The following is a 144,179-nucleotide window of genomic DNA, read 5'->3' on the forward strand; positions in this document are numbered from 1 at the left end:
GGAGCCGGGCAAGGAGAGGGAAGAGAGACCGGGCTCCTTGGGGCTGGGAGAGCCCAAAGCCCACGAGGTGGCAGGAGAGCCCCGAGTCTGGAGGTGTGCCTGGTCAGGGGGCCATGAGGGGAGTGTTGGGGAGTGGCGGTGGCCCAGGGTGCGGAGGCTGTGGGGCATAGCTGAAGGCTGGGCAAGTGTGGCGGACAGCTCTGGGCCTGTGTGGGCATGCCCGCGCGGGCCCAGAGTGAGGCTGGTCAGGTGGGGCAAGTCAGTGCCCAGGTGCCCTGGGGAGATGGGACAGCCCCCGTGGGTGGGTGGGGAGCTGCTGGGGGAGGGAAGGATGAACATGTGGTAGATGATGGAGGGCTCTGAGGACTCGGAGCTGAGCCAGGAACATGACCGCTCAGGGGAGGGCGTGCCAGGAGGGGCACATGGACATGGGCGCCTGCAGGGCCCTGGTGGGGACCCCAAGGGGTGGCCTGAAGCCCTAGGGGAGACTGCCGCCCACATGGGACTCCCTGGAGGTGAAGGGCCCTCGGGGCAGGGCTGGCTGGCACAGCAGAGAGAGCCAGAGGGCGAGGCTGGGCTGAGGCCTGGGGAGGCAGGAGCCAGGGAACCCTCCCCAGCAGAGTCACACAGGACCCCAGGCTCCAGCAAGGCAGACATGATTGGAGGACCTCCAACTCTCTCTGCCTTGGTGGCCTGTCTTCTGACTCCAGAGGTGGAGGGCTGACAGGCGTGGGGGAGGGGAAGAGGGTGGGGTCGGAGAGAGAGAAAACGAATGTGTGTGTGTGTGTGTGTGTGTGTGTTAGAGAGAGAGAGAGCACTTATGTGCTGTGTGTGTGGTAATGCGTCCCGGCTGAGCTCCTCTCCCAAACACGAGAATATGCCGTCACACAGAAACAGGGAGTTACTCACCCAAGTGCTCTGTGGCTCTGGCTTCTTGTCACTGACTCTGAGTCGCGTGACGCTCTGGGCAGCAGAGGTGGCACAGGCACCTGCTCCTGCTCTCCTCCCAGAGGATCTGATCTGGGGCCCTGGAAGCGGCCTTAAGTAGCTGAGCTGGGCGCGCCTCCGCCAACCAGGCCTCTCCACTGGCCCCGACTCCCGCCCACCCCACACAGCCACTCTGCTCATTGGTTTCTCTCTCTCTTCCCATGGCTTCATTTCCTCTGCGCTCTCTGGCGCCCCCCTCCCCCAGGATGCAGCTGCACACTTCCTGCCACTCCCTGCTTCTCTTCCAGCCCTTTCAGCCCTCCCCCAATCTTAGCCTCACCTACCCCCTCCCCCAACAAGCCCTAGTCTCCACACTCAAGGTGGCAGTGGAGAAACACACCTTCTCCTCGCCATCATCTCACACGCTCCCACGCTGGCCACAGTGACTTGCTGGCGCTGGAGGCAGTCAAATGGAGCCGATTCGCATCATCACAGCAGCTGTGACCAGCCCGTCTCATTAACCCTTCAGGATCACCTGATTGAGACTGAGACGTGCAAGTGTTCTCTCTGCTCATTGCCACCACATGATCGTGAAAGAGATTCTAGTGCTGTCCAAAGCAATGCAGCAGCTCATTGAACACGTCTCACCAACAGAGATCAGTGGAAATTACATCCCATGGGCTCTTCTTTGAAGGTTTTCGTTCGCTTCATCTCTTCCTAACTCTTTCTCCTCCTTCCATTCTTCATGGACTCATAGAGCATACAGTAGCATTCCTTTCTTCCGGAAGGTCCTTGAGTTGCTCTGACATTCCTTCGGCGACACATTGGTCATTCTGTAGTATGTTCTTGAACCTGATGGTGTTGTGAACTTCTTTTTCTTCCTGTGGTTGATTTTGTTGTGTGGCTTTTCATCGTTTGCGTAATGGAGACGATCCTATCGAGAGGTGAGGATGCAGTGCAGTATGCATCTCTACTCCCAGATCAAAGATGGCCTCGCAACCAAACTGTTTACTAAATCTTGACCATAAGATGCTGCACTCTGCCAACGTCCATGCCCGCAATCATGGACATAGGACCGCATAGGAAGAACTCTGCTCTAGCAGTGATTTAGGGGAACTGAGCGAGGGGGGTGGAGGGAAGTGTGGGGGGAGGGAATCAGGGAAATGTCAGGGCCTATAGAAGTGTATCGTCAAATTATGAAAGTCAAAAGGAGCATCATCCAAATCAAAACCAACCACAGGTCACCTTCTGCTTTCACCGGTGGGATCCCATCACCCCCTGTACTCCAAGGCCCTCTAACCAAGAGGGTGCGCCCAGGGGTGGCGCGGGGGTCTTTGCCCAGCACCCAAGGTGATGAGTTTGAATCACAGATTTGTACAAAAGGAAGGTATGTGATTGTTTCCAAGGTTTTCAAAGGTCAGTGGATGGCAATCTTGGCATTGCTCTGGTGCCAGGAGAGGAAGCAGCGGTGTTTTCACGCCCTCTTGCAAGCCTTCCTGGCATCCTTGAGAGAAGGCCCAACGACAGCAGTGTCCAAACGTTTCTTGGCTCCCATGGCCTTTGTGCCGCCTCCGGAAAATGTGCGAGGATACAGTCCCCATGCCATCGCTGTGGCAGCTGATGAGGCGAGGCTGTCGGCAGTCTCTGCGAGGTCCTGCCCACATGCCAAGTGGTGCCCATTGGTAAGTTCGGAGACTCTCCCCCTTCCCTGAGGGAAAAGGTCTAGAGGCCTTGTTGTGAGGTGATCACCTGGTGGCATGCTGTCTGGATGAGAGAGGGCCAGAGGCCAAAGCACTACGTGTGGCTCTAAGAGCTTCCAGGTGTTTTCCCAACACCACGTGGCATCCGCACTCATCTCTTGGTGGCTGAATGAGTGTACGGTTTATGGACAGCAGTTGAACATGTTTGTCTGTCCCCTGACAGACCTCGATCCGGATGAGAAAGCCAAGAGCCATTGTGTGAATGGAAGCAACCCGATGACTGGGGGTGGGGGGTTGGGGAAGAGGATGACCTTGGTGGAGAAGAGAGTTGGCACTGTCAGCGACCACGCCATCCCAGTCCCTACCCCCAGCCCCTGTCAGCATCAGGCAAAGGGCGCAAGGCCAACCCTGTCCCTGGCAGGGTAGCTGGCAGGCAGGAGGGCAGCTGGGGGCCTGCCCGCTGCATGGGCTCAGTCTCGGGCTCGGGCTCGGGCAGCCACGCTGTTGGCAGGAGGGGAGGAGAGCCTGACAGGCCTAGGCCCCCGCCAGCCAGGGCGATGAAGAGGCCTGTGAGACACTCCTCTTCTGCCAGCCAGCCAGTGACAGCAGCAAGCAGAAGGGCTGGAGTGAGGGTGAGGACGCACGCCAAAAGGCCGCAGGGTGCAGGGTGCATCAGAGCTTGGCAGTGTTGTTTTTGCCGTAAGTAAGGATGCAGGCTCTTGGTGAAAGGCAGACCCTACAGGGCTCCTGAAAGTCAGCCATGGCTCTGCAGGGCACAGGCACAGGGCCATCATGAGGCCGTGTGGGAGGAATGAAAAGGTGTGTTGCTATTGAGGGCTGTCTCTGGCCAAAAGGCACGGGCGACAAGTCTCGGATACAATTGGGGCATGACTGTTAGGAAGAACTCTGCTATAGGAATGACTTATGGGAGCTGGTCGAGGGTGGAGGGAACTGGGAATGGGGAAATCAGATAAATGTCAGGGCCTGTGGATCTGCAAGGAATTGTGAGAATCATTCCACTTCTGGCTGTGGCCATGTTGTCTCCCTTGTCTAGCTCTGATCCTCCTCTTTAAGATAAAAACTTTATTATGCCTGGTAGCATTCCATGCCATCCTCTGCTTTCCCAGTTGCATCAGCAAAGAGCTGAGTTAAAACTTGAGCAGCTGGGAGCCAAACACATGTGCGTATGAGAAGGCAGCACCCACAACCCCTACCTAGCAATCTTCACCTGCTAAAAATCTCTTTCTGTTTTCTTCAAGCTAATATGCAAGGGCCTTTGCCATGTCCGAAAATGTGGTTAAGAGGGCAGGTTTGGGGCTGACACTCTGCAATCAATAAAGCCTCAAGGATAGACCCAGACAATTTGTCTCACCTGTGCCCTGAGCTAAATACCCCAGCGCTATGCGATGGTTTTGTGGAAGGTGCTGAGATCTCTCACAACAAGTGCATCCCTGCTGTTTCTATGACCCACAGTAATGATGATTGTTCACAGGCCCTTCTCTGGATTCTGCTCTCCTCTTCCCATCCACCCACGAGTACTTGGCAGCGTTCTCTCACCTCTTGCTCTGTGACATGCCACCCCCTGTCCGCTGGTTGCAGCACATGCTGACAAACATGATGCACCAGCAGTCTCTGCTAGGGCTTGGATGTTTGCACTCATGTGCGGTACATGTATCCACAAGTTCCCATTTGGGGATGATTTGACAGCCAACAGCCCTGCTTTTGGTCCAGCTTCCTACTAATGCACCATGGAGGACCCACAGAATGGGCCAAGTACTTGGGTCCCTGTTTCTGTATAGGAGTTCTGGATGGAGCGTCAGCTTTCTGAGCTGAGCCTGGCCCAGGCCCAGCTGCTGCAGGTTTAGGGAGTGAGCCAGTGGACAGAAGATCTCTTTCTGTCTTTTCCTCTTGCTCTGTGGCTTTGTCTCTCATATAAGTTATTATTTTTTCCTCTTCAATAAACCAAGCATAGTCTGTATGAGTCAGATTCCTGCAGCGGGAGTCACGAGGGGGCGCTGAGGCAGAATTGCCTAGAGACATGGGCCCGGGCTGGGTTTTTTAAGATGATGTAGGGGAACAGGATAGATAGTAATCAGAAGTGGGCACAAAATCCATTGGAGGGCTGTAACCATAGTCTTGTTTAGCCTGTCATGGTAAAACAAAAAGCATACCAGAATTGTAACATGGGTCATTTGCTTTTCTATTCTCATGATAAATCTAGAAACTCAGGGATGGAATCTGTGTTTTGTCTTGCTAAAGCAGCTTCTGTGGAGAAGTCAGCATTTTGTTCATTTTGTTGTTACAGAAAAGGCCTACAGAAAGAGAGAGAGGGAGAAAGATATCTTCCACCCTCTGGTTCACTCCCCAGTTGGCCACAAAGGCTAGGGCTGGGCTATGACAAAAGGCTGAGCTTCACCTATGTGTCCCACATGGGTGCAGAGGCTCAAGTATTTGGATTTCAAAGGCACATTAGCATGAGGCTGGATCAGGAGCACAGAGGCTCTAGCATCCCATATGGACACCAAATCATGTCCTGGTTACTCTATCTTTTATCCAGCTCTGTGCTTGTGATCTCAGAAAGCAGCAGAGGATGATATGAAGGATGATATGAAGCTTTGTGCCCCTGCACTCATGAAGGAGGCCAGGAAGAAGCTCCTGGCTTTGGATCACCTCAGTTTTAGCCATTGAAATCCATTTGGAGAGTGAGCTAGTGGATGGAACATCTATCTTTCCTTCTGTCAGATCTTGCTTGTGCCAGCAGTTGCTAGGGCCTTTACTGCATAGTGTACTCCCTCTCTCCTAGCCTATGTGTGAGTTGGTGGATGTTGTAACCCAGCCTGCACCATATCCTATTCTTGAATGTGCCCGTGGGTGCTACAGCCTGAACAAGGCTAGCCTGTACTCAACCCCAGGACCCATGATGTTGCAGGGTTCCATGGTCATGTCTAGCTCAGCATGCCACACCCCTAGCTCTTTAGCAAATCATCAGAAATTGAAGTTCTACAAGTGTGGGCCCACAGAATCTGCTCCCAGACCTGATTCTCTCATGTGGTGGTTAGTGTCATGCCCAGCCTAACATTACCTCTTCCTTGTTCTGACTCACTGGTGTGTACTGTGATGTAGCCCTGCCAGGTAGGGTTCCAGTTCTACATTTACTGTGTGTCAGTGAGTGATAATCAGTGGTGGATGGTGCTAACTATCCCAGTTCTGGTCCACCACATAAGCTGGTGCATCTGTCTGACCCTTAAAGGTCCTGCTGTTCTCCGTTCAAGCCGTTCAGTCTCAGCTTCCCTTGTTTATTTGCAAGTACAGTGGCCTTATCAATGGAAGTCCCTCAGTAGCTATCCCTTACCTGCAACATACTCCCTCAGCAGTCCTCTCTCCCACATATCCCTTCCATCCTCTGCAGGCCCCAATGGACTGCCATATCTACTATGTGCATGTGGGTATACCATTCACTGCTCTAAGCCACAGAGGGGCTCAGAGCTGCACGAGCTGTAGCCTTGTCAGTTCAAGTTCCTCAGAGCCTTCTTTTAGGCTGTAGCACTATCAGGCACATCCAAGAATTGAGTGCAGAGTAGACTAGCTGCAACATCCAACAGCACACAAAGACCAAGACTGGCTGGGGGTGGCACAATATACTGGTTAGGCCATGTCAGGCTGGGTTAGAGCAACCACTGCTATGAACAAGATCTGTAGCTGGCAACAGGCTTCGTTGGGAAGCTAAATGCTACCCTTGCTAGGCTGCAGTTACCAATGGTGAGTGTGAGAGCCAGAAATGGGGAAAGACTAGGCTGAACATGGCTGCAATATTTCTTGGCATGTGTGTGGATCTCGGAGTGTGTCAGATTGGGTTATGGCCAAAATCCTCATCTTGCATGCTTGGAATCCCATATTGGGGCTGGTTTATATCCTGACTGCTTCACTCTCCTTCCAGTTCCCTACTTGTGGCCTGGGAAAGCAGTAGAGGATGACCCAAAATCTTGGAGCCCTGTACCCATGTGTGGGAGACCTGGAAGAATCTCCTGGCTCCTGGCTTGCATCAGCTCAGCTCTGGCTGTTGCAGCCAGCTGTGAAGTGAACCAGTGGATGAAAGATCTTTCTCTCTGTCTCTTCTTCTCTCTGAAATTCTGACTTTCCAATAAAAAGATTAGTTTATTTACATATTTATTTATTTTATAAGTGTCTGAGAGGTCCTGTATATCAGTAGGTAAATTTGGTCTACATTGTGTCATAATGTTAAGAAATTTTATTGTAAGCAGATGTTTTAAATGTTCTTGGTATTCTTGACAGGTATTTAAAACTCAAGTTCCAAGTAATTTTCATTCTTATCAACTGGGGCTCGCTAGAGGTATTAAAAGACATATCTTTCATGTTGTAGAGACAATGTCTAATTTGGATATTTGGATTATGTTACACATACTTTCATTGTGCAAAGTGGCACTAAATTTTAAGCCATAATATAAAATAATGCTGAAACAAATTTTATGAAAGTCTAATAACCTTGTTGAATTATCATCTTAATTAAAAAGGCCCAGGGGGCCCAGCTTGGTGGCCTAAAGGCTAAAGTCCTCGTCTTGGACTCACTGAGATCCAATATAGGCACTGGATTTAATTCCAGAAGTCCCACTTCCAATCCAGCTCCCTGCTTGTGGTGTGGGAAAGCAGTTGAGGACGGCCAAAAGCTTTGGCACCCTGCGCCCATGTGGGAGACCTAGAGGAAGTTCCTGGTTCCTGGCTTCAGATGGGTGCAGCACTGACCATTGTGGTCACTTGGGGAATGAATCATCAGATGGAAGATCTTCCTCTCTGCCTCTCCTCCTCCCTGTACATCTTTCTTTCCAATAAAAATAAAATAAATCTTTAAAACAAGGGTCCAGGGACCTAAAAAGTACATACATTTATAACATTCTATAGGAGGTTTCTAAAATACTGTTAGGAGTAAATAGATTTCTTTTGTTGGTTAGTAAGTTTTATAATTCTAACTATGGAATCTATGCATAGTCCTTCTTTTGCTAAGCATGGGATTGTTTATGTCATAATTGCTACCTTTTCAATTTCCATTTCCACATCTGCCTCACTTGGGGAAACTGTATGATGTGCTCATGTGTTTTCAGCCTTTGCAGCCCAGAATCCCTTCTAAATATAAAAACTAATGATGGCTCTACTTATATTAGTTTTAAATTTCAATAAAATTTTCAACAATGACGTATTTCTCATATTATGCGTATTCTTTATCATCCTTAGGGACAAAGAACCGTAAAACAGACTCATCCCAACTTAAAATGTCAATTACTAAAATAAAAAATGGAAGAGTGCATGGGCATAAGTCACATCATATAAAATCATCACAAAACTCATTCATCTTAAGATTTTTAAGTGCAAATGATAAAGGCATGCCAACAGCTGCAAAGCACTGGCTGTCCACTGCCCCACAAGCTCCTCCTTCCCAGCCTGCCTGGTGGAATAATAACCTGGAGGAGAGGATCTGTACATGTTCCACAGTTACCAATCATGAGTGGCTACCAGCCAACAGCACCAAGCCTGGATATGAAAGAGAAGGAAACCTCTACAAGTTCTAACAAGGACGCTGAGCTTGAAAGTGAAAAGCTCAATGATTGAACCATCTGAAACTTGAGCAACAATTTCAACAAGATGGCCACAAGAACGAGTGAAAGACCTCAAAGGGCATTGAAGGTAAAGATGCCAACTTTGGGACTTTTGAAAAAAAGTGACACAAACCACATAAAGTTAGCTTAAACAACATAAGATGCCTTATAATGCTTGTGCTTTGCATTTAGCAGTGTTGACTGTTGAACTATCCACTTTTGCTTGCAATATCTTTTTGAGTGAAAGAAAGTGGGGAGTAATATTGAAAAAGATTCACCAGCAGGTGATAAGTTGTCTTCTTTTATTTTATTTTTATGGCTTCCTATAAAGCAAGTCTTTATAGCCTTGCAACTGGAGAAGAGAGGGGATCCTATGGGTGAGGATGAATGGAAATATTTTGACTCAAGAAATTCACATTTCTCATTTGCTAAGTTGTAAAATTTTTCTGTGATTCATTTAAGATTTCTCTGTTCTCTGTTCAATGTATGTCTTTAGAACAATTAATTTATTTATTTTGGGCCTAGCGCAGTAACCCACTGGTTAATTCCCCAAATGGCTGCAATGGCTGAAGATGAGCTGATCTGAAGCTGGGAGACAGGAGTTTCTTCTAGATCACCTCTGTGGGTGCAAGGTGCCAAGGCTTTGGGCCATCCTCTACTGCTCTCCTAGGCCACAAGCAAGGAGCTAGAAAAGAAGTGGAGTTCCCTCACACCCAGGGCTCCAGCCCCAGCCCCTCCTCCCTCACACCCAGGGGTCCAGCCCAGCCCCTCCTCCCCCAGACCTTGGGGTTTTAGGCACCAGCTTCCGGTGCACCCTCTCTGCACCCTGTGTGTGGACTGACCTGCATACAGCAGCCGCAGCCCCAGCTCCTTGACCAACTGGGCATCCCGAGGCGCCGTTTCCAGAACCGGGTCAATTAGGACTGCCTCTCGAGACTCTCTGTCCCCCAGCAGGTACGTGTAGGTGCAACTGTTGGGCTCAAACAGCTGGGATGGGCGGCGTGGGGGGCGCGGGACACAAGTGAGGGCGTGGAACCCGGCGCCCACACGCCCGGCGGCCAGGACCGCTCCTCCCTCCCAGCGGCCAAAGCGCAGCCACCATCTACCACCTCCAGAACCGGGAGGTGCCAACTTCCTCACACCCCAGACAGAGACCCTCAGCACCCGCGCTCGTTCGGCCCCCAGACCCTCGACCCCGGCCCGGGAGCCCCTCTCCCGCCGCCTGGAGCCCAGAAAGCCTGCTCTCTCCCCCCGTCTGGTCACCCCTCACCTGCCGCAGGAGCACGGGGGCTCCAGCCCCGCTGCGCTGGCTCAGCTGCCGCCTGGCGACCCTCAGCACGGCGCTAGCCATCTTGTCCACCGCTGGGTCCGGACCGGGAGGAAGCTCCGCGCGCCACTCGGGGCACAGCGCACCAACCCCAGGGCGGACCAGGGGCGGGCCGAGGGCGGGGCCGGACTTAAAGGGCCTCGGGCGCCTCGGGCGGAGCCCAGCAACAAGGACAGCCTGCCCGCTGGGGACACTCTGGAGACCCAGAGAAGCAGAGACAAGAGCAACGCCTAGAGAGCGAGGGAGGGGTGGTAGGAAGAGACTGGAAGAGGAACAGAAATCTGAGGTTCCCAGACGCACAGGCCTCCTGGGAAAAGCAGGCGGTAAGGGTGAGAAAAAATGCTAGGCAGGTGTTTGGCTGGAGGTTAAGACCCCTGCAGCTTGGCGTGCACGAAGCCCCTGTGTTCAGTCCCTGGCTCTGGCGCGGCATTCCAACCTCCTGCCAGTGCAGACCCTGGGACGCAGCTGATGATGGCTCAAACCCTCGGGTCTCAGTCACCCCCATGGGAGACCTGCCCTGAATTCTCCCAGTGCCCTCAGGGGGAAGGGTTGTTGTAACTCATTTTAAGGAGTGAAGCAGAGAACTGTGTGAAACAAAATTTACAAGAAATAAAAAGATGTTTGGGGCCAGTGTCTCGGGTAGACTAAGCCTCTGCCTACAGTGCTGGTACCCTCATAAAGGCACAGGTTTGAGTTCCAGCGGCTTCAGTTCCGATCCGGTTTCCTCTGTAACTGCATTTAAAATAAAAATAAACAAATGTCCAAGAAAAAAAAAAAAAAAAGAAAAGAAGTGGAGCAGCTGGGATGCAAACTAGTGCCCACATGAGATCCCGGCTCATGCAAGGTGAGGATTTTAGCTACTAGGCTACCATGCCTGGCCTATCCTGATTCAACTTGAGCATTGTAAGCATTTGGGTGGAATCAATGGCTGGAAGATCATTTTATTTCTACCTCTATCAGTCACCCTGCCTTTCAAATAAGCAAGTAAATCTTTAGAAAAAAGAAGAGGGCCTGGCAGCGTGGCCTAACGGCTAAAGTCCTCTCCTTGAATGCCCCGGGATCCCAAATGGGCGCCGGTTCTAATCCTGGCAGCTCCACTTCCCATCCAGCTCCCTGTTTGTGGCCTGGGAAAGCAGTCGAGGATGGCCCAAAGCCTTGGGACCCTGCACCCACGTGGGAGACCCGGAAGAGGTTCCTGGTTCCCGGCTTTGGATCGGCGCACACCGGCCGTTGCGGCTCACGTGGGGAGTGAATCATCGAACGGAAGATCTTCCTCTCTGTCTCTCTTCCTCTCTGTATATCCGCCTTTCCAATAGAAAAAAGTAAATAAATCTTTTAAAAGAAGAAAAAGAAAGAAAGAAGGAAAGAAAGAAAGAAAGAAAGAAAGAAAGAAAGAAAGAAAGAAAGAAAGAAAGAAAGGGTAAAAAAAATCTGATCTGATCTGATCGGTTAAGAAGGTTGAATAAACTCACAGTGGCAGTCCACTCAACTGAGAACTAAGCATTTGTTTGGCTTTTCAACTGATGATGGTCTTGGTGAGAGCATCTTGGTAACACAGGTCAGGGGCTCACAGTGGATGGCTGCATACTTTGTCAGAGTTGGCTGTGAGTTCAGCCTAAGTCACTGTCTTTCAGTAGGCTCCTGAAACTCCCATGCAAACACCGTTATTCCTGAGCAGTAAGGAACCCCAAGAGTGCAACCAAAATGTAAATGGGAATGGAAGATGGCTCCATGATGGCTAGAATGTTTTTAGTTTTCTCAATCTGAAGTAACAGATGGAAGACCTTTCCCCCTCTTCTAACTACCTTCAAATAAAATAAAACTTCAATAAATTAGTTGACTTTCCTTAAAAAAAGTGTGTTTGTTTATAATACACAGAACAGAATTGTGACCTGGCCTAGCCCTAGACATTATTTGGGGAATGAATAAATAGATGGAAATTTTTTCTCTGCATCTCCCTTTTTTGTAACTCTGTTATTCAAATAAAAATAAACTTCTTAAAAAGTGTCTGTTTGTAGGTAACTGCCTAGACTGCCTTTTACCTAAGCAAATGTGAACTAGTGGGAGAGAAGTAGCTGAAAACTGGTTGGCCAAGTTTGTGTTAGCTATACCACTAAGCCAGCACAGTTGCTGATACCTTTTTTTTTTTTTTTTAAGTTAAGCAGGGAAGGTAAGGAATTCAGGTGGGACACGCCACCCCAGCCACCAGCTGGTGGGGAGAGTGAAGCTCCTCTGGGGAATGGGTCTGGGGATATATTGGAGTGGGAGAACCTAAGGGCAAGCTTGAAAGGGAAGGAATGACTCTGGAATCTTCTACAAGCAGGCCAATGAACTCACAGGCAGGCAGAGGAGCTGAGATGGAGTAATTTGGAGGGGGTGTATAGGGTTGGTTTGTTCGGGTCAGGCCGTAACACCTGCCCACATGGGAGACCTGACCTTGGCTAAATAGCATCTACTAGTGCTCACAAAAGCTTGGGCTGGGATCATGCATGTCTGGACTAGGCCACAGCACCCAACCTAATCCTAACTGTGAGTGTCAGAACATGGGTTGGGCTACATCAGGCTGCACCAAAGCACCCACTAGAACCCAGGAGATCGGGTCTGGGGGGAGATTTTGTAGAAGACTTGTGAGCTTGCCTCTGTGGTTTGAATGGTGGGCTGGGGGTGGTGATGGGCTGAGCCAGGATTGACGACAGAATGCATCTGACAAAAACCCCCCTGACATTTGTGAGGGCTGTCACTGGGAGAAGGCTGGGTGTGGCGAGGCTGCAGCATCAACCAGCACATGCAAGAACCAGGGCTGAGAGCTGCTCAGGCTGGCATGCATGAGATCTGGGGCTAGAAGCAGGCCTGGTAGGGAAACTTGGGGAGCTCCCCTGCTAGTCCACAGCTCCCTCAGGGAGCACAGGAACCGGGAAAACTGGGGAAGAGCCAGGCAAGGCAAGTTTGCAGCATTTGTCACCATTTGTTGGACTGAGTTTAGGGACAGGCTGGGCTGGGCCAGGCCTTAGCACCCACTGGTAAGCATGAGAGCAGGACATGGTGCAGGACAGACCTGGCTGGGCTGGATTGCAACACCTACCAGTGGCATGAGAGCATGCCAGGCTGCGTCAAAGCACCTATCAGCACATGCAAGAGCTGGGGCTGGAAATGAGCCTGGTAGGGGGAGCTTGGACTCCCCTGCTACGCTGCAGCTCCACTAGAAAGTACAAGAGACAGAGTTGTGAGTGGACCATGCTGAGCAAGGCTGTGGCACCATAGGCATGCATGTGGGCTGTGCCTTAATGTGAGCCAAAGTAGGCTGGGTTCCAACACACGCTAGTGCTAGCAAGTGCCAGAATAGGTGTGGGATAGGACAGCCTAGTCCACAGTACCCACCAGTGTGTGCCAGGATTAAGGGCCAGCCAAATCAGTCTGTGCAGCATCACTCAATGATACACATGGGGCCCAGGGCTGAGAGCGAGTCTGGTAGGAGAACTTGGGTAACTACCTGTGAAGGCACAACTCCTGCTGGTGAGCATGTTAGACCAGGCTGGGCTGCAGCACCCATTGGCACATGTGTGAGCAAGTTTTAGACTTAGGCTGGACAGGATCAGACCATAGCACACAATGGCATGAGTTTGAGCCAGGACGGGATGTAGATCAGTCCAAGTTAGACTACAATACCAGCCAGTTCACATGAGTAGTGGTGAGTCATGGTATGCTGGGGTGCTGCACCCACTATCAAGAGCTGAGACTGCGGGGGGGGGGAGGGCCAGGCTAAGCCAGGCTGTAGCACCTGCTGGCAAATGTAACGGTTGGGGGCAAGTCAGCTCAGACTAGGTTACAGCATCTGATGACACATGCAAGATCTGGGTATGTGAGTGGGCCTAATAGGAGAATTTCAACTGGATTGCTACCTTCGCTGGTGAACATGAGAGCTGGGACTGGGTGTGAGCCAGTCTGGGGGCAGGCCAGGTTGGACAAGGCAGCTATACCATTGGCATGCACAAAAGCTAGAATAGGTGTGTGCCGGAGTCCAGCTCCAGCCAAGAGTTCGGAGCTCGGGAAGGGTGCGTGGCGTTGGCGATAAAGAAAGACACAGACACTGACACTTGGTGCTTTCTTGCTATATGCTATATTCTCCAAAAGAAGCTGTCCTTTTTATTTACTTAGACACATCATTAGCCTCTGCACAAATGTTTGATTTTTTATCTTTAACTTTAGAACTAAGACAGCATACACAGATGTTCAATTAATTTTTACTTCATGGTCAACCAGGTGCTCTTAAAGATAATTCTGTAAGTCACTATAATCAGTTTCTTTAAAGCAAACCACTATTCATTCTTCAGAAGTAGCCATTAGGTGACAGCCAGAACTCCAAGGCCGAGGCACAGATGGTTACCTACTAATCAGTAAAACATTCCTACCTACTACATTTTATTTTCACAACTTATCTATCACATAATGGGAAAGATACATCAAAAGAAAAAGAACATAAGGATCTAAGGCAAAAAGTTCCAAACGTTAAATCCCCCTACAACTGCAAACCCTACAACCCCATAAACAATTAAACAATAATCAAAAGTATATCTCTGTGATGTTAGTAGAATTGCTCTATATTTCCTCTAGTTAAAAAATTATAAAAACGGCTAAAACAGCTGCATTTTCTATGCTCTAAAAGTTGCAAGGACAGGCTAACCTTTAAGGTCACAGTAATTATATATTTTTTTTGCCATAGCAGTTTCCACTCATACTCCCATCAATTCTGTTAGTTTGTAAAATTCTTATTAAGCCATTTCCCAGAAGGCATGCTGTATGTCTGGGCCAGACTTCAGGACAATGGGTAGGCACACAACAAGGTGTCCAGAAATGGCATGGGTTTAATTGTACTCCTGTGCGCAGTCAAAGGCCCACTCATCAAGACATTATCAGTAACATTAACTCTCAAGCTCATATTACTTGCCAAGGCCATCTCACAGGGGCAAACAATGCCTCAATAGATTACAGGATTCTTAGTGGGGTGCTTGAGTGTCCATGCAAAAGGGTGGTGAGACTGCATCAAGGTGGTCAGAGAGAAATCCGCCTGGCCCTGCCAAACAGCTGGAAGCTCCCCCGGGCCCTGCCAAGCAGGGGAGCTGTTCTCTTCACACCTTCGTGCCATCTACATCTACTGCACGGTCCCCTGCAGGTGTGGCCACAGCACAAACTGGCAAGTGTTGGTTCACATGAGCTATGGGGCTGATGCAGAACTGACTGGGCAGCTGTATTCATTTGTGTGTTTGTTGGCTGGTACAGATGATGGACTGGACCTGACCCTACACTGGCTGGTACACATAAGAGTCAAATCTGAGGTCACCCCAGGTGATGTTTCTTGGAGGACTCCCTGAATGGACCCAGACTGAGACCCTGGCTACAGGGAGAATTACAGAATATATAGTCCAACCTTGGAATGAATGTATCAGGCCTGGGCCCTCTCTGTTGCTGAAGCCTGTGAAGTGGACAACATGTCCAGATGCACTCAGAAGACACAACAGCCAGCTGACCAGGCTCCTCAGTATCACACTAAACCCATATGGAACGTCACCTCTTGACTCCTTGGAGAATGGTGAAATTAACCAATAAGTGCCCAGCTCCTTGCTCTATACTTTGCAGCAAATATACTGCAATCCCTCCATGTCCGTGATGGGCATATTGTGTGTTTGACCAAAAAATCTGGATTTGGGGTTCTGTTACAGTTCTACCCCAGGCAAACTTCCCACAGTGCTTCAATCACTATGCAAATTCCAACACCTTAGTTCTTTTTTTTTTTAATTCTATTTTGATTTGAATGCCAGGGAGATGGAGACAGCAGAGATCCACCATCTTCTTTGTCACTGCTTTAAAAGGCCCACGTCTAGGACTGAGTTAGGTCAGAGCCAGGAGCCAAGAATTCATTCCAGGGTTCCTGTGTGGTTGGCACAGATCCAAGGGTGCACATTTGCAAGACATGGACTTAGGAGAAGAGCCAGGACTCCATCCTAGGCATTCACGCAGCGATCCCAAATGACAGCATAACAGCTGGGCCAGATTACTTTTGCTTTTCCTCATGAAACTTTTTCTAGCAGAGGCAAAACTGACTTTGACCAAAAAAAAAAAAAAAAAAAAAAAAAAAACATTGAAAAATCTCACAAATGAAAGGATGCACCCAACAGTAGCCTTAAATAGATTATTTAAAAGCATGCTTTGGGGAGTTGGAGCAGTGGTATAGCAAATTAGTTCTCCATCTGCAGCTCCAGGATCCTACTTAAGAACCAGTTTGAATCCTTGGCTGCTATACATCTGATCCAACTCCCTGCTTATCCTGGGACAGCAGGGGGGATGGCCAAAGTCCTTGTGCCCCTGCACCCACATAGGAGAAATGAAAGGGACACGGGGCTCCAGGTTAGCTCAGTTTGGGCCATTACAGTGACTTGGGGAGTCAATTAGTGGTTGAAGGATTTTCCTGTCTCCCCTTCTTTTTCTATAAAAATCTGCCTTTCACATAAAAATGAATCTTTTAACTGACAGTATTAGCTACCACTTTTTTTTTAAGTGTGCTTTTAACACAGGTAGGTAAGAATTTGGAAGATCATATTGTTCAAGTGTGAATAATATATCTAAGCTTGACATAATGTGGATTTTAGCACCTATGCTGTTGAAGACATCTATAACCACTCTGGAGCTTAGAGGGAAGTGCGTGTCACCAATCAAGGCATAAGCACAGAGAGCTGCTCACGCTCCAGTGCAGCACAGCCAGCAACCCCTGTGATGTTCTGGAATGTTGTGTATTGTCTCACATTGTTTTGGTCTGCCATTGTCTGGATGTGTGTTGGGATTTTTTCTTCCAAGCACTTCTGTGTCTTTAAAAGCATCACAGCCTATTGTAGCGCCACCCAATTAAACCACTGAATGCTAGATACTATTGTAATATGATTTTTACTTAAACATTATGTGGAAAAGTAAATAGATTGCTTGGGGCATTTCAGGAACTGAGAGCTTCTCCACTGTTACTGAAGAGCACTCTCCAGGGCACCCACATTTGGCAGAGTGGGTCACACACCCACATCCAGGGCACCCACATTTGGCAGAGTGGGTCACACACCCACATTCCGTATCAGTGCCTGAGTTCAAGTTTCAATTATGTTTCTGATCCAACAATCTGTTCATGCACAGACAAGGGAGGCTGCAAACTTGAGAGAGAGATCCAGAATAAATTTCTAATTTCCAATTTGACCCGGCGCAGCTTCCGCAGGCACAATCTCTTTCTCTCTTTGTGTGTTGTGTCTTTCTGTGTATCTCTCTCTTTCATTTTAAAATAAGTTTTGAAGAAGAGAAATGATCTGAAGAAGTAATAGAAATTCCCTTCCAAATCATCTGGGTCATGGTCAGGTGCCTTTTCCTCCATATGGAAGCAACCCAAAGTTATTCAGAGGCTGCAATGTTAAGCCCTTAGCTCAGCACTGAAAAAACGTATGTGTTTGCATTTACAGTAAGTTCAGCCCCTGATGCAGCAGGCATAGGGAGCCTCTGCAGTGGCTAGTGTTTAGGGTCCAAATGCAGGTTAGTGGTTTTAGGCTGCCCTCTGCTGGCCATCTAGTGGAATCAATATGCTTTTGGTGATACTGACAAACTAAACTTAGAATACCATGCTCAATTTTCCATTTTGGTATTGTAAAGCCACAGGGAAGAAATCTTTCTGACCTCTGTTTCAGATGCATTCGCCACTTTTTGTGTGTTGCAATTTCATTTTCAATCTTGTCATCATATTTTCTAATTTCCCGTGTGATTTTTGTCCCTATAGCTATCTATTTAGGAGTATGATACCATTTTCCACATATTTGTGACGTTCTGAAATGTTCCCCTACTCCTGAATACTGAGATTAAATTCGTTATCATCAGAGAACTTGCTTTGTTTTGTGCTTATCCTTTCAAATTTTTTTGCGCTCTTGTGTAACTTAGAGAAAGGTCTTCTGCAGAGAATGGTACATGTGCACACGACTAGAACACATATTCTCTTCAAGTGTTTAGTCAAGTTGTTTGATGATGCTACTCATGTCATCTGCAGCCCTTCCAATATTTTGCTAATCTGTCTGTCCAGTAATGAAGGTGACATACTTATGTCCTTAAACATGGTCATCATCAATCTACTTCTCCCTTTGATTTTATTTAATGTTGGCTGTGTAAGTGTGTGTGTTTATCTGTAGTTGAAAGGTTATTTTAATTGACTGACCCTAAAATGTCCCTATTTATCTGTAGCAACACTTTTTGTCCTAGAGTTTATTCTGTCCCTTATAGGAGTGGCCACACACTATATGCAGCTCTTTTGTAATGATTTCACATGGTATATCTATTTGTCAGCCTTAATTTTCAGTACTTCTTTATCTTTGGATGACTTCCTTGTGAAACACACCACATACACACACACACACACACACACACACACAAAACACATGCATATAGTTGGAACACCATACATATAGCTTGACATTGTTTTTAGTGAGTTAACCCAAGGGTCTCTACTCTCTTAAATGTTTGTGTTTCATTTGTAAATGGGATAATAATGTGATGTCTTAATAAATGTAGACCTTGTGGAATGATCAAATCGCCTTATATAATTATCAATTGCCTCATATAATTATTACTTCTTCATTGTAAGAACATTGGAAGCCAATGTTAGTGATGTTGTTATAATCTCCATGCTATAAATGCAGCACTAGGGCCCGGCGTAGCCTAGCAGCTGGGGTCCTAGCCTTGAACGCCCTGGGATCCCATGTGGCTGTCGGTTCTGGTCCCAGCAGCTCCACTTCCCATCCAGCTCCCTGCTTCTGGCCTATGAAGGTAGTTGAGGACGGCCCGATGCTTTGGGACCCTAAGCCCGTGTGGGAGACCTGGAGGAGATTCCTGGTCCCCGGCTTCGGATCGGCTCAGCACCGGCCGTGGCAGTCACTTGGGGAGTGGGTCGGCGGACGGAGGATCTTCCTCTCTGTCTCTCCTCCTCTCTGTATGTCTGACTTTGTAATGAAGTGAATAAATCTTTAAAAGAAAATGCAGCACTAGAATTTTTTTTTCACCTGAGACTCTGCTCATGACTGGGGTAGATATGCACTTCTACCCCCGCCTTCGTGTAGCCACTATTCTATTCTATACTTTAACCATTTTGAGTATTTTACAGTCAACAGATAGCTGAAATCTCAGATTACTTATTTTTCCCTATCACTTTTTTATTGTACTTTTGTTTATTATTATGATTTTATGATACACTTGCATAGGCCCTGGGATTTCCCTTATTCCCCCTCACTGAGTTCCCCTATATGATTACTATAGTAGAGTTCTTCATACACAGTCATATGTCCATTATTGCGGGCATGGACAATGGAAGAGAGCCCAGCATCCTCTTGTCAAGACATAGTAAACAGTTTCATTGGGAGTCCATCTTTCTCTGGAAGTAGAGATGGATACTGCATTGTATCCTCACATCTGGATATGATAGTCTCCATTACACAGTTACTGCACATCCTGTGACGGGCTGAGCTAGGCATGACCGTAACTAAAGCTGCAATTTTAACAGCTTCTATGGCCAGTATCCCGGCATTGGCCATAAGCACCCATAAAGAACTTAGTCCCCTGACATTTCTGTTACCCTAAGCTGCAACTATTTTTGCTATTGCTCTGCATTATTAATTATGAAGTGAGTCAAATTTGAGAAAGAGTGTTACAAAATATTAGGTGGTATAAATTACCATTTGTCATTATATTGGTCAAAGGCCATAATGGGTTCTGGAAACTTCCAGATTGTGTTGCTTTAATCTAACAGATAAATCTAATCAAGAAATTGATAAATCGTATAAAAAGATTAATAAGATACATACATTTTCAGAATTAAGGAATAATGAATCATCACATTTTTCTTGGCTCTTACCTTTTTGGGACCTGACATGATTGCAATTTTATGCTTGTTGTATCCCTTATTTTGCCCTATTAAAATCTTCCTGTTCTCGTTATAATAGTAGACATTAAAAACAAAAATCATGCTACTTACCAGAACAATCTTCAACTGTATTAACTTTCACAGCTAAAAGCCAATTTAGAGGTCCATAAAAATGTATAATAGGTACCAAATATACCTAATCAGACCCACATGGCTGTGCATCCCTCAACTGTGTGAACGTTTAAAATACCTGAAGTAGATACTGGGCCTTGGGAGTGATTACACCAGCATAATGTGGCTCTGGGAAACTATCTGAAAGTTGCCCAGAGAGCACTCTGAAGAAGTTGATGACATCACAGTGTAAAACTAAAATAAGATGGCTTCAGTTTCACAGCTAAAATACTGGCCTAACCTAGTATCTGAAAAGATATATATGCATGTTTACATATAAAATACACATGGCTTACATAATAAAGCACACATGCATATGTATGTAGATGTATGACAAGTTTAATGTGAAACACAAAAAAATTCAAAGGTAGTCTAGATATGATGAAGTAAAATACTTCACTACTGTGAGAAGAAATGAGTACACAATTAGAAATGATTCTAATATCTTGATTGAATTTGATCTGTAATACTGCATCAAGGTGGAGGAATCCACCGGGGGGAGGGGTGTGGGGAGGGGTGGGGGGATTCCCAGAGCTTATGAAACTGTCACATAATGCAAAATAATTAATAAAAAAGAAATGATTCTAATAGGACAGGAGATGAAAGGGAAGTTGCTAAAATTGGCCCATTAAAATTTATTGAAAATAGCATTTTCTGGAAATATACACTGAAGATGATACTATTTAATATAAAACATGACCATGTTAACTTTAAAATATTAGAGTTAACGGCTCAGCGTTGTAGTTCAATGACTAGATCCTTGCCTTGCATACGCCAGGATCTCATGTGGGCTCCAGTTCTCATCCTGGCTGCTCTATTTCCCATCCAGCTCCCTGCTTGTGGTCTACGAAAGCAGTAGAGGATGGCCCAAAACCTTGGGACCATCCAACCCTGTGGGAGACTCAGGGCAGGTTCCTGGCTCCGGGTTTCAAATTAGCTCACCTCTGGCTATTGCAGTCACTTGAGAAGTGAACCAGCAGATGGAAGATCTTCCTCTCTGTCTCTTCTTCATTCTGTGTATCTGCCTTTCCAAGAAAAATAAATACCTCTCTAAAAATATATTAGAGTGGGGCCCCAGCGGCAGCGTGGCCTAGCAGCTAAAGTTCTCGCCTTGAATGCCCCGGGATCCCAGATGGGCACCACTTCCCATCCCACACCACTTCCCACAGCTCCACTTCCCATCCAGCTCCCTGCTTGTGGCCTGGGAAAGCAGTCGAGGACGGCCCAAAGCTTTGGGACCCTGCACCCACGTGGGAGACCTGGAAGAGATTCCAGGTTCCTGGCTTTGGATCGGCGCAGCATCGGCCGTTGCGGCTCACTTGGGGAGTGAAACATCAGATGGAAGATCTTCCTCTCTGTCTCCTTCTCTCTGTATATCCAGCTTTCCAATAATAATAAATAAATCTTTAAAAAATATATATTAGAGTGAACTTGGGAGCCGGACTAATGTAGCTCCACCCTGCTGCCACAAGATGGCAGCAGGACAAATCAGGGTGGATTCCAATCTTAGAGCTGGGGCTGATCTGAACCACCCGCAGGGTGGCAGCTGCAGGGAGGCGACCCAGCCAAGTGGAATTCGGCTAGGGACTCAAGCCAAACCACCACCGCATGGCGGTGGCTGAGTTCCTGGTTTCTAGGGGCCAGTGATTTGTAATAGCTGCTTAGGGACACTCATGAATAAGGCCAGCTTTAGTATAGGTGAGACATGTATTCCTGGTGATTCACAGTGATAGGGACATGTAACTTTAGCATAAGAGTGGGACTGAAACATGAAGGTTTGAAGGGGAGTATCCATAAGAGGAGCAACGGCACCCGAGAGCGCATCCTGAATGGGGTGTGGGGTGGACCGGACTACAACCTTTACCAGCTCAGACAGGGCCAATGGGAGGGCCCGACTGTGCCAAGCACTGGCCTAAAGCCCAGTGGCATCTAGGAGAACTGGATCTGGGAGGGGATCAGGGCCAGAAACCTGGGAAGGTCCCCTGGCGGGTATAGTTCCCACTGATGAACAGGTGGTCCGGACCTAGGGGGCAGACAGGCTGGGCAAAGTCGCACCAACGGCTCGTCAGTGTATGAAACGGCAATGGAATGAGTGCACTGGGCAACACTGAGCAAACCTTAGCACACAAAAAAGATTGGAAATCAGGATGGACCACAGGACAAGCTCAGCAAGGTTTTTGCACCAACTGGTCTGCATGAGCCACAGTGTCTAGGACAGGGGTTGCGATAGGTGATGGGCTGTGCCAAGCTGAGTCAGAGCAACCACTGGCATGTGTGTGATCTATGGCTGGGAGCAGGCCCGGTTGGGGGGGCTAAGGGGACAGCCTAGCTGGGTGGAGGTTCCCACCAAGGGGCGCACGACCTGGAATGGGGCTGCATTCTGGTCAGGATACAGACATAGTCTCCCTTGGCACAAGTGTGGACCGGGACAAGATGCACCAGGCTGGGCCAGACTGCAACACCTTCTGGTGTTCTGGAGGACCAGGGTAGATGTGGGATGGACTAGGCTAGGTCTCAACCCCAACTGAGCCATATATGAACTATATGTGAGTATGGATGTGCCATGGCTGGGCTGAAACATCCAACAGCAAGAACCAGAATGGGTTGAAGGCCAGTTAGGAAAGGCCACTGTTTCTGCTAGGACAGGAGGTGACCTGAGTAGTGCTGGCTCATGGACCCACTGGTATGTGCAAAATCTGGCACTTGGACAGGTTCTGATGGAGGAACCTGGGCAACTCCTCTGGCAGGACACAGACTCTGCAGGTAAGAGCAAGAAGCATGGAAGGATACAGTCAAGAGGCCATGGAAAGTGTTCCACTGGCATGCAATTGGCACGGGTCAGGGGCAGACCAGGCTGAATCAGTTCACATCACCCTCTGGCAAATCTGAACACTGGAACAGAGTGTGAGTAGAGCCAGGTTTGGTCACAACAAAAGCAGGTCACAATATGGAATGCCAGGGTGAGGTTGCCTGTGCCAGATGTAACTACAGTACCGAACCAGCACATGTGAGAACCAGGAAGGGAGGCGCGGAGCAGGCAGGGGAATAAGGGGTGGTCACCTTGCTGGACGGCTACTCCCACTGGAGAGTGTAAGCTGGGATAGGGGTAGACCAGACCAAGCAGGGCTACGGCACCTGTGCGCCTCATGTGGACTAAATCAGGGAAAAACTAGGCTGGGCCGATGGTTCCTACTGATGTCATCTACAATTAGAGTGGGTGAGGGTTGTTGGGGCTTAGCCGCAGCATCTGCTGGCAGAAGCTGGCATGGGGGGCTAGTTCTGGCAAGTTAAACCCCAGAACCACCTGGAGAGTGCATAATCCGGCAGGGGGAGTAGTCTAGGAGAGAAAGAGTGGGCTCCTCTCTCTTAGGTTACCACACCCCATGGGAGGAGTGGCTAGACAAAGAGACACCCAACAACATCCGTGAAGGCTGGATAGATGCGCTGGTTAGAAGGGACTTGGTTCTCATACCCATTGATATGTATGAGAACAAAAGGGGATGTAGGACAGACTGGACACACATATTGGCAAACCAGGGCAGGGGGGCAGGTCTGGTGTGGTTATTATGGGTCGCTCCAACTGGACTGCAGCCCCCACTGGCTTAAGCAAGGGCCGAGTACATGCTAGGTAGAACCAGTTTGGATTGCAAATACCTATTGGTTCCAGTGGAAGGCAGGGCTGAAAACAGAACCAACCCAGCAAGTGCAACCGCCAGTTGATTGAGGTGATGGACTGTGCTGGGCCCGATTCTTGCCGGTACATACAGGAATCTGGTCTGGGAACACTTCGGAGAGTCTCTATGGGGATTCCCCCAGTCGAGCTTTCGGAATCAGAACGCTAACCATCAAATGACAGAGGACGGAGCAGGTCAATCAACCACCTCAGCTATGCGTTGGTAACAAACGTGCTGGGCAAATGGAGACTCTATGATGGATTATGTCAATCGGTGGATTCTGCAACGACCATATTGTGCTTGGAGTGCTAAGAGTGGCAGCAATTCAGATCTGTTGAAATATCAAAAACACTCTACCAGCTCTACCTTCAGACCAGAGATGGTCTTCCCAAGGAACTGATGAACTTATCTGGACAATAAGATGCTGGACTTTATGCCTGGTAGACGCTTCCAATGAAAGAATCTCAGCTGAATTTAAACTGTGGAAATGCCACAGGGTGGAGAAATCCACCGGGGGTGTGCTGGGGGGTTTGGGGGAGGAGTGGGGGGAATCCCACTGACTATAAAACTGTGTCACACAATGCAATGCAACCAATAAAACACATATATTTGAAAATATATATTAGAGTTAAAATTTTAGACCAGCAAAATTCGGAAATGCTAAACATGTTGTCTCAAAATTGCCAATGAACATACTGGCCTAAGATGGCTCTGCAAATCTATGTACATGAAGCTTTCTATGACAAATACCTCACAATGAACAAGTCAATCAGAAATGGCAAGTTTTCAGAGTGCCCAAATGGGTTTAGATTATATTTACAAATGCACAGATGGTAACTCTACATTCATAGATAGCAACAAAAAACACAGGCTGCAGATGTTCTGAAATAAAATGTGATTGCTACAAAAAGGAATAATTAATGATTTGAACAACAATACAGTGACTCAAAGGAGTTTTTCAATTTTGTTGCAAGTAATTAAATGTGAAAAAGTCCATTCTGAATAATCATTTTTATTTTATTTTACTCCTAATAATTATTTTATTTTTGCAAAATATCAACCCACAGCAGACTTGGGGAAAATGTGATCCTTTTTATAGAAATGGTTTGAAGGCACTCTACTAACAGCCTAGATAGCATCATCAGAAACCTTTTATATTGAGGCCGATGCCATGGCCCAAAGGGCTAATCCTCCACCTACAAGTGCCAGCACCATTTATGGGCACCAGTTTGTGTCCTGGGTGCCCCACTTTCAAATCAGCTTCCTGCTTGTGGCCTGGGAATGCAGCTGAGGATGGCCTAAGTCCTTGGGACCCTGCATTCACATGGAGAACCCACAGGAGGCAGTTTGGGGAGTGAAGCAGCAGATGAGAGATCTTTCTATTTCTCCTCTTAGAAACTCTGCCTTTCCGACAAAAACAAATGAATCTTGAATGAAAAAAATCTTGAGCCTGGCACAAGTGCTCAACTGGGCAGTCCATCCCCTTGCAATGTGAGCATCCTATATGGGTACCAGTTCAGTATGAATACTGAATCCATCATGTCATCTTAAATCAACTCTAAGCTCCAAAATCGGTCACAATCCTAGCTCTGTAAAATGATACACCTATTCATCTTGGAATCAAAGATGCACCAATTTTTCTCCTTGAAAAGAATGCACAGTTCTTGGTTACAATAGAACCAGATAGGGAAAGAATTTGATAGCAGCTCTGAGTTGTGGGATACAAGATCTATTGCTGGGCCTGTGTGATGGCTCAATTAGCTAATCATCCACCTGCAAACCCAAGCATCCCATATAGGCACCAGTTCATCTTCCAGCTGCTTCATTTTCCATCCAGCTCCCTGCTTGTAGCCAGGAAAAGCAGTGAATGATGGCCCAAAGCCTTGGACTTGGCACTCATGTGGGAGACTGGGAAGTTCCTGGTTTGAGATGGGTTCAGCTCTGACTGTTGTCACCATCTGGGGAGAGCATCCATCAGATGGATGATCTTTATGTCTTTCCTTTTCCCTACGGATCTGCTTTTCTAATACAAATAAATTATTAAGAAAAAAATCTCTTTGAGATTTCTTCCCTCAGGGTAAGAACACCATGAGGGTTCTCATGAACTGGGTTAGACACCAGGCTCCACCCTGCCTCCACCATCTTGTAGCAGTTAGAGTCTGGATAGTGTTTGACTGGGATGGTTCGGGTGAAAGGAACCCTTTTTGCAGTGTGACAGATATGGGTGGTGCCAGAGCTAAACCAGACCCCAATGTTTGGGCCTCAGGCCAATGTCACATGGTGACTGAATCCTAGGCTTTTGGCAGCCTCTGTGCCCGTTGGGTGCCATGCTCTGCCTGCTGGACACCCAGCAACAGGCTCTTGGGTTTGTGGGGTATTTAATTACTTCCTAGGGATCCATAGATAAGGCCAATGTGAGTGTAGGTGAGGGATGAACCCTGTGTGATTTCCAGCAGCAGGGTCACTGAACTTGCTGGTAAACATGGGGATGGAGACCTGGTGGTTTGGAGGGAAGAGGCCATAAGTGTTACGAACTACAGACTTAGACTTGTTGGCCTACCTGACAGCCTGCTGCATTGCAAAGCCTGCCTTGGGCAAACAGGACCACAGCAAGTAGGATATTATGGCTAGAACATCCCATGCAAAGCAAGCAGAACAGAACCTCCACCTTTGTTCCTGTTCAAATAATTAGTTCCTCCCCTGTTTCAATACAGATAACTAGTTTCTTCCCTATTTCAGTATAGATGATTAACTCCTCCCATTTCAATGGAGATAATTAGTTCCAGAAAACCCTCCCCTCCCCTTCTCCACCAAGAGAAGAAGGTATATATATGAGGAGTAAAATAAAGGGCATTGACACTCTTTTTTCACCAAGCATGTGTGTCCGTGTGTTTCTTGGGCCAGCAGCCCTGCAATCCCAGTTCACCCTCAGGATTTGAGCATCGTGTCCTGCAGGTCCAGACACATAAGATCTGTTTGGGCCAGACTGATTCACCAACCCACACAGGAATCCTGAGATGGGCTGTTAGCATAAAGCATCATTGACTGCCACAGGCCAGCCCACACAAAAGCTATGGTTGGAGGCCTGTCTGGCAGGGTTAGGTGCCAGTACCTGACTGACAGGGGATGGGTCACACTTGGCAGGGTCAAGACACTAACCAGCACATGAGAGAACCATATCCATAGGTAGATTCTGTGGGGGATCTGTGGACCCAACCTTGTGGAAATACAAGTCCTGCTGGTTAGTTTGCAGTTGGTGTGGCAATGGGCTGAGCTAGATGTGACCATGGCACCTGCCATCACTCATGGGTAAAGGAACTGACAACAGTCTGGGCAAGTCAAACCAACAGCATCCGAATGTGCATCCTAAATCAGGGTGTGGAGTGGGCTGGGCTGCAACTTGAAGGGGGCGGACTGGGCAGAGCTGAGCAAACCTTAGCTCACAAGGAAGGCAGTAATCAGGATGGAGCACAGGTCATGTCAAGCTAGGCTGTTACACTGACTGCTCTGCATGAGTAGGGATGCTAGGCAACAGCATTGAACAAAAAGGCTAAGACAAGTGAGGAGCTATACCAACTGGGTCACAGCAACCACTGGCATGCATGTAATCTATTGCTGGGAACAGGCCTGGTTGAGGAGCTCTGAGAACACACCCTTGCTTGGTTGGGGTTATCACTAAGGAGTGCGGGAGCCAGAGTGGGGACTGCATTCTGGTCTGGCTATGGCTGCAGTATCCCATGGCACAAGTGTGGACTGTGACTGGATGTACTGATCCGAGCTAGACACCAGCACCATTTGGTGCTCGTGAGAACTAGGGTAGATGTAGGATGGACTAGACTAGGTCTCTGCCTCTACTGGGCCATGTGTGAGCTGTGTCTGGGTATGGACGAGCCTTAGTTGGGCTGAAACATCCAACAGTAAGAGCCACAGTGGGTTGAAGACCAGTCAGGAAAGGTCACTGCTCCTGCTAGGATAGGAAGAGGACTAAGTGGGGCTGGACCAGGGACCCAACGGCATGCACAAGATCTGGCAATGGTAGAGGTTCTGATGGAGGAGCTTGGGAAACTTCTCTGTCAGCACATAGTTCTTGCAGGTGAGTGCAAGAACCACAATAGAGAACAGCCCAGACCAGGCCAGGGAAACGTACCCACTGGCATACATTTGACATAGGTCGGGACAGACCATGCTGAACCAGTTCACATGACCCACTGGCAAATCCAAGCACCAGAACAGTGTGGGTCGGGCCAGGTTTGGTTACAACACATACCAGTACACATTACAGCTGGCATTGGGAGCCTTCTGCGCTGGGCTAGGCTGCAACCCCCACCAGCATCGGCAGGAATTGAGGGTGGGCCGGACCTAGTCAGACTACAGCACCCACTGGCAAAAGTCGAGGCAAGGCAGGCCATGCCAGACTGGACCTCAGCACCCAACTAGCACAAATGAGAACCAGGGAAGGAGGGGGCAAATCCAGTAGGGGGAATGTGGAGGGCTCCCCAGCTAAACCGCCACTCCCACTGGAGAGTATGAATTGAGATGGGGGCAGACCAGACCAGGCAGAGCTACAACACCTGTGGGCCTCATGTGAGCTAGGTCAGGGAAAAACCAGGTTGGGTTGATTGTTCCTACTGGCGCAAGCAAAAATCAGAGAGGGTGAGGGTTGGTTGGGTTTTGCTGCAGCATCAGTTGGCAGATGCTGGCACTGGGGGCTAAATCTGTCAAGCTAAACTGCAGAACCACCTGGAGAGTACATAATCTGGGAGTGGGAGTGGCCTGGGAGGGAAATTATGGGCACCTCCCTCTTGGGTTACCACTCTCAATAGAGAGCATGAAAACTAGGACGGGGTGGGCATGGCTAGATAGAACAGCACCTGCCAGCATATGTGTGCTGGATAGTGGGGTTGGTTGGGTTGAACTAAGCTTCAATGCCCATTGACATGTACAAGAGCTAAATGGGATGTGGGACAGATTGAACAAGTCTGCGGTACATACTGGCATACATAGGAACCAGGATAGGGAGCAGGTCTGGTGGGGGTTTTGTGGAGTCACCCCAACTAGGCTGCAGCACCCATTAGTTTGTGTGAAGGCTGAATGTGAAGTGGACAGAATCAGGCTTGACTGCAACACCCACTGGTTCATGTGGAAGACAGGGCTGGAAACAGAACTGACTCAGCAATTGTAACCACCAGTATATGCATAACTGATTGGAGCAACGGACTGTGTCGGACGCTGTACCAGCATTCACACACAAGAATCAGGTCTGGAATCACCCCAAAGTTTCTTTAGGTATCCCTCCAACTGAACTGCTGATCTCAGAACCCCCACCCTGAAGAGACTATGTCAGCCAGTGGATTCTGAAGAGATTTCATCGTGCATGGAAAGGTGAGATTGGCAGCAATTCAGAACTGTTGAACTATCAAACTGTTTGAACAGGACCCTCAGAGCTTGCTTCACATTGGAATCCTGAGTTGGGTGAGGCTTCTTCCTTTGTCTCCCCTTTTACCACAGACATAGGAGAGAGAGAAAGAGAGAGAGAGAGAGAGAGAGAGAGAGAGAATGTGGAAACAATAGTCTTACCCATTTTCCTTAGCCCTTGACATTTCTGCCCTAATCAACTATGTAAAGATTACCAAAATAAAAAAATTTAAAACAAAATTTCTTTGGTCATTGAGTTGTCCACAAGACATTCTTTATTTCAAATGGTACAAGAGCTAAGGCTGCCTCTGTTCTTGGAGTTGATTTCTGCTGGCAAAACCACAAAACCCAATAATCTCACATTCATAGACTACAACCAGCAGAATCAGATCTTTCTGGACAGTCTCAGTTGATACAAATGTACTGTAGTATACCGATTTGGTAGATGTAAAAGCAAAACAATGGGTGCCACAAATATATTTGTTTCTCTAGCACCACTTCTAGGGTAAATTTTCACTCAGCCTTTTGAAAATTTTGCTTCATATGCAAGGAATCCAGAGCACATCCAGCTAAGCAGAAACCTCCCACTCACTTCCCTGACTAATAAGATTTCAATTAAAAAAAACCTGCTATTATTGACACTTTGGGTTTTCAGAGCAAAGATGGGAACAAAGCCTGGAAAATCTGCTGATTATCACTTGACAAACCACTTGAATTTTAACCCTGCTGCATCTGTCACTTCCCTAACCTTTGCTTGCTTGTTGACACAAAGAGCACATTTTGGATCTTGGAGGAAAGAAAGCATATAATCTATTGATAAATAAGAGCTTGACAAATTTTCAAGTCTCATGCGCACTTACCAGACATAAGGTAGCCCTAGCTTGTTGTCACTTAGTTCGCCAGGGGTGATTGTTGGCAGAAAGGTTTCAAGAAGGTGGCAGTCTTAGTAAAAATATTGATGCCTCAATACAGAAAATGGTTCTTTTCTAAACAAGCCAGCAAGCAGAAATAGTATATACAATCAGAAATGGGGTAGATTAGAGATAGAGCGAAGACTGTACAACTCATATTTACACAGACCTTCAGGCTTAGTTCTGATGATGACTCCTTCACACCACCACAGGATTGCAAGGCGCACCAGTCAGGAGGCAGGTCAAAGAACTCAGCATCAGGTTGTTGGGAGTCTTCAGAGTGAACTGGACCCAAAGTTGATCATTCTAAATGATCATTCTGTGTAAGCTTTAGAAATTCTTGTGAGCGTGTCCCAGCTGCTTCAATTCTGATTAAGATTGGGCAAGCAGCAGAGGATGGCCCCATATCTTTATCACCCTGTGAACATGAAGAAGAACCAAAAGAGGCTCCTAGATCCTGATATCAGATCTGTTCAGCTATGCGCCACAGCCTCCGCACCATGGGCCAACGCCACACTCCAACACTCCCCTCATGTCCCCCTGACAAGGCATAACTCCAGACCCAGGTCCTCTCCCCTGACTCAGCCATCCTCAGTGAGGGAATGCTCAGTCCCTTGGAGGTTTCCGGGTCCTCCTACTCTCTTGCCTGCATTTCCCCTACAGCCACCACCGAGACCTCTGTCGTGTCCCCCAGCCCCTCCCCGGGGCTCCCCACATTCCTGCAGCCCTGACCAATCATGTCTGCCTTGCTGGAGCCTGGGGACCTGTGTGACTCTGCTGGGGAGGGTTCCCTGGCTCCTGCCTCCCCAGGCCTCAGCCCAGCCTCGCCCTGTGCCAGCCAGCCCTGCCCCGAGGGACCTTCAACTCCAGGGCATCCCATGTGGGCGGCAGTCTCCCCTAGGGCTTCAGGCCACCACTTGGGGTCCCCACCAGGGCCCTGCAGGCCCACACGTCCATGTGCCCCTCCTGGCACGCCCTCCCCTGAGCGGTCATGTTCCTGGCTCAGCTCCGAGTCCTCAGCGGCCTCCACCACCTATCACATGTTCATCCTTCCCTCCCCCAGCAGCTCCCCGCCCACCCACGGGGACTGTCCCAGCTCCCCTGGGCACCTCGGCACTGACTTGCCCCACCTGACCAGCCTCACTCTGGGCCCGCATGGGCATGCCCACACAGGCCCAGAGCTGTCCGCCATACTTGCCCAGCCTTCAGCTATGCCCCACAGCCTCCGCACCCTGGGCCACCGCCACTCTCCAACACTCCCCTCATGGCCCCCTGACCAGGCACACCTCCAGACCCGGGGCTCTCCTGCCACCTCGAGGGCTTTGGGCTCTCCCAGCCCCAAGGAGCCCAGTCTCTCTTCCCTCTCCTTGCCCGGCTCCTTGCCCAGCAGGCCTGCAACTGAGGAGCAGCCAGCTGTCCTCCAAGAGGGCACACCTGGATTTTCAGGATCTGCACGATGCTCTTCTCCCCTGACCACTGCCCCGTCCTTGCCACCCTTGGCCCCGAGTCTCTCTCCCATCTCCTCGTGCTCCGGGCACACCCACACCCCACTGGCACCTGAGGCAGCCCTCCTGTCTCAGGGAACATCCCAAACATCTGCAAGTTCACCTTGTTCCTCTCCCCTGACCTCCATCCCATCCCTCCCCTCCCTCAGTTTCTCCTCCATCTCCCCCTGCCCCTCGCCCTCCTTCCCCAGCATTCTGGCAGACTCAGCCCTCCTCAGTGAGGGAATGCTCAGTCCCTTGGAGGTTTCCGGGTCCTCCTACCCTTTTGCCTGCATTTCCCCTCCAGCCACCGAGACCCCTGTCGTGTCCCCCAGCCCCTCCCCGGGCCTCCCCACATTCCTGCAGCCCTTACCCCAGCAGATGCTGCCAGCAGCTGCAGACTCGGGCCACGCCCTTCCACGTCCTGTCTCTGCCCCCACAGCCATCAGGGATGCTCCAGGGTCCCTCAGCTACCCTGTGGCCACCCCCACAGGGGCCGTGCCTTCTGCCCTGAGGCCACCGGCTGCTCCCTCCCTCCCAGGATGCCCAGCGCACATTGCCTACCTGCCAGACCAAGCCGCTGGGCCCCTGCACACCTCACCATGGACTTGCTTGCCCACGTCTGCCATCTCTTTCCCCGGACTCCAGGGAGACTGGGCCATGGCCATGCCCCACCTCTCCTCTGCGAGACTTGTCACCCATGCCTTTTGGCCAGAGACAGCCCCCCACAGCCTCGCAGCTTCTCAGTCCCCCCACACGCGGCCTCAGGATGGCCCTGTGCCTGTGCCCTGCAGAGCCATGGCTCTGCCACACGCTCCTGCCCCTGCGCTCAGGCCCTGCTCTTCTGCCTCTCCGGGAGCCCTGCAGGGTCTGCCCTTTCACTCTGTGCCCACTTCCTTTCTGGCTGCCCAGCACCCCTGCACCCTGCGGCCTCTTGGCATGCGTCCTCACCCTCACTCCTGCCCTTCTGCTTGCTACTGTCACTGGCTGGCTGGCAGAAGAGGAGTGTCTCACAGGCCTCTTCATCACCCTGGCTGGCGGGGCCCTAGGCCCACCAGGCTCCCCTCCCCGCCTGCCAACAGCGTGGCTGCCAGAGCCCGAGCCCAAGCCCAAGCCCATGCAGCGGGCAGGCCCCCAGCTGCCCTCGTGCCTGCCGGCTACCCTGCCAGGGACAGGGTTGGCCTTGCCCCCTTTGCTTGGTGCTGACAGGGGCTGGGGGTAGGGACTGGGGTGGCGTGGTCGCTGACAGTGCCAACTCTCTTCTCCACCAAGGTCATCCTCTTCTCCCCAGTCATCGTGTTGCTTCCATTCACACATTGGCTCTTGGCTTTCTCATCTGGATCGAGGTCTGTCAGGGGACAGACAAACATGTTCAACTGCTGTGCACAAACCGTACACTCGTTGAGCCACACCGAGACCTGAGTGCGGATGCCACGTGGTGTTGTGAAAGCACCTGGAGGCTCTTAGAGCCACACGTAGTGCTTTGGCCTCTGGCCCTCTCTCATCCAGACAGCATACCACCGGGTGATCACCACACAACAAGGCCTCTAGACCTTTTCCCTCAGGGAAGGGGGCGAGTCTCCAAACTTACCAATGGGCACCACTTGGCATGTGGGCAGGACCTCGCAGAGACTGCCGACAGCCTCGCCTCATCAGCTGCCACAGCGATGGCATGGGGACTGTATCCTCGCACATTTTCCGGAGGCGGCACAAAGGCCATGGGATCCAAGAAACGTTTGGACACTGCTGTCGTTGGGACCTCTCTCAAGGATGCCAGGAAGGCTTGCAAGAGGGCGTGGAAACACCGCTGCTTCCTCTCCTGGCACGAGAGCAATGCCAAGATTGCCATCCACTGACCTTTGAAAACCTTGGAAGCAATCACATACCTTCCTTTTGTACAAATCCGTGATTCAAACTCATCACCTTGGGTGCTGGGCAAAGACCCTCTCGCCACCCCTGGGCGCACCCTCTCGGTTAGAGGGCCTTGGAGTACAGGGGGTGATGGGATCCCACCGGTGAAAGCAGAAGGTGACCTGTGGTTGGTTTTGATTTGGATGATGCTCCTTTTGACTTTCATAATTTGACGATACACTTCTATAGGCCCTGACATTTCCCTGATTCCCTCCCCCCACACTTCCCTCCACCTCCCCCCCCTCGCCCAGTTCCCCTAAATCACTGCTAGAGCAGAGTTCTTCCTATGCGGTCCTATGTCCATGATTGCGGGCATGGACGATGGCGGAGTGCAGCATCTTATGGTCAGGATTTAGGAAGCAGTTTGTTTGCGAGGCCATCTTTGATCTGGGAGTAGAGATGCATACTGCACTGCATCCTCACCTCTCAATAGGATCGTCTCCACTACGCAAACAATGAAAAGCCACACAACAAAATCAACCACAGGAAGAAAAAAGAAATTCACAACACCATCAGGTTCAAGAACATACTACAGAATGACCAATGTGTCGCTGAAGGAATGTCAAAGCAACTCAAGGACCTTCCGGAAGAAAGGAATGCTACTGTATGCTCTATGAGTCCATGAAGAATGGAAGGAGGAGAAAGAGTTAGGAAGAGATGAAGCGAACGAAAAACTTCAAAGAAAAGCCCATGGGATGTAATTTCCACTGATCTCTGTTGGTGAGACGTGTTCAATGAGCTGCTGCACTGCTTTGGACAGCACTAGGATCTCTTCCATGATCACGTCGTGGCAATGAGCAGAGAGAACACTTGCACGTCTCAGTCTCAGTCAGGTGATCCTGAAGGGTTAATGAGGTGGGCTGGTCACAGCTGCTGTGATGATGAGAATCAGCTCCATTTGACCGCCTCCAGCGCCAGCAAGTCACTGTGGCCAGCGTGGGAGCGTGTGAGATGATGGCGAGGAGAAGGTGTGTTTCTCCACTGCCACCTTGAGTGTGGAGACTAGGGCTTGTTGGGGGAGGGGCTAGGTGAGACTAAGATTGGGGGAGGGCTGAAAGGGCTGGAAGAGAAGCAGGGAGTGGCAGGAAGTGTGCAGCTGCATCGTGGGGGAGGGGGGCGCCAGAGAGCGCAGAGGAAATGAAGCCATGGGAAGAGAGAGAGAAACCAATGAGCAGAGTGGCTGTGTGGGGTGGGCGGGAGTTGGGGGCCAGTGGAGAGGCCTAGTTGGTGGAGGCGGGCCCAGCTCAGCTCCTTAAGGCTGCTTCCAGGGCCCTGAGATGAGATCCTCTGGGAGGAGAGCAGGAGCAGGAGCAGGTGCCTGTGCCACCTCTGCTGCCCAGAGCGTCACGCGACTCAGAGTCAGTGACAAGAGGCCAGAGCCACAGAGCACTTGGGTGAGTGACTCCCTGTTTTCTGTGTGACGGCATATTCTCGTGTTTGGGAGAGGGGCTCAGCCGGGACGCATTACCACACACACAGCACATAAGTGCTCTCTCTCTCTCTAACTCACACACATACACACACACACACACACATTCATTTTCTCTCTCTCCGACCCCACCCTTTTCCCCTCCCCCACACCTGTCAGTCCTCCGCCTCTGGAGTCTGAAGACAGGCCACCAAGGCAGAGAGAGTTGGAGGTCCTCCAATCATGTCTGCCTTGCTGGAGCCTGGGTTCCTGAGTGACTCTGCTGGGGAGGGTTCCCTGGCTCCTGCCTCCCCAGGCCTCAGCCCAGCCTCGCCCTCTGGCTCTCTCTGCTGTGCCAGCCAGCCCTGCCCCGAGGGCCCTTCAACTCCAGGGCATCCCATGTGGGAGGCAATCTACCCTAGGGCTTCAGGCCACCACTTGGGGTCCCCACCAGGGCCCTGCAGGCCCACACGTCCATGTGCCCCTCCTGGCACGCCCTCCCCTGAGCGGTCATGTTCCTGTCTCAGCTCCGAGTCCTCAGCGGCCTCCACCACCTATCACATGTTCATCCTTCCCTCCCCCAGCAGCTCCCCGCCCACCCACGGGGACTGTCCCAGCTCCCCTGGGCATCTCGGCACTGACTTGCCCCACCTGACCAGCCTCACTCTGGGCCCGCACGGGCATGCCCACACAGGCCCAGAGCTGTCCGCCATACTTGCCCAGCCTTCAGCTATGCCCCACAGCCTCCGCACCCTGGGCCACCGCCACTCTCCAACACTCCCCTCATGGCCCCCTGACCAGGCACACCTCCAGACCCGGGGCTCTCCTGCCACCTCGAGGGCTTTGGGCTCTCCCAGCCCCAAGGAGCCCAGTCTCTCTTCCCTCTCCTTGTCTGGCTCCTTGCCCAGCAGGCCTGCAACTGAGGAGCAGCCAGCCGTCCTCCAAGAGGGCACACCTGGATTTTCAGGATCTGCACGATGCTCCTCTCCCCTGACCACTGCCCTGTCCTTGCCAACCTGTTCTCCGAGTCTCTCTCCCGTCTCCTCGTGCTCCGGGCACACCCACACCCCACTGGCACCTGAGGCAGCCCTCCTGTCTCAGGGAACATCCCAAACATCTGCAAGTTCACCTTGTTCCTCTCCCCTGACCTCCATCCCATCCCTCCCCTCCCTCAGTTTCTCCTCCATCTCCCCCTGCCCCTCGCCCTCCTTCCCCAGCATTCTGGCAGACTCAGCCCTCCTCAGTGAGGGAATGCTCAGTCCCTTGGAGGTTTCCGGGTCCTCCTACCCTTTTGCCTGCATTTCCCCTCCAGCCACCACCGAGACCCCTGTCGTGTCCCCCAGCCCCTCCCCGGGCCTCCCCACATTCCTGCAGCCCTTACCCCAGCAGATGCTGCCAGCAGCTGCAGACTCGGGCCACGCCCTTCCACGTCCTTTCTCTGCCCCCACAGCCGTCAGGGATGCTCCAGGGTCCCTTGGCTACCCTGTGGGCACCCCCACAGGGGCCGTGCCTTCTGCCTTGAGGCCACCGGCTGCTCCCTCCCTCCCAGGATGCCCAGCGCACATTGCCTACCTGCCAGACCAAGCCACTGGGCCCCTGCACACCTCACCATGGACTTGCTTGCCCACGTCTGCCATCTCTTTCCCCGGACTCCAGGGAGACTGGGCCATGGCTATGCCCCACCTCCCCTCTGCGAGACTTGTCACCCATGCCTTTTGGCCAGAGACAGCCCCCCACAGCCTCGCAGCTTCTCAGTCCCCCCACACGCGGCCTCAGGATGGCCCTGTGCCTGTGCCCTGCAGAGCCATGGCTCTGCCACACGCTCCTGCCCCTGCGCTCAGGTCCTGCTCTTCTGCCTCTCCGGGAGCCCTGCAGGGTCTGCCCTTTCACTCTGTGCCCACTTCCTTTCTGGCTGCCCAGCACCCCTGCACCCTGCGGCCTCTTGGCATGCGTCCTCACCCTCACTCCTGCCCTTCTGCTTGCTACTGTCACTGGCTGGCTGGCAGAAGAGGAGTGTCTCACAGGCCTCTTCATCGCCCTGGCTGGCGGGGCCCTAGGCCCACCAGGCTCCCCTCCCCTCCTGCCAACAGCGTGGCTGCCCGAGCCCGAGCCCGAGCCCGAGCCCAAGCCCAAGCCCATGCAGCGGGCAGGCCCCCAGCTGCCCTCGTGCCTGCCGGCTACCCTGCCAGGGACAGGGTTGGCCTTGCCCCCTTTGCTTGGTGCTGACAGGGGCTGGGGGTAGGGACTGGGGTGGCGTGGTCGCTGACAGTGCCAACTCTCTTCTCCACCAAGGTCATCCTCTTCTCCCCAGTCATCGTGTTGCTTCCATTCACACATTGGCTCTTGGCTTTCTCATCCGCATCGAGGTCTGTCAACTTGTTCAACTGCTGTGCACAAACCGTACACTCGTTGAGCCACACCGAGACCTGAGTGCGGATGCCACATGGTGTTGTGAAAGCACCTGGAGGCTCTTAGAGCCACACGTAGTGCTTTGGCCTCTGGCCCTCTCTCATCCAGACAGCATACCACCGGGTGATCACCGCACAACAAGGCCTCTAGACCTTTTCCCTCAGGGAAGGGGGAGAGTCTCCAAACTTACCAATGGGCACCACTTGGCATGTGGGCAGGACCTCGCAGAGACTGCCGACAGCCTCGCCTCATCAGCTGCCTCAGCGATGGCATGGGAACTGTATCCTTGCACATTGGCGGGAGGCGGCCCCAATGCAATGGGAGCCAAGAAACTTTTAAACACTGCTGTCGTTGGGACCTCTCTCAAGGATGCCAGGAAGGCTTGCAAGAGGGCGTGGAAACACCGCTGCTTCATCTCCTGGCACCAGAGCAATGCCAAGATTGCCATCCACTGACCTTTGAAAACCTTGGAAACAATCACATACCTTCCTTTTTTTTTTTTTTAATTATTTGTTATTTAACTTCAGTAATTACATTGTATTATTTGACACAGTTACATAGATACTTGGGTTCTCCCCACCCCTCCCCAAACCCTCCCACCATGGTGGATTCCTCCACCTTGTTGCATAACCACAGCTCAAGTTTAGTTGAGATTCCCCCATTGCAAGCATACACCAAACATAGAGTCCAGCATCTTATTGTCCCGTCAAGTTCAACGGCTTCTTAGGTATACCCTCTCTGGTCTGAAGACAGAGCCAGCAGAGTATCATCCCAGTCAATTGAAAGCTCCAACATACCATCAGCAAAAATTTACATCATTATGGAATTAATTGACATAGTAATGAGTAACCAATATGTTAAAAGTAAATGCGAGTTCCCAGCCACCTTCTGTGACCACCTCACCTATACTTCAATTTTAGTTTATACACAACATATAACATTCAAAACATAGCATGTTATACATAACATCATATCATCTTAAATTAAGGCAAACATGTGGTATTTAACCTTTTGGGATTGGCTCATTTCCCTTAGCATTATGGTTTCCAGTTTGGCCCATTTGGCCACAAAGAACTGCAAATCCGTGATTCAAATTCATCACCTTGGGTGCTGGGCAAAGACCCTCACGCCACCCCTGTGCGCACCCTCTTGGTTAGAGGGGCTTGGAGTACAGGGGGTGATAGGATCGCACCGGTGAAAGCAGAAGGTGACCTGTATATATTTAACATAGTAGATTGAACGTATTAAGTGAATTTTAAATACTAAACATATAAATATATATACATCTAAAAAATTCACCAGCTTCTAGCTCTTTTTTCCACCACTGAAAAATGGAGAGCAGAGTAGAGAAGACTAATTTTGCCTGTGGTGGGTCTAAAATCTATTTCTCTTTGTTTGGCCACCATGATGAAAACCAGAACCACCCAGAGAAGCATGTGTGTGAGGTAACATCCCATGCCTTGGACCCAATGAGGTTTCAGAAATCAAGTTGCTTGCTACCAATTCGAAAGTCTGACAGTTTCCAAGACGACGACAACAGTTGCCAAGAGATAATACTGTTTTGGGAGAGATTTCAGCAGGAGAGGTCATGAGTCATGCCCTAGAGTAGTCTGCTCTGAGCCTGAGTGGATCCGCTCTTCTGTCAGTGTATCTTGCATATTCATGTGACGTGCTGAGAACATGCTGTCAACAACATGTTCAGACAGTGGGATCACACATGCCTCTCCCCACTTGTCTCCTCTTTCAGCCTTTCCTCCTTCCAGTTGAAACTCATCTTTGCAAGGTCTCAGTGCCGACATGTTCTCAGCCACATGACCCATGGCAGTGAAACCCTAGTGATTTGGAAGGAATCGTCAATGATTTCTTTTCTCTCTGCCTACTAGATGGACAGATCTGCCTGCCAACCAGAGAGTGAAACCATGGGGCAGCAAGGTCTATTTTTTACATATTTTTTATATATATACATATATATATTATATATTATATATATATATATAATTAATATAGACATATACTTATATAGACTTTAAAAGATTACTTAAATCTCCAGTTAGTTCACAAGAAGTATTATGTGGACCATCCTAGCGCACAGTTCTGTACCTCAACCTAATTGCGGTGTCTGAATTCATTGTAGGTCATCTAGATTGTACCTTAGCACCCACTGGCTAATGCAAGAGCTTGGGATGATTGTAGGGGAGAGTGAAATTGAGAACTGTGTAGAGGGAACTTGAGTTCTGGGATTGAGCTTTGGTGCTGCACTCAGTCATGCAAAGATTAGCGAAATAGTTGCTGTGTGTGCCAGTTAGTTTAGGCCAGAACATCCACTTGTCAGCAAAGTGTCAGGACTGGGTGTAAATGGACTGCAGTTTCCCCAGAAAATCCCAAGATTTGGGCCTGAAACCCCACCAGCCTGCTAAGTGAGCTGCAGGCACTCCCCCTTTTTCTAGACTTCAGCTCCCTTCGGAGAATGCATTAAGGGCTGGACTAAAACAGCAAGTTACCCATAGATAATCAGGTTGTATGTGCCAAACATTCAAGGCCTGGGCCAGAGATGTCAACAGCATGCATCTCCCTGGTCCAGACAAAAAGACAAGAGGAAGACAAGAGTTGTTGTTTGGGCCAGGCTTGCAATTTCCTAGTGGCTGAAGTCTTTACCCTGTACATGCTAGGGTCCCCTATGAGTGCTGGTTCATTTTCTTGCTGCCCCATTCCCATCCAGCTCCCTGTCTGTGGCCTGGGAAAGCAGTTGAGGATGGCCTAAAGCCTTGGGACTCTGCACCTGCCTGCATGTGAGACCCAGAAGCTCCTGGCTCCTGGGTTTGGATCAGCTCAGTCCCTATCATTGTGGCTTCTTGGGGAGTGAACCAGTCAGCAGGCAGCAGATATTTCTCTCTATCTCTCCTCTCTATATCTGCCTTTCCAATAAAAAAAAAAAAAATACATGACTGTATCAAGGGATGGATGAATTAATAAATCCTAAACACATTGTTTTTCTGAACAGGCACCAAATTTGTGGTATAAGAGATTCAGTTTAAGCAACAGTAGCAGCTCAGCCTTTACAGGAGGTGCAATACTCTGTCCAAGGCACAAGACTGCTGTGTCCTGGTAGGTTGGTAGGTCAGTCTAACGCTGATCCAAATAGCTGTGCCTGGCATAGGGAACAAGCCTAGTATATTCCTGCAACCGCAATCAGCTTGAGCCCCTCACCCTACCCATCCCCCCATACACACATGCACACATACACAAGGACAATTACGAAGTTCACTTCAATGTTTGGAGTACTACGTTTGGGTAGATTGTTCTATTGAGAGGGAGGGATGCTTGATGTTGAGTGGTTCTGCTTGTCTAGGTGGCAGAAGTACACCCACAGGTTAATAACACATGTTCACATAGTTAAGGTGTTGGATGGAAGAGTGAATCAATACGTCAATGGAAAGGCCATATGAGAAGGGGCCCACTCCTGGAAACGACTCATGGTCTGCCCCATACAAGTCAGGAAGCAGTGGCCACATACCATTTTGTCCTCCTAGAGTTAAGGGGAGTGCCTGACTCTGGCTGACATCTGCCAGAGACAGAGAGGCAAATCCTTTCACTGACAAATGCCTGAGGGCAGGATGGCTCTAAGTGGAGTAAAGAGAAAGTGAAGCCTTTGACAGACAACAGGGCTATCCATCTGCATTTCAGTGAAGGCAATGAATGAGGCCTCTTGGAAGTGAGTGAGGGGTTGAGTCCCACATGCCAGTAGCTTTTAAAGAAAAGGCTGCTGCTTTTTTGGACGCACACACACAGACTCATTCTGACAGGAAGGGAGGGTTTGCCCTCCCCATACTTCTCTTTACAGGTCTCAGATCTGGCTGGGGATAGGAGATGGGGATGGGGGAGGTGACTAGCAAGATGTACAGAAGACCCACCACCCATCACTTAAACACAGCTTCCTTCCCTCCTTCCTGGGGCTGGGGGAGGAGTGGTAGTAAAACCTCTGCTTGTTGTGACAGAGAACATGCTATTGCTTAGAAGGCAAACAGGCAGGCAGGTACTTTTGTTTTGTTTTTGCTTTTCTCCTCTTGGTGTCATTGGTGCACCTCAGTGTATTCCATAACAAAACCACCTTCAGATGTGTCTCACTTCACTCACAGTGGCACATTAGCCAGGACACACTTACAGGAGTGGTCAGCTTTATACTGACAGCATCCTATTGCAGGGATCAAAGAGGCTGAGAAAGTAGAGTTGGGTTGTTCAGGATTCCTTAAAGAAGAAGAAACCACCATCTGAATGAATGTCGTGCCACCCACGTGGGAGAAGTTGTTGTCAGAGTCTTCCCCCATCACATTCCTCACCACTACTCTATCACTCAGCGTGTAAGAATCCAAATAAATCAAATACATGCTTTTAAGTTTTTGTTTTCTCTCACCTGGCTTGACACAATTGCACCCATCTTTACAATGTTGCAAACAACTGTTGCCACCTGGTGCCCAATTTCTGCACCCTAGGAATGTTAAATGGATCTCAACAGCTTGGTGTTGAAGGCCTTTTTCTGCTCCACTGAAGGCAGCAAAATAAGATCTACACCTCCCGCCCCCCCCCCCCAAACTGTCTGGAATATTTAAGTGGGCAGACAACTAGTTACATTTTCCTTCAATGTGAAAACCAGATCCGTTCTTGCATGAGTTTTTTTTATTTTAAGACTCATTTATTTATTCATTTGAAAGCCACTTATGGGAGAGAGATTTGTGAGTGAGTTTGTTTGGAACAGGGAAGGGAGAGGCATGTCTGTCAGAAGGAGATGGGAGGGAGGAAGGGAGAGGAGAGAGGAAGAGAGTGGCAAGGACGAGCAAAAGAGCGAGCTCTGTGGAGAGACTCTTCCACCCACAAGTTCCTTCCTGATGTGGCTAATGCAATTGGTTGGATTTCTCTTTCACTCACTCCCTTTTCTCTTTGTCACTGTGTCCTTCCAATAAGGAGACATAGATGAGAGAGGATGGAGAGAGCTAGAGAGCGAGAGAGCAAGTGAAAAATGTTGAAACCGCGGTACCACCAGCACATGATAACATTGTTGTTTTCCTTCCTTAAAAAAGAAAAAAAGCAGAATCTTTGACCCATCAGTTCACCAGTCAGTTCAGAAATTTTTCCCCCAAAAGCAGGCCTGCAGAATTCAGATTGTTGGTGAACAGAGCATTCCAGAATGTATGGAATCCTGATTCTCAGTGTCACACAACTCTGTTTAGGAATTAAACAGGTTTTTCAACAGCTTTTGCCTCAAACTGTGTGTGTGTGTGTGTGTGTGTGTGTGTGTGTGTGTGTGTGTGTGTGTGTGAAAACTAAGCATTTCCGACTCAACGTGGACAGAACCTCAACCACTAAACCAATGGACCCCAGAGTCCCATCTGAAGTTGTTTATGTTGCATTTCGACAGAATATAAAGCCAAAGCACAAAGAAAGAAGTGAGGAGGACCTACTGGAAAAAAAAAAAAGAGTGGTGGAAATCACAAATGTAAATGCAAATGATCTATATTCTGGGAGTGAGTGGAATTTACCAATACTGTCAAGCATCTTTGTGTCAGAACAGTGATGGGGGATATGGGTTGGGGAAGTGATGTCATTTCCAGTGTTCCATAATCTATGGGAAACCTGTGGGAAAAATAGCATGTTCCACACCACAGTCATGACAGCATTGTAGGCCCATGAAAAACACATCCTAAACACCACAGCCAAAGAGAAGTTTCAGAGCACACACTTGATTTCCATTACCTTCAATTCAAGTGTTCTTTCACAAAGTACTGTTGGATGAGTAGAGAATTCAGAACTTAGGTGAACAGAGCATTTCAGATGGTACAGAATCCTGGGTCTCAGCACCACACGACTGTGTTTTCTGAAGGGATTCTGGACAGAAGCAGGTTTTCAGTAGTTTTCACCTCCACCATGTATGTGTACACTTATATCACTGGCTTTCTCAGACATCGAGGTACTGTTTGCAGACTCTGGGGTTGGTTGACATGGTGGCATGATAGCAGCACTGGCACCAAAGGCTAGGCTGCTCCAGGTAGGTCTGATATGAAGTCTCCCCCCCTTCCAGCAGAAGCTGGCCTGGTGCTTGGGATCCCGCCCAAAGTACAAGCAGTCAGTGGTGGGTATCTATGTGTATGTGGTAGTCTCACCATGAGGTGGAGAAATCCCTGCCATGCCATACCTCCTCCCCCTCCCAGAAAGACTAAAGCAAGATCCCAAGGAACCAAGGAGAAGCAGGAGGGACTCTCTCCAAAGTTGGCCTGGGGTGAAGGTGAGTCATGTGGTGGTTGGGTGGGGGAAAGAAGAGGGGCAGGCATGGGCTGCTCTGTAGGACATTGTGACCGTAGAAGGTCAGTGAGCACAGGATTGCGGTTGGTTGGATATTTGGAGGAGAATAACCAAATGGCTACCTTTTGTATACCTTATTGGATATCATCTGCATATGTATATGAGAATACCTGGTGGAATATACAAGACAAAAGAGTTCCAAACAAAAGCATTGATGGTTTTGTTGATGAGCTCAATACTTCTTCCCTTATCCTGTATGGCCCTCAGCGTATAAAGTTTGATGCCACTAATAAACTACGGCTTTTGACCATCAGTCAGGGTCCACGTGTGTTATTATCGGCTCCGTGCGCCAAGTCTATCACTGCGGGACAGCGACAACTGGCGCCTGAACAGGGACTTAAAAGAAGAAGAGAAAGTGCAGCGGAGACCCCCACAGAAAGTGGTGAGTGGGACAATGGGCCAGAACCAATGTAAGGCACAGTCTTTTATCTCTCTTATGCAGAATTTTTCAGTGAAAAGTGGAGTGAAGGTAACTAGGCAGCAATTGCGTTCTTATTTAGAGCTTGTTAGTGAATATAATTCTTGGTCTCCAGATGAATGGACACTAGAAACTGGACTTAAGAATTTTACTCAGAAAAATGATGAAAAGGCCAGAAGGATAGAAGATATTCAAGTTAGTTTTTGGATTATATTGGCTTTAATTAGAGCTATTATTATAATTTTAGAAGGGGAATCTGCAAGAAACTCTTCTAAGGGGAGACACCCCCAGAATGTAGGTAAAAAAGAAGTGTTTCATAGTGCAGACAAGGAAGAAAGAGAAAGGGAATCCTTAAGAGGCCCACCTAACAGGAAAGGACGCTGTAATATGGCTAAAAAAGAAACGCCTCATAGTACAGATGAGGAGGATGGCAAAGAGGAGCCTGAGAGAGATTTCCCTAATGGGAGACGCCACCGTAATGTGGCTAGGAAAGAAATGGCTTCTACTACAGATGAAGATGAGAAAGAATGTGTGAGAGACCCTCCCACGAGGAGATGCCACTGTAATGCAGCTAAAAGAGAAAGGCCTTATACTTCAGATGTGAAAATTAGGAAAAGAAAACTTGGAAGATGTTACCATAATGTGACTGAAAATGAAATCAGAACTAAGAAAAAGAAAATTCTCATTGTTAAACCACAGGATTTCTCTAGTGAGGTAAATGAGGCTGGGATAAAGCAACAGTTAAATATCAGCCCATGCCGTCTTGCTCCTAAATCTGATCAAAGACATTTCCAAATGTCTGATGTTTTCTGGAGACCTCATGAATTCCGATTGCTTTTTCCAATCATTCTTAGTCAAGAAAATAATCAACCTGCCTATGAAAGCCTAGATGTTAATGTCACCATAGCTTTTAAAAAGGCTTTTGTGTCCTACGGACCTACTTCTTCTTATGTGTGGGAATATTTAAATGGTTGGAGCCAGGGAGCAAACTGGATTCCTTATGATTTTGAAGTAATAGCAAAAATAGGGTTTTCTCCTTCTCAATATTTACAATGGAAAATGTGGAGAAGCGATATGGCTAAAGAAAAACTGCTGTCCTTAGGAGCATCAGGTCGGCAACTCCCTGGTGGGGGACCATTGACTTATGATATGCTGGTTGGAGATGGACAATGGGCTACTACAGAGTAACAGATACAGCTACCTCAAGCTGCGCTCATGCATGTATGAGACGTAGCATTGTGGGCATGGGAGAAAACTGAAACTGGGTCTGAATTTGCAGGCAGTTATACAAAAGTCATTCAAGGAGCCAGAGAATCTTATGATGATTTTGTAAGACCTTTGACAGACTCCATTGAAGAACAAGTTAGGGGAGAAGGCACTAGGAAATTGTTGTTAAAGCAACTGGCCTTTGATAATGCGAATGAGGACTGCCAGGCTGTTATTGGTCCTATAAAAGAAAAAGAGGATCTTCTGGGTTACCTGAAAGCCTGTCGCACCATAGGGACATTTAAACATCATGCCTGCCTAGCAGCACTTGAAACTTTTGCTATTCAAAAACAAATGAAGGCTAAATGTTTTAATTGTGGCAAGCCAGGACACCTTAGAAAAGATTGCCGAATGCTTCCTTCAACTCAAAAATACCATGCGGATAATTTCTTTTTTTTTAAATTTATTTATTATTTTTAATTCATTAATTACATTGTATTATGTAACACAGTTTCATAGGTACTTGGATTCTCCCCACTCTTCCCCAAACCCTCCCACCATGGTGGATTCCTCTACCTTGTTACATAACCACAGTTCAAGTTCAGTTGAGGTTCCCGCATTGCAAGCATATACCAAACATAGAGTCCATCATCTTATTGTCCAGTCAAGTTCAATGGCTTCTTAGGTATACCCTCTCTGGTCTGAAGACAGAGCCAGCAGAGTATCATCCCGATCAATTAAAAGCTCCAACATACCCGGTGGCGTGGCCTAGTGGCTAAAGTCCTCACCTTGAACGCCCCGGGATCCCATATGGGCGCCGGTTCTAATCCCGGCAGCACCACTTCCCATCCAGCTCCCTGCAGTCGAGGATGGCCCAATGCATTGGGACCCTGCACCCATGTGGGAGACCTGGAGGAGGTTCCTGGTTCCCGGCTTCGGATCGACACACACCGGCCCGTTGCAGCTCACTTGGGGAGTGAAACATCGGATGGAAGATCTTCCTCTCTGTCTCTCCTCCTCTCTCTGTATATCTGACTGTGTAATAAAATAAATAAATCTTCAAAAAAAAAAGCTCCAACATACCATCAGCAAAAATTTACATCATTATGGAATTAATTGACATTGGAATGAGTAACCAATATGGTAAAAGTAAATGCGGGGGGCAACTGCCGCTCCTCACAGTGTGGCGGCTGTGGGGGGTGCCCCTGCCGGGTCGGACCCAATGCTGGGGGCTCACGCCAAAGACACTGCCGCAAGGCAGTGAACGAGTCCTCGGCCTCATCCAGGGTGGCCAGTGCACCATGTGGTGCCAGGCTTTGCCTGCTGGCCGCCCGGCCGGGAAGCTCTGGGGTAATGGGTGTCCGAATTGCTGCTTAGATAGCTCTAGGCTGACCCCACTGTTTCTGGGTTCTGAGTCAATCCTAAAGATTCCCAACGCCAGTGGCTCTTCTTTTGGAGAACTTCTAATCACTCAATAATGCTGAGCTTTGAACACCTATAATGCAGAAGATAACCCCCAGATTGTCTAGCAGGAAATTTTTTTGCCTGACATGATGTTGGTTCAGGAGACTGGTCACATTAGGCAGATCCATAATTTTAACTAGCACTCTAGAACCTTATCCTGGGGTGGACTCTGTGCAGGATGTGTGGGCCACACCCTGTAGAAAGTTTGGCCCCACTGGTAAACCTAAATTTTAGGTGGTTATGGACTAAGCTAGGTGTGACCAAGGAGCCTGCCATCAATCACAGGTAAAGGGATCCGCCATAGACTGGACTGGGCAAGGCAGCAGCACCCAAATGTGCATCCTGAATAGGTTCTGGGGTGGGCCGGGCTGCAGCATTCACCAGCTCATACAAGGCCAAATGGGAGGCCAGAGTACACCGGGTACTGGCCTAAAAACCAATGGCATGTATGTAAACTGGGTTTGGGAGTGGATCAAGTAGAGGTACTTGGGAAGCTCCCCTGGCGAGTCATAGCTCTCACTGGTGAACACGCCGTCCAGATCTGGGGGTCGGACAAGCAGGGCATACTAGCTCCAAAATGTGTAAATTGGTAATGGAACGTAATGTACTGGGCAGGACTGAGCAAACCTTTGTTTACAAGCAAAACTAGAAACCAGCATGGAACACAGGTCATACCGAGCTAGGCTCTTGCACCTACTGGTCCTCAGAGCAACCACGGGCAGGTGCATGATTCACAGCTAGGAACAAGCCCAATCGGGGAGGTAACAGGACACCCTAACTAGGTTGAGGTTCCCACCAAGGGGCGTATGTGCTAGAATTGGGGCTGCGTTCTATCTAGGAAACAGTTGCAGTCACCCGAGGCACTAGTGTGGGCTGGGATTGGATGCACCAGGCCAGTTCAGACCCCAACACCATCTGGTGTCATGGAGAACCAGGGGGTAGATGTGGGACTGACTAGGCTGGGTCTCAACCCCCTACTGAGCCATGCGTGAGCTGTATGTGGGTATGGACGAGCCATGGCCGGGCTGAAACATCCAACAACAAGAACCAGAATGGGGTGAAAGCCAGCCAGGAAAAGCCACTGTCCCTGCTAGGACAGGACGTGAACTGAGTTGGGTTGGCTCAAGGACCCCCTGGCATGCGCAAAACCTGCCGTTGGGAGGGGTTCTGATGGAGGAGCCTGGGCAACTCCTCTGGCAGGACACAGTCCCTGCAGGTAAGCGCAAGAAGCATGATAGGAAACAGTCCAGAATAGGCCATGGAAAGTTTCCCACTGGCACACATTCAGCATGGGTCAGGAGCAGACCAGGCTTAGTCAGTCCATATTACCCACTGGCAAATCCGATCACCAGATCAGAGTGTGGGATGAGCCGGGTTTGGTTGCGACAAAACCAGTACACATTATGGAATGCCAGGGCGTGGTTGCCTGTACTGGATATGAATGCAGCACCCAACCAGCACACGTGAGATCCAGGAAGGAAGGGAGGGGCAGAACTGGCGGGGGGATTAAGGGGCTGGTTCCCTCGCCAGACAGCTACTCCCACCGGAGAGCGTGGGCTGGGATAGAGACAAACTAGACTATGCAAGGCTACAACACCTGTGCGCTGCATGTGGAATAGATCAGGGAAAAGCCAGGCTGGGCTGATTATTCCTGCTGGTGCAAGCATAAATTAGAATGGGTGAAGGATGTTTGGGCATAGCCGCAGAAGCTGGCACTGGGGACTAATTCTGTCAAGTCAAATCACAGAACCACCTAAAGAGTGCATAAACCGGGACAAAGAGACCTGGGAGGGAAAAAGTGGGTTCCCCCTTCTTGGGTCACTAGTCCCGTGGGAGGGCATGAAAACTAGGACGGGGGCTGGGATGGCTAGATAGAGAGGCACTCAACAACACCCGTGAGGGCTGGATGGTTGAGTTGGTTAGATAGAACTAAGCTTTAATACCCATTGACAAGTGCCAGAGCCAAATGGGATGGGGGACAGATTGGTCTTCTGCTACACATACTGGCAAACCAGGGGCGGGCCGGGTGAGGGTTATCGTGGGTCGCCCCAACTAGGCTGCAGCTCCCACTGGTTAGTGTGAGGGCCGAGTATGTGCTGGGCAGAACCAGACTGGACTGCAACACCCATTGGTTCCAGTGCAACTCGGGACTGAAAACAGAACCAACCCAGCAATTGCAACCACCAGCTGATCGGGGTGATGGACTGTGCTGGGCCCTGTGCTTGCTAGAACATGCAAGAAACTAGTCTGGGAATACCTCAAAGTTTCTTTGGAGATCTCCCCAATCGAACTGCTGGACTCAGAACTCTAATCAAGAAAAGACAGAAGACAGAGCAGATCAATCATTCATCTCAGCTACATGTTAGCAGCGAAAATGGGGCAAACGGAGACTTTATGATGGACCATATCAATCAGTGGACGACCTCATCGAGCGAAACTGGCAGCGATTCATAACTGGAGAACTATTAACACCACTCGAGCACATATCTTAGAGCATGCCCCACATCCGGGACTCGGGGTGGGCGGGAAACCGGGTGGGGCTTCTCCCTCAATATCCTCCTTTACCTCAGATACAAGATGGAAACAATATGGACATAATAGTATTGCCCACTTCCCTATCCCCCTGAACCTTTTTTTTTTCTTTTTCTTTCTTTAACTGTAATTAACTATGAAAAGATTGTCAACAACAACACAATAAAATAGATTATAAAAAAAAAAGTAAATGCGAGTTCTTAACCACCTTCTGTGACCATCTCATTGACATTTCAATTTTAGTTTATACACAACATATAACAAACCAACATGCACTCCTATGTTCATAGCAGCACAATCAGTAATTGCAAAAACATGGAAGCAGCCAAAATGCCAATCAGCAGACGATTGGATAAGAAAGCTATGGTTCATCTACTCCATGGAATACTACTCAGCTATTAAAAAAACAAAATGCAGTTCTTTGTGGCCAAATGGGCCAAACTGGAAACCATAATGCTAAGGGAAATGAGCCAATCCCAAAAGGTTAAATACCACATGTTTGCCTTAATTCATGCGGATACTTTCAACAGTCACTCCCCTGGAATATGTCCTAAGTGCCAAAGAGGCTGACACTGGAAAAAAGAATGTAAATCCAAATTTGACCGTGATGGCAGATGCCTGTGGCCAGAAGACTCTGGGGGGGTTCAGCCCCAGGTCCCAAACATTCACAGGTTTACAAAACGGGAATCTGCAGAGAAGCTACAAACTTAAAACTACCACTATCTCATTGCCCCACCTGTGCTCCTCTCCCTGCAAGTATAAATCCTCGAGGCTGAAATTCCAATCAGTTGTGGTGTATGCATGTTATTCATATAGCACTTTTTCCTATACAGCATTGCTTAATTATGTATACTAATTTTTAAGTACAAGTCTTTATATTATGTTAATTTTTATGTTCACTGTCTCATTAGGTTCTCATTGTTTAAAATTAACAAAAGATGTTCTTGCTTTAAGGAGTGTTTGGGTGATGTCATTATATCATTTTAAAGTGAATGTTTGCTGTTTTGTTTGTTAATGTACCCAAGTTGTAACTGCATGTCTTTTGGAATATTTTATAATGCTGAGGAAGCTGGCCTTCAGTTTAATGGCTGGATTTCACAATAATCACCAATTTCAAAGTCTTTTGTTGTGGTAGATGTTTAGCAAACTGACTTCATCTGTATATCCATTGCAACTTTTGGGAGCTTGGAATTCAAAGAAGATACTAGGCTTTTGTAAATCTTGAGGGTTTTGGGGGGGGACATTTAATAAATATGTGAAATTTTATCATAAATGATTTGGTATAAAATTGAACTCGAACACTATTTGATTATTTCAAGGTATAAGTTAATGTGATATTCATTGTCTACAAAGTGTTTGCATGTATTAATTGCATGTATTAATGTAATTCTTGTGTTTTTGGCTGGTTATCAAATCTCTCACTGCCTTTAATGTGTCAAGGTTTTGCATTTGTTTTAAAGATATTTGAGTGATGATCTCGCATCAATAACCAATTGTAATCTATCATGTGTTATGCTAATGTCAACAACAAATCTTGTTTCAGATATTTTTAGCTATCCTTAAAAAAGCAGTTAAGAATTCAAAGGTTTCAAATCCTAGGGATTCCTTTGGTATTCTTCCAAGGCCTCAAGAATGCCAACGGATCTATCTCCCATTTTGTGGAGACAGTCGACCAGGCTATTGGATTATACTAAGATTATTGCCAAATAGCAAATGGAGTAAAATTTTATTGTGTCAAAATGATGTATGCATCCATGGAGTTGTAAAGGTTTAATTTTAGTTTGCGCGCTTAAATGATTCAGCTCTAAAAGTTGTATCTGGTTGCTAACTATGTACTCTTAGGATGGTGTATTACTGGGAAGACTGAAATTTGCATTTTTAGATGATGGAGGGATTTCATAGCGTGATCAATGTTTTTGTCTGAGTTTCTCGGTTCAAAACTATTGATTTAATGGTGTTTCACTTACTGGTTTCTGGTGAACACTACTACTACACTTGGTTGAGAATAATATTTTCCAGTCTCCAAAAGTGTGTGTGTGTGTGCGCGCACGCATGCATGTGTGTCTTAACATTTTGTCCTTTGTAAAAAGTTGTTTAAAATTGTTATCATATGTTGCTGTTTGTTTATCAAGAGCAGGTTGCCTTGGGGATGTGGCAACCTGCAGCCACGCCCAGAGCTTTCCGATAGGATTGCAAAAGCACAAGGATGTTAAAGTTATGCTTTGAAAGCAGAAGGAGGGGAATGTGCTACCCCGTAAATGCATTAATTTGGCCTTACTCACCTTAAATTTTCTTCAGATTTTGTCTCCTGGTAAGCACCAGCTCTGCGTTACTGGAGGCTGCTTGCAGGCTAAACCTGGATGCCTTTGGTTTGGTGGAGGGACGCAGCCACTCACAAGTGGAGAGGTCCTGACCCCTTGCTAACTGTGGAAAGAGGGTTTGTGTTTTCCCAGAAACTGAGCTGCAGACTGTGTGGGTGCCAGCTGGTAATGTAAAGCCCTGGACTCCATTCACTGGAGGAAGAGCCTGCAGTAAGACAACTTCGCGACTTCATCCTGAAAGATCCATCTCCATCAAGGAGACATTGGAGGAGGAGGAGGAGGCTAGACGCCTCCCAACACCGGGTGACGTGAGGGATCCTAAGAGATTGGTGCATCAAGTGCAACTGTCCTTGACATTATGATGCATTTGATAAACACTAATAATCCATGGGAAAGGTTATGCTCTTGTCCCTAGAATTTCTTGATGGATCCTCAAAACTATGGCTCATCTGACCTCGAAAGTGCTGCAACTCCCTTGAAGTCAACGCTGCCCCTGGAGGAGATGGAACCCCCAGTGAAGCTGCCTCTAAGAACTGAAAAGCTAAATTTGTTTAATATTCCTCTGGTTCCACTACAGGTCGGGAGTGCAGAGAAATTCTCCACCTTCTTTGAATGTTTGAGGAAGACTTTAAGTGCAACTTGTTATTTATAGATTTTAATGACCTTAGACATTAGAAAAGCCATAGAAATTTGTGGTGGTCTCCAAGGACGACTCTGACACCCTCTTAAAGGAGGTTGTGTGTATAGAGCAAGAGGGATCTCAGGGTGGAGCAGGAGGATAAGAGGAGCCCTCTATCCTAGTCCCGGAGACCCCTGGAGGCCTCCCATGTGCTTTCGCTGCAGGAGCAGTAGATACCTGCCTCATCAAGGACATCGAGAACCGTATCCCGACTGCCAAGGAGATCACAAGGAAGATGAGTGCCCTTGGAGGCCGAGAACTCTGAGGTCAGTCCTTTCCTATTGGATTTCTCACAAGGGATTGAAGCAGCCCAGTACCCTGCTCATAGGGTCTGGTGACCTGGGAACTTAAACCAGGAACCCCGGGAGGCACTCAGAGACAAAAGGATTGTAGGAGGAGCTTCCTCTAGTCCTTCACTAGTTCCAGCCTTGGCTCCCAGCCCTCTCTTACACCAACCATCAGGGTTGCTTGTGAGCTCCATGTAGAGTTAAATTCTTCCTCACTAACTAAGTTGTTGGGGATTTCCCTGCTCACCTGCCTAAGACTTTTCTATTCTTCAATTGTTAAATGCAAAGTTCTGTAAAAACAGTGCTTAATCACTATAAAGTGCAAAGTTTAAATTAGGTTAAGAATCTCTTTGAAAAGTTTTTATCAATTTAAAACTGTTAATGCTAAACAAGATGTAACTGTAACTGTAAAGAACTTTGATGTTATGTTTGAACTCAGCTGCTATGTATGTTAATGTTGGTCTTTACACTGTTCCTGTGCCACTCTGATTTCAGTTAAACATAAAAGCATCTTACCTCAGCAGAAATTATCTAATATATAATATTGCTTCTCCCCATTTTTTTGCTCTTCCAAGAGCATGTTCCCCCTACATACATCTTTCAGGCCTAATTTTACAAAACACAGAAGGGGGATTTGTAGGAGGACATTGTGACCATAGAAGGTCAGTGAGCACAGGATTACAGTTGCTTGGATAATATTTGGAGGAGAACAACCAAATGGCTACCTTTTGTATACCTGATGAGATACCATTTGTATAAGAACAGTTGAGTGGAATGTAAAATGCAAGAGAAAAGGACTTCCAAACAAAGGCATAGAAACAGTTGATGGTTTTGTTGATGAACTAAGTATCTCTACCCTAATCCTGTATGACCCTCAGTGTATAAAGTCTGATGCTACTAATAAACTACGGCTTTTGACCACCAGTCAGGGTCCATGTGTTATTATCGGCTCCGTGCACCAAGTCCATCGCTGTGGGACAGCGACACTCTGGGCAGGAATGGGGGCCAAGAAAGCTACATGATTTCCCATGAGGCCTATGGAGCAGATTCCCCCAAGGCTGCCAGATACAACCTGAGTCCACGCTGTGGTCACAGACAGTCCTGGCTGCTGGCTTCAGCATGCCAGTCTGTGTGCCGGGGCAGGGTCTGGGTGTTAGCCCAGATCCACAGCCCCAGATTCTCACATAGCCTCCCTCACCCTCGGTTTTTGTGAATATTCTGACATCCTTTGTCTCCATACACATTTTTAAAATGACTTATTTACCTTGATATGGCTGTGTGTGAACCTAGGAAACTGCAAGCTTGGCCTTAACAGTCTTCACTTATACTGCTTTTGTTGTTGTGATTTAATCCTTTCCTTTTTGTGAAAGGTGTAATTTGATATCTATTTCAGGAGGTATTAAAACAATGATAATCAATTGGTATTGTTTTGCTTTTAATATAAAATATAAACATATATGCCATGGGTACATCCAAGCACATGTAGGATTATCCACACATACAGTTTTTTTTTTATTTTATTTTAAATTCATTAATTACATTGTATTATGTGACACAGTTTCGTAGGTACTGGGATTCTCCCCACCCTTCCCCAAACCCTCCCACCATGGTGGATTCCTCCACCTTGTTGCATAACCACAGTTCAAGTTCAGTTGAGATTCCCCCATTGCAAGCATATACCAAGCATAGAGTCCAGCATCTTATTGTCCAGTCAAGTTCAACGGCTTCTTAGGTATACACTCTCTGGTCTGAAGACAGAGCCAGCAGACTATCATCCCGATCAATTAAAAGCTCCAACATACCATCAGCAAAAATTTACATCACCATGGAATTAATTGACATAGTAATGAGTAACCAATATGTTAAAAGTAAATGCGAGTTCCCAGCCACCTTCTGTGACCACCTCATTGACATTTCAATTTTAGTTTATACACAACCTATAACATTCAAAACATAACATGTTATACATAAGATCATATCATCTTAAATTAAGGCAAACATGTGGTATTTAACCTTTTGGGATTGGCTCATTTCCCTTAGCATTATGGTTTCCAGTTTGGCCCATTTGGCCACAAAGAACTGCATTTTGTTTTTTTTAATAGCTGAGTAGTATTCCATGGAGTAGATGAACCATAGCTTTCTTATCCAATCCTCTGTTGATGGGCATTTTGGCTGCTTCCATGTTTTTGCAATTACTGATTGTGCTGCTATGAACATAGGAGTGCATGTTGGTTTCTCATAAAACAAGTGTTCTGGATATATTCCTAGGGGTGCTATTGCCGGGTCATACGGTATGTTGTATTTGAGTTGTTTGAATGTTCTCCATACTGATTTCCATAGAGGCTGTACCAGCCTGCAGCCCCACCAGCAGTGGAGTAGGGTTCCCTTTACCCTGCAACCTCGCCAACAAGTGTTGTTGGTGCTTTTATTCATGTGGGCCAGTCTTACTGGCGTTAGGTGGTACCTCATTGATGTTTTAATTTGAATTTCCCTTATTGCCAGGGAACTTGAGCATGTTTTCATATGTTTATTTGCCATTTGGGTTTGTTCCTTTGTGAAGTGTTTGCCCATTTCCCATGCCCATTTCTTGAGTGGCTTGTTTGTTTTGACATTTTGGTTGTTTTGTAGCTCTTTGTATATTCTGGAGATCAGCCCTCTATCACCTAAGTCGTGTGCGAAGATCTTCTCCCATTCTGTGGGTTGCCTTTTTACTTTGTTGATTGTTTCTCTAGCTGTACAGAAGCTTCTTAGTTTGATGAGGTCCCAATTGTTTATTTTGGTCTTGATTTCTACTGCATTTGAAGTCTTTTTTAGGAAGTGAGGGCCTACCCCTAAGTGTTGCAGTGTGTTTCCAACATTTTCTTCCAAAAGTTTGAAGGTTTCTGGATGTAGGTTTAAATCTTTTATCCATTTGGATTTGATCTTAGTATATGGTGAAAGATGTGGGTCTATCTTTTTGTTTCTGCAGGCTATCAACCAGTTGTCCCAACAGCATTTATTGAACAGACCTTCCCATTTGCCTGGGTTGTCGTTTGTCTTTTTGTCAAAGATTATTTGGCTGTATTTCTGTGGGTTCCCATCTGGTGTTTCTATTCTGCTCCATTGATCTTCTTCTCTATTTTTTTGCCAGTACCAGGCTGTTTTGATAACCACTGCCCTATAGTATGTCCAGAGGTCCGGAACTGTGATTCCCCCTGCTAACTTCCTATTCTTCAGGATGGTTCTAGCTATCCGTGGTTTTTTGTGTTTCCAGATGAACCTTTGAATCATTGTTTCCAGATCTGTGAAGAATGTTTTGGGCAATTTGATTGGGATTGCGTTGAATGTATATATTGCTTTTGGCAGTATAGACATTTTAATGATATTGATTTTACCTATCCAGGAGCATGGGATGTTACTCCATCTTTCTAGATCTTGTTCAATTTCTTTTTTAAGTAGTTTGTAGTTTTCTTCAAATAGGTCTCCTACATTTTTGGTTAGGTTAATTCCCAGATACTTCATGCTTTCCTTTGTTACTTTGAATGGTATCTTGCTGGTTAGATCTTTTTCCAACTTGGGGCTGTTAGCATACACTATGGCTGTTGATTTTTGTTCATTAATTTTGTACCCTGCCACTCTACCAAACTCTCGTATAAGTTCTAGTAGTCTCTGTATTGAGCCTTTTGGCTCTTCCATATAAAGAATCATGTCATCTGCATATAGTGAAAGCTTGACTTCTTCATTTCCCATTTGGATTCCTTTGATTTCTTTTTCTTGTCTTATGGCCTCAGCGAGTACCTCTAGAACTATGTTGAATAGCAGCGGAGAAAGTGGACATCCCTGTCTTGTTCCAGATCTCAGTGGGAAGGGTTCCAGCTTTTCTCCATTCAGTATGATGCTGGCATTGGGTTTTTCATATATTGCTTTGATTATGTTGTGGATTTTTCCATCTATGCCTACCTTGGTTAGAGTCTTTAGCAGGAAGTTGTGCTGAATTTTGTCGAAAGCTTTTTCTGCATCTATTGATACTATCATGTGATTCTTGTTTTTCAGTTTTTGGATGTGGTGTATCACATTTATGGATTTGCGAATGTTGAACCATCCCTGCATTCCAGGGATGAATCCTACTTGATCTGGATGAATGATCTGTCTGATGTGTTTTTGAATTCTGTTGGCTAGGATTTTGTTGAGAATCTTAGCATCAATGTTCATCAAAGAGATAGGTCTGTAGTTTTCCTTCTCTGTTAGTTCTCTGTCCGGTTTTGGGATTAAGGTAATGTTGGCTTCATAGAATGAGTTCGGAAGGGTTGCCTCTTTTTCTATTGTTTTGAAGAGTTTGTAGAGGATTGGGGTTAGTTCTGTTCGGAATGTTTGGTGGAATTCTGGAGTGAAGCTGTCTGGGCCTGGGCTTTTCTTTGTTGGGAGGTCTTTAATCACTGATTCAATCTCTGCTTCAGTTATGGGTTTGTTCAGGTTGATTGTTGCCTCTGGGCTAAGTTTTGGCAGGTTGTGTGAGTCTAAGAACTTTTCCATTTCTTGGTGGTCTTCTGATTTGTTGGAGTACAGTGCTTTGTAGTAATTTCTGATTATGTTCTTAATGGTTGTAATGTCTGTTGTTATGTTGCCTTTTTCATCTTTGATGCTGTTAATTCTTGCTTTCTCTTGTTTTTTCTTTGTCAGACGGGCCAGCGGGGTGTCTATTTTGTTTATCTTTTCAAAAAGCAGCTTTTTGATTCGTTGATTTTGTGTATGGTTTTTTTTATTTCTATCTGGTTGATTTCCTCCCTTGTTTTGATGATTTCTTGTTTCCTGTTGTGTGTGGGGCTCATCTGCTGTTGCTTCTCCAATTCCTGGAGGTGTGTGGTTAGTTCCTGTATTTGGCGACTTTCTTGGGCCTTGACATGAGCTCCAATTGCGATGAGTTTACCCCGTAGCACTGCTTTGGCAGTGTCCCACAAGTTTTGGAATGTTGTGTCAGAGTTTTCATTGGTTTCCATAAATTTTTTGATCTCATCTTTAATTTCTTCCCTGACCCATTGTTCGTTTAATAGCATATTGTTCAACCTCCAAGAGTTTCTGTATTTCCTTGGGCATTTTGAATTGCTGATTTCCAGTTTCATTCCGTGGTGGTCTGAGAGGGTACATGGTATGATTCCTATCTTTTTGAAGTTATTTAGATTTGCTTTGTGTCCTATCATGTGGTCGATCCTGGAGAAGGTGCCATGCACTGCTGAAAAAAATGTATAATCTGTGGTCTTAGGATAAAAAATTCTATAAATGTCTATCAAGTCTAGTTGTTCTAATGTTTGTACGAGCTCTGTTGTTTCTTTGTTGAGTTTTTGTTTTGTTGATCTGTCTATAGTTGTTAGCGGGGTGTTAAGATCGCCCACTATTATTGTGTGTGTATCTATGTCTCCCCTTAAGTCTGTAAGTAGTTGCTTCACGAAGCTAGGCACATTGGAATTAGGTGCATATATGTTCACGATTGTAATTACTTCTTGATGGATCAGTCCCTTCACCAATATATAATGTCCTCTGTCCTTTTTGATGTCTGTCAGCTTGAAGTCTAGGTCATCTGAGATTAGAACAGCTACGCCGGCCTTTTTTTCTCGTCCATTGGCATGAAATGTCTTTTTCCATCCTTTCACTTTAAATTTCTTACAGGATTTTCTGGTTAGATGTGTCTCTTGTAGGCAACATATAGTTGGGTGCTGTTTGATGATCCATTCCGTTAATCTATGCCTTTTGATTGGTAAGTTTAAGCCATTTGTGTTTAGAGATAATATTGAGAGGAATTGGTTTTGGGCTGCCATGAGTGTAAGTGTGCAAGTGTGTATTTGCAACTATTAGAGTTTCTGATTGGTTGACTTTTCTTGTATGGATTTTAGTGGGGAGGTCTTCCCATTTGCCATCTTTGATTTTGGTTTGTATTTTTTCTTTCTGGGTTTAGCACCTTCCTGAGGAGATTTTCCAGAGCTGGTTTCGTGTTGATGTATTCTTCGAGTTTCTCTTTACTGTTGAAGTATTTGATTTCATTCTCAAATATAAATGAGAGCTTTGCTGGGTACATTATTCTTGGTTGGCAGTTGTTTTGTTTCAGGATTTGATAGGTTTTACCCCATTCTCTCCTTGCTTGGAGCGTTTCTTCTGATAGGTCGGCTGTGATCCTGATTTCCCTTCCCCTGAAAGTAATCTTATCCTTTTTTCTTACTTGTCTTAGAATGGTTTCCTTGTATCCACTTGAAGGTAGCTTGAGGACCACATGTCTGGGAGACAATTTGTTTGGGTCGTATCTACTGGGGGTTCTTTGTCCTTCCTGGATTTGTGCTGGATTTATATTTCCAGTATTCTGGAAGTTCTCCTGTATTATCTCATTGAGCACCCGTTGCAAGCCTGTCTCCTTTTCCACTCCTTCGGGAAGGCCTATTATTCTAATATTTGATTTTTTGAGGTTGTCTTTCATTTCCTGTATGGACCTATTGGCTTTCTCTAGATTTGTCTCCAACTGTTTGATGAGCTGCTGCCTTTCATTCTGATTGTCTTCCAATTCTGATATTCTGTCCTCTGCTGTGTTCATTCTGTTGGTTAGGCTTTCAATTTTGTGCTCTATATCGAGGATTCCCTTTTTGACTTGATTTATTTCTGCAGTGATATGGTTTTCGAATGCCTTAGACTCTTCCCAGCGCTTTTCACTCTCTCTGACGAATTTCATCATTAGCTTCTTAAAGTCCTTATTTAATAGTTCCTCTATGTCTTCATCTTGCATCTCAGATATTGAGATTAGTTTTTGGTTGTATTGGGAGGGAGTGCTTGATCTTTCCTCTGGGTCATTGCTTTTTCTGAAACTTCTCCTCATTGTGTTTTTGCTTCTTGTTGTTTTGAGATTTTAGGGGTGATTCAGCTGAGCCGGCTCTGGTTTGGGGTCTCCGGCTGAGCCCAGCAGGGCTTACTGCCTGAGTCACCAGCTGCTTTCAGGGTCTGTAGATCACAGCCCCGAGCTGGGTCAGGAGGCTTTGTGGGCCAGCCCCAGTGCCAGGCCCCTTCCCCTGTGGCTCCCTCTCAAAGGCAGTGCCCTACAGATTCACTCTGCTGAGCTGCGCCTGGGCTTTGGGTCACAAGGCTAATACAGCGGGGGTCTCTGCCTCAGTGCTGAGCCGAGACTCTCCTTCAGGGCTTGAGGTTAGCACAGCAAGGGCTCCTGCTGCTCGGAGTCTAAAATCCCCAACCCCGGCCTGTGCTGGGCTGGAGATCTCCACGGCCCCAGTGCCAAACTCGGAAGCGCTGCTCCGCTGAGGGCTGCAACACCGCAGGCAGGTCTTTCGGAGCGGGCTCCTGCTGGGAAAACCTGTCCGGCCAGTTCAGCTGAGCCTGCTCTGGTCTGGCCTCTCTAGCTGAGCCCAGCTGGGGACTCCGCCCTGAAGAAGCCACTTCCTCAGCTGCACTCTCTCAAGGGTGGAAGCGGATCTCTGAGAGGCACAGAGCCCTTGAGGTGAGACGTGCCCCCACTAGTCTGCTCCTCTGCCCAGGACGTGAGGCCCTGTCGAGCGTTGCCCAGCCTCTGGGGCTCCGGGCGAGTCCAGCAACAAGATCCACGGACTCTCCCATAGCCAGTCCACAGCTCGGAGCCGATACGGGGATCTCTGAGCCCCAGTCCCACAGCGCCGCTCCTGTTCCCTCTGCACTCTCCCACAGCCGCTGAGCAGCGGTAGGCAAGCCTCTGGGAAATCTCCCCTGCTTTTCCTCCACTTCTGCAGGGATAATGCACCCAATGATCAGTCCAGTAGCCTCCTCTGGGGGCTCCTGCCTTCCAGGGGACTGGTGCCCCTGTCGGTGTGGGCGCCTATCCTTCCAGCCGCCTCTGTTTTCCCTGGGGCGGTTGAGCCTCTGCCGCCTTCCCCCTGCCTGGGATCATGACTCACCAGGTTTCTCGCAGCGTGCTGTATTTTCTTTCCTACTTTTTGCGGCTGTTCCTTCACGCTGTGTAGATCTTCTTGCTTTAGTGAACTCCAGTGACCTTCTTGCTCTTCTCCCTACAGTTTCGCGCCTCCTGACCTGTTTCTCTGCTGGATCGGCTCCCCTCCTTCCCTACTCTACCCTACACCAGCTCTCTGCAGTCGGCCATCTTTTTCCCACACATACAGTTTTATATTCCATATTTTATTGTGACCCAAAGACCCTATAGATAGATGATTAGCTAAATGAACAAGTATGTATGTATCTTCACAGTGGAATATTCTCCAACAGTAAACAGGAAAAGAAGAGAATGAGGGGAAAAGGAGGAAGTGAAGAGGAGGAAAGAAAGAGAAAGAAGAAAATGAGGAAGAAAATGCAATGAGAACACTTTATGCATACTTCTTTGGAGATACTATCAGAGTTTGTGTGTGTATATGTGTGCGTGTTTAGCATGTATTGTGTTGCCAGGTTTTGTCTCAGTGTGTACAGCAGGAATTGTGGTGCCAGAGAGTGAGTGTGGCATTAGGGTGCCAGAGTGTGTGGGGAGGGGGTAGGTGTTGTGGTGCCAGGGTCCATGTGTATGTGTGTGTGTGTGACATTGTTGTACCAGGGTATACATATGTGTGTGTGAGTGGCATTGTGTTCCCATGATGTGTGTGGGGGGACAGGTATTGTGGTGCCAAGGTGTGTTTGTGTGTAGCAGACATTGTCATGCCAGTGTGTAACTGTGTGTCTGTGTGTGTGTGTGTGTTTCTGAATGTGTGTGTGCATGGCATTGTCAGGGTGTGTGGGTGGGGCATTCATTGTGGTGCCAGGTTTCTTTGTGTGTGTAGCAGGCATTGTGGTCCCAGGGTGTATGTGTGTTTGTGTGTGTTTGTGAGGTATTGTGATGCTTTGGAGTGTGAGTGCAAGGCATCTTTGGCCAGTGTGTGTGTGTATGTGGTGTGGGAGATTGGGGTGCCAGGGTGTGTGGGGGCATTCATTGTGGTGCTAGTGTGTGTGTTGAGGCATTATGGTGCTGGAGTGTGTGTGTGTGTGTGTGTGTGTGTGTAGCAGGCATTGTGGTGTTGGGTGTGTGCTTATGTATGCGTTTGTGAGGCATTTTGATGCCAGGGTGGGTGTGTGTGAGTCACCTTGGTGCCAGGGTGTGTGTTTGTGTGTGTGTCATTGGGGTGTCAATGTGTGTATGTATGTGTTACATTGTGGTGCCAGAGTGTGTGCATGGGACATTCATTGTGGTGCCAGGGTGTGTGTGTATGTATGTGGGGGGGGCATTATGGTGCCAGGGTGTGGGTTGTGTCTGTCTGTAGCAGTCATTGTGTTCCCAGGATGTATATGAGAGTAAGTTATTGTGTTGCCAGTGTGTGTATGTATGTGTGTGTGTGTTTAGCAGACTTTGTGTTGCCAGTGTGGTTTGTGTGTGTGAGGTTTTGTGATTCTAGGGCGGGTGTGTGTGTGAGGAATTTTGGTGCCAGGGTGTGTGTTTTTATGTGTGTCATTGGGATGACAGGGTGGGGGGCATACATTGTGGAGCCAGGTTGTGTGTGTAGCAGGCATTGTAGTACCAGGGTGTGTTTGTGCATTTAATTGTGGCATCACTTTGTGTGTGTGTGTCATTGTGATGCTATGGTGTGTGTTGACAGTGGCATTGTGGTTACATGGTGTGTGTTTGTGTGTGTATGTATGGCATGGTGCCAGGGTGTGTGCATGGGGCAGGAATTGTGGTACCAGGGTGTGTGTATGTGTAATTGTGGTGCCAGGGTGTGGGGTGTGTCTGTAGCAGTCATTGTGTTCCCAGGGTGTGTGTGAGTGTGCCAGGTAATATGGTGCCAGGGTGTGTGTGTTTGTGTGACATTACAGTGCCAGGGTGTGTGGGGAGGTTACAGGAATTGTGGTACCAGGGTGTGTGTGGATGGGACAGGTACCGTGGTGCCAGTGATGTGTGTGTCTGTGTGTGTGTGTGTGCATGTGCGTGTGTGATATTGTAGTCCTAGGGAGTGTGGAGGGGTCAGGCAATGTGGTGCCAAGCTGTGTTTGTGTGTATGTGACATTATGGTGCCAGGGTGTTTGGTTGGGACTTTCGTTGTGGTGCCAGGGAGTGTGTGAGTGTGTGTGAGTGTGTGAGTGTGTGTGTGTGTGTGTGTGTGTGTGATTGTAGTGCCAGGATGTGTGTTGTGTCTGTCTGTAGCATTCATTCCTAGGATATATGTGACATGAGGCCCTGGACCCTGGGAAGTTGGGAGGAGATGCTGGAACCTGGCCCATGTTGCCCTCAGGAGGCGGCGGGAGTGGCTGGGCCTGGGATCCCCAGGAGCAGGGAAGGAACCATGGGCGGTGCTGGTGGTCAAGTCCGCGGGGGTCTCGGGGGTCACAGGGATCTCTGGCTCTGTGTGTGGAGGGGGGGCACTCCTTTACATCCCGCATTTTCCTCGCAAGTAATTGCTTGTGATGCAAGGGGGGCTTGGGAGCACTCTAACTCAGACACCAACCTGTTTTTTACTTTTGATTTCCTATCCGAGGGAAAAAATGTTAGTGGCCACCCCCCACCCCCAAGCTCCTGGTTCCTCCTGTGTAAACGAGGCACAAGGAAGCCCACGCTGATACTGACAGTGACAGACTGTAATTAGCTCTCTCAGTTTTGGGATCAGGCTGTGAGCTGGGAGGGGGTCTTGTTGTCACACCCCCCCCCCCCCGGTTTCACAGATGAATACCCCATGCATGGTCCATGGGCCCAGGGACTGAGGGAATGGCCATCAGGACCCTGCTGTGAAGGTTTGAAAGCAGATGTTTATATCTGTGGGGTAGTTGGGTACATCGATTTCTCTGGACCTGCCTTGGGCAAAGCTTCCACATAGGTCCTTGGGTGGGCAGAATTCTGGTTGTCAGTTGCTTTATTGTTTGGGCAGTTTTCTTAGACTCTGCTGTGTGTGTGTGTGTTAGGCCACCTTTGGAGATGACTGAGGAAGGAGGTTACCTGTTCTACCTTTATAAGACTACAAATACAATGCTCATATTTTTAGATGATCTTGCTTCACTGATCAGTACTAAATGAATGCTTGGAGAGTGTAAGTGATGAACAGGAAACACATAAAACATTGATGTTTTGCTCTGGGCACTTGGGGTTGGGGGTAAAGTGATTTTGCTTGGCAGAAAACTGGGTATAAAGTGAAAAATGTTCATACAGCGCTGGTTTAAAACATAGGGAATGTGGTTAATGCCCTGCCATGTAAACAGAAGGCTAATGAACTCCCAACCGAACTTCATCTATGTCAATTGCATAGACCTGCAATTTTAAGTAGTCATGATGTTGATTTTTCTTTTAGGAATGTGAAATTCCATTTTAAGTTTTTTTTTTTTTTTTAATCTCCAAATTCTGTGCATGTGCAATCATTAGCTGGAGCAGTTTCAGCATTCAAACTGCTTCGCTCTGGTTTTATAAGGAGTGCGATTTAGATCACGGCTGTTGTCACTGAATGAAACTGTTAGTCCTACCTTGGTGTTGCTGAATCCACACTTGCAGGAGACGCAGTTGGTGCTCATGAAAATGAATCAGCTTGTTTACTGTTGTGGGAATTTTCATGAGAGTTCCTGCCATTTGTGATTTGCTTATTTGGCTTCTTGCTGAGTAAGTGGTGCCTTGCAGGAGGGAAGAGTGGTGAGGGATTCCAGAAAATGTCTCTCCATTCACCTCAGTTGACTGGTTTGCTCTGAGCTCATCAGTGCTGCAGCGACAGCTGTTGAGTTGGTTTAGATCTATGTTGAGCTGAGAGAATTTGAGTGCACCTTGGCTAAGCTCCTGGAGGGGCCTGTGTCCCGGCAGCAGTGTGTTCGGAGGGCTCTGTGCTTGAGAGGATATAGATATGGGATCCCAAGGCTCCTGAGTTGATATGTTGCTGTGGAATGCTACAAAATAACTAATGAACTAAATATATAAATTCAGAACCTTTGCCGGTTAAGAATGGTTTGGCAGATCAGTGGAAAAAAAGGTGCTTTTCTGGAAAAAGTTTGTGTGAAAAGAATCCAACAATGTTTTGTATTGAAAAATTGCTTTGGAAATGGCTATTTGTAAGACTTACACCAACTGAACTTTTATGTATAAAATAGCACCATGTGACTTTTTAGAGGTCAGCTTTAAACTTTATTTTTGGTTTGTAGATTTAGAAGGTAAGGTGGGGCCCAGCAGCGTGGCCTAGCGGCTAAAGTCCTCGCCTTGAAAGCCCCGGGATCCCATATGGCCGCCGGTTCTAATCCCGGCATCTCTGCTTCCCATCCAGCTCCCTGCTTGTGGCCTGGGAAAGCAGTCAATGACAGCCCAATGCTTTGGGACCCTGCACCCGTGTGGGAGACCTGGAAGAGGTTCGAGGTTCCCGGCTTCGGATAGGCGCAGCACCGGCCGTTGTGGCTCACTTGGGGAGTGGATCATCACACAGAAGATCTTCCTCTCTGTCTCTCCTCCTCTGTGTATATCTGGCTGTAATAAAATGAATAAATCTTTAAAAAAAAAGAAAGAAGGTAAGGTGAATTATACCAGAAGTAACTTCAGAGAGTGCACATGACCTCATCATGAGGTGTGTAAGTGTGAAAGAGAAGCTGCTTCAGACACACACAAGGTGTGCAAACACAAATTAGGAGAGTTGTAATTCTGCAGAGTCCCAAAGCACCCGTCAGATAAGGTATCAGATTATTCACTGGGGTGCATAAGACACATTTAGGCCTACTATTGCGAGTATCTTTGAATCTCATTACTTCAAGGCTTAGCATTTTATTATGATGAATAATATTGTAAACTATATTGGTATTGAAGCATATGTGTTTTCACTTGCAACTCTGCATATATTTTGAGTGCATAAATACCTTCCCAAATGTTTTGGGGGGCAAAAGTGTGGGAGCACAAAGCCTTGGAGAGCTCTTGTTGAATGTGGATGGTTTGATTGGGAGCACACGAGCTGTGTCTAAGGAGCGAGACTTGTGGTGTCTGAGGCCAGGGGAATAAATGGCCCAGACAGTCACCCAGATAAGCAGTGTGCTGGCAAAGGGAGCTGTCTGCCTGAAGGGAAGGGGGGATTCTCTTGCCGGTGGACATGTGTAAGAAAGTCTAGGATGTATTCAGGTGCACAGGTTGGGAGGTTCTGCCTTGGGAATTCTTAGGCTGTAAATGCTGACAGCCCCAGGAGGCAGAGGAAGGAAGGAGAGTGTGTGGAGAGCCGGCAGCCAGAGAATGCTAGCAATGCTTGGCCAAGGGTGGGTGGGAGAGGAGAAATATAGGAGAGGTTTTTCTTTGCTTCATTTCTTTTCTGGACTTTAGTTCATTTGGATGACATTTTACTGAGTGAGTGAGGCCCTTGTAGGGTTTTCCAGTGACAGTGTACTTGAAAAACAAAAGATGTGACATTCACGTCCCTCTACAGTGGCATTGTTGGTGTGTTATGAGAAAAGCACTTTGGGAGGAAGTAACCGGGTGTGTCAGCGCAGGCCCTGTTGCTGGGTTTCTCTGTGACTTTTGTCCAAGAGTGTGACCCCCCATGGCTTTACTGTGAGTGTGTTTGCACTTCACCATGGTCTCTTGATCTTCTTGGGTCTGCCATCCCAGGCCTTGGAGGACAGTGTAGGGTCCATTCTTCTCCTGCCAGCAGATCATTTTCCCCTGACAGACCCTCAAGAGGGCAGGAGTGTGCTGTGCTGCGTTACACTTTTTTTTTTTTTTTTTTTTTTTGTATTGCAAACTCAGATAACAGAGAGGAGGAGAGATAGACAGGAAGATCTTCTGTCCAATGATTCACTCCCCAAGTGACTGCAATGGCCAGTGCTGCACCGATCCGAAGTCAGGAGCCAGGAATTTTGCTCCAGGTCTCCCATGTGGGTGCAGGGTCACAAGGCTTTGGGCCATCCTCGACTGCTTTCCCAGGCCACAAGCAGGGAGCTGGATGGGATTAGAATTGGAATCCCTATGGGATCCAGGCACGTTCAAGGTGAAAACTTTAGCTGCTAGGCCACCATGATGGGCCCTGCTGTGTTACACCTAAGGAATGTATGCCAGAGCTGTCCAGCCCCTCTTGCATGGTAGGCCCTCTGCAGGACGCAGCTGCATTGCATGTTGCATGCTAGTCTATCAACGTGTGGCATTTGAGGCACCTGCAAGAACCTCTGCTGAGTGGGTGTACATCAGGAAGTTGGCCTGGTGCCTGATGTTGAGTATTGTCTGTCTACCTGGAACAGTTTGTGTCTACTTTAAAAACTGAACAACAACTGCTAGAGCATTAGTTGAAGGGCAGAGACAGAGAGAGTGTGAGTGAGCTTCCATCTGTTATTTCGTTCATAGAATCTCAAGAGCTGAGCAGGCCAAACCAAGGAGCTACAGTTTCCATCTGGGTCTCCTGTGTGGGTGACAAGGACCCAAGTACTTGAGCCGTCCCCTGCTGCCTCCTGAGGTGAGCAGTAGCAGGAATTCAATAAACCAGACTAGAACCTAGGCATTCTGACCAGGGATGAGAGTGTTCCTAAGTCGGTGGCTTAGCCAGCTCTGTCCCAATGGCATTGGCCTAAGGGAAGACTGCTGGAGATTGGATTTGAGCTTGGAACAGTGATGGGCAGACAGAAGGGGGCACCTGTCTGTGGGATGAATTTTTCTTTTAAGGGTTTATTTTATTTTTATTTGAAAGGCAGATTTAGAAAGAGAGTGGGAGAGACAGTTCCTCTATCTACTGGTTCTTTCTTCAAAGCACCACACTGGCCAGAGCTGGGGTGGTCTGAAGCCAGGGGCCTGGAGATTGTTCTGCTTTTCTCACATGGGTGCAGGGACCCAAGGACTTGGACCATCCTCCACAGCTTTCCCAGGCCTCTAGCATGCAGCTGAAAGGGAAGTGGTGCTGCCAGGGTGGGACTTGAACTGGTCTTCATGTGGGATCCTGGTAGCACTAGCCCCAATTGGAGATATATATATATATATATATATATATATATATATATATATATATATGAAATATATATATATATATGAAATATATATGAAAATATGAAATATATATATATATATATATCTTTGAAAGGCAGATTTGATGGAGAGAGATGGAGACAGAGAATGTCTTTGATCCACTGCTTTACTCCCCAGATGGGCACAATGGCTAGAGCTGAGCTGATGGAAGCTGAGAGCCAGGAACTTCCTCTGTGTCTCCACTGTGGGTACAGGGTCCCAAGGACTTGGGCCATTCTCTGCTGCCTTCCTATGCTGTGATCTGAGAACTAGATGAGAAGCGGAACAGCCGGGACATGAACTGGGGCCCACCTACAATGCTGGCACCACAGGGTGGAGAATAAGCTTGCTGCACTGCTGAGCTAATGGAGCCAGTTTAAATGTTCCATGTTTAGTTGATCACTCAGCTGCATGTCGCTGTGAAGTTGTATGTGTGTGCAGGTATATGCCATGAAGGTCCAAATTCCAGCGTTCAGCTCTGCTCTGTTTAGCCATGGACATGAATAGAATAACTTACAGCCAGTGCTTGATTAATACCTAGACAGTGGACCTGGCATGATAGCATAGAGGCTAAATCTTCACCTTACATTCACTGGAATCCTATATGGGCATCAGTTGTGTTCCAGCTGCTCCACTTCCCATCCAGCTTCATGCCTGTGGCCTGGGAGAGCAATTTAAGATTGCCCAAAGCCTTGGGACACTGCACACATGTAGGAGACCCAGAGGAGGCTCCTGTGTTTTTCCTTCAGGTTGGCTGAACTCCGGCCATTGTGGCCACTTGGGAAGTGAACCAGCTGATAGAAGATCTTTCTCTTTGTATCTCCTCCTCTCTGTATTTCTGCCTTACCAATAATAATAATTGTAATGATAATCTTTAAAAAAGCAAAACAAAACAAAACCCTACACTGTGTTACTGGGCATCATTGAATGTTTGTCACCCAGGGACTGTTAGAAATGTGCATTGGATTCAGAAAGAAGTAGTTTTTGTGGCTGTTTAATTAGAGACGACGAACCAGTAAGAGCTAAAAAAAAGAAAGGTATGAGAGAGATTATCTTTCTTTTTGTTGAGGATCAGGCATGTGCCATTTGACGCGTGGAAGTCCTTTTAGTGCATTTGCATTGATTCAATTTACTGAAAGCTTAGATTTTGTGAAATTGGGCAAAGCGATTTACTGTCATTCCCCCCTGAAACCAATATTCCAGTTCTTTTTTTGTGTCAAAATGTCAGTGCTTGTAAAAGAGGTAGTTGTTCAGTCCTATCTGACCGTTAGGGAAGAAGTTACAGTTTGAATGAACACATTTACACTTAGTATTATACTGTTATGCCCGGGTGCTTTAAGAAGTTTGTAGAAAGTGCATACTATATAAAAGCTGTACAAGGATTTAAAATTCTTATGCATCAGAATAAATTTAGCTTTTAATTCTATTTTCTCACAACCTTCTAAGTATCCTCATATTAGGCAAATATAATAAAATTACAATTTATAGAAAATAAAGTCGATGCTAATTAAAGAAGTATGAGTTAAAGACTGAGTAATATGTATCAAGTTTACTCGGGTTCTTATTGTAGAGGCTCTTGGCAAGTGAATGAGTTGATGAAGAAGATGGAGCAGGCTTGGCGGCGTGGCCTGGTGGCTAAGGTCCTTGCCTTGATCCCATATGGCTGCTGGTTCTGATCCCGACAGCTCCACTTCTTCTCTGTCTCTCCTCCTCTCAGTATGTCTGACTTTGTAATGAAAATAAAATAAATCTTTAAAAAAAAAAGAAGATGGAGCAAGCAAGTAGATTAGGAGCTGAAGATCGCTATAAAGATGTTTTTTGACCCAAAGCTTTCACAGTCATAATCCTGTGCTATTCTCCTGATGAGCAAAATGAAAACTTAAATGACATCTTCCTCCCTGTGCATCGTTCAGTTTTGCATGTGGAAGACACAGCCAGTGCTGTTTTTGTTCCTGATTGGATAAGACAGAAGATCTTGACCTGCATTAGTTTGGTCAAGATAGGGTGTTTGAATGGTCCTACCTGGACAGTGGGTGAGATGGTGCCGTTTGGGGACATGACTCACAATTCCTGACAAGTTCTATGGAATACAAGTGCCTATGGTTATCATTAATCAGGAAGTCCCTTCTGCCTGCATTCTCTAGCATCTTTGTAAGCTTGCTCCAGAGTAAGCTTTCTGAACTCAAAACTCAAACACTTGCTAACTTTGTTTCTTCTCTTGGGGAAAGGCCAACACTATTCTTAGAAAGTGTCCACAAGAGCAGCCTGGGTTTGGTTTAACACTCCTCGGCTTAGGTGCTCATCTTCCTGGAGCTGGAGGGACTCACTGGCTCAGCCCTGGGGGCTTGGATAGCTTTGTTTGGCCTGCTTGTTTTGCCTTTCCTTAGGCTAGCTATCCTCCTGCTGTTTTGAATGTATTTTGTATTCCCTTTCTTTGAATTTCATGCTTAATTTCCCCCCCCCTTGTACTTAAGGCTATGTTGGCAAGAGAGGGTGGTTAGGTGGTTGACCAGTTGTTCCTTTTTTTGGTTCACGTTGATTGGCTTGAATTTTGTACATTTTCCTTATCTGATCTTCCTTTTGTGCTGGTTGATGTTTGAGTTCTGTAGAGGATCCTGATGTACATTTCCTTCCTTACTTTTCCTCTTTTTTGTGGTCTTAATGTTTTGATCACTGGGGTACGATGTATTTGAAGTTTCCCAATTCCTTAAAGAACAAAATGAGTTCATGTAGATTTCCTTCTTCCCGAGAAGATCCCTCCCTCACTCTCACTTTTTTTGTCCTGGAAAAGCAGTACATGGTGTGTTGTCATCCTGTGTCCACCATGCCCCAGTGTTCCCAACCTCTGCCTCTGCTTACCTCTTGGGCCTCTTGGTCGCTGACCTGGCAGCATGTCCCACTGTGCTCCTCGTGCTTGTGGACTGGTTAGTGGTTAGTAGTGGCTGACATTGCCTGGTGTGCCATTTCCTGGAGAAGGTGGTTAGTGTAGTCACCAGGGAGGAAGGTGTTTGCAGTCTGTTGCTGTGTGACTTTTGAGTCTCTAGCCCTGTTACAAGCTGCTGTCAGATTTCAGACTTTGGCTGTTGGAGCTCATTAACTCAGGCCAGCAGTAACTCTGGGTGCAGAGGTGTTGGTACTCCTTAGAGAGTTTTTTCAACAGGGTGAGGATATTGAACTGTAGGAGGTTTCCAGTTCAGACTGCTGTTCGTGGAGTGGTGGGCGATGGGCTTCAAATGGTCGCTCACCTAGGCTTTTTGTCTTCTGTGTTACATAGCCTCTTGTCTTCCTCTTACTCATTCATTCACTCACTCATTCATTGCAGTGCCTTTTCTGTCCTTCCTGTTACATTTTGCTAATCATTAATCCTTTGATGTTATTTGGGCCATAAACATGTCTAGTCATCACCATACCTCCCCCTGCCAGACAGAAGGGAAATTTTACTTACTCTTCCTTTAAGGGGAAGGGTGCTCTTACCAAGGGTGATGTCATCCCCATGCCTCACCTTCAAACACTACAAAGCTCGGTGAGATGTCTTGGTTTCTCACTTCTGCTCCCATTTGGCTCTCTTTGTGGAATAAATGGGAACTACCATAGAGTGGTTCTAGACTCATCAAGTCTGTTCCAGAGTACACTGATTTTTATTTTTTTAAATTTTTAAAAAATTTTTATTATGTTTTGACAATCTTTACATAGTTAATTAGGGTAAAAAGTTCAAGGGCTATAGAAAAGTGGGTAAGACTATTATTTCCATATTTTTTCCTTCATGTATCTGAGGTAAAGGGGGATATTGAGGGAGAAGCCCCATCCAGTTTGCCACCAACCCCAGGTCTTAGATGTGGGGCATGCTCTGAGATTTACACTGATTTTTAAAACTCTCTTTTAAATGTTGTATTTTTGATTATACAGTACAAGAGGCCCAGGGTTTTCATCCCTTCTGCCCTCTGCATTCCACCCCCACCCCATTTTCTCTGCTGTTATTACAGGAGTGTAGTCCTTAAGCAACAGTCATAAGTCCATCATTCTGCTACTGAAGTATATCATGATATTTTTAAAAACAGTATTAACATAAAGAAGCAGGTCTAAGAAGATAACCGTACTTTCTTTCCTCTTTCATTCCCTTCCTCAATCTCCCCTTCCTTTTTTCCTTTAATTTTTATAAAGACATAGTTTCAGCTCACTGTATAATCACAGACTTAACTCACCAGTAACTATAATATTTAAGTAAAAAGTAAGACCATTATAATCACTGAAATATGTTAGTCTCAAAAAGATAAGCGTGATCTGTTTTCTTTGATATGTGGCAGTTAACATAGGATACCAAAGAAGTATAGGCATGAAATTGGTATCTTGTGATGTTTTTAGTTATTGCTTATTACTCCTATGGAACTAGGATCTTTCTACCTTCTACACTGATTTTTAAATATTAAAATCGATTATTGGCCTTTTTCTTTTTTTTCCTGCTTTAAAGTGTATTAGTCAGGCCCAGTGTATTGGCTCAGTGGTTAAAATACTCACCATATGGGCGCTGGTTCATATCCTGTTTTTCCTACTTCCCATCCAGCTCCCTGCTTGTGGCCTGGAAAAGCAGTGGAGGACGGCCCAAAGCCTTGGGACCCTGCACCCATATAGGAGACCTGGAAGAAGCTCCTGGTTCCTGGCTTCAGATCAACTCAGCTTTGACTGTTATGGCCACTTGGAAAGTAAAAACAGTGTGTGCAAGATCTTTCTCTGTAAATCAGACTTCCCAATAAAAATAAACAAATCTTTTTTTTTTTTTTTTTTTTTTTTTTTTTAGAAAAGGTTTCTGATTAGGTTCTCTAGAGGTAGAGAATTGGTAGGAAATCAAGTACGTGAAGGGGAATATACTAGGGGGTTAGCTCTTGTGAGTGTGGCAGCTGACAAGGTCCTGGCATGCTCACTCCACATCTAAGTCAGTCCAGGGCCTCAGGACCAAGGGTGCTGAAGATGTGTCCAAGAGGGCGGGAGGTTGGAATGTCAGCCATGGGGCTCCGGGTTTGGTCTTGGAGTCCAGGTACCTGTACCCACAGCTGACATGTGAGACAGGGGTCAGCTTGCCTCTGTGCTCACAGTCCAAATTGCAGTCCCATTCTTTTTCTTCAGATACCTGGCCATTGAGGATGCCCACCCATATGGAAGCCAGGTCTGCCCACCCAGCGCAGTCAGCTTGCATGCTAAGCTTACGTGGAAGCACCCTCACAGGCACAATAATGCTGCCCAGGTTTCAGAATATTCTTTACCTGGTCAGGTGGGCACCATAAAATTACCTACCCCAAAGAGCAAATACAGGAAGTAATAATAGTGGGGTGGATATTTGTGGCAGTTAAGATCTGGTTTGAGAAGCCTGCATCCCATATCTGAGTCTTTGAGTTCAGGTTTCAGCTCTGCTTCTGATTCCAGCTTCCTGCTAATGTGCACCCCGGGAGGCCGCAGATGACCAGCCAGATGCTTGGGCCCCTGCCACCCAGATGGGATACCTGGGTGGAATTCTTGCCGTTGACTTCAGCCTGGCTTAGCCCTGCCTCATGTGGGCATTTTGAGGAGTGAAATAGTTAGATGGAAGACGTGTTTTCACTCTGTCAGTTGGCTTGCTCACTCAGCTTTCAAATTAAAATAAAAATACATAATAAAAATGTAGGAACTAATAGTGATAGAACAGACTTGGGATACATCCAACTTTGCTGTATTTCAAAGTGTGAGCAAATAAAATAGAAATAAATATATTTTTTAAGCATAGGGGTTGTGTAGGAAGAAATCTTGTGGATTACTTCTTGTGTGGGTTAGTTTTTGGAGATCTTACCCTGAAACTTTGATGTAAATGTCACTTACCATGATTTTTAATAGTTAGACTTTTCTGTGAAGTGTAATTGCTTAATTTCTAGAACTACAGCATAAAATGGGCATTCTTAATCTGAAATTCCACACTACAAACCGTTGGGGGATCTGAAAGGTGAGCTGATTCCCTGAGTGGAAGATTGTGCACCTGACCTGGGGAAGGGTTCGCAAGCTGAAGGTACGCTAACAGTACTGCAGATCGTCTCCTCCGGCTGTATATGAAAGGTGTGGGTAATGAATTTTATGTTTAGACTTGGGTGCATCTCTAATATATCTTGCTGCACAAGCAGGAGTTTTAAAAAGTTAGTGGAAAAGTTGAATTATCATTTAATTCCATTTTTTTAAAGATTTATTCATTTTATTACAGCCAGATATAAACAGAGGAGGAGAGACAGAGAGGAAGATCTTCCGTCCGATGAGTCACTCCCCAGGTGAGACGCAATGGGCCGGTACACGCCGATCCGAAGCCGGGAACCTGGAACCTCTTCCGGGTCCTCCCACGCGGGTGCAGGGTCCCAATGCATTGGGCCGTCCTCAACTGCTTTCCCAGGCCACAAGCAGGGAGCTGGATGGGAAGTGGAGCTGCCGGGATTAGAACCGGCGGCCATATGGGATCCCGGGGCTTTCAAGGCGAGGACTTTAGCCGCTAGGCCACGCCAAGGGCCCATTTAATTCCATTTTCTACAAGCTTTTACCCCCTCCCCATACACACTTCACTTCAGAATCCCCAAACATCTGAAATCCAAACCTTTCTGGTCTCAGACATTTCAAATAAGGGATTTCAACCTGTACATGCAGTTTTAAAGTTGTCTGCAAGTGTGAAAAAATGCCAGGTGAGTTAACTGAGTGTGTATTTAAAAGCTTGAGCAGAATATAAAACCATCTTTAACCTTCATGAATAAAGATGCTTGTACTGTGAGGATTAAGACAATCGGGCATGATTTTCCTGACAGTGGCAGCATTGCACCCATTTGCTGCTATAAACCATTAAGATGAGATCAGTGTGTGGGAGGTGCCTAAGATTATTGTTCAGAAGGTGAATTATGACCCCGCAGATAAAATTGAACATGAGAGAAAATGACCTCAGAGTGAAATATTCTGGTGGGAATGGGACAGAAACCTTGTGTCTGTATTTGTGGAGTAACAAAGTTAAAATAGCTCTTGTTGGCCTCCAGTTGGCCTGAGAGGCCACAGGATCAACTCATCAAGCATGACAAGCTCTTTACATTTCTGCACCCTGAGTCAGTTCTAACATGATGTTGCTTCCTTTAAAATCATGATTATGCAAGCCTTCAAAAACTCAGAGCTAATGACGTTCGTATTCAGACCACATCTGGGCTCAGGTGGTCTGGTTTCAGTCCCACCCATGCTAGTTCCTTACCTTGTCTGTGGCTCGGTTTCCCAAATAATGACTCCTGAACCTCACTGGGTGACTGGAAGATATAGATGCTATTATTATTGTCATTGTTTCTGTTACTTGAAGATGTTTGAATAAAAGCCTAGTATTGAAAGTTTAAGTGAAGTAACTCATGCATTCAAGTACTTGAATCTCTAGAACACATCTCCTATGTTCCTGGGGAATGGCCTGTCTGGCCTTGTCATGGAACAGGTCTTTCCCACAATGTCCAATGTGGGCAGCAGGGGCCCTCCGTGAAATCCAGCTGTGGCTTTGAGTGATGTCACATGATCTCTACCAGGTGGCCAGGTGGGACTTTCTCAGGTGGACACTGCTTGGAAGTGTAGAGGAGCAAGTGCTCCTTGAGCAAGGCCACAGTTTCCCTGCAGGAGCCTGGAGTTGAAGAGGTGCTTTGCACTGATGCTCCTCTGAGGGCACATTATTGCTTTGGATGTCAAGGTTGAGCCTCCAGGTGCCCACTCTGAGATAAATACCCGTATGTTGGCTTTTTCCTCTTTCTATTGATTCACTCTGTTTAGTACCTCTCCTCCTGAGGTCAACTTCCAGATAAGACTGCTGTACCCTCATTGTTTTAAGAGGCAAGAGAGCCCTCAGGCTTTGGTTCACTAGTGTCTGCCATGGTGGGGCAGGGCTGGGCTGGGCTGGGCAAGCTAGGAGCCAGAAACTCTGGTTTGCTGTGTGGGTGGCAGGAATCCAACCACTTAAGCTTTCACTGCTGCCTCCCAGAGTGCATTAGCAGGAAGTTGAGTGGGGAGCCAGGGCCCACATACTCCAGTGTGGGTGTGGATGTCTTAATCACTAGGCCAGATGCCCATATCTCTTTTATTCTGTGTTGCTGTCATCTCTGTTACTTTCCTGCATCTCAATTGCCTGGAGTGAAAGCCTGACCTTTTCCAGATGTCATCAGCTAGTGAGCACACCTATTTCTGGCCTGGACCTCAGCATTCGCAGGAGAGAGGAGTTGAATGCTGGGACTGTAACAGCCCTCTCATGGGCTCATCTGCTCTCCTGTGCCCATGTTGGCCTCACCTGGTTCTGGATTGGGAGCTTAGCAGTGACAGGAGGGTTTCAGAAAGTGCATCTTTGGCTTGTCAAGGTTTATTGAAGGAAAAGGGCAGTGTTCCTTAAAGTGATGTTTTAGAACTGATAGTCTTAGAATAATATTAGGACATATTTTCTGTTGCCTGGTACCCTTATCCTAGTAGCAATTCTTGGAATTCTGTGGTCATTAAAGTAGCCTGGGTAGTATCCCAAAAGTGACTCCATTTGTGTAGTGGCTAGTCTCCATGCTCACTGTGTGTGGAAGCTACTCAGACATCTTCATCAGGCAGTGTGTGTCCGCATGGCTCCATGAACTCATGCTCTTGGAATTGTCAGCATTAGTTGAGTTGTACAGATTTCTAGTCTGTTCTGATGGACTGTACATTTCAGACAGGCCTTAGAAGGTGAACTGCTGTATGCTTTCCACTTGCTACCCTACCCTTCTGCTGTTTTCTTGGATGCAGTCACAGGTAATGTGTGAGCAAAACTAATCTCGAGACATGACAGAAGCAAGGCTTACATCATTGATGCCTGTGCAGGTTTTCCTTGTGTTTCCCTTGGAGGAGCCAGCCTGGAGCAGGGGTGGCACAGGTGTTGCTGCTGCGTATGGCACCGTGGCATGGGAATACACCCAGGAGGGAGAACATTGGGCTTGGAGTTCAGTTAGCTCTTTGTTACTGGCCAAAACTTACCAAGAAACAGGATTAATTGTTTTCATTAAAAAGCAATGTGACAAATGAACATGTGAGCATGCATGTGTTGTCTTCTACACACACACACACACACACACACACACACACACCCTGCTGTCTTCTGTGGTGTTGTATCTTCTCCAGGCGTCTTGCTTGGTGGTTCATATGTTGTCACTTCTGCTTTCCTCTTGTGTCTGTGTGTCCACTGTGTCCTGTGAAAGTGGTGGCATCCTGTCCTTTTTCCAGCTGAGTGTCCACTGCTCTAATGCACTTCCCTGTCTCCTCTTGTCAGTGTCCTGGATGGGAAGCAGGGCTGATGGGATTAGAACTAGCACCCATATTGGATCCTGGCCCCTGCAAAGTGAGGTCTTTAGCTGCTAGGCTATCTTGTGCTGGGCCCAGAGACTGTGGCTTTTTAAAAGAATTGTTTTGCCTAATTTTCAGACCTGCAAAATGTAGAGAATTAATATTTTAATTATTTTACCCACATCTAATTAAAAAAATTGATGGGAACTCAGATACAAAAATTTATTTGGGACCTTCTGCAGGTTTGTTGATTTTGACCTGCAAAGGGATGAAAACTCTAGAATAGTTGCAGAGGGGCCATCCGGATCACGATGTGTTTGCTCACACTGATGCTCAGCCTTGAGGGTGAGCAAGGTGACCATGCCTAGTGCTCTGACTAGGCCTTTGGGTCCTCCCCCTGGAGCTAGGAGAGCCTTGGAAATTATTGTGCTAGTGGGGGAGGGGCTGACAATGGCTATAAAGGTTTATAAAGTCAGGAGATGGACTGGAACAATTTGTACTAAATGCATTTTCATTTATTACTTTTTTTGGTATAATGATACACATTTTTAAAATTTCAGATGCATTTACAACTGATGTTCTGCATTGGACTGATCGGTTCAATTTACTGTGTGTTTGGCCAAACAGGTAAAAGAAAGTTTTCTCAACTTTTCATTCTGGTACTGGTGTTTTGTTTTGTTTTGTTTTGCTTTTAAATATTTATTTGAAAGCCACAGTGCGAAAAAGGGTGGGAGAGTGAATGTTCTTTGATCCACTGGTGTTCTTCAACTCCCCAAGTGGCTGCAGAGCCACGGCTGTGCCAGGCTGAATCCTGGAGCTTCATCCGGATTTCCTGTGAGGTCACAGAGGCTCAGGTACTTGGGCCATTCTCTGCTGCTTTCCCAGGTGCGTTAGCAAAGACTAGATCAGAAATGGAGCAGCGGGACTTATTTCTCACATGGAATGCCAGTGTGTGGCAGATGGTGGCCAACCTGCCGTTCCATGATAGCAGCCTCTTGTTTTCACTCTTGACCGGGGCTACTGGAGAAAACTCAAGTCCAATGTTGCCACTTCCCTGGAAGTCCCACAGTGACACCATGTCCTCAGACTGAAGGGCAAGGGGCCTCCGTGGCCAAGCTGCCCCCACTCCAGTCCTGTTGTCTTGCTAAAGGCTGAGCTTCAAGCATGGATTGGACAGGAATGGCTGAGTGTGCAGAGAAGTCCCGGCAGGTAACGTGTCTACAAGTAGATCATGATCTGTCTGTTCCTGTTTGGGGTCCAGCCCAGGAGCAGTGCCTTGCTACATGTAAAAGCAGTTGGAGGCTCCATCAGGGAAAACATGTTGGTCTACGTGGATTACACAGAATTACCAATGACAGCAAGAAAAACAGTATGTTTTGGAATGTGATAAATCATACTAGAAATTAAACAGGTTTATACCTTAAGTAATGTGAACAGAAATCAATAAAAACACTAAATGTGACAGTTGAAAAATTTACAAGCAAATACAGAACTGAAAAAATAAGTGACCAGTAAACATGAATAATTGAAGCCTTAAATAACTTGACAGTTTGATGCTCTCTTTATGCCTAGTAGTAAAATTATAATACATTTTTACATTGTATTTTGTTTGAGAGGCAGAGATAGAGTCAGACAGGCATAATTGAGCTCACATGTGCTGTTCTACCACCCAAACTCCCACAATAGCAGGAACTGGACTGTGGCTGATGCCCAGAGGACAATCCAGGTACTCAGTGTGGCTTCAACTCAAGTAGTTGAATCATCACCACTGTCTACCAGTATGGGACATGCGTGTTTTAACCACTAGACTCAATGTCCATCGAGGACTAACATTTGTGACATTACGTACTTGGTATTGGAGGTTTGGTGAAATGGTGTTAATACATGGCATGTGAGAATATTAATAGGTATATTACTTGAGTAGAAATTAGAATGTATTGAGAAGTGTGAAAACATTAATATAATGTTTAGCACATCCCCCTTTTGGAATGTCCAGTGTGTATATTAGATATAAGTGGTTGAAATGGGTGCTGTGGTACAGCAGGTTCAGCAGCTGTTTGAGAACCCATATCCCACGTTGGAGTGCCTATTTATTTCAGTCCCAGCTATTACACATCTGGTCCAGCTTCCTGCTAATACATCTTGGAGAGAGCCAGTGATGGCGCACATAATTGGGCCCCTGCTGGATTCCTTGCTTCTGACCTCAGGCCTGGCCTAGTCCTGGCTGCTGTTGGCCTTTGGGGAGTGAACCAGCAAATGAAACAGTTCTATTTTTTTCTCTCTCTCTAGGGCTTTCCTATAAATAAGTAAATCTTAAAAACAAAACAAAAACAGTTCCAGAGTGCATGCATAAATGTGCGTGTTCACAATATGTGTGTGTGTGTGCATGTGCAAACCACTGTGTATACGGATGAGTATGGTATGTGTGTAGATGAGTGTAGTGTGTTGTATATGTGTGCTGGACATATGTGTATATGTATAGTAATTGTGTGGCTGTGCATGGAGTCTGCACATGTGAACAAGCATGTGTATCGCACACATACATGGAATTGTCCCAACATTAAGTAGGATATATTCAAGTAATGAGATGCTGTATAATAGTTACAAGGTATGTTTTTGAAGAATTTTTAATCATACAACAAAATATTTAAAAAGTGGCATATTAAATGCTTTGCAAATTGTGTCATCAGCTTTATTTAAATGGTCTGTGTGCACTTGCTTACTGTTGTCTCTGCTCAAGACAACAGCCGGAATGAGGTAGGTGGCAGGGGTGAAGTGGTTATCTGGTAGTGGTGTAGATGACTTTTTTGTATTTATGGTTTTAGGAATTCTTCAAATTTCCTGTGAATGAGAACATGTGAAGTTAATAATCGGGAAAGAGATGACAGCCAGTCCTTCCTGTGTTTAGTGTATGAGAGGCATGCTGCTCCCTAGGCAAATTCAGAGACATTTAAGGACACACTGAACAGACCAGAGCTGCCCTGGGTTATGGATCGGATCAGTGAGCACCTCAGTGGCTTCATATCCCTAAAGGAAGGTCCCCAGGGGTCATTTTGGGTAAGTGTGAGCCCTTTACCTGATTGTAAGAAAGTGTAGGACATTTGTGACCATCCCAAATGACAAATTTTGAAATTTGTGCCTTTGAACACAAGGACGTAAATGTACAGAAGGCACTTGGCTTTCATATGGAAAACAAGGAAGACATCTGTCCTTTCATGGCTTGTAGTACCACTTCTGGGGTCAGTCAGTGCCTTCAGTTTGATAACTGTCATGCTCACACAGCATCACTTGTTTCAATGATTCTATTTCTCTCTGCAACTTCATGGAAAATGGTCTGTTCATTTTCTTGACAGATGAAAATAGATGTATAAAAGCCAACGCTAAGTCCTGTGGAGAATGCATACAGGCAGGCCCCAGTTGTGGGTGGTGCATGAATTAGGTAAGTAGATAGCCTCCTGTTTAAAATCTGCAGTCCTCAGGTTCCCGATGTGTATTATATAATACGTGATGGCCAAGAACTGTGCCATTCAGCATAGCAGCCCATGGGCCCTGAGACTGTGGGGCTCTTTTAAGGCTGCTCAAGTTAGCAAAGATTGTCTGCACCAAGGCTTACCTTTCAGTTCTGTTTCCACAAACTTCTTGCAATACCCTTGTTTGGGTGTTAGAAATTGAAAGTTACCATAAGTTTCAAATATGTATTGTACTTTATAACTTAGTATAAAAGAATCATTAATAATGTTGAAGTAATATAATTTTGAATATATGCATATATGCATGTTTTAACACATCGTTTTAGAGTTAATTTTCCTTTTTTTGTTGTGAATGCTGGATAGCTTTAGAACATGTGTGGTTCACCTTTAGGACATGTGTCATATTTGTATTGGGTAACTTTCCAAAGTAATTAAGCTGTTTGTTGTAACTTTTCTGGTGTGTGTGTGTGTGTGTGTGTGTGAATAAATCAAACTTCCCGGTGAAGTCTGAGTTAAGATAATATAGAATTGATTTGTGTCCTTAAGAACCTGCTGTGGTTGGAATTTGGATTCTACCCCTTCTGTCATTTTTAACCCTTTCCTTGCATAGGCGCTATTATCGGAACAGAAGGTAGAGAGGCCAGATCAGAAGTCAAGCAGTTTATTCACAGAATAAACAACTGATATCAGAAGATAAAAGCATAATTTTTTATCAGGCATTTGGACCCACATTTTAAGTACCTATTTGTTTTTGTTGCCATAGCTGCTCACATAATCAGATTTGTGGTTTGACCATGGAAGAGCATTGAGAAACTTTGTTTCTTTACAGAATTTTTCTGTTGACACTTGGTGTTCTCTTGAGAATGGTATCCAGGGTTGTATTGGGAATACACGGTGTGGGATTGAGTGGGTTGCATTGCAGGGACAGCGACTAGCCCCGGGTCTAACACAGAGCTTGCCTGACTAAGGAAGTGGAGGTGGTGACTGTTGTGCTACAGGATTCACTCAGGCATGGGATGTTCCCAAAAATTCAGCTTCAGAGTTTTGGGACATAATTTTTAAATGATTAAAAGCTCTTTCAGAATGTATTCTTAAAGTGTCTGAAGTGGCTGATATGTGGGAAAATATAATCCCCACTTAGATTTTGTGCTTTGGGTCAGGAGCTATTTCAGAGCTGAAGCTTTAGTCCCAGCTTTGAGCCAGTTGTATCTTGGTCGTCTCTTCCACCTGTTTCTCAAAAGTGACCTTAGTAGTGTTGTGTTTGACTTGAACATTTGTGAAGTCATTGTTCTTTTTGTTTGAAAGCCATAATTAGAAACAGAGTGAGATGTTGCATTCCATTGGCTGATTATACAAATGGCCACTGAAGTCAGGATCCCACAGCTTCTTCAGGTCTCCCATGTCAGTGCAGACACCCACGTACTTGGGCTATCTTCTGCTTGCTCAGATGTGTTAGCAGGTAGGCGGATCAGAAGTGGGCAGCTGAGTTTTGAACTGGTGCCCATATGGGATGCCTGCAGCATAGGCTTTACCTGCTGTGACACAGTGCTGGCCCCTATTTATTCTTTACATTTAAGTATCTTCACTTACACTTTATGTAAAAGTCATGAAATTGGTGTGTAAGAACAGATACGATTATCATGCCCTTACTTTTCCCTCCATCTTCATATTACTTAAATTGTTTCAGAGAGAGACAGAGAACTGTAATCTGCCAGCTCCTTCCCCAAATCCCTGTAATCATCAAAACTGGGCTACACTGGAGCTGGAAGCTGAGAACTTAATCTGGGTCTCCCATGGAAGGCTAAGGCCATCACCTGCTGCCTCCCCCAGAGTCTGCATTAACAGGAGACAGGCATTGGAAGCTAGAACCAGGCATGTCAGTGTGAGATGAGGGCATCTTATTCGATAGACAGAATGCCTGCCCCATAAAATACTTTGATTTAAATAATTTCTAAACACTTAAAATGATAGCCAATACTTAGAAACTTTTTCTGACTCTCAGGATTAATTAAATCAGTGTTAAATATCTTAGTCTCCTTTTTGAAGCACCCATCACTAACTGAGATGTGTTTATGCTGCTGTGCTTTTCCTTAACCTACAGTTAAAGTCCGAAAGTTGTGCTGAGGGAATTGCTGTGGGATTTTATAAAGACACTGCTAGGGGAAATTCTGGGAAACTGCCTGATACTTGGGTATGTAGGTTACCAGTTGCTGTCAACTGTATTCAACACATGGTTTCCCTGAGAAGTTTATTTTTTGAATTCACAAATGGAACAATTAAAACAAACACTTAGGTCAGTTCTTGAAAGAGGTGTTACTTTCTCTGGAATGATTTTGTTTTTAAATGAGCACTTTAATGATTTGAGTGAAAGGAGTGCTTTATTTACAAGCCAAGGGTGAGATACGTCATATGTCCCCCTTTTACTTATATTTTCATGTGTTATTTAGACCTTTCTACAAGAAGGAATGCCTACTTCTGCACGGTGTGATGGTTTAGAGGCCTTGATAAAGAAAGGCTGCCATCCAGATGACATAGAGAATCCCAGAGGTTCCACAGCCATCAAGAAAAATAAAAATGTCACCATCCACAGCAAAGGAACAGCAGAGAAGCTGCAGCCCAAAGACATCACTCAGATCCATCCACAGCAGCTGGCTCTGCAGTTGCAATCAGGTGAGACCCAGCCCTCTGCCTCCTGCTCTGCCTCAGTTTCCATGGAGGCTCTCAGGCTAGCCAGTCAGAATGGCTGAGAGTTTCAAAAGCACAATGCTTAAGATTTTCAAAAGGACAATGCTAAATTTTTGTCTAAGATCAGGTAAGTTCAGCAAGTATTAATTTGACTTCCCGTGTTTCACAAGTGTTTATTCTCTTTCTACTCGATAATATAAAAGCAACATTTTAATGTTTTCTTTCTGTTCTTTTTTTTTTTAATATTACTGGAGTTCTATTATCTGTGGCAGTGCTGGAACTCAAAGAAAACTTGTGTGCTGTCTCTGAAGCCGATGCCTTTGTGTGCAACCCTCCACCCCTTTCCCCACATCCACGCCCAGTCTGCTGCAGCACACCTGCTGCTCAGTCTGACACACCACAGCCCGTGGATCCTGTCAGGAATCTCTAGCCCCTGTGTACCCAGCAGAGCAGTGTGCTTCCTCCAGGACATGGCTCCTGACTGCTCTCATCTTCACCAACGCTTTCCAGGCTGCTTTTTGTGTCTTTCTATTCCTCCCACCCCCTTTGCAATCCACTTGACAGAGTGGTTTTCCTTGAGATTTAACAATATTTGCTTTCTTTTCTCCTATCTGCCTACCACGAGTTTCTTTTTCTTTTTTTTTTTTTTTGCAGATTACATAATTTTTATTGATTTTGAATACTTTCTGCCATTCAAATGAAATTTCATTCACTTAAATGAGCATGTGAACTTTCACATGTTTACAAGAGAGGGATAAAGAGAATACAGGGCTCTCTGATGTGAAGTTTCTTTTTTTTTTTTTTTTTTTTTTTTTTAGTATGTTCTTTTTTTTTTTTTTTTTTAATTATTTATTATTTAACTTCAGTAATTACATTGTATTATGTGACACAGTTACATAGATACTTGGGTTCTCCCCACCCCTCCCCAAACCCTCCCACCATGGTGGATTCCTCCACCTTATTGCATAACCACACAGAAAGAATTTAACAGTGGTACATCTAAACCTCTTATTCTCCTATTTCTGGAGGGAATGTGCCTGACATCTCTTTCTCTTCTTTTCCATCCTCATCATTTCAATTCATATCCTTGTCACCTCCCTCTTGAATGTTTCCTATTATTTGTTAACTAACTTTTCTATCTATAATACAATTTAAAGACTATCCCTAAGTTTTCTAAAGTAAAAATAATATTTGGTGACTGACATGCATGTGGTGGCTTCCTGGGACCAACTCCTGAGGTTTGCTAAAACTCCAATTTCTGTCCATCCTAAGTCAGTTAGGAAAGTTAATTTTTGAGACACAAGCTACCTAGTATGGGTTGGGCATGCTGTTTATTTCATCTTTGTACCTGCAAGGCCTCGTGTGTGAAGTATTTGTTGATTGAAATTGAGTGTAGACTCAGTGAATTGTTTCTAGAAATCCAATTTTTGTTGATTTTCAGTGTTTGCCAGGGTAGACAGATTTGCTTGGTTTTCTCTATTTGCTCTTTTTTTTAAGATTTATTTATTTTATTACAAAGTCAGATATACAAAGAGGAGGACAGACAGAGAGGAAGATCTTCCATCCAATGATTCACTCCCCAAGTGAGCTGCAATGGCTGGTGCTGCGCTGATCCGATGCCGGGAACCAGGAACCTCCTCCAGGTCTCCCACTCAGGTGCAGGGTCCCAAAGCCCTGGGCCATCCTTGACTACTTTCCCAGGCCACAGGCAGGGAGCTGGATGGGAAGTGGAGCTGCCGGGATTAGAACCGGTGCCCATATGAGATCCCAGGGCATTTAAGGCGAGGACTTTAGCCATTAGGCCACACTGCTGGGCCCCCATCTTAAGCAGGTATGTATAATTGGTGAACGCTACTGGGAAAGCCCAGGAGCCCGTTTCCTCAGCTTGACCTGGAAACACAAAGCTGGGAATCAATTGCTTGCTAAGATTATTGGTTCAGCTTTCATCAGGAAACAGCTGTAATTTGAAATGATTGGGTGGTGAGTAGACAGGGCAGTTTTCTTGAAGCTTTGAGAGAATTTGTAAACTGCGGCTGTTTTTCCACACTATATTTATTCTGAAATTGCCATATATATATATGTATATATAAAACAGGGAAGTTTTAAGGAAAAAAATAGCTAAAACAGCAGAGGATGCAGTGATGCAGATTATGAGTGAGGAAAAGAAGAGAGGGCCAAGAAGAGAACATAGGCTGTGTTCTGAAAACCATAAACCAGGGCCCACGCCATTGGTGTAGAGTGCCAAAAATAATCTTGCAATCACTTCCTGAAGAATCAAGATGGCAGAATAGGGTAAGGACATGTTTAAACAGATGGAGAAATATTAGCCAGAGTGAAGCATAGAAGGCACATTCCAAGAAACAGAAGAGGACAGAACAACAGCAGAGAGGTACCTGGAGACTGACAGACACAGAAAGGCAGTGGATACAATGGTGCAGTGTTGCAGTGACTGATACCCCAGCAGCATTCAGCTAATGGTGATCTGAACTCCACTGGCAGAGGTGAACACAGACAAAGAACAACCCATCCTGCTGGTCTGTTTGATTTGACCAGGAGCAGAGAGAGAGAGTGGCAGTCCAGATGGGTGGTGTGGGAACAGGGTAGATGTCATAGCCCAGTCCACCTCCTAAAGCCAAATTGGGCGCCATTTTGTTTATGGAGGCAAGGGCTATGCGGCAGGATTGCACATTCACTGAGCTGGGAGTGAACTCATTTCTGACTCAGTGAACTACAACGTGGCATCCTACAGGTTCCACTTAAGAGAGGTCTGGGTAGCCCTCAGACCTGACGGCAAACAGATCAATAACTCTAGCAATGGCACATCAGGTGCCATTTCTTACAATGGGCCAAAGAATTTAAGACTTCAGGGGACAACACTGAGCTGCAAATGCACTGAGTTCAGCGAGAACTCATTGGGCTCAGTGCATTGCACTGGTCACAAGGAAAATAATACCAACTATGACTACATATGGGTCAAAATAGGTCTGTGTGGCTCCCAGACATAATGGACAACAGGTTCCGGCAAGATCAGCACCAACAACAACAACCTAACTATAGAGGACTCCTAGTGTCTCCCTAAGCCTGGCACCTGCTCCAACCAGAAGTGGGAGAAAGGTTGTACAAACAATGGTAAAGCCTCAGCAGTGTCATAGGAGGTGGAGTGTGGTGAGCCAAGAGCTGGGGCTACAGAGACCATGGTGGAAATCTAATATAAGAACCCAGACCTGGAATTCCCTGGAGAGAGTGGCACAATTGGCTGCAAACAACGAGCCATGTAAGAACTGCAATAAGTAAAACCAAACTGTAGACCTGTGGGTGACACAGCTTAGAAACCTGCCCCAAGGAGAAGATTCTGCTAAACAGAAGTATAATGATCAAGAGCCAATGAAGGGACAAAGGCAAAATGAATATTACTGAAGACTCCCCTGCAAAGGAGCAAAACCCTATGCCAACCTGAGTTCACTGAGGAAGACATCGAGAAAATGGGGATACAGAGTTCAAAACAGTTGTTATAAAACTTCTTATCAACGAGAAGCATGTACAGCAGGCATTCAAGGAATTCAAGCAGTATGTCACACTGGAAATGAGTCAGATGAAATCTGATATATCAGAAATAAAGAATACAGTGGAGCAAATTGAAAGTACAGTGGAGAGTCTCCAAAAGAGAATGAAGAAGGTAGAAGAAAGCATCTCAGAATTAGAAGATATTTCCTGCCACCAAGGGGAAACAAACAGAAAGCTGGAAGCAGAGCTGGATCAGGCTTAAAAAAAAAGTATTCAAGAATTGAAAGACACTATTATGACACATAATATAAGAGTTAGGGGAGTCTCAGAATGTGCAGAAAGAAGCTGGGTTTAAAAATGTATTTAATGAAATAGTAAGGGGAAATTTTCCTAATCTACAGGAAGAATTGGGATACAACATCCAGGAGGCACACAGAACTCCTTACAAGGTTGACCAAAAGCAATCTTCATCATAACATGTAATAATCAAGTTCTCTTCAATCAAACATAAGGAAAAGATCCTTAAATGTACACATGAAGAAATCAATTAACATATAAAGGAATGCCAATTAAACTCACAGGAGACCTCTCACAGGAAACTCTACAGGCCAGAGGAGAATGGAGCCACACAGTCCAGATTCTAAAACCAAAAAATTGTCAGCCCAGGATAATGTACCTAGGAAAACTTTCCTTTGTCTTTGAAAATGAAATAAAATTCTTCCACATTAAAGAAAATTTAAAAGAATATACCTCTTCCAAACCTGCCCTACAAATGATACTTCAAGATGTTCTCTTGACAGACAAAATGAATAGCGCCCACCAAAATCAAACATAAATGCAAAGAACATCCCAGTAAAATAACAACATAGACTAAATCAATGAACAACCCACTGCTAAAATGACAGAACCAAATTACGACCTATTTGTATTAACCCCGAATGTAAATGGCTTAAACTCATCAGGCAAACATCATAGATTAGCAGACTGGATTAAAAAACAAAACCACTCTATTTGTTGCCTGCAGGAGGCATATCTCACCAACAAAGATCAGTGGAAACTATATCTCATGGATTTTGATATTTTTTGTTAGTTTCTTCTCTTTAAAATTCTTTCTTCTGATTAAATTCTTGAATGACTCATAGATCATACAGTAGGTTCAAGGAAGTTCTTGATTTTCTTTTTCATTTCTTCAGCGACACATTAGTCATTCAGTAGCATGTTATTTATCTCCATGGTCTTGCTAATTTCTCTTTCTTTCTTCCTGTTGTTTTATTTGTGGCCTTTCATTTAAGAGGATGTATAGTAACTGTGTAATGGAGACTATCAAATCTAGCAGCATGTCATTCAACTTCATGGCATTGTAAATTTCTATTTTTCTCCTGTTGTTGATTTTTACTGTGGCTTTTCATTTCAGGGGATATACAGTAACTGTGTAATGGGGACTATCATATCCAGATGTGGGGATACAACGCAGTATGCATCTCTACTTCCAGACAAAGATGGACTCCCAATGAAACTGTTTACTATATCGTGACAATAGGATGCTGGACTCTGCCATTGTCCATGCCTGCAGTGATGGACATATTACTGTGTATGAAGAACTATACTATAGTAACTATATAGTGATGGAGGAGAGAATTGGGGAGAGGATATGGGAAGTCCCAGGGCCTATGGAACTGTACCATGAAATGATAATAATAAAAAGAAGTAAAATAAAAAATAATAACCTTGCATGTTTTAGGGAATTTATCCTGATTCTGGAGTGTAATGTACACATTAATTTAAGCATCATAGGGATGTACTGAGTAATTGCCTTATTCTAGACATCAGGCTAGTTACTAAGGGTAAGATGCTGAGAAAGACAGGTGATGTTTCCTGCCTCACTTGATCTTACACTTGAGTTAGCAGTTGCAGAATATTATGAAAAGTGCTCTGTCGCTGTCCTGCAGTGATAGACTTGGTGCATAGAGTCGATAGTAACATGCATGGACTACTGACTGGTGGTCAACAGCTGAAGTTTATTAACAGCACCAGATTTTTAAAAGAAGGTTGTCATGTAGGCCCCCAGAGAGATGGAGCTTGAGCCATTTACATCTCAACAGCAAGGTACAGTTTCCAAAACGCAACTTGTTTATACCTAAACCTGTAAACCAGGTTTCCTGTTCATTCACCTTCATATCAATTGCTCCTGGCACCTTCAGGGCAGATGCAACTTGCTATGTCTCCCACAATAGCAAAGATTCTGAATGTCCTTCTACAGTGCTCCAGTAGGGGAAGTACAAATCATCATAGGGTTCAAGTGTTCATTTATGGAGCAATAGGGTTTGAGGGTTAGAAGCAGCTTTCAGGTTTAGTCATTTGCACCTGCAGATTGTATCTGTAATTTAGGCTTTAACCATTTGAAGAGCAGTGCTGATGTGTAGGTTTTTTTAAAAATTTATTTATTAATTACATTGTATTATGTGACACAGTTTTATAGGTACTGGGATTTTCCCCACCCCTCCCAAAACCCTCCCATCATGATGGATTCTCTCACCTTGCTGCATAACCACAGCTCAAGTTCAGTTGAGATTCCTTCATTGCAAGCAAATAGCAAACATAGAGTTCAGCATCTTATTGTCCAGTTAATTTCAACGGCTTCTTAGGGAGACCTTCTCTGGTCTGAAGGTAGAGCCAGCAGAGTATCATCCCAATCAATTAAAAGCTCCAACATGCCATCAGCAACAATTAATAATGTTATGCAATTAATTGACATAGTATTGAGTACCCAATATGTTAAAAATAAATGCGAGTTCTTAACCACATCCTGTGACTACTTCATTGACATTTCAATTTTAGTTTATATACAACGGGTTCTATACATCTTAAAACAGCTATAGATTATTGTTCAGCTGTCTTGTGTCTATTTTCATTATAATATTTAGCCTTTTATAGCATTGAATTCAATCACAAAAAGGACATAGTGTGAGGATCTGGTGGCTTTTAGTTCCTGGGTATTTGGGGCTGAAATCATTAGACTTGCATCTACACTTGGGGTTGGAATTTTTCTTCCAGTATAGCTTCCTGCCTCCTTAAAAAAGCAATCATTCATGTTATTATTTTTTGCTTCATTTCCATGGGCCTGCATCTGTTAATGTGACTCTATCTAGTGTCACCTCATGCAGCTTCTGGCTCAGGAGGTAATCACTATGATAATCTGTGTCCTCCACTGTGAATTGGCAGCTGACTCACTCTCTTTGACATAGCATAAAGGACCTCACCTAGGATTGAGCACAGGACTGGGAGAATCCTCTCACACTGACAAGCAGTAAGAGAAAATCGGTTCAGGGAGAGGCAGCAACACAGAAACATAGACTTTGGGCTCTCCCTCCTATAAACTCTGAGTAAATCAGATAGTGTTAGCATCAACTACCTCTATCTAAAAGGGGAGCTGGCAAACAATCTGTGTCATACCTTTTTCTCCCTTTGTGGGATCCATTCCTCCCACCATTTTCATTTCACTGTGGATGCTCATAAGTCCCCAGGCTGCTTGCAAACTAAAGAGCATCCCTGTGTTCTTCATAATGTCTAGATCTGGAACTTTTAGACTTTCTTTTATATTATTTCACTTCTATTTTTGTCCCACTCCCACCAAAAAGGAGCAATGAATGAAACTCACAACACATTGACTCAAAAAAAAAAAAAAAGAATTGTATCAAGTACATTGTGAGGAGTCAGACTGGGTATTAGGCAGTTAGGGTGTTCTGGGTCCGCGAATCAATTTTCTCAAATATAAAATTGTATTTTCTCCACTATGTCTAAATTCACTAGAGCACATTTCTTCCAAGAGACAAGTGCATAATGAACATATCAAGAACATGCTTCCTCCAAGAAATAAGAATGAAATTAACATATCAGTTCCCCATCTAAAGTGCCCACCCAATTCCATCTCTGTGTAGTGTCAGACTGGTCTGTTTATCATTAGAATGAGACCGAGGAAGTTAACTGGTAACACCTTTTTGGGTCTTTTGTCCCAAAGCCATGTATCATGGAAACCATGAATTTTCCTTTGTTTTTAGAGAAACTCCTTTGAAGCAAAATTTTAAACGATGCCAATAGCCCCTGTGCACAGGTCTCCTTTCTTGAAGCCCCTTCCAGTTCCAAGGATGGGAGCATATTTTCTCCTTTCTTCTAACAAATCTTGCTTGAAAACTAAACTGTCTTCAAGAAAATGATTTTTTCCTGGGAGACAAGAATTGAGGTTGCTGCTGTATTTTGTGTCAAAAAGTCCTACAATAGTATGAGATTTAGAAAAAAAGAAACTTCAAACAAAAGGCGATACAAAGCAAGGTGATTTTTCTTTATGGATACATCAATAGGAATTTATTTATTCTCACAATATGCCCAAGATTAAGTCTTTCCAGCTTTCCTGATCAGCTTTTTCTGTTGGTTCAGAAGTGTGGCAGGTTTAGAGGTTAAGAAAGAGTACCTGTTTTCTGTTCAGTTTGGAGAGCCTCAGGAAATTATAAGGGAAGTCCATGAGCATGTAAAAAGATTGTTGGGAGAATGAGGAATGTAGAGTGTTAGTGGGAAATGAGCACAGGACAGCCCTCACAGGGAAGCATGGTGAAACAAAAATCAAAAAGCAAACCAAGTGTGACCAGAGAGCTACAAAGAAGGAAAGAGAACCTGAAGGCGAAGATCAGAAGAAAGAGGAAAATTAGAACAGATAGAGACCACTAAGGAAAGCTTAGAACAGACAGGAAACAGTCAACTTGGACTCCCATATACCTTACTAGGAAGGACACAAAGATTAGTTGCTCCTCATTAAGGTACTAAAGATTTCTCTGCACACTCCTCCTAAAACTATTCTGCTTCTCAATTGTTAACATATGGTATGTTTGAGTTATAAGCTTGTTTGAACTAACCTAAAGTTCATGAAGTTCAGTAGGAATCACACTTGAATACTATAAGCTGCTAAATATAACAATGAAAATAGACACAAGACAGCTGAATGGTACCCTATAACTATTATAAGGCGTATAGCAGCCGGTTGTATGAAAACTACAATTGAAATGTCAGTGAAGTAGTCACAGGATGCGGTTAAGGACTTGCATTTTCTAACATTTTGGTCACTCAATACCATGTCAATTAACTTCATGATGTTGTAAATTGTTGTTGAAGTTGTGTAGTGCCTTTTCATTGGAGGGGATGATATTCTAGCAGCTCTACTTTCAGACCAGGGATGGTCTCCCAATGAAACTGTTAAATTTATCTGGACAATAAGATGCTGGACTCTCTACGTGGCCCATACCACAATGAAGGAATCATGACTGGATACAAACTGTACTACTGTAACAATATGGAGCAAATCAATTCGGGGGGAGGGCTTTTTGGAGGGGCTGGGAGAACCCCAGAGCCTATGAAACTATGTCATAAAACAAAATTAAATTTTTTTTAAAAAGAAAGAAAATGGAAAATTTGCAGTGCCTGAAGGAATTCTGAGTATGTCTGACAGTATACACTTGCTGACAAAGAGGTAAGAAACAGGCTATTGGACTCACATTGGTAAGACTGTAATACCATAAAGTTTCTTTGAAGGTTACTTTGTCACAACTCTCTAAAAACCTCTTTAAATGCAAATGTCCTTTGATGGGATTCAACTGTAGAAATCATCTTGCATATATTTGGTCCTATAGAAACACCAGGTTTTTATAATATTATTATGGGCATAAAACAGAAACAATCAATCTGTGTCAATAGGGGATTGTTAAAATACATGAAGACAAATTTATATAATACTATGTATGCAGTGATTGAAATACGTTCTAGTGGCAAAGTGGAAAATAAAAAATGTTGGACAAAGTAATAGAATTTTATATCGACTAAGATACTTCAGAAAGTTCCTAGAAAATTAAGTTTAAAATGAGTTTATTTGGGCCAATGCCATGGTACAGATTGTTTTTCCAGGCTCATAATTTAATGTACAAATTGAATTACCACAGTTGAGTTGAATTAGCTTCTCCAGGCATGAGGGCAGATGGGGAAACAATTTGTAATCGAGTTATGTTGCTTTCACAGCTGGAATTTTTAGACCTTAAGCTGAAGTACATAACCAGCAAAGCAATGCCTCCATATGCGGCTAGTACACAATTCATTCTGCCTGTGAGCATGTAAGAGTTGAAATACGTTTTGATTTCAGTGAACTGCAATTGGGCATCAGGTTCTGGACTTGACATGATATCAATCTTCTCAGAGCTACCAACTCCTCAACTGACATCCTTCAAGGCCCACCGACAGTGAACTGGCCCCAGCCGGAAGCAATGGTACAGATTGAGCTTTTATCTGTCACACTCCTGTCAAATGTGGGTACTGGTTCCAGTCCTAGCTTTTCCTCTGCCAATCCAGCTCTTTGTTTACGGACTAGAAAAGCAGCAGAGGATGGCCCAAATCCTTGGGTCCCTGCAAAAACATTGGAAACTTAGAAGAAGTTTCTGGCTGTAGATCTTTCCCTTTGTAGAATGCAGGCCCCGGTCTCCCAAGGATTAACTCCACAGCTTAGCTTGTTTCTCAGAGCATAACAGGATTGGCAATTTTGGCCTGATACATCTAGCCACTGGCTTAATCGCAAGTTCCTGCTTCCTATTTGTCAAGTTATCTGCCAGGGGATTGGATAAAACTCAAGGGATTTAGGGTGGCCACTAGAGGATTGGATAAACACTAGGAGGAACTGAAGGGATTTAGGGTTGCCACTACTGGGAGGAACTCGAAGGATTTAAGGTGGCCACTTGAGGACTGGATAAACACTGGGAGGAGCTAGGGAGAGTATAAAAGAAAGCCTGGAGTTGCAATAAAGGCAATCTATCATCGATCGGCATTTGGTGTACTGTGTGTTGCCTTGTGTTGGCTCTCTGCGTATTGTCTTTTGTGTAACCCTAGTCCCTCCGCTCGGCTCGGGGTACGTGGCGACGAGGGCGTTGCCAACATCTGGAGGTCTCACCGAGATTGAGAAAGAGAGGATACGAGGAAGGGTCGTCCCGGGAGGCTGGCCAGCTGATTCAGGTAAGTGGGACGTCTTGTAAGTCTCTCCTAAACTGGTAGGAGAGGGAGTTTCGTTTTGAAATATAGTCAGGTTTTAGTTTTATTTTGAAATACAGTTAGGCTTTAGACTTATTTTGAAATATAACTAGGTTTTAGATTTATTTTGTAAGTTTTTTATTTATTTTGAAGTATAGTTAGGTCTTGGTGTTTAATTTATCCGGTGAAAAGGACGATAAAATGGGTTCTGCCTTCTCCCAGGATAAATTGGCCACCGAGCTTGAAGAACTTCTACATCAACTGGGGATGCCAGTTAAATTTAAAATGATTAGAAATTTTGTTAAAGCCATTCAATCTAGCAGTCCTTGGTTTATTGTTTCAAGCAACTTGAATATTCCCGATTGGGAACAGGTTAAGGCCAATTTACAATCTTGTTTACAAAAAGACCCAGATAATTTCCCCATTGTTAACTTTTCTTTGTGGCGCTTAGTCCGTGATTCATTATTTACTGATAAAGTGAAAGTTGAGAGACAGTTAAGAGAAGTACAGACTACTTTTGAAGGAATTCAGAGGTGGGAAGTTCTACGGTCCTTGGAAGCCTGGAACGAGGCGGCCTCGAGTGAAACCACCCCGAGTGAGACCTCTTCTTTAGAGGTGAGTGAAGCCTCTTCTTCAGATGAGAACGAGGCCTCTTCCTCGGAAGAGAGTGAGGACAAACGAGATGAGGAGGTTTTCTTAGAGCGGAAAATTAAGGATAAAGAGAAGGTTTTTTTAAAGCGGGAAATTAGGGACATTAAAAGAAAGTTAAAGAAGGCAGGAACAGGTGCACGTTCCTCTGGCAAATTGTCCAGTTCAAGACCACCACCATATTCCCCTAATTTTGTGACCCCTACCGCTCCTCCTGAGGAGGAAGCCACGGGCCATTCACCCAATAATTACCCCACGCGGCCATGGAGTGATGGCCTCACTGATCAGCCGGTGGGTGGGGTTCGATGCTTCCCTGTAATAGAGGTCCCAGTTCGAGGAGGTCCCCCTCGCCGGGAGCATCAGCCCCTTCAATTTAAAGACCTCAAAAATGTAAAGCAGGCTGTTAAAGATTATGGTGCCCAGGCACCCTTTACTCTTGCACTCATAGAATCCTTTTTGAGTTTGAATCTTACTCCTAGTGATTGGATGCGATTGTGCCGCTCTGCTCTCGATGGTGGCGACTTTCTCCTACGGAGAGGGGACTTTCAAGATAGGTGCAGATTTTTTGCTGAGCAGAACGCGGCTGGGGGACATGTAGATCGAAGCCTTGAAATGCTTACTGGCACTGGACCTTTTGAGGGCATCCAACAACAGGTTAATTATGACCTAGGAGTTTATGCACAGATGGCAAATGCAGCCCTTGGAGCCTGGAAGGCCTTGCCTAATGCTAATACAGGAGACCAGCTTTCCAAGGTCCTGCAAGGCCCTACAGAACCTTTTCAAGAATTTGTGGACCGTATTATGCAGGTTGCTACTAAGATCTTTGGTAGCGTGGAACCGGCTATGCCAGTAATTAAGCATATAGCCTTTGAGAATGCTAATAAATATTGCCAGGATGCTCTCATGTCCCACAGAGAGAAGTCCCTGCATGATTATCTCAAAATTTACAGACATACTGACTCCACCCATGCCCTTGGGCAAGTGATAGCAGCCGCTGTTCAACACCCTCAGCCCCACCCTAGGGCGCCTCCCAAAACCTGTTTCAGATGTGGACAGCCTGGACATTTTAAAAAACAGTGTCCCAAAATTCCGCGACAAGGAAGATCACCCCCACAATCCTTGCAGGCCCCAGATCTTTGTCCAAGATGCCATAAAGGCTATCATTGGAGCAGTGATTGTAGGTCCAGATATGATGCCCAAGGCAATCCCCCATCAGGAAACGGGGTCAGGGGCCCGCTCCGGGCCCCCCAACCTCAGGTGTACGGAGCCCAGCAGACATCTGTAACCTCTGGAACAGCGCAGACTCCTTCCAGAGTCCCTCTCCCACGGCGAGGAACACCGACATTTCAACCCTCCTCAGAGCAACACCAGGTAGCTCAGGACTGGACCTCTGTGCCACCTCTGGAGAGGTATTGACTCCGCTCCTGGGGCCCCAACGGATAAAAACAGGAGTCGGGGCCCCTTACCTAAGAATACCTTGGGCCTGATCCTAGGAAGAAGTAGTGCCACTATGCATGGAATCAGGGTACTCCCAGGAGTGATAGATGAGGATACCCCTGCAGAAATAGAAGTCATGGCAGAATCAGCCAAAGGCACTATAATCATTCCACCAGGAGCTAGATTTGCCCAGCTGATCTTGATCCCCAAGGTTCCAACTGACAACCCTATTCTTAAGAGAGATAGACAAGGAGGATTTGGAGGTTCTGGCCCCTTGGCATGTTGGGTCTCCGACATGCAAACCCGACCCATCTTACAGTTAGAAATAGAAGGAAGAAAATTCACAGGTTTACTTGATACCGGGGCTGACAGTACAGTTATATCCCAGGCACAGTGGCCAAGTTCTTGGCCATTAGAGGCCACCCCAACCGTTCTCCCAGGGATAGGAACTTCTCAGCCACAGAAAAGCGCCAGGATGTTAAGGTGGAAGGGTCAAGAAGGGCATTCAGGAGTTTTCCAGCCGTATGTCTTACCACATATTCCTATCAATCTGTGGGGACGAGATTTGTTGAGTGCCATGAATGTTGTATTGACCTCTCAACCTGTGCCAAATATGCTTAATAGACAGGGATACTTTCCTGGAAAAGGGTTGGGCAGACATCTTCAAGGTGATCCCCAACCAGTCTGTGACTGGGTTAAAAATTAGAGGCTGCAATTGAATTGGTAAAGGAACAGCTTGAGAGAAATTAAAAGAAGCCCATTGTTTACAGGCCTTTGCCTATATTTTAATATAACTCACAAAATAGGCATCCCTTATAATCCTCAGGGTCAAGCCATTGTTGAACGTGCTAACCGCACCCTTAAAGTTTATCTAGAAAAAATAAAGAAGGGGGATGTGGCCGAGCATTGGAGCTCAACCCATTCCTTACTGGCATCTGCCATCTATGTGTTAAATTTTTCAACTGTCACTAATGATGTAGCTCCTGCAGAGCGCCATTGGCTTCGTCCTGCTAATGAGAATAAAGGCCAAGTAAAATGGAAAGATCTGGCCACAAATAAATGGCGAGGACCAGATCCAGTACTAACGTGGGGGCGAGGTTCCGTTTGGGTTTTTCCCCAGGGTGAAGAAACATCTAGATGGGTTCCTGAGAGACTTACACGACAAATCTCCTTGGCTCCAACTCAACATGATCCCACTCCTAATGATGTTCTTGCAGGATAGGAGACATTGACAGCAGTGGTGCAACTTCCTGGTATCCTGCCCATGGGAAACGCAGATCTCCAGCTGCTCCCAGATTTACCATCATATATGTGTTACCCCTGTGAAATGGCATTTAACTGGCAGCATGGATGCTTTAGGAACAAAGCGGAATCTTGGCCATGAGGCTGATGGTCGTAGCCATGATTGCAGTACTACTGTTCACTCTTCTTTGCCGCCTATGCAGGCAACAAGCCTGGGAGCAGGTCATTATTTGACAAACCATGATGGTTTTAGCTGTGGAAAACCCTAGAGCTCAAGTTTGGTTGAACATGGTGTGATGGGCAGCCAGAGACGGGTAAGATCAGGCAGCGCTGATGATCAACCTAAGACAGGGATTCCCCAGGTGGGGCTCCCCGTGACGGGTAAGGCGTCAACTGACTGTCCATTAAAAAAACAAAAAAAGGGGGACATGCAGGCCCCGGTCTCCCAAGGATTAACTCCACAGCTTAGCTTGTTTCTCAGAGCATAACAGGATTGGCAATTTTGGCCTGATACATCTAGCCACTGGCTTAACCGCAAGTTCCTGCTTCCTATTTGTCAAGTTATCTGCCAGGGGATTGGATAAAACTCAAGGGATTTAGGGTGGCCACTAGAGGATTAGATAAACACTAGGAGGAACTGAAGGGATTTAGGGTTGCCACTACTGGGAGGAACTCGAAGGATTTAAGGTGGCCACTTGAGGACTGGATAAACACTGGGAGGAGCTAGGGAGAGTATAAAAGAAAGCCTGGAGTTGCAATAAAGGCAATCTATCATCGATCGGCATTTGGTGTACTGTGTGTTGCCTTGTGTTGGTTCTCTGCGTATTGTCTTTTGTGTAACCCTAGTCCCTCCGCTCGGCTCGGGGTACGTGGCGACGAGGGCGTTGCCAACAGTAGAAATCTGTCATTCAAAAAAAAATTCTTTTAATCAATGAAGTTATTTTAATGTAAAAATCAAAATTCATTGAATCCTTTTTGTGTAATATGCCTTATACACAAGCTTTTTAAAAGTCCCTAGCATGAATTTCACAGTTTTTTAAAAACAATTTGTGTATTTTATATTATTATCTTTATGCTACAGTTCCACATGTACAGGGATTCCTCCCTCCACCCTTCCATAGCTTCTCCCAGTTCCCCTTGTATTGTAACAATAATACACTCCTTCAGCTACAACCTTAAGTCCTACATTCTGCTATTTCAATATATTGTGGCACTGTAATTATAGACAATTGTACATAGTCTAGTATGCTACTGTAAAGTTGCATGTATCAAGTTTTCATTGGGATTCCTCCTTTTATAAAGGAACAGACATGTATACTGCAATATATCTTCACTTCGGATATGCTAGTCTCCATCATATAGCTCACCTATAAAAATGTTTTTACATTTATTCACTAATGTATTTTGTGAATTTTAAAGAAAAACACTAATCTTTTAAATCCATTCTCATAGTGTTTTAAAGTAGCTGTATGTGTATGTGTGCATATGGAATTCTTGAAAAGGCCTATAAGAAACTGTTAGAGACCTTGTTCTGGGAAACATAACAGAAAAAGAAGTAAGCAGTGTGGAGATTTATTCATTGTGGAGATTTGCCCCTGAAAACCCAGATCACAATGCCTGAGGACTCTGAATCTTAACTCTTTAAGGCAGTCTGAGAATGCTGCAGGGAGCAGACTCCCTACTGAGATTGCAGATAAACCTTGGGCTGGTTAACATGTCTGGGGAGGTGTGAGGTATCTTCATAATCTCCCTGTTCCTTCAGTGATTGTGGCCTAAACATATCTGAGCACAAACAGAATTCTGTTGGATTCTATTTCTAGTTAAACCTGTTTGTTTATCAGTGTGGGTTCCTGTAATTCATGTTTACTTATCCAGCTGTTTGGAGCCTTGTGATTGTTTCCCCTAATCCCTTGTAACCTATTGGTGAAGTAGTTTGCTTACCACTGTTCCATTAACTTGTAACTTTTACAAACTTGCTTGACTGAAAAAAAAAATTGGTATAAGACCTGAAAAATTCAATAAAGTGTGCATTCATTCATCACACCTGTGTACCCTGTATCCCAAAGTTCCTCTCGGCATGGATGTCACACTTTAAGTTCCAGTCCCCACTAGAGAAAGAGGTACTTTTATGCTCTCCTGCAGAATTTTATAGTAGGTTAAACCTTTCCCTTTGATAGAGAGGCATGCTATATGGTGGACAGATCAAATCCAATGTGCTCCACTACTAATTCATCTTCCGGTTAATGAATGTGGGAAAACAGAGGAAGATGTACCAAGTGTTTGCATCCTGAACTCATTTGGGCCCCTGGGATGGATCTCCTCATGTCTGGCTTAAGATCGGGTTCAGACAGGCTCAGCTAGGTGTGAACAAGTAGATAGAGGATTTCTCTCTCCTCACTTTGTAGCTCTGACATACAAATGAAAATAGTTTTAACCGATGTAAGCTTTTTAAAAGGCTACAGAACAGAGAGAAAGGGAAAGAAAGAAATTTGCTGGTTCAATTTCCAGATGGTTCATCCAGAGCTTCATCATGGTTTCCCACAAAAGTTAATCAGCATCTTAAGTTAAGTAGGGCAAAGCTTCATTCCTCATTTTTTGGTTGAAAAATAATTTATGTCTTTATATCATTCAAATATTTACAAGTAGAGTACCTAATTATTAAAAAATGAAAAACAACCTGAAATCACAAAGTGATTTTTAGACTCATTTTAGACACAAAGGTTTGAGTTCAAGAGACAAAACTATAACTAGTGGAAACATGTACGGGTAAAACTAGCTCATTAAACTGCTACTAGCAAAGCCAAACAAGCTTTTACATCAATTACGATCACATAATAAAGCATAAATTTGCATTCACAGTACCCTGCCAACTTAAGAAGTGCACTTTCTGCAATAAAAACATAACCTTAGGATTGAAAATATGCCCAACTATAAGACTATGTGAAAAAAACTCTGATTGTATGCATGTATGTAACAGTAGATTAATAAAAACACAGTAACTTCACATTCTAGAATAAAATCAAATGAAAATAAATTCTCATAAGATTTATATTTAAATGATCTTTATTTAAAAGTTGCAAGATGGTTCATTGTGAGCAAAAAAGACACATAAGTAAGAGCCATTACTAAAAGAGAAAACTTGAGAGACTACAAGATTATATTGGCTGAGTGATCCAAACAATTTTGATTTCCTTCTTGGCTTGTGATGTTCCGGAGCTGGTTAAACATGCTCTAATGATTAAAATTTATCCGCTTGCAGAGTGTGGGTGTGAAAAAATCCAGAAGAAAAAGATACGAAGGACGATAATCCCTTATTGAAAATATTTTGCAGTGCTGAAAAAAATTGGAAAAAAAGGTTTTGATTTGTTGTTTTAATTACAGATTGTATAAACCATAAAATGAAAAACAATTTTCTAAGCAACATTTAAATAGAATCATACCTTAATGTAAATCTTTAAGAATACTAAGAAAACTATAACATCTTCAAGCAAAATAGAGGAATGTATGTGGGAGAAAAAAAAATTACTAATCTAAAACTATGAAAAAGAATTTCTGTGAAGCATAAAATACAGTAAATGCTATCATCCAACAGATAAGACATGGCCAAAATACACAAACTTACAAAACAAAACATAACTTGAAAATCATTTCATACTACATGCTAAAAACACTTTCACGTAATTTGGTATTAAACAGCAAAATGGAAAACACTAAAATAACACAAGCAATTTATTAGTCATTTCACCAGTTTTGCAAACCATTTGCCATCGATGCAAAGAGTACTGGAAAACAATTATAATAAAATTAATTTTAAAAATGAGTAAATATACAAATACTGAGCAGCTGAAACAAAGAGCTAAAGGGAAATTACTTGAAAGAATAACAACTAGAAGAAATTCATAATTTAACCACAAAAACACTAAGATTAGATTCAAGGGATGCAAAATATTCAACAAGAGAAATAAGAGGTAAAACAAACAAAAATTGCTAGATTCAAAAACAGTCATAAACACATAACATTTCCTAAGAAAAAATGGGGAAGGCAAGAATTATGCTTCCAAATAATTAGTTTAAAATTATACCAATCCCCTAAAAATAACAAATTTTAAAATAAAAAAACAAAAATAAAAATACAAACAAAACCAACAAAACAAGCATTGCACTCATGGTGTCTCTTCCCTATAGCCCTGCTTTTCAGGTAAAGAAAAATAAACCTTACCGAATCCCCCATTTCCTGTATGCAACTGCCCCTCATTCAGGTGATTCACGTTAAGGCTGTCTATGGCTGGCTGGCTCCCTTCCCAATCTGAAAAGTCACGCTTCATTCCCATGGCATTAGAGCCAAAATCTTTGGCTCTTGCTTACCCTCTTGTGACTAGATGAGCCACAGTCAAGTGGACAAAACTAGTGTTTAAACTTCGCAACTTTCAAGGAAGAGGGGTGAAGAAAAGCCCTGACAAACCAAATCACATACCTCCTACACGCGGTGGTAGTGGCCCTATGTCAGGAGCACCTGTAGGCAAAACTGTGGAAGCACGGGTGGCTGGCCACGTTCCTGCAGGGGGGCGAGCGTGAGGAGGCCCTACCCTCCGGAATGGATTCGCAGGACAGGTTGGCCCTTGGGGTGGATGAGCCGAAGTTGTTGCTGCTTGGCCAGCACCTGGTTCTTTCCCCTCGCAGGGAACTGCTGAGGCACTTATGGTGCTGCTCTGTAACAAAATCACATAAATCTGACATCACTAACAAGAAAGAAATGCAAAATTCATACACAAATAGTTAGGGACAGAATGCAAAGAAATCCATGATATACAGAGAAAGTGCTCCAGAGAAACATCAGATGGGTTTTAGCGATCACAACTGTGTGGTGAAAGAACAGAAAGCAGGTTTCGTCAACACAGCAATATTCTGGCTAAGGAGAATGCACAGACACAGGCCAGGAGAACCCCGATGTAGACTACCTAGCACGCTTATCCCGAGAAGGCAAAGAACAAGTGGGCAGCTTACTCCAGATGTGGCTGAGGAACAAACTGAGAAACTCAGGAAAGTAGATTCTCAAAACATTATGCCCAATGATTCCAATGTACATCCGAAGGGGGGAACCAAATGCCCTGCTACACTGGTGTACTCTCTGAGAGGTGTTGACTCAGAAAAGAAACAGATTTCTAGAGAAAACAAATGACCAGGGGCATGTCTGTTCTGCAAAGAAAGGAGGGATCACAAAGCTCCCGCACACACACACACACACACACACACACACACACACACACACACACGGGTAAAATTACACTGTCAGGACTTACCTCCAGTTTGTCTTGGTTAGCTGCTTGGTTGGAGTCTTGCTCGGAAAATAGGTTTGGACCTACACATTATTAACAAGAAAGAAAGAGAAAAAGGAAACCATGAACATCGTGGATCTTAGCATTTTGTTCTTGGGACGTTTCTGGATCGCAAGGGACACTGTGATATCTCCCACATCCAGGTGGGTGCATAAGCCAGCTTGACACCTGCCTCCTTATCCATGGCCACAAGAATACCCTGAGGCCGCTGGAACTCCTGCTATGCCAAATGCTCTAAAGCCAAATGAAGTTGAGGTCTCTGCAGCTGGCACTTAGCAACCCACCTGCTGCTGCAGCACTGAGAAGCTGTCGAGAGAGTAGCACCTCTCTTCTTCCTGCCATTCTGCTCCTGCTTCCTGATTCTTCCTTCAATGAATACTGGCCAACACGAGACCCCACTGGGCAATACGTGTTCCTGGACTCTATGATCGGGAACTGCTCAGCGTCCGAGGACATCCATTCACACATCCCTCCTGGGAATACAACTCTTTGACCCTTCCCTCGCTTTCTCGGCTACTCACTCACACTGCAGCTCACTTGGTGCTCGCACCAAAGTGCTAGTTCTCCGACCTCTCAGCGTCCTCACTTGCTCAATCCTCTCCCGATTCACCAGACTCCACAATCCGTCAGTTCAGCCACTTGCCAACAGCCTTGTCCTAGAAGTCATGTTCATTTTGTACTTGACTGACACCGTGCTAAGCCTACATCAATCTGGGGCTCACACATCCCTTTACCTACACCTGAGCCACTTGGACAGCCAGAAGAGATGGAAAACTAAGAGCCCTCAAACTCCCCGCCCTGGGAAAACACACTCACTCACTCACTCACTCACTCACTCACTCACTCACAACAGCCCACAACGATGACAACTGGAACCTGAACATTTCAACCTGATCTTCGCCTTCAACATACTGCCAGCTTCATAGTGCCTGGCCTTCCATCTGTTGACATGGAAGCAAGGTTCCTCCTCAACAACTGACAACATCCATCCTCCTGAAATGCACCTACACTCGCTATGTGGCCACTGAATGGTGAAGAGTGTGAGATGGCACATTTTGAATGCACAACGTGTCAGATGCTTCATATCCATTAAGTACAGACTTCACCAACATACTAATGGCCACCATGGGGACCACTGGCTGCTGCTCTCTTTTCTAATCCCGCTTCCTGCTTCCAAACCAAGAAAACCAGCAGAGGCGGGCCCAAGGCCAGAGGACCCTGCAAACACACGGCCAACTCGGAACACACTCCTGGTTCCCACCATCACAACGGCCTCGATTTGGCTGTGGTTTGTGTGGAGTCGGGCAGAGGATGCAAGCTCTCTTGGCACTTCTTTTCTCTGTGTGACTCTGCTACCTCTCCCCTAAACAGCAACTACTCTCTAAAACACAAACAAACACAAGAATCCAGAAACCCAACACGCAGCCCACACACCCCTGCCGCCTCTTCCCTGTAGCCCTGCTTTTCAGGTAAAGAAAAATAAGCCTTACCGAATCCCCGATCTCCTAAACAAACATGCCATGGCTTGTCCAACGATACAGTGTGTGAACGTGCCCACTGTGATGCCATCACCTCTTATGCCATGCCATCGCAGCCATGGGCACACTGATCCAAGGGTCAAGATCACCTCTGACCCTCATGCTCACTCTCATAATGCTTGTCCGTTAAATCATACAACCGACAACAACACAACAGAAACCCAATATGGCCACCGGATCTCCGCATGCTTCCCACGCCAATACACAGCCTTTCCCAAGGGAATCTCTTATCAATGTCTTCCTTGTCTTTCAAAACTTCTTCCTCTTGTCCACTCACCACGGATACCCACATACCTAGACTGACCAACTTCAGACAGTGCCATGAGGCTGTTGAAGGAAATGAGTGACGGGGAAACAGTAGTTTGGCTCGGGACATCTTAGCCAAATGCAAGTAGGACTGGCTGAAAGGTGGGCAAACACTTGGCTGCATCCAAAAGTGTATCTGAAAAAATCCCCCAGCCCCTTCCACAAAACGCATTTTCCTTGGCCTTCCATTTCCAAAGCACGGGCAGAAATGACATCAGACAAGACAGTTCACGGGCCTTGGCCCAGCATTTGTCACACGACCGTTCATTCTCCAGTCACCTGGTTCTTTGTGAATGGTAGGTGAGAAGAGTCAAGCAATCAATTTCCCCCAGCGCCACCCACCCAACCCACAGCTTTCTCTTTGTTTGTTGCTTATCTCAAGTTACCCACAAAAGCCAAAAGAGTCAGGAATAATGAGGCCAAACAGGATCGAAGCAGCCTTACACTCACTAGGTAGTAAATAGACTAGGACTGCACAGCAGCTGCTCACGAAAGACCATTTCACCAAGTCCTTTTGTGGACAAGTGAAATCAGGATCATCTTCAGTAGCAGCCAGCATAAATGGTTTCTATCAACTAATAGAGAGTGAAATAATGCCCGTGTTAGTGTAAGAGGGACAAAGGAAGCAAGTGGTTTTCTCAAGTATTACAATCTGTAGGCAACTGCCCCTCATTCAGGTGATTCACGTTAAGGCTGTCTATGGCTGGCTGGCTCCCTTCCCAATCTGAAAAGTCACGCTTCATTCCCATGGCATTAGAGCCAAAATCTTTGGCTCTTGCTTACCCTCTTGTGACTAGATGAGCCATGGTCAAGTGAGCATCTCCTTCACGTACAAAACTAGTGTTTCAACTTCGCAGCTTTCAAGGAAGAGGGGAAAAGAAGCCCTGACAAACCAAATCACATACCTCCTACACGCGGTGGTAGTGGCCCTATGTCAGGAGCACCCATAGGCAAAACTGTGGAAGCACGGGTGGCTGGCCACGTTCCTGCAGGGGGGCGAGCGTGAGGAGGCCCTACCCTCCGGAATGGATTCGCAGGACAGGTTGGCCCTTGGGGTGGATGAGCCGAAGTTGTTGCTGCTTGGGCAGCACCTGGTTCTTTCCCCTCGCAGGGAACTGCTGAGGCACTTATGGTGCTGCTCTGTAACAAAATCACATAAATCTGACATCACTAACAAGAAAGAAATGCAAAATTCATACACAAATAGTTAGGGACAGAATGCAAAGAAATCCATGATGTACAGAGAAAGTGTTCCAGAGAAACATCAGATGGGTTTTAGCGATCGCAACTGTGTGGTGAAAGAACAGAAAGCAGGTTTCGTCAACACAGCAATATTCTGGCTAAGGAGAATGCACAGACACAGGCCAGGAGAACCCCGATGTAGACTACCTAGCACGCTTATCCCGAGAAGGCAAAGAACAAGTGGGCAGCTTACTCCAGATGTGGCTGAGGAACAAACTGAGAAACTCAGGAAAGTAGATTCTCAAAACATTATGCCCAATGATTCCAATGTACATCTGAAGGGGGGAACCAAATGCCCTGCTACACTGGTGTACTCTCTGAGAGGTGTTGACTCAGAAAAGAAACAGATTTCTAGAGAAAACAAATGACCAGGGGCATGTCTGTTCTGCAAAGAAAGGAGGGATCACAAAGCTCCCGCACACACACACACACACACACACGGGTAAAATTACACTGTCAGGACTTACCTCCAGTTTGTCTTGGTTAGCTGCTTGGTTGGAGTCTTGCTCGGAAAATAGGTTTGGACCTACACATTATTAACAAGAAAGAAAGAGAAAAAGGAAACCATGAACATTGTGGGTCTTAGCATTTTGTTCTTGGGACGTTTCTGGATCGCAAGGGACACTGTGATATCTCCCACATCCAGGTGGGTGCATAAGCCAGCTTGACACCTGCCTCCTTATCCATGGACACAAGAATACCCTGAGGCCGCTGGAACTCCTGCTATGCCAAATGCTCTAAAGCCAAATGAAGTTGAGGTCTCTGCAGCTGGCACTTAGCAACCCACCTGCTGCTGCAGCACTGAGAAGCTGTCGAGAGAGTAGCACCTCTCTTCTTCCTGCCATTCTGCTCCTGCTTCCTGATTCTTCCTTCAATGAATACTGGCCAACACGAGACCCCACTGGGCAATACGTGTTCCTGGACTCTATGATCGGGAACTGCTCAGCGTCCGAGGACATCCATTCACACATCCCTCCTGGGAATACAACTCTTTGACCCTTCCCTTGCTTTCTCGGCTACTCACTCACACTGCAGCTCACTTGGTGCTCGCACCAAAGTGCTAGTTCTCCGACCTCTCAGCGTCCTCACTTGCTCAATCCTCTCCCGATTCACCAGACTCCACAATCCGTCAGTTCAGCCACTTGCCAACAGCCTTGTCCTAGAAGTCATGTTCATTTTGTACTTGACTGACACCGTGCTAAGCCTACATCAATCTGGGGCTCACACATCCCTTTACCTACACCTGAGCCACTTGGACAGCCAGAAGAGATGGAAAACTAAGAGCCCTCAAACTCCCCGCCCTGGGAAAACACACTCACTCACTCACTCACTCACTCACAACAGCCCACAACGATGACAACTGGAACCTGAACATTTCAACCTGATCATCTCCTTCAACATACTGCCAGCTTCGTAGTGCCTGGCCTTCCATCTGTTGACATGGAAGCAAGGTTCCTCCTCAACAACTGACAACATCCATCCTCCTGAAACGCACCTACACTCGCTGTGTGGCCACTGAATGGTGAAGAGTGTGAGATGGCACATTTTGAATGCACAACGTGTCAGATGCTTCATATCCATTAAGTACAGACTTCACCAACATACTAATGGCCACCATGGGGAGCACTGGCTGCTGCTCTCTTTTCTAATCCCGCTTCCTGCTTCCAAACCAAGAAAACCAGCAGAGGCGGGCCCAAGGCCAGAGGACCCTGCAAACACACGGCAAACTCGGAACACACTCCTGGTTCCCACCATCACAACGGCCTCGATTTGGCTGTGGTTTGTGTGGAGTCGGGCAGAGGATGCAAGCTCTCTTGGCACTTCTTTTCTCTGTGTGACTCTGCTACCTCTCCCCTAAACAGCAACTACTCTCTAAAACACAAACACACAAAAGAATCCAGAAACCCAACACGCAGCCCACACACCCCTGCCGCCTCTTCCCTGTAGCCCTGCTTTTCAGGTAAAGAAAAATAAGCCTTACCGAATCCCCGATCTCCTAAACAAACATGCCATGGCTTGTCCAACGACACAGTGTGTGAACGTGCCCACTGCGATGCCATCACCTCTTACGCCATGCCATCGCAGCCATGGGCACACTGATCCAAGGGTCCAAGATCACCTCTGACCCTCATGCTCACTCTCATAATGCTTGTCCGTTAAATCATACAACCGACAACAACACAACAGAAACCCAATATGGCCACCGGATCTCCGCATGCTTCCCACGCCAATACACAGCCTTTCCCAAGGGAATCTCTTATCAATGTCTTCCTTGTCTTTCAAAACTTCTTCCTCTTGTCCACTCACCACGGATACCCACATACCTAGACTGACCAACTTCAGACAGTGCCATGAGGCTGTTGAAGGAAATGAGTGACGGGGAAACAGTAGTTTGGCTCGGGACATCTTAGCCAAATGCAAGTAGGACTGGCTGAAAGGTGGGCAAACACTTGGCTGCATCCAAAAGTGTATCTGAAAAAATCCCCCAGCCCCTTCCACAAAACACATTTTCCTTGGCCTTCCATTTCCAAAGCACGGGCAGAAATGACATCAGACAAGACAGTTCACGGGCCTTGGCCCAGCATTTGTCACACGACCGTTCATTCTCCAGTCACCTGGTTCTTTGTGAATGGTAGGTGAGAAGAGTCAAGCAATCAATTTCCCCCAGCGCCACCCACCCAACCCACAGCTTTCTCTTTGTTTGTTGCTTATCTCAAGTTACCCACAAAAGCCAAAAGAGTCAGGAATAATGAGGCTAAACAGGATCGAAGCAGCCTTACACTCACTAGGTAGTAAATAGACTAGGACTGCACAGCAGCTGCTCACGAAAGACCATTTCACCAAGTCCTTTTGTGGACAAGTGAAATCAGGATCATCTTCAGTAGCAACCAGCATAACTGGTTTCTATCAACTAATAGAGAGTGAAATAATGCCCGTGTTAGTGTAAGAGGGACAAAGGAAGCAAGTGGTTTTCTCAAGTATTACAATCTGTATGCAACTGCCCCTCATTCAGGTGATTCACGTTAAGGCTGTCTATGGCTGGCTGGCTCCCTTCCCAATCTGAAAAGTCATGCTTCATTCCCATGGCATTAGAGCCAAAATCTTTGGCTCTTGCTTACCCTCTTGTGACTAGATGAGCCATGGTCAAGTGAGCATCTCCTTCACGTACAAAACTAGTGTTTCAACTTCGCAGCTTTCAAGGAAGAGGGGAAAAGAAGCCCTGACAAACCAAATCACATACCTCCTACATGCGGTGGTAGTGGCCCTATGTCAGGAGCACCCATAGGCAAAACTGTGGAAGCACGGGTGGCTGGCCACGTTCCTGCAGGGGGGCGAGCGTGAGGAGGCCCTACCCTCCGGAATGGATTCGCAGGACAGGTTGGCCCTTGGGGTGGATGAGCCGAAGTTGTTGCTGCTTGGCCAGCACCTGGTTCTTTCCCCTCGCAGGGAACTGCTGAGGCACTTATGGTGCTGCTCTGTAACAAAATCACATAAATCTGACATCACTAACAAGAAAGAAATGCAAAATTCATACACAAATAGTTAGGGACAGAATGCAAAGAAATCCATGATGTACAGAGAAAGTGTTCCAGAGAAACATCAGATGGGTTTTAGCGATCACAACTGTGTGGTGAAAGAACAGAAAGCAGGTTTCGTCAACACAGCAATATTCTGGCTAAGGAGAATGCACAGACACAGGCCAGGAGAACCCCGATGTAGACTACCTAGCACGCTTATCCCGAGAAGGCAAAGAACAAGTGGGCAGCTTACTCCAGATGTGGCTGAGGAACAAACTGAGAAACTCAGGAAAGTAGATTCTCAAAACATTATGCCCAATGATTCCAATGTACATCCGAAGGGGGCAACCAAATGCCCTGCTACACTGGTGTACTCTCTGAGAGGTGTTGACTCAGAAAAGAAACAGATTTCTAGAGAAAACAAATGACCAGGGGCATGTCTGTTCTGCAAAGAAAGGAGGGATCACAAAGCTCCCGCACACACACACACACACACACACACGGGTAAAATTACACTGTCAGGACTTACCTCCAGTTTGTCTTGGTTAGCTGCTTGGTTGGAGTCTTGCTCGGAAAATAGGTTTGGACCTACACATTATTAACAAGAAAGAAAGAGAAAAAGGAAACCATGAACATCGTGGGTCTTAGCATTTTGTTCTTGGGACGTTTCTGGATCGCAAGGGACACTGTGATATCTCCCACATCCAGGTGGGTGCATAAGCCAGCTTGACACCTGCCTCCTTATCCATGGACACAAGAATACCCTGAGGCCGCTGGAACTCCTGCTATGCCAAATGCTCTAAAGCCAAATGAAGTTGAGGTCTCTGCAGCTGGCACTTAGCAACCCACCTGCTGCAGCAGCACTGAGAAGCTGTCGAGAGAGTAGCACCTCTCTTCTTCCTGCCATTCTGCTCCTGCTTCCTGATTCTTCCTTCAATGAATACTGGCCAACACGAGACCCCACTGGGCAATACGTGTTCCTGGACTCTATGATCGGGAACTGCTCAGCGTCCGAGGACATCCATTCACACATCCCTCCTGGGAATACAACTCTTTGACCCTTCCCTTGCTTTCTCGGCTACTCACTCACACTGCAGCTCACTTGGTGCTCGCACCAAAGTGCTAGTTCTCCGACCTCTCAGCGTCCTCACTTGCTCAATCCTCTCCCGATTCACCAGACTCCACAATCCGTCAGTTCAGCCACTTGCCAACAGCCTTGTCCTAGAAGTCATGTTCATTTTGTACTTGACTGACACCGTGCTAAGCCTACATCAATCTGGGGCTCACACATCCCTTTACCTACACCTGAGCCACTTGGACAGCCAGAAGAGATGGAAAACTAAGAGCCCTCAAACTCCCCGCCCTGGGAAAACACACTCACTCACTCACTCACTCACTCACAACAGCCCACAACGATGACAACTGGAACCTGAACATTTCAACCTGATCATCTCCTTCAACATACTGCCAGCTTCGTAGTGCCTGGCCTTCCATCTGTTGACATGGAAGCAAGGTTCCTCCTCAACAACTGACAACATCCATCCTCCTGAAACGCACCTACACTCGCTGTGTGGCCACTGAATGGTGAAGAGTGTGAGATGGCACATTTTGAATGCACAACGTGTCAGATGCTTCATATCCATTAAGTACAGACTTCACCAACATACTAATGGCCACCATGGGGAGCACTGGCTGCTGCTCTCTTTTCTAATCCCGCTTCCTGCTTCCAAACCAAGAAAACCAGCAGAGGCGGGCCCAAGGCCAGAGGACCCTGCAAACACACGGCAAACTCGGAACACACTCCTGGTTCCCACCATCACAACGGCCTCGATTTGGCTGTGGTTTGTGTGGAGTTGGGCAGAGGATGCAAGCTCTCTTGGCACTTCTTTTCTCTGTGTGACTCTGCTACCTCTCCCCTAAACAGCAACTACTCTCTAAAACACAAACACACACAAGAATCCAGAAACCCAACACGCAGCCCACACACCCCTGCCGCCTCTTCCCTGTAGCCCTGCTTTTCAGGTAAAGAAAAATAAGCCTTACCGAATCCCCGATCTCCTAAACAAACATGCCATGGCTTGTCCAACGACACAGTGTGTGAACGTGCCCACTGCGATGCCATCACCTCTTACGCCATGCCATCGCAGCCATGGGCACACTGATCCAAGGGTCCAAGATCACCTCTGACCCTCATGCTCACTCTCATAATGCTTGTCCGTTAAATCATACAACCGACAACAACACAACAGAAACCCAATATGGCCACCGGATCTCCGCATGCTTCCCACGCCAATACACAGCCTTTCCCGAGGGAATCTCTTATCAATGTCTTCCTTGTCTTTCAAAAGTTCTTCCTCTTGTCCACTCACCACGGATACCCACATACCTAGACTGACCAACTTCAGACAGTGCCATGAGGCTGTTGAAGGAAATGAGTGACGGGGAAACAGTAGTTTGGCTCGGGACATCTTAGCCAAATGCAAGTAGGACTGGCTGAAAGGTGGGCAAACACTTGGCTGCATCCAAAAGTGTATCTGAAAAAATCCCCCAGCCCCTTCCACAAAACGCATTTTCCTTGGCCTTCCATTTCCAAAGCACGGGCAGAAATGACATCAGACAACACAGTTCACGGGCCTTGGCCCAGCATTTGTCACACGACCGTTCATTCTCCAGTCACCTGGTTCTTTGTGAATGGTAGGTGAGAAGAGTCAAGCAATCAATTTCCCCCAGCGCCACCCACCCAACCCACAGCTTTCTCTTTGTTTGTTGCTTATCTCAAGTTACCCACAAAAGCCAAAAGAGTCAGGAATAATGAGGCTAAACAGGATCGAAGCAGCCTTACACTCACTAGGTAGTAAATAGACTAGGACTGCACAGCAGCTGCTCACGAAAGACCATTTCACCAAGTCCTTTTGTGGACAAGTGAAATCAGGATCATCTTCAGTAGCAGCCAGCATAAATGGTTTCTATCAACTAATAGAGAGTGAAATAATGCCCGTGTTAGTGTAAGAGGGACAAAGGAAGCAAGTGGTTTTCTCAAGTATTACAATCTGTATGCAACTGCCCCTCATTCAGGTGATTCACGTTAAGGCTGTCTATGGCTGGCTGGCTCCCTTCCCAATCTGAAAAGTCACGCTTCATTCCCATGGCATTAGAGCCAAAATCTTTGGCTCTTGCTTACCCTCTTGTGACTAGATGAGCCATGGTCAAGTGAGCATCTCCTTCACGTACAAAACTAGTGTTTCAACTTCACAGCTTTCAAGGAAGAGGGGAAAAGAAGCCCTGACAAACCAAATCACATACCTCCTACATGCGGTGGTAGTGGCCCTATGTCAGGAGCACCCATAGGCAAAACTGTGGAAGCACGGGTGGCTGGCCACGTTCCTGCAGGGGGGCGAGCGTGAGGAGGCCCTACCCTCCGGAATGGATTCGCAGGACAGGTTGGCCCTTGGGGTGGATGAGCCGAAGTTGTTGCTGCTTGGGCAGCACCTGGTTCTTTCCCCTCGCAGGGAACTGCTGAGGCACTTATGGTGCTGCTCTGTAACAAAATCACATAAATCTGACATCACTAACAAGAAAGAAATGCAAAATTCATACACAAATAGTTAGGGACAGAATGCAAAGAAATCCATGATGTACAGAGAAAGTGTTCCAGAGAAACATCAGATGGGTTTTAGCGATCACAACTGTGTGGTGAAAGAACAGAAAGCAGGTTTCGTCAACACAGCAATATTCTGGCTAAGGAGAATGCACAGACACAGGCCAGGAGAACCCCGATGTAGACTACCTAGCACGCTTATCCCGAGAAGGCAAAGAACAAGTGGGCAGCTTACTCCAGATGTGGCTGAGGAACAAACTGAGAAACTCAGGAAAGTAGATTCTCAAAACATTATGCCCAATGATTCCAATGTACATCCGAAGGGGGCAACCAAATGCCCTGCTACACTGGTGTACTCTCTGAGAGGTGTTGACTCAGAAAAGAAACAGATTTCTAGAGAAAACAAATGACCAGGGGCATGTCTGTTCTGCAAAGAAAGGAGGGATCACAAAGCTCCCGCACACACACACACACACGGGTAAAATTACACTGTCAGGACTTACCTCCAGTTTGTCTTGGTTAGCTGCTTGGTTGGAGTCTTGCTCGGAAAATAGGTTTGGACCTACACATTATTAACAAGAAAGAAAGAGAAAAAGGAAACCATGAACATCGTGGGTCTTAGCATTTTGTTCTTGGGACGTTTCTGGATCGCAAGGGACACTGTGATATCTCCCACATCCAGGTGGGTGCATAAGCCAGCTTGACACCTGCCTGCTTATCCATGGACACAAGAATACCCTGAGGCCGCTGGAACTCCTGCTATGCCAAATGCTCTAAAGCCAAATGAAGTTGAGGTCTCTGCAGCTGGCACTTAGCAACCCACCTGCTGCTGCAGCACTGAGAAGCTGTCGAGAGAGTAGCACCTCTCTTCTTCCTGCCATTCTGCTCCTGCTTCCTGATTCTTCCTTCAATGAATACTGGCCAACACGAGACCCCACTGGGCAATACGTGTTCCTGGACTCTATGATCGGGAACTGCTCAGCGTCCGAGGACATCCATTCACACATCCCTCCTGGGAATACAACTCTTTGACCCTTCCCTTGCTTTCTCGGCTACTCACTCACACTGCAGCTCACTTGGTGCTCGCACCAAAGTGCTAGTTCTCCGACCTCTCAGCGTCCTCACTTGCTCAATCCTCTCCCGATTCACCAGACTCCACAATCCGTCAGTTCAGCCACTTGCCAACAGCCTTGTCCTAGAAGTCATGTTCATTTTGTACTTGACTGACACCGTGCTAAGCCTACATCAATCTGGGGCTCACACATCCCTTTACTTACACCTGAGCCACTTGGACAGCCAGAAGAGATGGAAAACTAAGAGCCCTCAAACTCCCCGCCCTGGGAAAACACACTCACTCACTCACTCACTCACTCACAACAGCCCACAACGATGACAACTGGAACCTGAACATTTCAACCTGATCATCTCCTTCAACATACTGCCAGCTTCGTAGTGCCTGGCCTTCCATCTGTTGACATGGAAGCAAGGTTCCTCCTCAACAACTGACAACATCCATCCTCCTGAAACGCACCTACACTCGCTGTGTGGCCACTGAATGGTGAAGAGTGTGAGATGGCACATTTTGAATGCACAACGTGTCAGATGCTTCATATCCATTAAGTACAGACTTCACCAACATACTAATGGCCACCATGGGGAGCACTGGCTGCTGCTCTCTTTTCTAATCCCGCTTCCTGCTTCCAAACCAAGAAAACCAGCAGAGGCGGGCCCAAGGCCAGAGGACCCTGCAAACACACGGCAAACTCGGAACACACTCCTGGTTCCCACCATCACAACGGCCTCGATTTGGCTGTGGTTTGTGTGGAGTCGGGCAGAGGATGCAAGCTCTCTTGGCACTTCTTTTCTCTGTGTGACTCTGCTACCTCTCCCCTAAACAGCAACTACTCTCTAAAACACAAACACACACAAGAATCCAGAAACCCAACACGCAGCCCACACACCCCTGCCGCCTCTTCCCTGTAGCCCTGCTTTTCAGGTAAAGAAAAATAAGCCTTACCGAATCCCCGATCTCCTAAACAAACATGCCATGGCTTGTCCAACGACACAGTGTGTGAACGTGCCCACTGCGATGCCATCACCTCTTACGCCATGCCATCGCAGCCATGGGCACACTGATCCAAGGGTCCAAGATCACCTCTGACCCTCATGCTCACTCTCATAATGCTTGTCCGTTAAATCATACAACCGACAACAACACAACAGAAACCCAATATGGCCACCGGATCTCCGCATGCTTCCCACGCCAATACACAGCCTTTCCCGAGGGAATCTCTTATCAATGTCTTCCTTGTCTTTCAAAAGTTCTTCCTCTTGTCCACTCGCCACGGATACCCACATACCTAGACTGACCAACTTCAGACAGTGCCATGAGGCTGTTGAAGGAAATGAGTGACGGGGAAACAGTAGTTTGGCTCGGGACATCTTAGCCAAATGCAAGTAGGACTGGCTGAAAGGTGGGCAAACACTTGGCTGCATCCAAAAGTGTATCTGAAAAAATCCCCCAGCCCCTTCCACAAAACGCATTTTCCTTGGCCTTCCATTTCCAAAGCACGGGCAGAAATGACATCAGACAAGACAGTTCACGGGCCTTGGCCCAGCATTTGTCACACGACCGTTCATTCTCCAGTCACCTGGTTCTTTGTGAATGGTAGGTGAGAAGAGTCAAGCAATCAATTTCCCCCAGCGCCACCCACCCAACCCACAGCTTTCTCTTTGTTTGTTGCTTATCTCAAGTTACCCACAAAAGCCAAAAGAGTCAGGAATAATGAGGCTAAACAGGATCGAAGCAGCCTTACACTCACTAGGTAGTAAGTAGACTAGGACTGCACAGCAGCTGCACACGAAAGACCATTTCACCAAGTCCTTTTGTGGACAAGTGAAATCAGGATCATCTTCAGTAGCAGCCAGCATAAATGGTTTCTATCAACTAATAGAGAGTGAAATAATGCCCGTGTTAGTGTAAGAGGGACAAAGGAAGCAAGTGGTTTTCTCAAGTATTACAATCTGTATGCAACTGCCCCTCATTCAGGTGATTCACGTTAAGGCTGTCTATGGCTGGCTGGCTCCCTTCCCAATCTGAAAAGTCACGCTTCATTCCCATGGCATTAGAGCCAAAATCTTTGGCTCTTGCTTACCCTCTTGTGACTAGATGAGCCATGGTCAAGTGAGCATCTCCTTCACGTACAAAACTAGTGTTTCAACTTCGCAGCTTTCAAGGAAGAGGGGAAAAGAAGCCCTGACAAACCAAATCACATACCTCCTACATGCGGTGGTAGTGGCCCTATGTCAGGAGCACCCATAGGCAAAACTGTGGAAGCACGGGTGGCTGGCCACGTTCCTGCAGGGGGGCGAGCGTGAGGAGGCCCTACCCTCCGGAATGGATTCGCAGGACAGGTTGGCCCTTGGGGTGGATGAGCCGAAGTTGTTGCTGCTTGGGCAGCACCTGGTTCTTTCCCCTCGCAGGGAACTGCTGAGGCACTTATGGTGCTGCTCTGTAACAAAATCACATAAATCTGACATCACTAACAAGAAAGAAATGCAAAATTCATACACAAATAGTTAGGGACAGAATGCAAAGAAATCCATGATGTACAGAGAAAGTGTTCCAGAGAAACATCAGATGGGTTTTAGCGATCACAACTGTGTGGTGAAAGAATACAAAGCAGGTTTCGTCAACACAGCAATATTCTGGCTAAGGAGAATGCACAGACACAGGCCAGGAGAACCCCGATGTAGACTACCTAGCACGCCTATCCCGAGAAGGCAAAGAACAAGTGGGCAGCTTACTCCAGATGTGGCTGAGGAACAAACTGAGAAACTCAGGAAAGTAGATTCTCAAAACATTATGCCCAATGATTCCAATGTACATCCGAAGGGGGCAACCAAATGCCCTGCTACACTGGTGTACTCTCTGAGAGGTGTTGACTCAGAAAAGAAACAGATTTCTAGAGAAAACAAATGACCAGGGGCATGTCTGTTCTGCAAAGAAAGGAGGGATCACAAAGCTCCCGCACACACACACACACACACACACACACGGGTAAAATTACACTGTCAGGACTTACCTCCAGTTTGTCTTGGTTAGCTGCTTGGTTGGAGTCTTGCTCGGAAAATAGGTTTGGACCTACACATTATTAACAAGAAAGAAAGAGAAAAAGGAAACCATGAACATCGTGGGTCTTAGCATTTTGTTCTTGGGACGTTTCTGGATCGCAAGGGACACTGTGATATCTCCCACATCCAGGTGGGTGCATAAGCCAGCTTGACACCTGCCTCCTTATCCATGGACACAAGAATACCCTGAGGCCGCTGGAACTCCTGCTATGCCAAATGCTCTAAAGCCAAATGAAGTTGAGGTCTCTGCAGCTGGCACTTAGCAACCCACCTGCTGCTGCAGCACTGAGAAGCTGTCGAAGAGTAGCACCTCTCTTCTTCCTGCCATTCTGCTCCTGCTTCCTGATTCTTCCTTCAATGAATACTGGCCAACACGAGACCCCACTGGGCAATACGTGTTCCTGGACTCTATGATCGGGAACTGCTCAGCGTCCGAGGACATCCATTCACACATCCCTCCTGGGAATACAACTCTTTGACCCTTCCCTTGCTTTCTCGGCTACTCACTCACACTGCAGCTCACTTGGTGCTCGCACCAAAGTGCTAGTTCTCCGACCTCTCAGCGTCCTCACTTGCTCAATCCTCTCCCGATTCACCAGACTCCACAATCCGTCAGTTCAGCCACTTGCCAACAGCCTTGTCCTAGAAGTCATGTTCATTTTGTACTTGACTGACACCGTGCTAAGCCTACATCAATCTGGGGCTCACACATCCCTTTACTTACACCTGAGCCACTTGGACAGCCAGAAGAGATGGAAAACTAAGAGCCCTCAAACTCCCCGCCCTGGGAAAACACACTCACTCACTCACTCACTCACTCACAACAGCCCACAACGATGACAACTGGAACCTGAACATTTCAACCTGATCTTCGCCTTCAACATACTGCCAGCTTCATAGTGCCTGGCCTTCCATCTGTTGACATGGAAGCAAGGTTCCTCCTCAACAACTGACAACATCCATCCTCCTGAAACGCACCTACACTCGCTGTGTGGCCACTGAATGGTGAAGAGTGTGAGATGGCACATTTTGAATGCACAACGTGTCAGATGCTTCATATCCATTAAGTACAGACTTCACCAACATACTAATGGCCACCATGGGGAGCACTGGCTGCTGCTCTCTTTTCTAATCCCGCTTCCTGCTTCCAAACCAAGAAAACCAGCAGAGGCGGGCCCAAGGCCAGAGGACCCTGCAAACACACGGCAAACTCGGAACACACTCCTGGTTCCCACCATCACAACGGCCTCGATTTGGCTGTGGTTTGTGTGGAGTCGGGCAGAGGATGCAAGCTCTCTTGGCACTTCTTTTCTCTGTGTGACTCTGCTACCTCTCCCCTAAACAGCAACTACTCTCTAAAACACAAACACACACAAGAATCCAGAAACCCAACACGCAGCCCACACACCCCTGCCGCCTCTTCCCTGTAGCCCTGCTTTTCAGGTAAAGAAAAATAAGCCTTACCGAATCCCCGATCTCCTAAACAAACATGCCATGGCTTGTCCAACGACACAGTGTGTGAACGTGCCCACTGCGATGCCATCACCTCTTACGCCATGCCATCGCAGCCATGGGCACACTGATCCAAGGGTCCAAGATCACCTCTGACCCTCATGCTCACTCTCATAATGCTTGTCCGTTAAATCATACAACCGACAACAACACAACAGAAACCCAATATGGCCACCGGATCTCCGCATGCTTCCCACGCCAATACACAGCCTTTCCCTAGGGAATCTCTTATCAATGTCTTCCTTGTCTTTCAAAAGTTCTTCCTCTTGTCCACTCACCACGGATACCCACATACCTAGACTGACCAACTTCAGACAGTGCCATGAGGCTGTTGAAGGAAATGAGTGACGGGGAAACAGTAGTTTGGCTCGGGACATCTTAGCCAAATGCAAGTAGGACTGGCTGAAAGGTGGGCAAACACTTGGCTGCATCCAAAAGTGTATCTGAAAAAATCCCCCAGCCCCTTCCACAAAACGCATTTTCCTTGGCCTTCCATTTCCAAAGCACGGGCAGAAATGACATCAGACAACACAGTTCACGGGCCTTGGCCCAGCATTTGTCACACGACCGTTCATTCTCCAGTCACCTGGTTCTTTGTGAATGGTAGGTGAGAAGAGTCAAGCAATCAATTTCCCCCAGCGCCACCCACCCAACCCACAGCTTTCTCTTTGTTTGTTGCTTATCTCAAGTTACCCACAAAAGCCAAAAGAGTCAGGAATAATGAGGCCAAACAGGATCAAAGCAGCCTTACACTCACTAGGTAGTAAATAGACTAGGACTGCACAGCAGCTGCTCACGAAAGACCATTTCACCAAGTCCTTTTGTGGACAAGTGAAATCAGGATCATCTTCAGTAGCAGCCAGCATAAATGGTTTCTATCAACTAATAGAGAGTGAAATAATGCCCGTGTTAGTGTAAGAGGGACAAAGGAAGCAAGTGGTTTTCTCAAGTATTACAATCTGTATGCAACTGCCCCTCATTCAGGTGATTCACGTTAAGGCTGTCTATGGCTGGCTGGCTCCCTTCCCAATCTGAAAAGTCACGCTTCATTCCCATGGCATTAGAGCCAAAATCTTTGGCTCTTGCTTACCCTCTTGTGACTAGATGAGCCATGGTCAAGTGAGCATCTCCTTCACGTACAAAACTAGTGTTTCAACTTCGCAGCTTTCAAGGAAGAGGGGAAAAGAAGCCCTGACAAACCAAATCACATACCTCCTACATGCGGTGGTAGTGGCCCTATGTCAGGAGCACCCATAGGCAAAACTGTGGAAGCACGGGTGGCTGGCCACGTTCCTGCAGGGGGGCGAGCGTGAGGAGGCCCTACCCTCCGGAATGGATTCGCAGGACAGGTTGGCCCTTGGGGTGGATGAGCCGAAGTTGTTGCTGCTTGGCCAGCACCTGGTTCTTTCCCCTCGCAGGGAACTGCTGAGGCACTTATGGTGCTGCTCTGTAACAAAATCACATAAATCTGACATCACTAACAAGAAAGAAATGCAAAATTCATACACAAATAGTTAGGGACAGAATGCAAAGAAATCCATGATGTACAGAGAAAGTGTTCCAGAGAAACATCAGATGGGTTTTAGCGATCGCAACTGTGTGGTGAAAGAACAGAAAGCAGGTTTCGTCAACACAGCAATATTCTGGCTAAGGAGAATGCACAGACACAGGCCAGGAGAACCCCGATGTAGACTACCTAGCACGCTTATCCCGAGAAGGCAAAGAACAAGTGGGCAGCTTACTCCAGATGTGGCTGAGGAACAAACTGAGAAACTCAGGAAAGTAGATTCTCAAAACATTATGCCCAATGATTCCAATGTACATCCGAAGGGGGGAACCAAATGCCCTGCTACACTGGTGTACTCTCTGAGAGGTGTTGACTCAGAAAAAAAACAGATTTCTAGAGAAAACAAATGACCAGGGGCATGTCTGTTCTGCAAAGAAAGGAGGGATCACAAAGCTCCCGCACACACACACACACACGGGTAAAATTACACTGTCAGGACTTACCTCCAGTTTGTCTTGGTTAGCTGCTTGGTTGGAGTCTTGCTCGGAAAATAGGTTTGGACCTACACATTTTTAACAAGAAAGAAAGAGAAAACGGAAACCATGAACATCGTGGGTCTTAGCATTTTGTTCTTGGGACGTTTCTGGATCGCAAGGGACACTGTGATATCTCCCACATCCAGGTGGGTGCATAAGCCAGCTTGACACCTGCCTCCTTATCCATGGCCACAGAATACCGAGGCCACTGGAACTCCTGCTATGCCAAATGCTCTAAAGCCAAATGAAGTTGAGGTCTCTGCAGCTGGCACTTAGCAACCCACCTGCTGCTGCAGCACTGAGAAGCTGGCGAGAGAGTAGCACCTCTCTTCTTCCTGCCATTCTGCTCCTGCTTCCTGATTCTTCCTTCAATGAATACTGGCCAACACGAGACCCCACTGGGCAATACGTGTTCCTGGACTCTATGATCGGGAACTGCTCAGCGTCCGAGGACATCCATTCACACATCCCTCCTGGGAATACAACTCTTTGACCCTTCCCTTGCTTTCTCGGCTACTCACTCACACTGCAGCTCACTTGGTGCTCGCACCAAAGTGCTAGTTCTCCGACCTCTCAGCGTCCTCACTTGCTCAATCCTCTCCTGATTCACCAGACTCCACAATCCGTCAGTTCAGCCACTTGCCAACAGCCTTGTCCTAGAAGTCATGTTCATTTTGTACTTGACTGACACCGTGCTAAGCCTACATCAATCTGGGGCTCACACATCCCTTTACCTACACCTGAGCCACTTGGACAGCCAGAAGAGATGGAAAACTAAGAGCCCTCAAACTCCCCGCCCTGGGAAAACACACTCACTCACTCACTCACTCACTCACAACAGCCCACAACGATGACAACTGGAACCTGAACATTTCAACCTGATCTTCGCCTTCAACATACTGCCAGCTTCGTAGTGCCTGGCCTTCCATCTGTTGACATGGAAGCAAGGTTCCTCCTCAACAACTGACAACATCCATCCTCCTGAAACGCACCTACACTCGCTGTGTGGCCACTGAATGGTGAAGAGTGTGAGATGGCACATTTTGAATGCACAACGTGTCAGATGCTTCATATCCATTAAGTACAGACTTCACCAACATACTAATGGCCACCATGGGGAGCACTGGCTGCTGCTCTCTTTTCTAATCCCGCTTCCTGGTTCCAAGCCAGGAAAACCAGCAGAGGTGGGCCCAAGGCCAGCGGACCCTGCAAACACACGGCCAACTCGGAACACACTCCTGGTTCCCACCATCACAACGGCCTCGATTTGGCTGTGGTTTGTGTGGAGTCGGGCAGAGGATGCAAGCTCTCTTGGCACTTCTTTTCTCTGTGTGACTCTGCTACCTCTCCCCTAAACAGCAACTACTCTCTAAAACACAAACACACACAAGAATCCAGAAACCCAACACGCAGCCCACACACCCCTGCCGCCTCTTCCCTGTAGCCCTGCTTTTCAGGTAAAGAAAAATAAGCCTTACCGAATCCCCGATCTCCTAAACAAACATGCCATGGCTTGTCCAACGACACAGTGTGTGAACGTGCCCACTGCGATGCCATCACCTCTTACGCCATGCCATCGCAGCCATGGGCACACTGATCCAAGGGTCAAGATCACCTCTGACCCTCATGCTCACTCTCATAATGCTTGTCCGTTAAATCATACAACCGACAACAACACAACAGAAACCCAATATGGTCACCGGATCTCCGCATGCTTCCCATGCCAATACACAGCCTTTCCCAAGGGAATCTCTTATCAATGTCTTCCTTGTCTTTCAAAAGTTCTTCCTCTTGTCCACTCACCACGGATACCCACATACCTAGACTGACCAACTTCAGACAGTGCCATGAGGCTGTTGAAGGAAATGAGTGACGGGGAAACAGTAGTTTGGCTTGGGACATCTTAGCCAAATGCAAGTAGGACTGGCTGAAAGGTGGGCAAACACTTGGCTGCATCCAAAAGTGTATCTGAAAAAATCCCCCAGCCCCTTCCACAAAACGCATTTTCCTTGGCCTTCCATTTCCAAAGCACGGGCAGAAATGACATCAGACAACACAGTTCACGGGCCTTGGCCCAGCATTTGTCACACGACCGTTCATTCTCCAGTCACCTGGTTCTTTGTGAATGGTAGGTGAGAAGAGTCAAGCAATCAATTTCCCCCAGCGCCACCCACCCAACCCACAGCTTTCTCTTTGTTTGTTGCTTATCTCAAGTTACCCACAAAAGCCAAAAGAGTCAGGAATAATGAGGCTAAACAGGATCGAAGCAGCCTTACACTCACTAGGTAGTAAATAGACTAGGACTGCACAGCAGCTGCACACGAAAGACCATTTCACCAAGTCCTTTTGTGGACAAGTGAAATCAGGATCATCTTCAGTAGCAGCCAGCATAACTGGTTTCTATCAACTAATAGAGAGTGAAATAATGCCCGTGTTAGTGTAAGAGGGAAAAAGGAAGCAAGTGGTTTTCTCAAGTATTACAATCTGTATGCAACTGCCCCTCATTCAGGTGATTCACGTTAAGGCTGTCTATGGCTGGCTGGCTCCCTTCCCAATCTGAAAAGTCACGCTTCATTCCCATGGCATTAGAGCCAAAATCTTTGGCTCTTGCTTACCCTCTTGTGACTAGATGAGCCATGGTCAAGTGAGCATCTCCTTCACGTACAAAACTAGTGTTTCAACTTCGCAGCTTTCAAGGAAGAGGGGAAAAGAAGCCCTGACAAACCAAATCACATACCTCCTACACGCGGTGGTAGTGGCCCTATGTCAGGAGCACCCATAGGCAAAACTGTGGAAGCACGGGTGGCTGGCCACGTTCCTGCAGGGGGGTGAGCGTGAGGAGGCCCTACCCTCCGGAACGGATTCGCAGGACAGGTTGGCCCTTGGGGTGGATGAGCCGAAGTTGTTGCTGCTTGGGCAGCACCTGGTTCTTTCCCCTCGCAGGGAACTGCTGAGGCACTTATGGTGCTGCTCTGTAACAAAATCACATAAATCTGACATCACTAACAAGAAAGAAATGCAAAATTCATACACAAATAGTTAGGGACAGAATGCAAAGAAATCCATGATGTACAGAGAAAGTGTTCCAGAGAAACATCAGATGGGTTTTAGCGATCACAACTGTGTGGTGAAAGAATACAAAGCAGGTTTCATCAACACAGCAATATTCTGGCTAAGGAGAATGCACAGACACAGGCCAGGAGAACCCCGATGTAGACTACCTAGCACGCTTATCCCGAGAAGGCAAAGAACAAGTGGGCAGCTTACTCCAGATGTGGCTGAGGAACAAACTGAGAAACTCAGGAAAGTAGATTCTCAAAACATTATGCCCAATGATTCCAATGTACATCCGAAGGGGGGAACCAAATGCCCTGCTACACTGGTGTACTCTCTGAGAGGTGTTGACTCAGAAAAAAAACAGATTTCTAGAGAAAACAAATGACCAGGGGCATGTCTGTTCTGCAAAGAAAGGAGGGATCACAAAGCTCCCGCACACACACACGGGTAAAATTACACTGTCAGGACTTACCTCCAGTTTGTCTTGGTTAGCTGCTTGGTTGGAGTCTTGCTCGGAAAATAGGTTTGGATCTACACATGATTAACAAGAAAGAAAGAGAAAACGGAAACCATGAACATCGTGGGTCTTAGCATTTTGTTCTTGGGACGTTTCTGGATCGCAAGGGACACTGTGATATCTCCCACATCCAGGTGGGTGCATAAGCCAGCTTGACACCTGCCTCCTTATCCATGGCCACAGAATACCGAGGCCACTGGAACTCCTGCTATGCCAAATGCTCTAAAGCCAAATGAAGTTGAGGTCTCTGCAGCTGGCACTTAGCAACCCACCTGCTGCTGCAGCACTGAGAAGCTGGCGAGAGAGTAGCACCTCTCTTCTTCCTGCCATTCTGCTCCTGCTTCCTGATTCTTCCTTCAATGAATACTGGCCAACACGAGACCCCACTGGGCAATACGTGTTCCTGGACTCTATGATCAGCAACTGCTCAGCGTCCGAGGACATCCATTCACACATCCCTCCTGGGAATACAACTCTTTGACCCTTCCCTTGCTTTCTCGGCTACTCACTCACACTGCAGCTCACTTGGTGCTCGCACCAAAGTGCTAGTTCTCCGACCTCTCAGCGTCCTCACTTGCTCAATCCTCTCCCGATTCACCAGACTCCACAATCCGTCAGTTCAGCCACTTGCCAACAGCCTTGTCCTAGAAGTCATGTTCATTTTGTACTTGACTGACACCGTGCTAAGCCTACATCAATCCGGGGCTCACACATCCCTTTACCTACACCTGAGCCACTTGGACAGCCAGAAGAGATGGAAAACTAAGAGCCCTCAAACTCCCCGCCCTGGGAAAACACACTCACTCACTCACTCACTCACTCACAACAGCCCACAACGATGACAACTGGAACCTGAACATTTCAACCTGATCTTCGCCTTCAACATACTGCCAGCTTCATAGTGCCTGGCCTTCCATCTGTTGACATGGAAGCAAGGTTCCTCCTCAACAACTGACAACATCCATTATCCTGAAACGCACCTACACTCGCTGTGTGGCCACTGAATGGTGAAGAGTGTGAGATGGCACATTTTGAATGCACAACGTGTCAGATGCTTCATATCCATTAAGTACAGACTTCACCAACATACTAATGGCCACCATGGGGAGCACTGGCTGCTGCTCTCTTTTCTAATCCCGCTTCCTGCTTCCAAACCAAGAAAACCAGCAGAGGCGGGCCCAAGGCCAGAGGACCCTGCAAACACACGGCCAACTCGGAACACACTCCTGGTTCCCACCATCACAACGGCCTCGATTTGGCTGTGGTTTGTGTGGAGTCGGGCAGAGGATGCAAGCTCTCTTGGCACTTCTTTTCTCTGTGTGACTCTGCTACCTCTCCCCTAAACAGCAACTACTCTCTAAAACACAAACACACACAAGAATCCAGAAACCCAACACGCAGCCCACACACCCCTGCCGCCTCTTCCCTGTAGCCCTGCTTTTCAGGTAAAGAAAAATAAGCCTTACCGAATCCCCGATCTCCTAAACAAATATGCCATGGCTTGTCCAACGACACAGTGTGTGAACGTGCCCACTGCGATGCCATCACCTCTTACGCCATGCCATCGCAGCCATGGGCACACTGATCCAAGGGTCCAAGATCACCTCTGACCCTCATGCTCACTCTCATAATGCTTGTCCGTTAAATCATACAACCACAACAACACAACAGAAACCCAATATGGCCACCGGATCTTCGCATGCTTCCCACGCCAATACACAGCCTTTCCCTAGGGAATCTCTTATCAATGTCTTCCTTGTCTTTCAAAAGTTCTTCCTCTTGTCCACTCACCACGGATACCCACATACCTAGACTGACCAACTTCAGACAGTGCCATGAGGCTGTTGAAGGAAATGAGTGACGGGGAAACAGTAGTTTGGCTCGGGACATCTTAGCCAAATGCAAGTAGGACTGGCTGAAAGGTGGGCAAACACTTGGCTGCATCCAAAAGTGTATCTGAAAAAATCCCCCAGCCCCTTCCACAAAACGCATTTTCCTTGGCCTTCCATTTCCAAAGCACGGGCAGAAATGACATCAGACAACACAGTTCACGGGCCTTGGCCCAGCATTTGTCACACGACCGTTCATTCTCCAGTCACCTGGTTCTTTGTGAATGGTAGGTGAGAAGAGTCAAGCAATCAATTTCCCCCAGCGCCACCCACCCACCCAACCCACAGCTTTCTCTTTGTTTGTTGCTTATCTCAAGTTACCCACAAAAGCCAAAAGAGTCAGGAATAATGAGGCCAAACAGGATCGAAGCAGCCTTACACTCACTAGGTAGTAAATAGACTAGGACTGCACAGCAGCTGCTCACGAAAGACCATTTCACCAAGTCCTTTTGTGGACAAGTGAAATCAGGATCATCTTCAGTAGCAGCCAGCATAACTGGTTTCTATCAACTAATAGAGAGTGAAATAATGCCCGTGTTAGTGTAAGAGGGACAAAGGAAGCAAGTGGTTTTCTCAAGTATTACAATCTGTATGCAACTGCCCCTCATTCAGGTGATTCACGTTAAGGCTGTCTATGGCTGGCTGGCTCCCTTCCCAATCTGAAAAGTCACGCTTCATTCCCATGGCATTAGAGCCAAAATCTTTGGCTCTTGCTTACCCTCTTGTGACTAGATGAGCCATGGTCAAGTGAGCATCTCCTTCACGTACAAAACTAGTGTTTCAACTTCGCAGCTTTCAAGGAAGAGGGGAAAAGAAGCCCTGACAAACCAAATCACATACCTCCTACACGCGGTGGTAGTGGCCCTATGTCAGGAGCACCCATAGGCAAAACTATGGAAGCACGGGTGGCTGGCCACGTTCCTGCAGGGGGGTGAGCGTGAGGAGGCCCTACCCTCCGGAATGGATTCGCAGGACAGGTTGGCCCTTGGGGTGGATGAGCCGAAGTTGTTGCTGCTTGGGCAGCACCTGGTTCTTTCCCCTCGCAGGGAACTGCTGAGGCACTTATGGTGCTGCTCTGTAACAAAATCACATAAATCTGACATCACTAACAAGAAAGAAATGCAAAATTCATACACAAATAGTTAGGGACAGAATGCAAAGAAATCCATGATGTACAGAGAAAGTGTTCCAGAGAAACATCAGATGGGTTTTAGCGATCGCAACTGTGTGGTGAAAGAATACAAAGCAGGTTTCATCAACACAGCAATATTCTGGCTAAGGAGAATGCACAGACACAGGCCAGGAGAACCCCGATGTAGACTACCTAGCACGCTTATCCCGAGAAGGCAAAGAACAAGTGGGCAGCTTACTCCAGATGTGGCTGAGGAACAAACTGAGAAACTCAGGAAAGTAGATTCTCAAAACATTACACCCAATGATTCCAATGTACATCCGAAGGGGGCAACCAAATGCCCTGCTACACTGGTGTACTCTCTGAGAGGTGTTGACTCAGAAAAAAAACAGATTTCTAGAGAAAACAAATGACCAGGGGCATGTCTGTTCTGCAAAGAAAGGAGGGATCACAAAGCTCCCGCACACACACACGGGTAAAATTACACTGTCAGGACTTACCTCCAGTTTGTCTTGGTTAGCTGCTGGGTTGGAGTCTTGCTCGGAAAATAGGTTTGGACCTACACATTATTAACAAGAAAGAAAGAGAAAACGGAAACCATGAACATCGTGGGTCTTAGCATTTTGTTCTTGGGACGTTTCTGGATCGCAAGGGACACTGTGATATCTCCCACATCCAGGTGGGTGCATAAGCCAGCTTGACACCTGCCTCCTTATCCATGGCCACAAGAATACCCTGAGGCCGCTGGAACTCCTGCTATGCCAAATGCTCTAAAGCCAAATGAAGTTGAGGTCTCTGCAGCTGGCACTTAGCAACCCACCTGCTGCTGCAGCACTGAGAAGCTGGCGAGAGAGTAGCACCTCTCTTCTTCCTGCCATTCTGCTCCTGCTTCCTGATTCTTCCTTCAATGAATACTGGCCAACACGAGACCCCACTGGGCAATACGTGTTCCTGGACTCTATGATCGGGAACTGCTCAGCGTCCGAGGACATCCATTCACACATCCCTCCTGGGAATACAACTCTTTGACCCTTCCCTTGCTTTCTCGGCTACTCACTCACACTGCAGCTCACTTGGTGCTCGCACCAAAGTGCTAGTTCTCCGACCTCTCAGCGTCCTCACTTGCTCAATCCTCTCCCGATTCACCAGACTCCACAATCCGTCAGTTCAGCCACTTGCCAACAGCCTTGTCCTAGAAGTCATGTTCATTTTGTACTTGACTGACACCGTGCTAAGCCTACATCAATCTGGGGCTCACACATCCCTTTACCTACACCTGAGCCACTTGGACAGCCAGAAGAGATGGAAAACTAAGAGCCCTCAAACTCCCCGCCCTGGGAAAACACACTCACTCACTCACTCACTCACTCACAACAGCCCACAACGATGACAACTGGAACCTGAACATTTCAACCTGATCTTCGCCTTCAACATACTGCCAGCTTCATAGTGCCTGGCCTTCCATCTGTTGACATGGAAGCAAGGTTCCTCCTCAACAACTGACAACATCCATCCTCCTGAAACGCACCTACACTCGCTGTGTGGCCACTGAATGGTGAAGAGTGTGAGATGGCACATTTTGAATGCACAACGTGTCAGATGCTTCATATCCATTAAGTACAGACTTCACCAACATACTAATGGCCACCATGGGGAGCACTGGCTGCTGCTCTCTTTTCTAATCCCGCTTCCTGGTTCCAAGCCAGGAAAACCAGCAGAGGTGGGCCCAAGGCCAGCGGACCCTGCAAACACACGGCAAACTCGGAACACACTCCTGGTTCCCACCATCACAACGGCCTCGATTTGGCTGTGGTTTGTGTGGAGTCGGGCAGAGGATGCAAGCTCTCTTGGCACTTCTTTTCTCTGTGTGACTCTGCTACCTCTCTCCTAAACAGCAACTACTCTCTAAAACACAAACAAACACAAGAATCCAGAAACCCAACACGCAGCCCACACACCCCTGCCGCCTCTTCCCTGTAGCCCTGCTTTTCAGGTAAAGAAAAATAAGCCTTACCGAATCCCCGATCTCCTAAACAAACATGCCATGGCTTGTCCAACGACACAGTGTGTGAACGTGCCCACTGCGATGCCATCACCTCTTATGCCATGCCATCGCAGCCATGGGCACACTGATCCAAGGGTCCAAGATCACCTCTGACCCTCATGCTCACTCTCATAATGCTTGTCCATTAAATCATACAACCGACAACAACACAACAGAAACCCAATATGGCCACCGGATCTCCGCATGCTTCCCATGCCAATACACAGCCTTTCCCAAGGGAATCTCTTATCAATGTCTTCCTTGTCTTTCAAAAGTTCTTCCTCTTGTCCACTCACCACGGATACCCACATACCTAGACTGACCAACTTCAGACAGTGCCATGAGGCTGTTGAAGGAAATGAGTGACGGGGAAACAGTAGTTTGGCTCGGGACATCTTAGCCAAATGCAAGTAGGACTGGCTGAAAGGTGGGCAAACACTTGGCTGCATCCAAAAGTGTATCTGAAAAAATCCCCCAGCCCCTTCCACAAAACGCATTTTCCTTGGCCTTCCATTTCCAAAGCACGGGCAGAAATGACATCAGACAACACAGTTCACGGGCCTTGGCCCAGCATTTGTCACACGACCGTTCATTCTCCAGTCACCTGGTTCTTTGTGAATGGTAGGTGAGAAGAGTCAAGCAATCAATTTCCCCCAGCGCCACCCACCCACCCAACCCACAGCTTTCTCTTTGTTTGTTGCTTATCTCAAGTTACCCACAAAAGCCAAAAGAGTCAGGAATAATGAGGCCAAACAGGATCAAAGCAGCCTTACACTCACTAGGTAGTAAATAGACTAGGACTGCACAGCAGCTGCACACGAAAGACCATTTCACCAAGTCCTTTTGTGGACAAGTGAAATCAGGATCATCTTCAGTAGCAGCCAGCATAAATGGTTTCTATCAACTAATAGAGAGTGAAATAATGCCCGTGTTAGTGTAAGAGGGACAAAGGAAGCAAGTGGTTTTCTCAAGTATTACAATCTGTATGCAACTGCCCCTCATTCAGGTGATTCACGTTAAGGCTGTCTATGGCTGGCTGGCTCCCTTCCCAATCTGAAAAGTCACGCTTCATTCCCATGGCATTAGAGCCAAAATCTTTGGCTCTTGCTTACCCTCTTGTGACTAGATGAGCCATGGTCAAGTGAGCATCTCCTTCACGTACAAAACTAGTGTTTCAACTTCGCAGCTTTCAAGGAAGAGGGGAAAAGAAGCCCTGACAAACCAAATCACATACCTCCTACACGCGGTGGTAGTGGCCCTATGTCAGGAGCACCCATAGGCAAAACTGTGGAAGCACGGGTGGCTGGCCACGTTCCTGCAGGGGGGTGAGCGTGAGGAGGCCCTACCCTCCGGAACGGATTCGCAGGACAGGTTGGCCCTTGGGGTGGATGAGCCGAAGTTGTTGCTGCTTGGGCAGCACCTGGTTCTTTCCCCTCGCAGGGAACTGCTGAGGCACTTATGGTGCTGCTCTGTAACAAAATCACATAAATCTGACATCACTAACAAGAAAGAAATGCAAAATTCATACACAAATAGTTAGGGACAGAATGCAAAGAAATCCATGATGTACAGAGAAAGTGTTCCAGAGAAACATCAGATGGGTTTTAGCGATCGCAACTGTGTGGTGAAAGAATACAAAGCAGGTTTCATCAACACAGCAATATTCTGGCTAAGGAGAATGCACAGACACAGGCCAGGAGAACCCCGATGTAGACTACCTAGCACGCTTATCCCGAGAAGGCAAAGAACAAGTGGGCAGCTTACTCCAGATGTGGCTGAGGAACAAACTGAGAAACTCAGGAAAGTAGATTCTCAAAACATTATGCCCAATGATTCCAATGTACATCCGAAGGGGGGAACCAAATGCCCTGCTACACTGGTGTACTCTCTGAGAGGTGTTGACTCAGAAAAAAAACAGATTTCTAGAGAAAACAAATGACCAGGGGCATGTCTGTTCTGCAAAGAAAGGAGGGATCACAAAGCTCCCGCACACACACACGGGTAAAATTACACTGTCAGGACTTACCTCCAGTTTGTCTTGGTTAGCTGCTTGGTTGGAGTCTTGCTCGGAAAATAGGTTTGGACCTACACATTATTAACAAGAAAGAAAGAGAAAACGGAAACCATGAACATCGTGGGTCTTAGCATTTTGTTCTTGGGACGTTTCTGGATCGCAAGGGACACTGTGATATCTCCCACATCCAGGTGGGTGCATAAGCCAGCTTGACACCTGCCTCCTTATCCATGGCCACAAGAATACCCTGAGGCCGCTGGAACTCCTGCTATGCCAAATGCTCTAAAGCCAAATGAAGTTGAGGTCTCTGCAGCTGGCACTTAGCAACCCACCTGCTGCTGCAGCACTGAGAAGCTGTCGAGAGAGTAGCACCTCTCTTCTTCCTGCCATTCTGCTCCTGCTTCCTGATTCTTCCTTCAATGAATACTGGCCAACACGAGACCCCACTGGGCAATACGTGTTCCTGGACTCTATGATCGGGAACTGCTCAGCGTCCGAGGACATCCATTCACACATCCCTCCTGGGAATACAACTCTTTGACCCTTCCCTTGCTTTCTCGGCTACTCACTCACACTGCAGCTCACTTGGTGCTCGCACCAAAGTGCTAGTTCTCCGACCTCTCAGCGTCCTCACTTGCTCAATCCTCTCCCGATTCACCAGACTCCACAATCCGTCAGTTCAGCCACTTGCCAACAGCCTTGTCCTAGAAGTCATGTTCATTTTGTACTTGACTGACACCGTGCTAAGCCTACATCAATCTGGGGCTCACACATCCCTTTACCTACACCTGAGCCACTTGGACAGCCAGAAGAGATGGAAAACTAAGAGCCCTCAAACTCCCCGCCCTGGGAAAACACACTCACTCACTCACTCACTCACTCACAACAGCCCACAACGATGACAACTGGAACCTGAACATTTCAACCTGATCTTCGCCTTCAACATACTGCCAGCTTCATAGTGCCTGGCCTTCCATCTGTTGACATGGAAGCAAGGTTCCTCCTCAACAACTGACAACATCCATCCTCCTGAAACGCACCTACACTCGCTGTGTGGCCACTGAATGGTGAAGAGTGTGAGATGGCACATTTTGAAAGCACAACGTGTCAGATGCTTCATATCCATTAAGTACAGACTTCACCAACATACTAATGGCCACCATGGGGAGCACTGGCTGCTGCTCTCTTTTCTAATCCCGCTTCCTGGTTCCAAGCCAGGAAAACCAGCAGAGGTGGGCCCAAGGCCAGCGGACCCTGCAAACACACGGCCAACTCGGAACACACTCCTGGTTCCCACCATCACAACGGCCTCGATTTGGCTGTGGTTTGTGTGGAGTCGGGCAGAGGATGCAAGCTCTCTTGGCACTTCTTTTCTCTGTGTGACTCTGCTACCTCTCTCCTAAACAGCAACTACTCTCTAAAACACAAACAAACACAAGAATCCAGAAACCCAACACGCAGCCCACACACCCCTGCCGCCTCTTCCCTGTAGCCCTGCTTTTCAGGTAAAGAAAAATAAGCCTTACCGAATCCCCGATCTCCTAAACAAACATGCCATGGCTTGTCCAACGACACAGTGTGTGAACGTGCCCACTGTGATGCCATCACCTCTTATGCCATGCCATCGCAGCCATGGGCACACTGATCCAAGGGTCCAAGATCACCTCTGACCCTCATGCTCACTCTCATAATGCTTGTCCATTAAATCATACAACCGACAACAACACAACAGAAACCCAATATGGCCACCGGATCTCCGCATGCTTCCCATGCCAATACACAGCCTTTCCCAAGGGAATCTCTTATCAATGTCTTCCTTGTCTTTCAAAAGTTCTTCCTCTTGTCCACTCACCACGGATACCCACATACCTAGACTGACCAACTTCAGACAGTGCCATGAGGCTGTTGAAGGAAATGAGTGACGGGGAAACAGTAGTTTGGCTCGGGACATCTTAGCCAAATGCAAGTAGGACTGGCTGAAAGGTGGGCAAACACTTGGCTGCATCCAAAAGTGTATCTGAAAAAATCCCCCAGCCCCTTCCACAAAACGCATTTTCCTTGGCCTTCCATTTCCAAAGCACGGGCAGAAATGACATCAGACAACACAGTTCACGGGCCTTGGCCCAGCATTTGTCACACGACCGTTCATTCTCCAGTCACCTGGTTCTTTGTGAATGGTAGGTGAGAAGAGTCAAGCAATCAATTTCCCCCAGCGCCACCCACCCAACCCACAGCTTTCTCTTTGTTTGTTGCTTATCTCAAGTTACCCACAAAAGCCAAAAGAGTCAGGAATAATGAGGCCAAACAGGATCAAAGCAGCCTTACACTCACTAGGTAGTAAATAGACTAGGACTGCACAGCAGCTGCACACGAAAGACCATTTCACCAAGTCCTTTTGTGGACAAGTGAAATCAGGATCATCTTCAGTAGCAGCCAGCATAAATGGTTTCTATCAACTAATAGAGAGTGAAATAATGCCCGTGTTAGTGTAAGAGGGACAAAGGAAGCAAGTGGTTTTCTCAAGTATTACAATCTGTATGCAACTGCCCCTCATTCAGGTGATTCACGTTAAGGCTGTCTATGGCTGGCTGGCTCCCTTCCCAATCTGAAAAGTCACGCTTCATTCCCATGGCATTAGAGCCAAAATCTTTGGCTCTTGCTTACCCTCTTGTGACTAGATGAGCCATGGTCAAGTGAGCATCTCCTTCACGTACAAAACTAGTGTTTCAACTTCGCAGCTTTCAAGGAAGAGGGGAAAAGAAGCCCTGACAAACCAAATCACATACCTCCTACACGCGGTGGTAGTGGCCCTATGTCAGGAGCACCCATAGGCAAAACTGTGGAAGCACGGGTGGCTGGCCACGTTCCTGCAGGGGGGTGAGCGTGAGGAGGCCCTACCCTCCGGAATGGATTCGCAGGACAGGTTGGCCCTTGGGGTGGATGAGCCGAAGTTGTTGCTGCTTGGGCAGCACCTGGTTCTTTCCCCTCGCAGGGAACTGCTGAGGCACTTATGGTGCTGCTCTGTAACAAAATCACATAAATCTGACATCACTAACAAGAAAGAAATGCAAAATTCATACACAAATAGTTAGGGACAGAATGCAAAGAAATCCATGATGTACAGAGAAAGTGTTCCAGAGAAACATCAGATGGGTTTTAGCGATCACAACTGTGTGGTGAAAGAATACAAAGCAGGTTTCATCAACACAGCAATATTCTGGCTAAGGAGAATGCACAGACACAGGCCAGGAGAACCCCGATGTAGACTACCTAGCACGCTTATCCCGAGAAGGCAAAGAACAAGTGGGCAGCTTACTCCAGATGTGGCTGAGGAACAAACTGAGAAACTCAGGAAAGTAGATTCTCAAAACATTATGCCCAATGATTCCAATGTACATCCGAAGGGGGGAACCAAATGCCCTGCTACACTGGTGTACTCTCTGAGAGGTGTTGACTCAGAAAAAAAACAGATTTCTAGAGAAAACAAATGACCAGGGGCATGTCTGTTCTGCAAAGAAAGGAGGGATCACAAAGCTCCCGCACACACACACGGGTAAAATTACACTGTCAGGACTTACCTCCAGTTTGTCTTGGTTAGCTGCTTGGTTGGAGTCTTGCTCGGAAAATAGGTTTGGATCTACACATGATTAACAAGAAAGAAAGAGAAAACGGAAACCATGAACATCGTGGGTCTTAGCATTTTGTTCTTGGGACGTTTCTGGATCGCAAGGGACACTGTGATATCTCCCACATCCAGGTGGGTGCATAAGCCAGCTTGACACCTGCCTCCTTATCCATGGCCACAGAATACCGAGGCCACTGGAACTCCTGCTATGCCAAATGCTCTAAAGCCAAATGAAGTTGAGGTCTCTGCAGCTGGCACTTAGCAACCCACCTGCTGCTGCAGCACTGAGAAGCTGGCGAGAGAGTAGCACCTCTCTTCTTCCTGCCATTCTGCTCCTGCTTCCTGATTCTTCCTTCAATGAATACTGGCCAACACGAGACCCCACTGGGCAATACGTGTTCCTGGACTCTATGATCGGCAACTGCTCAGCGTCCGAGGACATCCATTCACACATCCCTCCTGGGAATACAACTCTTTGACCCTTCCCTTGCTTTCTCGGCTACTCACTCACACTGCAGCTCACTTGGTGCTCGCACCAAAGTGCTAGTTCTCCGACCTCTCAGCGTCCTCACTTGCTCAATCCTCTCCCGATTCACCAGACTCCACAATCCGTCAGTTCAGCCACTTGCCAACAGCCTTGTCCTAGAAGTCATGTTCATTTTGTACTTGACTGACACCGTGCTAAGCCTACATCAATCTGGGGCTCACACATCCCTTTACCTACACCTGAGCCACTTGGACAGCCAGAAGAGATGGAAAACTAAGAGCCCTCAAACTCCCCGCCCTGGGAAAACACACTCACTCACTCACTCACTCACTCACAACAGCCCACAACGATGACAACTGGAACCTGAACATTTCAACCTGATCTTCGCCTTCAACATACTGCCAGCTTCATAGTGCCTGGCCTTCCATCTGTTGACATGGAAGCAAGGTTCCTCCTCAACAACTGACAACATCCATTATCCTGAAACGCACCTACACTCGCTGTGTGGCCACTGAATGGTGAAGAGTGTGAGATGGCACATTTTGAATGCACAACGTGTCAGATGCTTCATATCCATTAAGTACAGACTTCACCAACATACTAATGGCCACCATGGGGAGCACTGGCTGCTGCTCTCTTTTCTAATCCCGCTTCCTGCTTCCAAACCAAGAAAACCAGCAGAGGCGGGCCCAAGGCCAGAGGACCCTGCAAACACACGGCAAACTCGGAACACACTCCTGGTTCCCACCATCACAACGGCCTCGATTTGGCTGTGGTTTGTGTGGAGTCGGGCAGAGGATGCAAGCTCTCTTGGCACTTCTTTTCTCTGTGTGACTCTGCTACCTCTCCCCTAAACAGCAACTACTCTCTAAAACACAAACACACACAAGAATCCAGAAACCCAACACGCAGCCCACACACCCCTGCCGCCTCTTCCCTGTAGCCCTGCTTTTCAGGTAAAGAAAAATAAGCCTTACCGAATCCCCGATCTCCTAAACAAATATGCCATGGCTTGTCCAACGACACAGTGTGTGAACGTGCCCACTGCGATGCCATCACCTCTTACGCCATGCCATCGCAGCCATGGGCACACTGATCCAAGGGTCCAAGATCACCTCTGACCCTCATGCTCACTCTCATAATGCTTGTCCGTTAAATCATACAACCACAACAACACAACAGAAACCCAATATGGCCACCGGATCTTCGCATGCTTCCCACGCCAATACACAGCCTTTCCCGAGGGAATCTCTTATCAATGTCTTCCTTGTCTTTCAAAACTTCTTCCTCTTGTCCACTCACCACGGATACCCACATACCTAGACTGACCAACTTCAGACAGTGCCATGAGGCTGTTGAAGGAAATGAGTGACGGGGAAACAGTAGTTTGGCTCGGGACATCTTAGCCAAATGCAAGTAGGACTGGCTGAAAGGTGGGCAAACACTTGGCTGCATCCAAAAGTGTATCTGAAAAAATCCCCCAGCCCCTTCCACAAAACGCATTTTCCTTGGCCTTCCATTTCCAAAGCACGGGCAGAAATGACATCAGACAACACAGTTCACGGGCCTTGGCCCAGCATTTGTCACACGACCGTTCATTCTCCAGTCACCTGGTTCTTTGTGAATGGTAGGTGAGAAGAGTCAAGCAATCAATTTCCCCCAGCGCCACCCACCCACCCAACCCACAGCTTTCTCTTTGTTTGTTGCTTATCTCAAGTTACCCACAAAAGCCAAAAGAGTCAGGAATAATGAGGCCAAACAGGATCAAAGCAGCCTTACACTCACTAGGTAGTAAATAGACTAGGACTGCACAGCAGCTGCTCACGAAAGACCATTTCACCAAGTCCTTTTGTGGACAAGTGAAATCAGGATCATCTTCAGTAGCAGCCAGCATAAATGGTTTCTATCAACTAATAGAGAGTGAAATAATGCCCGTGTTAGTGTAAGAGGGACAAAGGAAGCAAGTGGTTTTCTCAAGTATTACAATCTGTATGCAACTGCCCCTCATTCAGGTGATTCACGTTAAGGCTGTCTATGGCTGGCTGGCTCCCTTCCCAATCTGAAAAGTCACGCTTCATTCCCATGGCATTAGAGCCAAAATCTTTGGCTCTTGCTTACCCTCTTGTGACTAGATGAGCCATGGTCAAGTGAGCATCTCCTTCACGTACAAAACTAGTGTTTCAACTTCGCAGCTTTCAAGGAAGAGGGGAAAAGAAGCCCTGACAAACCAAATCACATACCTCCTACACGCGGTGGTAGTGGCCCTATGTCAGGAGCACCCATAGGCAAAACTATGGAAGCACGGGTGGCTGGCCACGTTCCTGCAGGGGGGTGAGCGTGAGGAGGCCCTACCCTCCGGAATGGATTCGCAGGACAGGTTGGCCCTTGGGGTGGATGAGCCGAAGTTGTTGCTGCTTGGGCAGCACCTGGTTCTTTCCCCTCGCAGGGAACTGCTGAGGCACTTATGGTGCTGCTCTGTAACAAAATCACATAAATCTGACATCACTAACAAGAAAGAAATGCAAAATTCATACACAAATAGTTAGGGACAGAATGCAAAGAAATCCATGATGTACAGAGAAAGTGTTCCAGAGAAACATCAGATGGGTTTTAGCGATCGCAACTGTGTGGTGAAAGAATACAAAGCAGGTTTCATCAACACAGCAATATTCTGGCTAAGGAGAATGCACAGACACAGGCCAGGAGAACCCCGATGTAGACTACCTAGCACGCTTATCCCGAGAAGGCAAAGAACAAGTGGGCAGCTTACTCCAGATGTGGCTGAGGAACAAACTGAGAAACTCAGGAAAGTAGATTCTCAAAACATTACACCCAATGATTCCAATGTACATCCGAAGAGGGGAACCAAATGCCCTGCTACACTGGTGTACTCTCTGAGAGGTGTTGACTCAGAAAAGAAACAGATTTCTAGAGAAAACAAATGACCAGGGGCATGTCTGTTCTGCAAAGAAAGGAGGGATCACAAAGCTCCCGCACACACACACGGGTAAAATTACACTGTCAGGACTTACCTCCAGTTTGTCTTGGTTAGCTGCTTGGTTGGAGTCTTGCTCGGAAAATAGGTTTGGACCTACACATTATTAACAAGAAAGAAAGAGAAAAAGGAAACCATGAACATCGTGGGTCTTAGCATTTTGTTCTTGGGACGTTTCTGGATCGCAAGGGACACTGTGATATCTCCCACATCCAGGTGGGTGCATAAGCCAGCTTGACACCTGCCTCCTTATCCATGGCCACAAGAATACCCTGAGGCCGCTGGAACTCCTGCTATGCCAAATGCTCTAAAGCCAAATGAAGTTGAGGTCTCTGCAGCTGGCACTTAGCAACCCACCTGCTGCTGCAGCACTGAGAAGCTGTCGAGAGAGTAGCACCTCTCTTCTTCCTGCCATTCTGCTCCTGCTTCCTGATTCTTCCTTCAATGAATACTGGCCAACACGAGACCCCACTGGGCAATACGTGTTCCTGGACTCTATGATCGGGAACTGCTCAGCGTCCGAGGACATCCATTCACACATCCCTCCTGGGAATACAACTCTTTGACCCTTCCCTTGCTTTCTCGGCTACTCACTCACACTGCAGCTCACTTGGTGCTCGCACCAAAGTGCTAGTTCTCCGACCTCTCAGCGTCCTCACTTGCTCAATCCTCTCCCGATTCACCAGACTCCACAATCCGTCAGTTCAGCCACTTGCCAACAGCCTTGTCCTAGAAGTCATGTTCATTTTGTACTTGACTGACACCGTGCTAAGCCTACATCAATCTGGGGCTCACACATCCCTTTACCTACACCTGAGCCACTTGGACAGCCAGAAGAGATGGAAAACTAAGAGCCCTCAAACTCCCCGCCCTGGGAAAACACACTCACTCACTCACTCACTCACTCACAACAGCCCACAACGATGACAACTGGAACCTGAACATTTCAACCTGATCTTCGCCTTCAACATACTGCCAGCTTCATAGTGCCTGGCCTTCCATCTGTTGACATGGAAGCAAGGTTCCTCCTCAACAACTGACAACATCCATCCTCCTGAAACGCACCTACACTCGCTGTGTGGCCACTGAATGGTGAAGAGTGTGAGATGGCACATTTTGAAAGCACAACGTGTCAGATGCTTCATATCCATTAAGTACAGACTTCACCAACATACTAATGGCCACCATGGGGAGCACTGGCTGCTGCTCTCTTTTCTAATCCCGCTTCCTGGTTCCAAGCCAGGAAAACCAGCAGAGGTGGGCCCAAGGCCAGCGGACCCTGCAAACACACGGCAAACTCGGAACACACTCCTGGTTCCCACCATCACAACGGCCTCGATTTGGCTGTGGTTTGTGTGGAGTCGGGCAGAGGATGCAAGCTCTCTTGGCACTTCTTTTCTCTGTGTGACTCTGCTACCTCTCTCCTAAACAGCAACTACTCTCTAAAACACAAACAAACACAAGAATCCAGAAACCCAACACGCAGCCCACACACCCCTGCCGCCTCTTCCCTGTAGCCCTGCTTTTCAGGTAAAGAAAAATAAGCCTTACCGAATCCCCGATCTCCTAAACAAACATGCCATGGCTTGTCCAACGACACAGTGTGTGAACGTGCCCACTGTGATGCCATCACCTCTTATGCCATGCCATCGCAGCCATGGGCACACTGATCCAAGGGTCCAAGATCACCTCTGACCCTCATGCTCACTCTCATAATGCTTGTCCATTAAATCATACAACCGACAACAACACAACAGAAACCCAATATGGCCACCGGATCTCCGCATGCTTCCCATGCCAATACACAGCCTTTCCCAAGGGAATCTCTTATCAATGTCTTCCTTGTCTTTCAAAAGTTCTTCCTCTTGTCCACTCACCACGGATACCCACATACCTAGACTGACCAACTTCAGACAGTGCCATGAGGCTGTTGAAGGAAATGAGTGACGGGGAAACAGTAGTTTGGCTCGGGACATCTTAGCCAAATGCAAGTAGGACTGGCTGAAAGGTGGGCAAACACTTGGCTGCATCCAAAAGTGTATCTGAAAAAATCCCCCAGCCCCTTCCACAAAACGCATTTTCCTTGGCCTTCCATTTCCAAAGCACGGGCAGAAATGACATCAGACAACACAGTTCACGGGCCTTGGCCCAGCATTTGTCACACGACCGTTCATTCTCCAGTCACCTGGTTCTTTGTGAATGGTAGGTGAGAAGAGTCAAGCAATCAATTTCCCCCAGCGCCACCCACCCAACCCACAGCTTTCTCTTTGTTTGTTGCTTATCTCAAGTTACCCACAAAAGCCAAAAGAGTCAGGAATAATGAGGCCAAACAGGATCAAAGCAGCCTTACACTCACTAGGTAGTAAATAGACTAGGACTGCACAGCAGCTGCACACGAAAGACCATTTCACCAAGTCCTTTTGTGGACAAGTGAAATCAGGATCATCTTCAGTAGCAGCCAGCATAAATGGTTTCTATCAACTAATAGAGAGTGAAATAATGCCCGTGTTAGTGTAAGAGGGACAAAGGAAGCAAGTGGTTTTCTCAAGTATTACAATCTGTATGCAACTGCCCCTCATTCAGGTGATTCACGTTAAGGCTGTCTATGGCTGGCTGGCTCCCTTCCCAATCTGAAAAGTCACGCTTCATTCCCATGGCATTAGAGCCAAAATCTTTGGCTCTTGCTTACCCTCTTGTGACTAGATGAGCCATGGTCAAGTGAGCATCTCCTTCACGTACAAAACTAGTGTTTCAACTTCGCAGCTTTCAAGGAAGAGGGGAAAAGAAGCCCTGACAAACCAAATCACATACCTCCTACACGCGGTGGTAGTGGCCCTATGTCAGGAGCACCCATAGGCAAAACTGTGGAAGCACGGGTGGCTGGCCACGTTCCTGCAGGGGGGTGAGCGTGAGGAGGCCCTACCCTCCGGAATGGATTCGCAGGACAGGTTGGCCCTTGGGGTGGATGAGCCGAAGTTGTTGCTGCTTGGGCAGCACCTGGTTCTTTCCCCTCGCAGGGAACTGCTGAGGCACTTATGGTGCTGCTCTGTAACAAAATCACATAAATCTGACATCACGAACAAGAAAGAAATGCAAAATTCATACACAAATAGTTAGGGACAGAATGCAAAGAAATCCATGATGTACAGAGAAAGTGTTCCAGAGAAACATCAGATGGGTTTTAGCGATCGCAACTGTGTGGTGAAAGAATACAAAGCAGGTTTCATCAACACAGCAATATTCTGGCTAAGGAGAATGCACAGACACAGGCCAGGAGAACCCCGATGTAGACTACCTAGCACGCTTATCCCGAGAAGGCAAAGAACAAGTGGGCAGCTTACTCCAGATGTGGCTGAGGAACAAACTGAGAAACTCAGGAAAGTAGATTCTCAAAACATTATGCCCAATGATTCCAATGTACATCCGAAGGGGGGAACCAAATGCCCTGCTACACTGGTGTACTCTCTGAGAGGTGTTGACTCAGAAAAAAAACAGATTTCTAGAGAAAACAAATGACCAGGGGCATGTCTGTTCTGCAAAGAAAGGAGGGATCACAAAGCTCCCGCACACACACACACACACGGGTAAAATTACACTGTCAGGACTTACCTCCAGTTTGTCTTGGTTAGCTGCTGGGTTGGAGTCTTGCTCGGAAAATAGGTTTGGACCTACACATTATTAACAAGAAAGAAAGAGAAAACGGAAACCATGAACATCGTGGGTCTTAGCATTTTGTTCTTGGGACGTTTCTGGATCGCAAGGGACACTGTGATATCTCCCACATCCAGGTGGGTGCATAAGCCAGCTTGACACCTGCCTCCTTATCCATGGCCACAGAATACCGAGGCCACTGGAACTCCTGCTATGCCAAATGCTCTAAAGCCAAATGAAGTTGAGGTCTCTGCAGCTGGCACTTAGCAACCCACCTGCTGCTGCAGCACTGAGAAGCTGTCGAGAGAGTAGCACCTCTCTTCTTCCTGCCATTCTGCTCCTGCTTCCTGATTCTTCCTTCAATGAATACTGGCCAACACGAGACCCCACTGGGCAATACGTGTTCCTGGACTCTATGATCGGGAACTGCTCAGCGTCCGAGGACATCCATTCACACATCCCTCCTGGGAATACAACTCTTTGACCCTTCCCTTACTTTCTCGGCTACTCACTCACACTGCAGCTCACTTGGTGCTCGCACCAAAGTGCTAGTTCTCTGACCTCTCAGCGTCCTCACTTGCTCAATCCTCTCCCGATTCACCAGACTCCACAATCCGTCAGTTCAGCCACTTGCCAACAGCCTTGTCCTAGAAGTCATGTTCATTTTGTACTTGACTGACACCGTGCTAAGCCTACATCAACCTGGGGCTCACACATCCCTTTACCTACACCTGAGCCACTTGGACAGCCAGAAGAGATGGAAAACTAAGAGCCCTCAAACTCCCCGCCCTGGGAAAACACACTCACTCACTCACTCACTCACTCACAACAGCCCACAACGATGACAACTGGAACCTGAACATTTCAACCTGATCTTCGCCTTCAACATACTGCCAGCTTCATAGTGCCTGGCCTTCCATCTGTTGACATGGAAGCAAGGTTCCTCCTCAACAACTGACAACATCCATCCTCCTGAAACGCACCTACACTCGCTGTGTGGCCACTGAATGGTGAAGAGTGTGAGATGGCACATTTTGAAAGCACAACGTGTCAGATGCTTCATATCCATTAAGTACAGACTTCACCAACATACTAATGGCCACCATGGGGAGCACTGGCTGCTGCTCTCTTTTCTAATCCCGCTTCCTGGTTCCAAGCCAGGAAAACCAGCAGAGGTGGGCCCAAGGCCAGCGGACCCTGCAAACACACGGCCAACTCGGAACACACTCCTGGTTCCCACCATCACAACGGCCTCGATTTGGCTGTGGTTTGTGTGGAGTCGGGCAGAGGATGCAAGCTCTCTTGGCACTTCTTTTCTCTGTGTGACTCTGCTACCTCTCCCCTAAACAGCAACTACTCTCTAAAACACAAACAAACACAAGAATCCAGAAACCCAACACGCAGCCCACACACCCCTGCCGCCTCTTCCCTGTAGCCCTGCTTTTCAGGTAAAGAAAAATAAGCCTTACCGAATCCCCGATCTCCTAAACAAACATGCCATGGCTTGTCCAATGATACAGTGTGTGAACGTGCCCACTGCGATGCCATCACCTCTTATGCCATGCCATCGCAGCCATGGGCACACTGATCCAAGGGTCCAAGATCACCTCTGACCCTCATGCTCACTCTCATAATGCTTGTCCGTTAAATCATACAACCGACAACAACACAACAGAAACCCAATATGGTCACCGGATCTCCGCATGCTTCCCACGCCAATACACAGCCTTTCCCGAGGGAATCTCTTATCAATGTCTTCCTTGTCTTTCAAAAGTTCTTCCTCTTGTCCACTCACCACGGATACCCACATACCTAGATTGACCAACTTCAGACAGTGCCATGAGGCTGTTGAAGGAAATGAGTGACGGGGAAACAGTAGTTTGGCTCGGGACATCTTAGCCAAATGCAAGTAGGACTTGCTGAAAGGTGGGCAAACACTTGGCTGCATCCAAAAGTGTATCTGAAAAAATCCCCCAGCCCCTTCCACAAAACACATTTTCCTTGGCCTTCCTTTTCCAAAGCACGGGCAGAAATGACATCAGACAACACAGTTCACGGGCCTTGGCCCAGCATTTGTCACACGACCGTTCATTCTCCAGTCACCTGGTTCTTTGTGAATGGTAGGTGAGAAGAGTCAAGCAATCAATTTCCCCCAGCGCCACCCACCCAACCCACAGCTTTCTCTTTGTTTGTTGCTTATCTCAAGTTACCCACAAAAGCCAAAAGAGTCAGGAATAATGAGGCCAAACAGGATCGAAGCAGCCTTACACTCACTAGGTAGTAAATAGACTAGGACTGCACAGCAGCTGCTCACGAAAGACCATTTCACCAAGTCCTTTTGTGGACAAGGGAAATCAGGATCATCTTCAGTAGCAGCCAGCATAATTGCTTTCTATCAACTAATAGAGAGTGAAATAATGCCCGTGTTAGTGTAAGAGGGACAAAGGAAGCAAGTGGTTTTCTCAAGTATTACAATCTGTATGCAACTGCCCCTCATTCAGGTGATTCACGTTAAGGCTGTCTATGGCTGGCTGGCTCCCTTCCCAATCTGAAAAGTCACGCTTCATTCCCATGGCATTAGAGCCAAAATCTTTGGCTCTTGCTTACCCTCTTGTGACTAGATGAGCCATGGTCAAGTGAGCATCTCCTTCACGTACAAAACTAGTGTTTCAACTTCGCAGCTTTCAAGGAAGAGGGGGAAAAAAAGCCCTGACAAACCAAATCACATACCTCCTACACGCGGTGGTAGTGGCCCTATGTCAGGAGCACCCATAGGCAAAACTGTGGAAGCACGGGTGGCTGGCCACGTTCCTGCAGGGGGGCGAGCGTGAGGAGGCCCTACCCTCCGGAATGGATTCGCAGGACAGGTTGGCCCTTGGGGTGGATGAGCCGAAGTTGTTGCTGCTTGGGCAGCACCTGGTTCTTTCCCCTCGCAGGGAACTGCTGAGGCACTTATGGTGCTGCTCTGTAACAAAATCACATAAATCTGACATCACTAACAAGAAAGAAATGCAAAATTCATACACAAATAGTTAGGGACAGAATGCAAAGAAATCCATGATATACAGAGAAAGCGCTCCAGAGAAACATCAGATGGGTTTTAGCGATCGCAACTGTGTGGTGAAAGAATACAAAGCAGGTTTCATCAACACA

The sequence above is a fragment of the Ochotona princeps genome, chromosome 19 (genome assembly GCF_030435755.1).
Source record: "Ochotona princeps isolate mOchPri1 chromosome 19, mOchPri1.hap1, whole genome shotgun sequence".
Taxonomy (NCBI): domain Eukaryota; kingdom Metazoa; phylum Chordata; class Mammalia; order Lagomorpha; family Ochotonidae; genus Ochotona; species Ochotona princeps.